We start from the raw sequence: 144,179 nt of genomic DNA, 5'->3' as shown, positions 1-144,179 counted from the left end.
AAGCTGCAGGCTTTAAAAGCATACCTTGTTCCATTGCCCATAATTACTATATATTATAAATATTTAATAATATCATTCAGAAAAGTCTCTATGGAATTCTGCTTAGACAGAATTAAATATTTCCTTTTTAAATTGTTTAAAAAGTTTAAAAAGTGTTGTCTGGAATAAATGATATATATACTCTCTGTCCAGGGTGTATCCTGCCTTGATGCCCGATAACGCCTGAGCCAGGCACAGGCTCCCGTGACCCGAGGTAGTTCGGATAAGTGGTAGAAAATGAATGAATATATACATATACATAGTGCACTGCAGTGAAATGTATGGTATTGTATTACAGTACTGTAAGAATATAGAATACAAATAAAGAAGAAGACACAAATATATAGATTAACTTAGTGGTTTTGTGGTTAGTTCAACAGACCTAAAGCTTGAATTTTTAAGGAAATGCAAAAGCTTCCTTTAGTAAGACAGTAAACCAAACATGCATATAAAATACCACACAACAGAAACATTATCAAGAGAATTTTTCATAACACAACAAAGTTGAAGCCATTGCATGTAGATACAATACCACTGTTTGGGTCTGTAGGGTTTTATGATTACTGTAGCATACTGTAACACAGCATAGCACAGTAATTTCTTCAGGCATAACAAGGTAGTATGCAGATGTTGTGTAGTATGTAGAAGTATAGTAGCTTGCAGTATATTGAAATATAGAAGCATTAAATGCAATTTCAGTGATTGCTCAACATGGGCAATGTGGTGGCCTGGGGAAACAGAAGACATACAAATGGAGAAAAGGATGGAAGGAGCTGGAAGAAAACACCACCGATTCCTTTGGAATTTTCACTTCAAAAAACACCATAAAATTATTATGATTACACACTGTTTATTTCAAATCCTAACTACAAACATGCAGTGTGGTTAGACATGACATTTTGAAGACACAGAAACATGGATACTGGAGGATCATGATAGGAGTAAGGGAGGAGGTGGAATACAATGAACATACTGCACACACACAAAAAATGTACTAAAATGAAGCACCAGTGATAACAAGCTACAGTTTGCCCATGGAAGCATCAATCTCTGCACATAAATGCACAGTGTAAAAAAACATGTGGCATGTGGGTCTGCAAGTAAGCTCTAGATATTTAGGTTACATCCCCTTTAACAGGCCATCTTCGATTTGGGTAATGCTGAAGTTACATGAGCACATGAAAAGCAATCATGTGCAATAGCAAGAAAGCATTGGTTGACTGATTACTCCTTACAATATATGAGTATGGATGAAATGTGATGGTTGGAAAAAGAAGAAAAATTACTAACTACCCACATGGATGGCCTCTTTATCATAGCACTACAAGGAAAATGTGCACTTACATGCACAAATTAAATACATGGAAAAATATATGAGATAATATTTGCAGATAAAAAATGTAAGATTACAAGAAATGACAATTTAGAAATATCACAATAAAGGCATTAAATACCGTGAAGTGGAGGAGAGAAGCTGTGGTTTCATTTCCAGCATGGCTGTCCATCATCCTGTGTTCCTCCCTTACTTTATTTTTCCACTCTCTTCTATTAATCACAGTCGTCTTCACTGGATCCTGCTCCCTTCTTGTATTCCTTTACAGCTTGCGCATTTTTTGTCTCTCTCTTGCTGTTCATCACTCTCTTTGCAGACATGTCTCTCTTCTTCTTCCTTCCTTTCCTTTATAAATAACAGGGGATGAGGGAGAGGAAATTTATACTATAAAAGAAAAGGCAAGCGAGGATTCAAGTGGAGACCACATCTCTGAATGAGAAGCATGCTTGCCAGTGAGTGATAGAGCTGAGGGGGTGTTAATGCGAAAGCAGGAAAGGACGGGGGAAAGGGGGTGGCTTAGGAAGAAATATCTATGTGGGAGGAAAAGAGGAGGAGTGTATCAGAGAGGGGGACTCACCCTGTATTTTTTTTTTACCCCAAATTTTGACTCTTTTGTAGCACTGATGTTAATAGCTCAGTAGCATTCAACACTCATATATTCTAATTCATTTTCCAAGTATTTTCTATAAATTCATTACTTGTGTTCACTTATGGGCAAAATTAAAACTGTCAAATTAACTGTTGATATGTTTTCTGCAGGAGACAGGATTAGGAGATTAAAGGATATTAATTTATACTTTGTATGTGTATAAGTAAACCGGTTACATTTTTAAATATTTAGCTAAATAAAAACTGATTAAATGACAGCTGCAAAGAACTGCACTTTATTAATGGCAGGTAATGGCTATTTAAAAAAAAAAATACAGTGCCAACAAAAGAGTTAATCATGAAACTTTTCTTGGTTAGAATTTAATTTTGTCAATGTATAAACTAAAAAGAAATTATATGAGTAACAAAGTATTTTGAAATTTGGCATATCGATGACAGATCAGGTTGACTGGCATTTACGGTATTGTACATGAACACACTATACACAAACAATTATGTTTATGTAAATACCATCTGTTACTGTTACTTTACATTAAATGATTTAAAAGTCTTTGTGTCCAAAGCACCCATTTATAAACTAAGAACAAGTACATTATAAAACCAGGCCAGACCATAAGCATTAAGTAAAAAAGCAATTAAAGAACTGAATATATCACACTTTAATCCACATGCTGCTAAGATGCACATACCTGAAGTGCACAGGAAATCGAAACATGTATTGATTTTCTTTAGAACCAATGATCCTGTACATACAGTATAAGCAAGCAAATAAAAAAGAAAGGCAGACATACCTACAGGCAAAGTGTGCACCTTATATGTATGTATATATATATATATATATAGAGAGAGAGAGAGAAATATGTATATGTATGTATATATATATATATATATATATATATATATATAGAGAGAGAGAGAGAGAGAGAGAGAGAGAGAGAGAGAGAGAGAGAGAGAGAGAGAGAGAGAGAGAGAGAGAGAGAGAGAGGCTATGTTCCAGAGTATGCTTGTGTTTTTATGTTTGTGAAAAAGAAGATAGAAAGGGTGAATGTTTGTGGGTAGGGAGGTGTGTAAGAGGTGAGATAATATGTGAGAGTACAGTCAGCTTATTCTGCTGCTGATCTTGAAAGGGCATGCTTATTGATCACATTAATCTCACTGTGAAATCAATATGTTTTTCAAGATGGAGTGTGCTGTGTGGGTGGCATTCGCCCACACAGTCTTTATTGATACAAGAACCCAGAAGTGGCCAGTTTAAGTCAATAGAAATACGCAGCCCATCAATACTGAGACACATGAAGCTGAACTACTCTAAAACAAGATTATAAAGATTGTATAAGCATATTTCAGTAGACCATAGTTTGACAAATTTCGGATTTCCCTTACCTTATTGAAAGTGATATAAACTGTCAACAGATGGCTGTTAAAAATAGAAGGTTGCTGTGATGTTAAAATGATACCATGATATAAATCATGCAAAAACATGGGTGCACAAGTGTTCATACCCTTTTATAATATGACTAATGAACAAATCAGATTCACCCTCATGTTCAAATATACTCATCAAACACCTGTCATGAGTAAAGTGATTCTGATCTGATTGTCAACAAATGGAGAACACAAGGCACCACAGTGACGTTACCAAAAAGTGAATGTGCCTCCAAAATACACAAATAGACAAGACGAACACATTTACATTTGCATCATTTGGCAGACGTCCTTATCCAGTGCAAAGTACAAAAGTGCTTAAGTCTCTATCATTGGATACATTAACTCTGGTTCACTAGGTTACATACAGGTACTTAATATGCCATGAGTCTAAAACGCTGTTAAAAAATATATGTTTTAATTAATTAATTGATTAATTAATTAATTAATTAATTAATACAGTACATACATACATACATACATACATACATACATACATACATACATACATACATACATACATACAACAAACAGGGAGGAAGTGCTAGTTGAAGTGTTTCATGAATAAGTAGGTCTTCAACTGTCTTTTGAAAATAGCCAGTGACTCTCCTGAGTAGCTGTCCGGACCCCTAGGGAAAGTTCATTCCACCACCTTGGTGCCAGAACAGAAAGAGTCTTGTAGTGTATTTACCTCTTACCCTGCGAGATGGTGGAAGCAATCGAGCAGTGCTGGTAGATCTGAGGGTGCGAGGTGCAGTGCGAGGAGTGATAAGGGCTTTGAGGTAAGAGGGAGCTCGTCCATTTTTGGCTTTTAGGCAAGCATCCGTGTTTTGAATCTGATGCGTGCAGCTTCCAGAAGCCAGTGAAGGGATCGCAGCAACGGAGTGGTATGCGAGAACTTAGGCAGGTTGAAAACAAGCTGTGCAGCTGAATTTTGGATCATTTTCAGAGGACAAATTACATCCATAGGTAGACCTGCCAGCATTGCATTGCAGTAGTCCAGTTTTGAAATGACAAGAAATTGAACAAGTACCTGAGCAGCCTGTGTGGACAAAAATGGCCGAATCCTTCAAATACTGTAGAGAAGGATGAGCATGTCACATTAGCAACGCGTCACATTAGCAACATGAGCAACATGTCACATTAGCAACATCAAATGAAAACACAGTTGATTGTCCATGGTTACCCCAAGGTCGGAAGCTGTGACTATTAGAACATTTTGTGACTACTAGAACATTTTGCAGGGAGATTGCAAGATCATGACCTGGGGATGAATCACCGGGGATGATCAGCAGTTCAGTTTTGCTAGGATTTAGTTTTAACTGATGAGTCGTCATCCATGATGATATTTCTGCCAGACATGCTGAGATCCAGTCAGAAGCTGTGGTATCTGAGTGTGGGAAAAAGAAGATAAATCGTGTATCATCAGCATACCAGTGGTAAAAGAACCCATGTAAGGAAATAACTTCACCAAGAGAGTAAGTATACAGGGAGAAAAGCAGAGGACCAAGTATTGAGCCCTGTGGAACACGAGTGAAGAGCCTGCTTGGAGCAGAGGTCACTCCCCTCCATGTTACCTGATATGAGCATTCTTCCAGGTTGGATGCAAACCATTTCCATGCTGATCCACAAATCCCAAGACTCTTGAGGGTGGACAAGAGAGTCTTGTGGTTGAACATATTAAACGCTGCTGAAAGGTCAAGGAGGATGAGGACAGATGACAGTTTGGCTGATCGGGCAGCATGTTTCTAAGTTTCTCAGAGAAATCGAAAAGGGCTGTCTCTGTGGAATGAGCTGCATTAAAGCCAGACTGGTTGGGAACTTGGAGGTTGTTCTGTGAGAGAGAGACAGACAGTTGATTATAGACAATGCATTCAAGAATTTTAGAAAAAAAAAATGAGAGAAGTGGAACTCTTATTGGAACTCTGATTGTTGCTAAGCGGCCTATGGCCACAATTAAGGAGCTTTAGGAATGTATGGCAAATACTGTTCACCCATGCATGTGCAAAAATTTCTCATATTCATCTGTCTGAGCCTCAAACATTCAAAGCTGTCACCCCAAACCATCGGCTTAATTATGGACTGATGAGACCTATATATAGACTAAAGATAAAAGATATTTTGGCTCCATAATCCAAAGTACATCATAGCCAACATGAAACATGCTGATGCCAACATCATGCTATGGGAGCGCTTGTCTTTAGATGGGGCAATGGTTCTAGTCAAGAAAAAGAATCATGGTTAGACCCAATATCAATTTATTTTGGCACAAAACCCTGCAGGCCTCTGGTATATCAAGTACTGTAGGGTGAAGAAAATATGCATTTTTAATACCTCCACTCAGAAACCTTTCACTCAGAAACACACATTCCAAAATGTTCTTTTTATTGATCAGTTTATTCTTAGTCTCTGTATACATTTTACATATTTCTCTTATTTTATATTGAAATACTATCTCACTTCTAATTTTACTATTCATGGTAATAAACAGTTAGGTTACAAGGTCCCAAGTTCATACTGTGTTCTTGACTGCTTTTTGTAGTTGGTGTTAATAAACCTCATTTAATGATTCAGAAATTGCGATTGTTATGGTCCCAGTAGGTAACAATTGATGAGCCAATCTGATGAGGCATATCAGGCATCAGTCCATTTTTCATACCAAAGCATAACAGCAATCTTAATCCTTGAATCTAAACTACAACTAAGCTATATTCAATTCAGTGCAATTTATTTGTATAGCATTTTTAACATTTTCCCATTGTCTCAAAGCAACTTTGCAGAAGTATGGAAACAGAAGAGAGAGAAAAGGAAATACATATATTATAATAATGAGAAGAAGAAAAAATAAGAAAAAAAAATAAATAACAGAAGCCTTTATTATCACCACATATACATAACAACACAGTGGAATTCTTTTCTTCACATACCCCAACTGAGGAGGTTGGGGTCGGAGTGCAGGGGCAGCTATGATACAGTGCCCCTGGAGCAGGGAGGGTTGAGGGCCTTGCTCAAGGGCCCAGCAGTGGCAGCTTGGCTGTGCTGGGCCATGAACCCTGATCCTCCGATTAACAACCCAGAGCCTTAACAAGTTGAGCCACCACTTTTCTTGTGTCTTGTTTGAAAAAATATATATAAGGGTTACAGTAGGTATATTTCAGATAAGCTTTTAGTTATATTTAGATATATTTCAGGTAATACTCTACAGTCAACTGCACTCATGTCTGCCTCATGTTTGCTGATTACTTGAAACTGTACTCAGTCAGCCCTTTGAGTATTTAAATTATTTAAACCCTTATATTTCTGTGTTCAGTGCAAAGTACTGTTCAGTGTGTGCCTGCCTGTCATTACTAAACTTATTGTTCTGTGTTCTGATCCTCCATTTGTTAATATTTGTAATATCAAATATCAAGCATTCTTAACCTATCAAGCATTCTTAGATAAACCAGTTATTGTTAACTATTGAGTGCAAATTACCTGCCACATTTTGGATTTGTCTGTTTGATCCTTAAATTAAACACTTGACCACAATTGCCTCCAGACTCTGACAGGACATTCTTAAATGGCTGAGTCAGTCACAAGACTTCAATCCAATTGAGCATGCAGACAGAACTGAACGCAGAAAAACCCACACACAAGCAGTAACTAAATCTGCTATAAAGGCCTGGTAAAGAATCTCAAGGGAGTAAATTCAGAATTTCTGTTCTGTCCATGTGTTCCAGACTTTTAGCAAAAATACAATATAAGGTAAGTTTAAGTTAACTATTAGTGTTTGTGTCCGAATTGCTCCACACAAATTTTTCAAAACAGAAATGACTTCACAAATGCAAACTAATGGACTAAAAAGTTCATACAAATCAAAACTCAATCTGAGTGCTAGCCAGAGCTTGAGCCTGTATTAAGGTTGGGTATCCAGACCCAATGTAAGTAACTTTAGACAACCTTAATAGGCGGGGGGGTGGGGGGGGGAGATAAAAGTTTTCAACAAAATATTGTCTTTGTATGCCTTAATGTGTAAAAATCATTTTAGGGGCATGTTTAATTTGTCCTATTCCTGGAGTGTTCTTCCACCCTCTAGTGGGTCTATGGGGAAAGACAGTTGTTGAATTTTAACAGCATGGTTTATTATTTCATTTCTATCGCTATAACATTGCAATCGGTCTAAATATAGTACGTTAACAGCACTCTCTATCTGATGTTTCAGGTTTTCATAATAATTCAGAAATATTCAAGCAAATGTGAGGTTGTTCTGTATATCAACAAAGAGTATGCTTGTGGCTTCTGCGATGTTGCTTAATGACTGAACCATCACATAGAGTGTGTTTATTGCTTACCATATGCCATATACTGTATGTAGGCATATTGTGTTTGCCACAATGGACTGTTACTGAAGCTACATGCCACGTTTGTCAGGGCCTACTCTGGAAAAACATTCCGTTTAAGCAAAATAAGTGATGAATTAATACCATAATTGTACACATTTGTATTCAGACAAATTCAGTTATGAATGGACATAATGTGAGCAGAGTATTAAATGAATGCTTGGTGAGTGATTGTCACATTTCCACTCCAGGGGTGCACATTGAATTAATATTTTTTAACTGCCATTATTTTATTCATTTTTTATTAATTTAACAATTCAAAATATAAATAATTTATTGTTATGTGAATGTGGTTTTGAGTGGATATAATTGTTTTTTATTACATATTTAACAACAAATAATTGACCATAATGACAAAGTAAAAAAAGTGTTTTTAGAGATTTTCCAAAATTAATTAAAAAATCAAAAACTAAAATCTCTTATTATCAAATGTGTTTTTACCATCTATTTAAGACTTTGTAAAAGCTTCTTTCATAGTAATTACAAGTCTTCCTCAATACATCTCTACAAACATTGTACGCCTAGATTTGGGCATTTTATCCAATTCTTTATGGCAGATCCGATCATAATCCATCAGATTGGACAGCAAGCATCTGTGAACTGCAGCTGTTCAATGAGGTTTAAGTCTAGGATATGGCTGGGCCACTAATTAAGGACACTAATTAAGGACATTAATTCAGACAAAAAATAAAGCTAAGCAAATCCCAATGGCCATTCCATAGCTACATTGGTTGCCACAGAGAGGCATCTGTGGAACAATTTTACAATGATTAAAGGTAAAGATAAAGCTTTAATCTTGAATGCCCCGATTTCTCCTAAGAGCCTGCTCTATGACTCCATTAATCATTGACAGGTACCAGGAGGTAAAGCAGCAATCTGTGGTGTTCAAAGAGCTTATCCCTCACTGCAGCAAGGATTTAACCTGCTGAGGCAGAAGAGAAAGGTTATGGGTAGGCCTGCACGCATGCCCTTATCCACATCAATGAGTTGCCAGTTGAACGTATCTACAGCTTCAGGTTCCTGGAGATACACATCTTAGAAGACCAGGATTTAGGCCTCATCATAGCACAGAGACAGCACTGGTTAAAGTTGTAAATGACCTGTTACTGGCCTCTGATCAGAGTTGTGTCTCTTTGCTGGTGTAGCTTGATCTTAGCTTCTGATACCAGCTATTTTACTTGATAGGATAGAACAGGGGTGGCCAACTGGTCAGAGACCAAGAGCCACATTTTTTACTGCGTTACCGCAAAGAGCCACATCATACACCTGGGCACACTTGAACATCACCTTTTTTCCCTGCCATTTTGAGCGAACTTGACACAAATTGTTCACTCAAATGATCTTGCTCCTACTGGGAAATTTTGAGGTATTTTTATCCCACTCACATGCGCGTTTGACGAAAAAAACGTATTTAACTCAAGCAAAGCTAATACGCACATTAAAAAGACACAAATATAAAATTGGGTATGAACGTAAGAGCCGCATGGAACTGGGCAAAGAGCCGCATGTGGCTCGGGAGCCGCGGGTTGGCCACCCCTGGGCTAGAACATATTGTTGGCGTTAAAGGGACAGCCCTCTCCTAGCTCAGGTCTTATTTGACGTATCGCTATCAGTTCATAGATCTAAATCGTGACTACTCTACACAACTAAGGTAAGGTTCTGTGTTCCGCAAGGTTCTGTTTTAGGCCCATATTCTCTCTATAACATTGTATTAGGTTCCACTGTTATGCTGATGACACGCAGCTATATGTTTCAGCTAAGTCAGATGTGAGTCACCAGCTTAATAAGATTAAATATTGTGTGAATTCCTCTGTGAAAATCAAAAATTTGCACAACATGGACATGTGACATATCAAAACAGGGACACTGCCTCACATGTATTCTGGTCACGTCACGTGATGTCACGTGAAAATCAAAAGTTAGCACAACATGGACATTTGCCACGTGCAAGCACCATTCACATTTTCTTCAGGAAATGTACATTCTAGTTATTATTATTATTATTATTATTATTATTATTATTATTATTATTATTATTATTATCTTCACTTAGGATGGAGAAATACATCAATCTAGTAGCACTAATAGATGTTTTGTTGCTATGAAGACTTTCTAGCTACAAAGTAGCTTTGTAGTTAAGAAGACTAATCGAAATAATGACAATTTAGTTTGAAGGCCTTTATTTTCTAATTTCTAGCTGATTGTTTTAAAGTTTGTGTGCTGTCATTGTACCAGAGTGCTATTTTTTTCTCTTTAATTACTTTCCTTTTAAGTGGAACTACAATATCTAAGGGGTATTGAAACACTGACTCTAAATACTCAGTCGCCTGATCAAGTTCTGTGGGATCAGCTGGTGATCCAATCATGGATGATCATTCTGGGAGAGACTGCCGGTAAGTCTCTTTAACATAGTGGTTTAACATGGTGACGTGGCAAATTGCGAATATCGTGTCTGAAGTGCATTTTAATCAAAATTAGATAATGATCTGAGATGGATTCTAATTGAGGCACTGTGACTATATTTTCTATATTTAATCCGAGGGTTATAACAAGATCAATAATGTGACCTCCATTATGAGTGGGTTCTATTACGTTCTGGTTAACCCCTACTGGATCGAAGATGGAAACAACTCTTGTTCACAGAGGATCTTCTAACTTATCAAAACGAATATTAAAGTTTTCAACAATTACTACTTTGTCTTAAAAAAAACAAAAAAAAAAATGTTTGAAATGAAATCTGCAAATTCACAGAGGAATTCAGAATGTGGTCCAGAAGGTCTGCAAATAACAATTAGAGGAAATGACTCAGCAGACTTAGAGTATTTTTGTGGCTATTTTGTGGTTATTCGTTTTGACACCTCTTAGGCATGGCAGATGTATATAACTATAACTGGGCGGACAAGCTTCATTTAATGTGACAAACTAGTTTGGCTTGACCCATGTTTCTTGTCTGATCAGTAATAATTTCATTATGAATAAGAGCTTTAGATGCAAGAGACTCCTAGATTCAGATCAAAGGTGCTGGCTGTGCATTCACTATGATCTCATTTTATGCTAATAAGGTTAATAAAACAAATTTTCTGAGTGTTTATAGTTTTTTGTTTAACTTGGGAAACAGACACAGTCTCTATATTGTGAACCCTGTGTGACAACTCAGTGCAGCTAGCAGATGGTCGGATTAGCCTGCTTGTCTGCTCCCTGGCCCTGGCTTCCGATTGTCACAGATTAACTAGACCTGTTCTTAAACTATGTGCTACGTTGCAAGAAATGAGAGCAGCACCTTTTCGAGTGGGATGGACACAGGAATGCCTTGCCCTCAAAAGTGCTAAAATTATTAATGAGGCCCACATTGTTTTTGGAGCACCACCTGGACATCCAGCAGTTCAGCGACCATAACCTACTATAAGCTACATCGCCATGCCACATTGGGATGGGGCCAGAGCATACTACAGCATCAGACATAGCCTTTTACACACTAATTTACACACCTCTAAAATATTACTCTTAGTAATCTATGACTGATGATGGTGTATATCATTAGCTCCTACATGGAAAACTACCATTGAGTACCTGTGCTTGCCTAAAACCCTAAGATTACCTACAATGTCCTGCGCCCTGGCTCTCAGAATACACCTAACCAGTGCTGCAGGAGCCTCTAAAGGCCTAGGTAATTTCACATGCCTTAACATGGAGTCTCCTATAAGCAGAGCTCTTTCAGGTTTCTCAGTGGGTGCTTCACTGAGGAGAGCAAACCTGTTAGACATGTGAAGCTGAGAGGCTTGGATTTTCAGAGGCATCCAGATTTTCCCCTACAGAAACAACATTACTGTACTATCCCTATCGCTAATCCTCTCTTGTATTTCTAGCACCTCTAAAGCTAAAAAGCTCTAAAGCTCTAAAGCTGTGTCAGAGAGCTAACTAAAATACACTTATCACAAGTAAATGTAAAACAAATGACAGAGGAAGAATTACTAAACATCCTGCAGCTCACACACTGGACACTGTACATCTTGCACTTGCTGCTTATTTCACTTCTGGTTGCCTTGTACGTGTACATTTTTAATGAAAATAAAGTCGAATCGAATCTAATCTAATCTAATCTAATCTGTACTGTGGCAGGCTGGTCCTCTCCACACACTTTTATCAGGTTCTACTTGGACCTGGATCCCACGCCTGGGTTTCAGGTCTTGCAAGGTTAGTGGTTCATGTCTTTCATGTATATATTTAAAAATCTAGTTATTTAAGTCAATGCATGTAAGAGTACAATATACTGTACACCAAATGGCAGATAGCATTTGAACCCCTGATAGGTCAAGGGAATAACATTGATTATCTTGTTACAATGACATCTTATGCAAGGGATAAGATAAGACCACAGAAGAGCTACTGTACCACAAATGAAAAAAATAAAGCTGATTATGATAGAAATGTGTCTGAACACAATGTATTGCATCTTGCTGTATCAGGGGCAGTGTAGCCACAGGATGGTCAGAGTCCCCATTCTAACAAGTCCTAAAAAGTGCACACTCTCTACACATGAGCAAGAAGATGGCCTAATTTCCTAATTTCCTAATTTCCTTTATAAACCTCATAAATCGTAATCGGTAGCAATGGAACCACATTTTGTCGCATCACTACTTCCCTTAATTTGATTGAAATTTCAGTGTAGTGTAATGAAATCTTGATTGTTGGTTTATTACATGTTATAAGCATCTGTTTTTTAATAAGTGGTTAAGAATGTAAATATTTTAAACAGTATTTTATCTTCTTTTAAAAAAACACAAAGATATGTTTTGTTTTGTTTTGTTTTGTTTTGTTTTGTCTGATTCAAAAACTTACTTTTTGTTTACAAAGCTTCCTTCACTGCCTATATTTGGTTCGTTTCCGATGCATCATCAATTCGTCATTCTGGTGATGTGTATTTTTTGTGGGTGGGAAATAACCGGCATTGCTCAGAAACCCGAACAAGGAAGTGAGTCACGTGTACGTTCCAAATCGCATTCTAGTGTGCTAAGTAGTGTCAAACCGGTGTAATGCAAGTGGAGGCGTACACTTCTGACACACTGTTCAGAAAAATAATATCTGATTGTAGACGCACCCCGTCTGTTTTTTTTTTTTTTTTTATGGGAAAGCCTTGGTTGAACACAAAGCGAGTAAGAAACGTGGGCATCTGTAGTACACGTTATTAAGGAAGTAACGTAAAGTAACAGCAAATAATAAAGATTTTAGCGATCTGGATCATCAGCATCTATTTTGAGATACAATATTTTCACTAAAGATCCTTTGGTTAACAGATGCAAGGTGAGTATAAAGTTAAATAAGTCATAGAGAAAGTAATAAATAAATGAACGCAAATTGTGAAATATTGTAAAAAGCCTGAAAGAAAGTAGAATAATCTGTAGATTAGTTCAGAAATCTTTTATATCGTTTGTAGTCTTTTATATATATAAATATATATATATGTGTGTGTGTGTGTGTGTATAAAAGACTACAAATATATATATATATATATATATATATATATATATATATATATATATATATATATATATATATATGGGGATCTTAGATACATGATTAGAAATAAACCTAATCGAGAAAAATTATATAGAAATTATTAAGTGTGGTATAATTTAAAAACATGGATTTTTTTTGTACACTTTTTTTAAACTATATGGATTGTTAGAAATATGAAATGCTTGTATATACACGTGTAGTGTCAATATAACAATAGACTGAACAGGGAGACAATTACAGAAGCCTGTTGGAGATATGAGAGCATTATACAAAGATAACATTACATAAGGCTTTTTCTGTGTTAATTAGCTGTTTATAATGTGAGGGTTTTATGCTTCAAGAAGCATTTATAGAAATCTTTGGAAATCATTTGAGTCACGTTTTCAGAGTTTCAGCCACGTGATGTGGGATGACAAAGACAAGCCTTGTAGCTTGTGTGTCACAAGTGGTGATATTAACTTATATTTAATAATGTATAGAATGAAATTAAGTTGAAATAAAAAAATAAAATAAATTCAATTGGTATATATGAAAAAATATAAAAATAAAAATATATGTCTTGCAATTCCTTGAAATTCCTTGATTTAAAACTCAGTCCATTAGGGAAAACCTGGTTAATAAATGAGCATACATTTTAAAATGTTAAGTTTTTTCTTTTTGGTCTTTATTTGTGCTAATCAGAGAATGTGAGTCATTATGGTGGCATTCAAAGGGTTTCTCTGACAAACTGCGTCCATACTTCAAGGCTGTTCTTGTCCTTGTACAACAAACCCACTAAAAATGAATAGGAAGCATGGAATTTTGTTTCATTTTGTTCAAGTGAATTGATAAGAATATATAAGCTCTTATGTCTTTACTCTAATTTTTCATATGTTTCTTCAGGATTTCTCAGTTTTAGTTTACTTTTACACATCTAGTTGGCCAAGCCATTACATTAGTGAGTTGATCAACACTGTCTGGATTATCATGACCTCAGACTGATGTAAGCAGAGCTGCTACAGTGTAAGCATTAGTTTAGATAACACCGAGAACAAACTGTTTCTCACTCAGGATATTAAGTTTGTTTTGTCAATATTCTATCACAATATTACTGTACCATATTTCACCAAAGCGCTTTACTAAATCTATTAAATAAATCTTAATGTTAACTTTATTCTGCAATCACCTATCTTTAAAATGAAGGTTTTTGTTGTTGTTGTTGTTGTTGTTTTAAAAACTTTGTCAAAATTTATATTAACATAGTAACTCAAAAAAAATATTTTTAAAGAATTAATTTACTTTCAGTTTTGTCCTAAACGTATGTGAATTAGTATAGTAAACCTCTACTTAGTTTATAACAGTCTCAGTCTGTTAAAACAGGTGTGTTTAGTTGCAGTAGGAAATTCCAGATTGATTTGTGGACAGATATGCCAGAAGGTCATATTGCTATATTTACATGAAATAATGTTTTGTAAATACAAGAAGGCTTTGTCATTACTTAAGATATATTAGCGCAGTCTGGACTGATGGGGTGTTGCAAACTGTTGCATAATACCATTTGCTTTTAAACAGAAAGAAATTCATATGGGTGTGCCACTGAGGCATGCCATGGTTGGCATCATATTATTAACTGACTTTAAAAGCTGTAAAGGTCCCAGTCATAAAATGACTGTTCAGGCATACTCTGTAGAATAAATGAATTTTTGTTGTGCATTTCTGAAGTTAGTCACAAAATATAACAATATATTGATTTTGTGACTAACTTCAGAAACGCATGACAAAAATTAATCTATTCTACAGAGTATGCCTTTTTATTGTTCTTCTTCAATGAAAAAAATGAACGATTAAAAGAAAAATTAACATTTTCTGAATGAAATCTTCTCCATCCAGGCTTCTCTCACTGTACTCCTGCTAGGTGTGTGACAAGTCGCACATCCCTCTATGTATCAGAGGAGTGTGTTGAGTAATGTAGTTGCTTTACTTCTTATATGACACACTACCTGCTAATTAACAAAGACAGCAAACTTTTGTTGCTCGTTGTGTCTTAGATTCATGAACACTGAATACTGAACACTGAACACATTATCAACCTGTGTACTGTACATAATAACCGTAGCCATGATAGCATGCATGCCGAATGGCAGAGAACCGATAATTGTCTGAACTTAGAGTAATATCACATGTAATCCTAGCATATGATGTGTCTTCTGTGTATATATTTGTTCTTATGATTTCCAGACTTTGTGCTAAATTTATTTGCATCTCATTTACTCTTTATGCAAACTCTGCAATATGCACTCCCATTTTGTAGCAAATCTTTGGGTTAAGGAACAGAACATGTTTTCAGTAAAGAAGATTCCAGTATTAATGTATACACAGAAGTTAAATATCAGCATAAGACAAGTTTCTTCTCACTTAAATAACATGTGTTCTTTATTACCTAAACACAATCTATAAATGTTATAAAGTTATAAATGTCTTTGGTTTGTATAACAGTTTAAGGTTTCAATGGCCCTATGGTGTAAATAAAATGGCATGTAAAATCCAAGTACTCCGGTCATACATAACAAGAAAGTATTTTAGAGTTGAAACAGGAACTGTCATGAACTGTATTTAAATATTTAAATAACCGTATTTAAATATTTAATTCCCTTAAGGCAGCAAGGAGATGAAGAGAGAAGTTTATGCTGCTGTGAACTTCCTAAAACGCTTGGCCTTGGAGCGAGGACATGTTGATGAAGATAAGGCTAAAGTGTTCGCTGCAAAACTGCAGGAGTTATTGTGTGAGAAGTACCTCAACCATTGGTACCCAGAAAACCCTAACAAAGGCCAGGCCTACAGGTACAGTAAACAAACCTGAATATAACTAGAGCATACAGCTTTTCTTCTTTACTTTACTGATCAGAATGGGATCCAACCCTAGTTATAGCAACACATTAGGCTTATTGTAGGACATGATTTTAGTCTAAACACCATTTGCCCCTCCCCAGATGCATCAGGATAAACAATAGCACACCATGTGATGACTCTGTGCTACAAGCCTGTGAGAAAAGCAAGCTAAGGCCATCAGAGCTGGGTCTTCCCCGTGAGATAACATTATGGATTGACCCACTTGAGGTGTCTGCACGGTAAGTGTACTCAGTCCTAAAGACTTCGAATATGCTAGGTAATTTAGTTAATACTTGAAAAACTTCTTGAAGGCAAGTCCTTGTTTGCACTGGTGCAGAAAATTACCAAACAAATAAAACTTTAGCTAATACATTTAAATACCACAGGAACTTTGTCTGGAACTAGGCTCTATATTCATATATACAAGGAGAGCATCTGAAAACAAAAACTAAAGGTGGGTTTTCTATTTTTAAAAAATCAGACTACTGCTGTCAAGAACAGGTGATTATTTTGTAGATAGATAGGTAGACCAGTGATACAAAACATACAGTATGCCCATTTCCACAACAGTGAATACAGAATCAAGCTGTTCACATGGTCACATGGTCATCCCATTCCCAGACCACATGCCTGACGAAAACCTGTGTAGTTCCCAGAAAACCTAATCAGGAGAGAGATTATGTATTGAGGAGTGATCTAAGATGTCTTGCTTTGTGTATGTTGTGTGTAGTGTTATGTTGACAGAGGGAGGTTGCACAAAAAGTACTAAATACAAAGTACCAAAGATGCTTAATGATCTCATATTTATATTATGGGAGTTTCCATAACTCTGGAGCTGACTGTATGGCTGTGGGTCAGAATAAACCCGAGCTACGCTATTTGGGTTTAAGGCGTTATTACATTTACATTATTACATATTTTTGAACATTGTGCATGGTTTAATTTCCTGTTTTTAGACCCTGACCACATGTTTTGATCTCCAACAGGTCAGGTGAAAATTGCAGACATTTCACAGTTGCTCGTTTCAATGAGGAAGAGAGGAAACATGAGCTACAAGATAAGCAGTCTGACTTGCATTGTGAAAGCTCAGATTCTGTGAACGTGGAGACCTCAGACTATCACTCGGCAACCTCCTCCGATTGTGGCTCAGAAGACTCCAGTGATGCAGAGGAGGAGAGTAAGGAAGAAGAGGTGGGGGACATGAAAGAGAAAGTGAAAAATGAGGAAAGGGGTGATGAAAAGCCGTTTGTAATTGCTATGAGGCCCAGGGTGAGGGAGCCAAAGCCACAGAAAATCTCCATGTCTCAAGTAAGTACTGTAGCCACTAGACCCAAAGATCTTCTGACTTATCTGTATATAAATAGAAAAAAAGAAATAATTCATCCCTATTTTCCATGCAATTATTATTAGTAGTAGTATTATAATAGCAAATTTATTTTGTGAAAAGAAATGAGTCTATACTGTATTTAAAGACTGCATATCAGTTCATGTACAGTATATGAATGTCATGTTTGGGCATTGTACTATGTATGATCCTAGAGGTTTATTTTGAGCTATTTCATGATTATGGATATATTCCATTAATTTTCTAAATAATTTATTTAAATCGATTTATATTTTTCCTCTATATTGCTTTGAATGTAATTTTTAATTATTAGTAGCATTTGTTAATTGCGTAATCTTTACTACAGCCTGCAGGACTTCAATACTTTTACCACCCAACAACATTGTGGTCTCCGTATAAGAAGAAGAGGCCAGTGTTGCTCACGACCGTGTGCACTCCCCCACCTGCTCCTGTTCTCGGCTACTACGTTTTCCAGAAACCTATACCACAGTTCATCATGCCTCATGCCAGTCTGCAACCCTGGGGGGCAGTCAAAGGGTAGATGGCACTTGGAAATTAAGTACAACTAAGTATACTTTGCTAAGCTTCTTTCCAATTGAACTGGTTTTAACTCTCACGTTCTGTTTGTTACTCTTCAACGAATGTCCCAATTTATATTAGAAAATAATATAGTAATATAGTAATATAGTAGGAATAACCTAGTTTAAAATACAGGTTTTTAACATAAACAATATAGAAATATGATACTGATAATATGCAGTACGGTGCACAAATCGTAATTCTAATGCAATTCTGTAAAGCACAAGGCTCTTTTTATTTGCTTATCAAATTCTGACAAATCAGGTTGGCTATTAATGACTATGACATAACTAGATATTTAGAAAAAGACATTCCTAAAATAATTGTTCTCTCAGGTATGTTGGTCTATCGCCTTTATTCTTTGCTTTTATGCAGGTGAATAGTTGAACCCAAAGAGCTAAGCTGCACTAAAAATACTGTGACTTTTGTGCAATACACTACATTAATACTGTAGCTCACAGTTCACTTTGACAAAATATTTCTCAGGATACCAGATAAACTGCATTAAAATAGACCATGATGTAAACGATTGATAGAAATTCTTTTTCGTTGTCATTGTGTGTAGTTTCTTGCTCATTTCTGTCAATCATTTCAGAGATAGTAGATGTTGCCATGTGTTGCCCAAAAGCAGTATATATTGTGCCATGCTACGCCGTTGCTGTATTTTTTGCTTTTCATAGCAACCTTTTATAAGATGTGCTTTTGTACAGTGCAGAACATTTCTTAGCTTTATAAGAAAGCCATGCTTTTAATATTTAGATCAATATATTAGGAAAGATTTTTTATTTTTTTATTTTTGCATTTATGCATAACTAAATACTTCAATTCACTGTTGTAAAATCACAGGACACAGAAATGGTTGTGTGAGGTTATCGTTTTATTTTGTTTTGTTTTTTTCTTTTTTCTCATGTAATTCTTATGTGCCTTTTACTGTAACCCTATTTATTTCTGCTTATTATTCCCTTTACAATTAAGGCATGTTAAGTAATGCAAAGCCTGTAAATATTTTTTGCTATCCATATCCGTCATTTTTTTATTAAATAAACATATATAACATTACACCACTGGGATGATATTATTTTTCCACTGAATTTCTTAATACATTCATATATACATACTGTACATACATACCACATACATCTAACACCAATCACATGATAGCATGATAAGGACAATATAAAGAAAAGAGAATTAGTCTGACTGGATGATACAGGGAAGAGCAAGGTTTATTGAAGGTCGGCATATAACAAGCACTTTATATCCATTCTCCTTATCCAGTGCTATGACCTCAGCTGAACATTTGGTTGTTACAATGTTTTACCACATTTTCCTCCCGGACAGTTGGGAGTCTATTGAACACCATTATCTCTCATTCTTTGTGAACAGTATCACCAAAGATCAATTATAATCAAACCTCAGGCACACATAATATTAAAAATGAAGTGTCCTTGTTTCTTATCTTCCCGGATTTCTCTCTGGTAAACGGCTCATTCTTCGCTTAGAGACCAACATGGGTGTCATTTTTCTGCAAAAATTCTGACAAATTGTCTGTGTGATGTGACATTTTGATTTAATTACAGGTTTTATTAACCAATAAATATTTTGGTAATGATTTGAATCCAAACATTGTTTAATCAATAGACATCACCTTTTTTTAGTGTCTGAATCTCACACAATGATGTTTTCTCATCTATCCAACGCTAGAGGTTCCCCTTTACACAAATTAGAATTTAAACCAGCATTAAGTTGTTTTTTTTCCTGCACCAAACACACCGGTTAGTATCACCTGCTTGTGAGTGAGCATCCAAATTGATTTGAGATTACTTTCTGAGCTTGGGGCTAAGAAAACCATCCCCAGTAGGAACTCTGAGTTGAAAGAGCATTTTATTCTGTCCAAGAGGCTTAGAACATAAAACAATTGAAGTGCTGTTAATTATTAAACTGTCAATATAGTAAGCATTCATGAGCTGTGGAAGGTTTTGAAGGAGGCCGCAAATATTTATATCAGGCCAAGATTCAGAGATACTTTGCTTTGTCATCAGAATGACTGATCTTTATCTTATCAGGCACACAGCTACAGCACACAGATTATTTTTCAGGAATAAGGAAGCGGACATGGGACATTCATGAGGCAGTAGCACATCAAACTTCAGAATTTGGGAAAAAAAAGATCTCATTGACTTTGACTGTCACTTGGTTGTTGATAGATAGATATATAGATAGGCTGGTTTAAGTATCTCTGAAACTGATTATCTCCAGGCATTTAAAGTTTAGTGTGGAAAAAAAAGAAAATAGATTAGTGACAGTTCTTTTATTTTCCTGCCAATGTCCCTGTCACCTCCATCTGGTTACTTTGCATCCATTCTTCAGTCCATCTACACTGATTTCTGTTTCACATTATTTATAGAAGCTGGACAGTGATGAAGGGAATGATGATCAACAGTATGGCAATACTAGTAGCTCAATTTATTAACCAATTAAACTTAATTATATTGGTCAAAGATCATTTCTAGAAATGTCAGGATTCGCCAGCACATAGCCAGCATTGAAGGCAAAAAAGCAACAGGGATATTTTCAACATCATCTGACAGCCAGACTGGGCCTGATAGACCAAACAGTGACTAACTCAGGAAACCAGATATACTGATTGGTATCAAAAACAGAAACTTTTCCGTGTTGATAAATGGAATGTTAGGCTTTTCCACGCTGATGGCCTGCACCCCAGCAGATCTTGACTGGAACTCCTGTCGGACAGCATCTTGTATGCTGCATCATTAGTCACAATTACACACATTCAAATGCACATACAATATAGCCCGTTTTGTAGAAACCATATCTGTTCTTCAAAACAGTGAGATCAAATACCTTCACTAGGTATAATCTAGGATCAAGATCTAGGAATAATCTTAAAACAATTAAAGCAGAAAAATGTCATATAAGCAAAAATAATAATAATAATAATTCTAAACACCCAAAGCACTTACTGTATAGTAAATGAAATTACCTCAGATTCATTCAGACCTATTGATTCATTTTGATGAAAAGCTGGAAAACCTGCTACATCTGTGCAAACTCATAGAAATTAGTCAAAACTTTCCCAGGTTCTTATTTAGCACAGTGGCTAGATTACCAGAAAAATCAGATTTCTGAAAAGAGTTAATTGTCACAGTTTAGTAGTGTACAATTTTATGAATTTCTTCACTTAAAAATTTTAAAGTATTAATCAATATTCACTGAAAAATTGAGATACTCAGAATGATTTGTTTTTAGCTTCGGACCAAGTCTGCAGATCACTTTTAGTTTTGGTTTCTCTTAGTGCTGCATTCGATGCTAAAATTCATTTCATTCTCCTAGATTTTTTACAAAGTTACACAGGTATTCAGGGTCATTAAGATGGTTGGGACTACCTGTACACATACTGTAGAAGGCCTACTAGTGCATTTACAAATATGTGCCGTTATTACTAGCTCTACTGTGAAAGACCTTGATGTTACATACAGTACAACAGCAACATATCTTTGAAAATCATGCCTCCCATGTTACAAAAACCTACCTTAGAAATATTGCCAAGCTAAGAAACATGTTATATGTATCTGATGCAAAGGTGCTAGTTCCTGCATTCAGATCTCTAGATTGGACTATTGTAATGATTTACTAAGTGGTTGTCCTGCATCTTTAAAAAACAAGCTATAGTTAGTTCACTATGCAGCCGACAGAACTCTTACCAGGTCTAGAATATATGATCAAATAACCACAATTTTATCATACACTGACTGTTCCTTAATAATTATTGCTACTTACAGACAAGGCTCTAGATACTGTAGTTAAGCTACATGTATCTATCCAGTCTTCTATCATGCTACCTAAAATATCAAAGTTCACTAATTCCTCTCCACTTGCTTGTCTTTTCTCAGGATGCTAGCTCCAGTTGGATTCTGCTTCATTAAGATTTCGGATATTCAAAGAGAAGATGCCAACCCCACAAAGACCTTGAGGATAAAAACTTTTTAATACACAAAATAACATTCTACATATGCTGTATCCTGTTAATTAACCATTTGAAGGCTTCAGCATCGAGGAGTTAGTGTTAACTCTATATTGAACTCAGATATTATGATAACTTATGAGTTGCTCAGGAGCTCCTTGTTTACACAACTCCAAATGACTGTATACGACTGTAGAAAGGTCATTGTTTATAATCTCATTGGTGTTTATGATGATTAATAATCACACTCTCCCTTTTAAGTCTTTTCCTTGTCACAGTCACCTCAGGCTTACTCATTAGGGATGAATTTAAATACATTTTTATACAAGTCTTATATTAAAGCTTGAAATTTCCAGTTCTAGAAAGTTCTATATTTTTTTATATTCTGTAAAGCTACTTTTAGAGAATGTCCATTGTTAAAAGTTATATATAAATAAAATTGAATATCATTTAAGAGCAGTGTTTGACTCTCTATAGGCCATCATGCCAAACTGCTACTTAATTAGTCTTTCACTAGTGGTTCCCCTTTACACAATCAGATTGATTGATTAATTGTAGATCAATATTTATCTACCCTGCCCAGAGGTGTCATGCCCCTTCACACTGATGTGGTAGGTGCTGCTTTGCTGTTTATGTAGTAGTAATTTACATTAATCAGCATTTGTGTGTGCTCGTGGCTTTTGTCAGCAAAAACCCTATAGCTTAAATGATCAAATAGTAGGTGAATGATACCCCTGAACCTGCCTCATTTCTCACTCCTGTAAGTTCCAAGGCGGAGGTTCATGGATTATACTTGTTTGTCCAGCAAATACCCTGCTTTACACTCAGCGTTTCTGTATATTGGCTCCAGATCTTGACCAGGATAAAGCAGTTATGAGCAATCCATCCATCAATCAAGAAGGAGGACACCCCATCACAGGGCACAATCGCACACATACTCACACACTATTTCACACGCTACAGACAATGCCAATTGGCAATCAGCCTACAATACAAAGCTTTGGACTGCCGGAGGAAACTGGAGTACACTGAGGAAAACACCAAAGCAAAGGGAGCAAAAATGCAAAATCCATGCACACATGGTGAAGGCAGAAATCAGACCTCTAATCTTTATTATATACCAAATATATTTATTATTAGCCATAACATTAAAATCCCATGTGTAATACTGTGTAGGTCCCTCTTGTGCTTCCAACACTTCTGAGCTGTCAAAGCATGGACTCTAGAAGACCTCTGAAGTTTGCTGTGCTAACTGGCACCAAGCTGTTAGTTGTTTAATTTCACTGTGTATTGCGTAGCTACATATGTTTGAAATGACAATAAAAGCTTCTTGACTTGACTTCTTGATAAAGGAAATATCTATAATAAACATTACAGAATTTTATACTGATCCCTAATGAGCAGGCCGGATGCAACGGTAGCAAGGAAAAACTCCTTGAGACAATTTATTCAAATGTTCAGTGATGGAGACCTGACCTACCGAAACAGCAGTTCAAAGTCCCCAGTAGCATTGAGCACCGTCAAGCGACAAGACTCCAACCAGACGTAGGGCTTTCGGATGGATCAGGCAGGTCCAGAGAGAAGAGGCAGTCACACTGGAAACAGAACACCGGTACCTTTTTTACGCACCTTAGATCAGAGTATGAAATAATAAGTTTCTATACTTTATAGCCTTGTTTATCTAATTTGTCAGTTTTATAAGCAGACTTAAAGCTTATCCCAAAATGTTACTAACTTTAAGGGACCGGGTTAATGCATAAAATACCTTTTGGTATTGGTGGGTTATTCTATATGTCCAACAGGGAGCCGTTTGGGATTCATATATATATATTCACATATAGTGAAGTGCTCAAGGGAAGCTCAGGTGAGCGCAAAGTTTGCGCTAGAGTTAATGTGCGTCTCATCCATGTCAAGTTTGGCACTCGAATGCGCTCGAATGTGTGAAAAAGAGACCGGACAACGGTAAATTAGGACTGTGAAGAGACATCGTAGTTACGTGCTAGTATATGTTTTGGGTTTTTTTCGTTATGGAAATGAGCGTGCGTAACTCGCTCCCTGATGGTAAAGCGGACGGGCTCGGAGACCGTACCGGCCATGCGACGGACATCAAGGTGACGCTCTCGCACCGAGGCAAGCAGATAAAGTCGATCAGTGTTGACAGTTTGTACTCACTTAAAGAGAGAACGTTGCTGCTGGAGGACAAGCAGCGCCTTTGCGCCTGTGCGCTCGGAGCCGCTCTTCTCGGCGTCCTGCTCATGATTCTGCACGTCGAGCTCTGTCCAGCCGTGTACCTGCCGGTGAGTGAACCTTTCACAGTACAAAAAGCACATCGACTGGCGATGTTCTACAGACATAGTAAAATATATTTACAGCGAAAAACATCATTTACACACAAACCCATCACAAGCCAATTAGTTTCCAAGGGGACGAAGCAATATTTAACGTCTCAGTATATCACAAGCTAGGCTCAATATTACGCATTTTATTAGTATTACATCCCTAAATTTAGAATAGTGTACACTGAATCCTTGTGCTCTTAATATGCAATGATTAAGTGTAATAATCTACTTTGTTGGAGGGATGAAGGAAGGGACTCGGCATAGATTTTTTTCTGTCCAGATTCAGAATTGGACTGATGAAGATCAGACCTAACTATAAAGAAATCACAAAGATGAGTAATGACAGTAAAAACATTTAATATAAATATGCTGAGTTGTAAAAAGCTGCCATCAAAGGCAAAGCATAAAACCTACTAGGTTTAGGTCCTGTGTTGTTTGTATAGATGTTCTTACAAACATTAACCATAAAGCTCTCAATCTTGTTGGACATCCATATTGAGTGTTAACCAAGGTGTGTGTAGTCAATAAACTTTATAGTTTTAATGAGTGGATGATTTTTAATAATGTCAGATCATGTATCACTTATAACTTATGTGGGACGTTTTTAATTTTACGTGCCAACCTGCTACTTAACTAGTCCTCCAGTAGAGGTCGCCCTTTTGCACAAATGTACCATTTTGTAGCGCTGTCTTTAATCAATTAGTCAAACACACCTGATCTTTACGGTTATATAATGAGCAAACATTAGGCTATATATTTTATCAATGTTTTATAAGTAAATGCAAGCAATTAAAGTACTGATATTAAGACATTGGCGTTCTTATATTAATGCGACTCATGAATGAACTTAGTAATTTAATAAATCAGTTGTTTGTTTGATTGTTTGCTTTTTTTTTCTTTTTTTTTAGCATTTACTACCTTAGTTGGTAACTTAGTTACTTAGTTACTTAATAAATGAATAATTATAAAGGTTTTCTGAGTTTCCTAAATAATATGTGGCAGCTTTTTGATTGGCGTTGTACATCTAATTTGTGTGTTTGGGTCATTTTCTAAGCAGCATTGCAGACTTGGAGCGAATCCCAAATGGCACGTAAGCGCCCTAAGTAGTTGAATACATGTCATCTTACGTAGAGCTCTTTTATGTCCAATAGGGAACCGATAGGAATTGAGCCAATGACGGAGTGGAGTGCGCAAGGGAAGCTCAGGTGGGCGCGAGGTTTGCGCTACAGTTTATGTGCGTCTATGTACATTACTCACGTTAAGTCGCGTGCGTCTCCTCTGTGTCATGTCTCCCCGAATTGGGTACGCGAATGCGCTCGGATGGGTGAAAGGGGGTCGGGAGGGTGGTGACTGAAGAGTGGGGGAGGCACTAGCGTTTCGTGCTCGTGTGTGTTTATTTGTTTTGGGTAGCCGTAATGGAAATGAGCGTGCGTAACTCGCACTCTGACGGCAAAGTGGACGGGCTCGGAAGCCGCAACGGCGATACGACTGACATCACGGTGTCACTATCGCACCCAGGCAAGCGGATGAGCCCGATCGAGGGAGGCAGTTTGTATAGACTCAGAGACAGAAAGTTTCTTCTGGAGGACAAGCGGCGCCTTTGCGCATGTGCGCTCGGAGCCGCTCTCCTCGGGATCCTGCTCATGATCCTGCACGCCGAGCTCTGTCCAGCCGTTTACCTGCCGGTGAGTGACCGGCAAGTGGGGAAGGAGGGCGACTGGGGTCAGCAATAACCTATTTAAAGTCTCAACATAACACAAACAAGGCGACTTGTTAACTGATGTAAATGATATTTAAATGTTTATATATATATATATATATATATAATTTTTTATTTTTTTAATTTGCTTGCTCCAGGATTCATGCAGAATATCACTATTGTTATAATTCTATATCCCGGATCCTGTTACACTTCAGTTCAAATGTACATGTAACTATATTTTTTGTTGAAAGGAGAAAATGACTACATGGGAGAGACTCCAGTGGATTTTCTCTGCAGCTGATTTTGGATGAGACTGATGAGTTACATTACTATAGAGCAAACACAAACTTTAGTGATGACAGTGACAAGATTGAGTACTTCAGTACACAGTTCTAATATTAAAGCCTGAGGTGTCATAAAAGAAATATCCGAAACCCTTCTTGCAGTGGTGACTCCAAAATATTGTCAGGTAGGGCAGAGCCCCAACGTTCATTAAAGCCGTTCAGCAAATATTAATCTTCAAGTTTTTATTCACACGTCTGTAACTTTTAAATTGTTAAAACGCTAGTGATTTTAAATAGTGTTGCTGTTTGACAGATACAAGTCAGTGTTCCTCAAGATGTTTTGCGGTTGTGGGGCAGCAAACTCACTGTCCCACTTAGCTTAGAGTCATTCCTGCCGTTATTATTTCATGTAGTGGTCAAAAATGGGACTGGAAACAAGCAGTAAGAGGGTTTTAAATGGGCAGCAGTCTCTGTGCTGCATACTGACCTTACTGAGGAGCAAGGACACAAACCAAGGAGCAGTGGACACAAACCTAAATGACAGCGTTGCCAGATTAATTAAAGAAATTCTTCCATGGCTGCTAGTTTCATAGCTATTCATCAGGATCAATATCAGTAATAATTCATTTTCAATGAAAAAAAGAAATTATTGCACAAAAAGAAAGTATTGCAAAAAATTGCAATGTTTGCGAGAGGTAATAGGGACTATATAGTGGATAAAATACATGTATAAAAAACATTTCATTTACTTGTTTTACTACTCAAATGCCTAGAGGAAAAATCTCCTTTGTACCAATTCTCCATATTTTTAACTAGCTTTTTGTGTTTTTTGAGAGGCTGTTGGGATGGTCCATGATATTACCCTGAAAAAATAGACCCACATGTAAATGTGCTCAAAACAAGCTGACTGTATGTTGTTAATTTTCAACTGCCACTTTCATTTAATTTTGTTTTATGTCCTTATTTGTGTCCTAGCTCCTCTCTGTGACCTACGGTCTTGAACCACAGCTACCTTATTGACTAAAGTAGAAAATAGTTTCTCTGGCAGGGTTAGTTTTAACGTTGTTTATCTCTACACAATCTCAGTCTGAAAGGTTGTTATGTTCATTTGGTAAGTGCAGAATCAAGAGGTTATTAAACGTATTGCACACGTAGATTAATCTGCTGGCTACAGTGGCAATCCATCAAACAGGGGCTAACTCAGGAAACCAGATATCCTGAGTGCTACCGAACGTGTGTGCAGCCCGTAAACTTTGTCCTTGAGTGTGCTTGGCCAGAAGTCAATAAAGATTCAATTTTTTTGCATCCTCTGTGTTTTAACAAACATAGAAACAGATGCCATATTCAATCCTTTGTAATAATTATGTTTCAAAGGTATTAAAAAAGCACTACATGTCTAGTACAAAATAAGCCGTTAGATAGAGCTGTTAGAGAACTGCAAGTGCTGCAGGCCTTCTCCACACTCTTACACCAACTAATTAACTAGATAAACACATCTACGTTTACTATCAGAGGACATTGGGCTTCTGTATTGTTATATAGGTCCTTTTAAAACAACTGAGTTCTTAAAGAATGTGAAAATCTACAGCTCATTTTTTTCTGTTGCTCTTGTAGTTGCCTTCGCTTTATAAGTTCTGAACATAGACCATTATTCCGGTGTATGCCTCTGCTCATGAATTCAGGGTTTACTTGAGCTTGACAAGCGGGTTTTAATATTGTTCTCACGTTTCAAACAGTTCAACATTCTCATATGCTCAACAGACATATTTTGCTAAGATCTTGATGATCATCAGCTAATCAGTGTTTGCATGAGATTTCCTGTATTTTCCAGTAATTATATTTTTGTGGAAGAATGACCAAATTATTCAAACACATCTTGCATCTAAGATTACATCTTAGTTTCATTGATCAAGTATCCATTTAGAAGCTAAACTCATCCTTGGGCTGTGATGACATAGCTGAGAAGGATTTTTTCCTGGAAAATAATTTTGTGCAGGAAATGTATAAAAAATTATCAAAGTTTTCCACATTCAATCTCCCCCTTTATGACAGACCGCACACGATCATATCACATCTTTTCCACATAATTTAATACAGAAATAGGGCTTTGTTTGAATAATGTATTTGAGGGTTGACCTTCAGATGCTGATTTTTCAGGTGTTGTCCTCTCTACCACATACCATGCTAATTGGAGCAACTGAAGCAGCCCTTGTTCTCCTGGAAACCCATTTATGCGGGAAAACTGACTATTTATGGTTGTTTTTCCACATTTCACCTCCCCCTTTTGCACTCCTTCAACTGCCTGTGGTCATATTGCATCTTTCCACATCATTTACTGTATAATTGGCACCTGGCTGAATAATGAGATTTGTGGAATGACCTTCAGTGAGTCAGCACAGAATTTCAGGTCTGATTTTCACTACGATGAGCCAAAAGGCAAAAAAAAAAAACATCTTAATCTTGATGTCGGTCTGTGGCACACATTCAATTTGTGTGTGTTTAGTATTCACAAATCACAAATTTAGGATATCAGCATAAAAAAAAAGGTGTTTCTGTTCTTACACAGTGATTTTAACATATGCAATTATCAATCTGATGATATTCTGTGAGGAGACGTTTACTTAGCATTTTTTCACTTATGAAGTGTTTATACAGTGTGACTGGATGCAGTGTATCACTGACATTATCAACAATACTGTAATACTGAGAACTATCTCAAATCAGCCATTTGTATGTGTGTAATATGGAATAAAATAAGAAGGAAAATTAGCTGGCTTCTATAGTTACAGTCACAGTCAAATGTGAAACACCGACATTTGGAGTACAGCCAATGTGTTAAAAGCAAGCTGATAAGTCTGTATGCTGTAACTAATACACAGAAATGTTTTTTTTTTTTTCTCAAACCCTCAGGTGAAACTGTATTCTCAGTTTTATTAAACGTCAGAACAGACTAATGATTTGTTATATTTTTAGAATGGAAGTGTTTATTAAGAGCTTGGCTGTGTGATAATATAGCAGTAGTCTAATAGAAATATAATAAGTTCTAGTACAAAATATCAAGGGATAACACAAAATGTAGGCAGATCATTTGCATCGTTGTGCTAGATTTGCCTCTTTACTGTGTGAAACTGGTATTTATGTGTAACAGCATAAGCATCATCCATGCAAATGTTTAGTTAGTGAACCCAATAATTTCACTTGAATAGAAACCTGAACATAGCAGAAAAACATTTAGCAACATCATATCAAAAGTTGAGATACAGCAGCAAAAGTCTACACCTGGTTCCATTCTTGTCATCCAGTTGTTTGAGATGTTGTGCTTTGCAAGATGCTTTTCTGTTCACCGTGGTTGTAAAGAGTGATTGTTTAAGTTGCAAAGCCTTCCAGTGAGCTGTGACCTGTCTGGGCACAAAATGGGGTACATTGTGCTCTAATAAAACCAGACACCAACAAATGATGGGAAAGCAATACAGGCTGCTATTGCATCAGCAAATACTGTACGTGCATCTTGAAGATTTTCCTAATTGTTTTGTACTCTGTCTGGGATCATTGTCCAGCTCCTTAAACTGTTGAAAGGATCCATTAAAACTTCCATTTACATCACTTCCTGAGTGTTAGTAAGCCACAGTAACACAGTCATACTGTAATAGTGAAAGAATGGAAAAAAGTCTTCCTGACTTGAGTAAGTTTTATTTACTACAGCATGGTACATTCTGGATTCAATCATCAGTCATTTTCAACTCGTTGACTGTGTTGCTAAAATTGTCTCTGCAAATAAAAAAGATTTAAAAAATTGGCTCCCTATTTGGTTTACTGTAGTATTTTACAAATGCTTTGTTGATCCAAATTAATTGAGAAAGGAATTACCGCTAACAGTGTAGTTTTCATTTGGAGTCACTGATTATTACTTAAAAAAGAGTGTAAATTAAATATTTATTATTATAGCTAAAAAATGTAGCATGCTTTCCATATTAGACTTCTGTAAAATCAGACATTTAACATTAAAAAAAAACATTTTAAACATAAAATCCTTTTTTTAATTATTACCTTAAATTATGATATGAGCACTAACATTATTATTGTGACTGCATATTTTAATAATGATAACTTGTATTTTCAGGACATACAAAAAAACCTCAAATCGTTATCTGTACTCTGTACATTTAGCATGAAGATAAAGTGTAACGTGTGTAAACAATGTTAAAATGAGCCTCTTTGTATTTAGCCTATAGTTTGTGGTTTCTTGTTAACCTCTAATGGCATCAGTTGAACATTAGTCATATATATATATATATTTAACAGCATTTAAAAAGATATATAGCTGGGGATTCGAGGATGTTATGTACATTTTGTTTTGCTGTTTTTGAGTTGCTCTGGTGGTACGGAGTAAAAAATTAATTAGAAATAGTTCATTGTGATGTTATTTCTTTTAATTTCATTTTTAAATGGTGGAAAATCGAATGTCACCCTGAAATGGCCTTGCATATGTTGTACATACTGCTTTTCGTAAGTCTTTTGCGTTATGTGAGAAAGCATGACAAACTGGAAATTAGAGCTGATTTTTTTTGCCTGTATTTACTTGTGTGATATAATATACAATCTAAATTCCTTAGCAGTCTTGCACTAGTTAGAACTTATGTATGCAAACCAAAATTTCAAACAAATACATGTGGTAGGATGGATAACATGGTGTCCGAAGAGAAGCTAATAGACAGATGAGAATTTGTTGAGAATACTGGCACATTGAGAGCTTAACCCAAATCAGACATACAACAAATCTGAGCATGTTCACTACACTATATGGACAGCAGTTTGTAGAAACTTGACCATCACACTCATATGTTCCCTTTGATCATCCCATTCCAGACTGAGTCTAGTCTTACTGTTAAAATGAACCTCCAGTATACAGAGAAGACTTTCCATTAGATTGTGGCTGTAGGGAATTGTGTTCATTAAGGAGATCAGGCGATAAAGCCTGGGGTTCAGTTGTCATTCTAATTCATCCTAAAGGTTTTCCATGGTGTCTACTGGAGTTCTTTTAAACCAAACTTGGCCCCAACCTTATAACTTTGTGCAACAGTTTGTGAAGCAGGTGTCCACATAAAGTATGAATATATGTATGAATATAGCAGCATACAAAAAGAGGTATAGCAACATATAAAGAATATCGATATATATATATATATATATATATATATATATATATATATATATATATATATATATATATATATATATATTTGACAGCTATGATGAAATGGACAGAGTTTATAATCAGTACATAGATAAATGGTCATACTGTAATTTTGTCATAGCCATCTTTTTAAGCTGTTTAACCTATATTTTTTTATATAAAATATAGGAAATATAAGATGTATTGCTGTGTTTTGTTATTATTACAATTAAGTTAATAATATGACCACCGACACACCCCCTGAGTTTTGTCCTTTTTTTTCTCAATATGAGTTAAAATTTTTATTATTAATGGGAATTTATAAGCATGAAATCCTAAAAATTTAAGGTACGTTTCTGTGTTTTTTTGGAGAACTGGACACACTGATCAGGTGGTGAGGGTAAAGCTGCATTATCAAAGCACACATGTAAAGCATGTACCATAGGCTTTAGCCAAAAGAAACAAGCACGGTAGGAAATTTTAATTGAGACAAATCTCACAACTAATGGCTAATTTTGTTCTAGTTGTAATATATTAACACTGCTTTTTAAGGGTACATTAAGTACACTACCAAAGGTTTAAATCATTATAACAATGTCCATTTTATCACCCACTCAATCCATCTCATGAGAATTAATGATGCTTTTTTGAACACAGAACCCAAGGCAAGTTTTCCAGGAATTTCCCTTTCACTGGTCAGCTATGGCTGCTTTAACAGCTGCAAATGAGTTTGAAGCTAATAATACATCATATAAGTTAATGACAAGCCAACCCAGTAAAGAATGCAAAAAAGTCACCAGGGTGATACCATGACAGCATGACATCAATAAACGTAATTGTACACACATTACACATAAATAGGCGCTCAAAGCTCATTTGCACACTGATTTGGAGTTCGAACAGAAATGTACTCCATAACGAAACCAGAATAAAATACAGAATCGTCAGGTTTATATATTGAAAGACTGCCAAGAAATAGCTTGCTGTTTATTACATTAATTGGTTAGCAATTAGCTTATTCTAAATCTAAATGACTTTTTTTAAATGCAATGTGTTTATCTTCACCTGAAGTGTTATTGTATTTGAAGGTGGATTGTAATGATAGATATTTTTATTAACAAACCACTTAAAATGAAATTCTGCAAACATCTGTTATTGTGCAAATGTGTTTATTTTTGCATTCTGCATCCATTGGACTGCAAGATGTACAGTAAATGCAGGGGCAAATGTATTAACTCTTTATTCACTGGCTGTTAAATGTGTACATCAGCCAGTCTAGGAAGTTTCTGTAGGGTTTAGGCAGGTCAGTTGGGTTGCAGTGCTGTTTGGAGGAAGAGATTGTGAATTTCACCATGGTGAGCATGGTATCATTTATCAGCACAGATCAGGCATAGTTTTACCTATTAGATCTGGGCTTTTTGACTAGGAGGAAAGTGGAGTTGCTGATAAATGATATAACAAGATGCTATGACATGGCTCATGGTAGCTGACTTAGTAAAACTTATTTTCTGTCCCCTCTTTTCAGGAAATTCAGGAAAGTTGTCAATTTAAGTAACATAAACTTGGAAGGGATTATTGGCCTTTGCTGATTGCACCCAGTCCTAGCTCAGTTTCATGTGCTTGCCTGGTTGTTGTTGTTTTCTTCTTGGGTTACTGGCCAAAGTGCCATACCTGAATACAGGTGTAGCCATATTGGTGTCCCACAAACAACCAGTGTACACACCAATAGAAAATTAGAACAAAATATTGAAAGAGACAATGAAGGATGTGACAAAACACTGGTATAATGTCCTTTTGTGGTCATATGTAATAGTCATACATGTTGTGTTATTATGTTACAAATGATGAAGTAAAGTTCAAATCCAGGATATTATTCTGTCAATGAAGACTCACATCATGTATCCCTTCTCTGTGCATGTTCTCAGGGGTCCATCTATGCCCTCTGTATAAACTGCCTCATCAGCTTCTCCACTGGCTGTCTGCTAATCCTTATCATCGCCTTCCATTATAAAGACGTCCGGGTGAGTGAGAAACAACTGTATACATTACTGTATACAATACACCCTTACAACTGTATACAACTGTATACAATACACCCTTAAAATGGTACAATATTTCATTCTGATGTTAAGGTCTGTTCTCTAGGCATTTCTTGGTTATGCCTGCAAATATGAAGAGAAAAGAAATTTGGCAATGAGATTTGAAGATTTTCATTAATTTGATAATTTTCTGATTTATTAAACATACTTTCATACCAACACCAAGATTCTTGTGGGATGTTCAGTTGAAAGAAAAATATAATTGAGTGCTAGCATAAACTGTGTTTAAGTGGTTATATATCTGCTTAGGTGTTTTAAGTCTGTTGCTCATGAATATCAGTGTCAACGGATTAATGCTAGCTGCTGATATCACATTTGCGCCTTGATGACATGGCTGTTTTATTTTTGTCAGTGGTGTAATCATAGTCAGTGTACACAGCAGTTCAGTGGAAAACGATATCATGATATAATACTTCACACCGTCTCGAAAAGTCAGACTTACTCTTCTGCCTTCACTATTTGAGTCTCAGTGGTTACTAGGAGAAACCATGGACTTTTTTCAGCATTTCATTTTCAAATTTCTATTAGCACTCATGTTTAAATTAGAAACCATGCTGTGAAAATATTTAATGTTGGTGACATGATTCAGAACTATGGAGCTGCTGTAGAGCTCCACAATAAAAGTACTTTACCAAATAAAACAGAAACAAATTTGTACTTACAGTATGTTGATGTGTCCCACAGTTTTATATTACATTTAAATACACATATCAATCACCTTTTTTAGCCCTGTTTCGCATTGCGTCATGACGGTTGTGAAAAGAAAAACAGATCCCTATTTTATAAATGATTTTGGACTGACTACAACATTCTATAACTTTGTTTTATTTGTGTAACTACAGATTAAATGAACAATTAATGAATTAAAATACACTGAGTACAGAGAAAAGAGGTAAATGGTTAGCAGAAGGAAGGAACCACATCATAATACACCTTTAACCTTTAAGCCTTTGTCTTGAAACCATTTTGGGATGATTTATTACCCATTCATGTCAAGATTACAAAAAAATATGGAATCTGGCAGAAATTATGATCAATTATCATCACTGATGTAATCCAGGTGTTATAGCTAAGATGTTTATAGAAGAATCATGGTAAATAAATAAAAAGAAGACAGTAGATGAACCAATTAGAGCTGATTAGACCAATTGAGGACTGTTATACCATGACTGGGTGTAACTCAATAAAGTCTTTATCATGGGGAAGTTATCTGTGAGTGCAAACCCGAGATAAAGAAAACAAGAACAGTGTGGTTGCTTTATCTGGTATGCTGTGAAGTGAACAACAGATGACTACAAAATAATCTACCCTATGCCATATTGACATATACCATCTTCTTCATAGCGATGAGGCATAGTTAAAGATATGTTTTTTTTTTCTACAAAGGAGGTTACATTGTAAATGAAAATTAATAAAATCCTGCTTCATCTTAAATTTCTAATCATGTGTAGCTTGTGAAAAAGCATGTCGAGATATCCGTTTTTTCCTAATGACATTTACTCCTAATCTGATCCTTATCTATTTTGCTCCCACACGACTCATGTAACATTTGAGAAGAGTCCAAAATTTTAGAAATGTGTCCCTGTAAATTTTGACTTTGCCTGTTGAATCATTGGAGTCCCTCATACAGAACATGAGATTAGATTAGGCATTAGATTACTAATACATTCTTCTAGAGGAATTGCACCCGATTTTAGCTGGTATATTTAATAAAATACCTGAAAATCCGGACGCAGCAACTTTTACAGGCATGACAAAATAATAAATAATTCAATATCAGTGTATATTATCACAATATGAAATCACAAACTATAGACAGATTTCACATCTGTGCTCATCTTAAATTCACTTAGTGAATCTTTTTAATAAGATAAAAGACCTTTAATCCATGAAGGAGGAGACAACTTCCAAATGATGTGCAAACTTATGTTCTAGTTTGTGTTATGATGTATTTAGCCTGTGGTGGTGTAAATATTTATTGGTTGGAAAAAGAAAAAGTTGATTTATATTGATAAATATTTCTGATTCATTTAAACTAAATATTTCATTTCTCTACATTGTTCAGAAATTAACTGTAGGCCTACTCGAGTTGGTCACATATCGATTAGAGGCTACAAAACCTTATCGTTTACTGTTAGTATTATAATGGTATTGATATTGAATCACTATCATATTGTGTGGAATACTGAGGTTCTGGGGAATCCTATTAGACTTTTAAGTTACCATTTAGCAAAGTTTGTAAATGTGCTGTATATTTATTTTTTTTAGAGATTTCTACAAGCATTAGACAAAGAAGTGAACCCTTTGGAATTAGTTGTTTTTTGCATTAATAGGTCATAAAATGTGTTCTCATATTCATCAAAGTCAGAAGTACTGTATAGTATCGCAGAGGTGGGAGTAAGTCACACATGTACAAGTCACAAGTAAGTCTCAAGTCATGAATGTCAAGTCAAAGTCAAGTCGAGTCTTTTTTTAATATTTGTCAAGCAAGTCTCAAGTCTCAAATTTGCGACTTAAGTCTGACTCGAGTCAAGTCGAGTCCCCCATCTGAGTCATTTAGCTCAAGTCCGAGTCAAGTCTCAAGTCATGAATGTCAAGTCAGTCAAGTCAAATCTTTTTTTAATATTTGTCACAAATTTGCGACTTAAGTCTGACTCGAGTCGAGTCCCACATCAGAGTCATTTAACTCAAGTCAAAGTCAAGTCGAGTCTTTTTTTAATATTTGTCAAGCAAGTCTCAAATTTGCGACTTAAGTCTGACTCGAGTCAAGTCGAGTCCCCCATCTGAGTCATTTAACTCAAGTCCGAGTCAAGTCTCAAGTCATGAATGTCAAGTCAAAGTCGAGTCTTTTTTTAATATTTGTCAAGCAAGTCTCAAGTCTCAAATTTGCGACTTAAGTCTGACTCGAGTCAAGACATATGACTCGAGTCCCCCATCTCTGTAGTATAGACATATAGAATGTGCTTAAGACAACATAAAAGCATTTATAAGCAAAAATATTTCATGTTTTTACTGAACATGTCTCTTGGTTTTAAGAGCTAGTTGATTCTCTTTTGGCAACAAAACCTCAACCAAGCATTTCTTCTAGCTTTGGATCAGATCAGTTCAGGAGGAATTTTATACTACTTTTCCTAAAAGAACTGCTTTAGCACAGTCTTGTTCTTCATGTTCATATATATTCACTCCATAAGATAGACTTTCGTTTTTTGTTGGGGTTTTTTTAAGCCATTCTTAGTTCATTTACTTCATTGCTTAGGATTATTGTCCTGCTGCATCAACCAACCTTTACTGAACTTCAGCTGTTGCACAGCCACCCTGAAATGATCCTGTAGGATATCTTGATAAACTTGGGAATACATTTTTCCATCAATCATTCCCTAAAAGTGTTCCAGGCCCTGCAGCAAAAGCAGCCCTAGATCATGATGCTTTCTCCATCTTGCTTAACCATTGGGATGATGTTTTCATGTTGGTATGTGGGGCCCTTTTTTCACCAGACATAGTGCTGCATGTTATTCCCGAACAACTCAACCTTAGTTTCAGCAGTCCTCAAAACATGTTGTGGAGTTTCAAGGTGGTCTTTGGCAAACTTTTTTTTTTATTTTTGTTTTTATGGAAAGCGATTCCTTTCTACGACATGTCCTGTCATGTCCAGACACCATGCCTGTTTAATGTTTTCCGTATAGTAGACACATAAAAAGGTATTCCAATGATTTCATCAAGTCTTATGCTGTCACTCTAGGGTTTTTTTTTTACCTCAGTGACAATTGTACAGTGTGCCCTTTGAGTTATCTTGGCTAGACAACCCCTTCTAGGGAGAGTAGGCACAGTACTAAATCGTCTCCGTTTAGAGACAATTTGTCTAACAGTGGACAGATGAATATACTTTGTAACCCTTTCCAGCTTTATGTAACACAACAACTCTTGATCGTAGGTCTTTTGAGAGCTCTTTTTTTGCGAGGCATGGTTCACATTAGCAGATGCTTCTTGTTAATAGTAAACACAAAATGTTTTAGTGCTTGTTATAAGTCAAAGTAGCTTTAACCCACACCTCCAATCTCATTTCATTAGCTGGATGCCAGGTTTGTCAGTTTCTAGCTCTAATTAGTTAAAGCCATTAGCCTAAGGTTTCACATGCATTGATGAATATTTAAATGATATATTCAATATGCGCAAGAAGAAAAAAATGTGTTGTGTTTTATTAGTTAAAACAGATAGCGTTTGTTGATAGTGTTAAGATATGCGACTCTGAAGGGTCCAAATACCTTTTCTTGCAACTGTATATCAATCACTGCTGTCTGTGAAATGTAGTTAAATCTCTGAAATGTAGAAGTAGATAATGGTGTTCCTCAAAAATGCATTTAAATTAGTCTGAAATCATTTCCATATAGTACCTTTCTTTGCCTCTCTTATTTAAAGTGATTTCAATGATATAAGCAAGCAAGCTCTTGGTGTGGCTGGTGATTGTTGCAGAATGCAGGAAATATGTCAGTACAGTACAAGCAGATGTCATCTCTGAAATCGGTTGATTCTGAAATCTGAGCAGGAATATGCGGGTTAATTAATTAATGTATTCAAACCACAAGCTGAATCAGTTGCTTGCAGTTGTTCCATTCTGTGTAATCAATGCTGTCTACATTTGTTTGTAAAAGTTTAGCAATAGAAAGTTGCCAAAAATGTACTTTACCTCATGGTTTAGTCTTGATTAACAAATGTAAGACTCTGCAGCAGGAATTAGATTAGATTAGATTAGATTAGATTAGATTAGATTAGATTCAACTTTATTGTCATTACACATGTACAAGTACACGGCAACGAAATGCAGTTTAGATCTAAATAGAGTGCAATAGCAGCAAGTGCAGGATATACAGTACAGTTTTTACAAGATTTAAACGAGTTAAATAAAGTGGTAATATAGAAGTAATTTATAGATGTGTGTGTACTATGAACATAATATACAGATGGCTATAATTATTACTGAAATTTACAGAAGGATGTAACAAAATATGGCTATTACTATAAACAGTAATTTACAGATGTGTATGTACTATGAACATAATATACAGATGAATATATACGTGCTATGGACATAATGTACAGATGAATATATACTGTACGTGCTATGGACATAATACACAAATGAATATATATATACTATGAATATAATATGCAGATGGCTATTAGTATAAACTGAAATTTACAGAATGTATGGCTATTAATATAATATATTGGCTAACTAAATATATGGCTATTAAATATATTGCTGTTACTATAAGCAGAAATCAGGTGAATATATACAATGGTAAGGCAATGGTGAGCAGCAATGCAAAAAAAAAAGAGCAAGTGTGCAAGTGAACATAGTTTGTGTAATAGTCCATTAGTGCAATAACGTCCATTTTGTAAACAGTCCATTAGCGCAATAATGAAGTGTGAGGGGGGAGATGTAACAATGTATGAAGGACACTATTATCAAGACTCTTTTCATTCATCATTTTGAGTTACTGTTTACTAGCTTACAAGCTGTTGGTTTGTCCAAACCGCCATAATAGCATATTAAATTCGACCCTGCTAACCCCTGTCATCCTGAGAGAGGAAGTGGAGGTGGTGGAGACATACAAATGGGCGTACATCTGGACAGCAGACTGGACTGGACAAGTAACAGCAAGGCAAGATACAGGAAGGAAGAGAGCATCATGCTTCATACAGAGTTTATCGGTCCAGCACCATTTTTATGCACCAGTCTGCTAGGGATGTGGCATAAAGGCTGGCGATTCCAGCAGACTGAACAAACTGATCAGGAAAGGTCAGACAGGTCAGGGAGAACAGCCTAGACTTCCTGGAACTGATTGTTCACAGGAATAGGCTGGGTTAAGCTGTTACTTACTCTGGACAATTCTTCTTTCCCCTATCCATGACTATTTAACCAGTCTGCACCTTCAGCACTACACTGATCAGCCACACTGCAGTATAGAGATTTAGAGGTCTTTCATTCCGGCTATGAGTTTCCTCGGTCTGCATCCTAGTAAACCAGTATCAATGTATTGATAGAGACTTCAAAGCACCTTTGTACGTTGCTCTAGATAAGGGAATCTGCCAGATGTTGTCTATAACCAGGTCTATGTTTGTAGGCACACAGACACACCTCCATACAATTTACACAAGCACAACCACACCAACACACCTTGATACTTTACACATTATCTGGCCACTTTTCTACATTTTACTGTTCTGTTTTTATTATATTTATTAACTCGCTCTCATTTTAGAACCAGGGTACTTTATTTCACTTGACACTACCTTATTTACAGACATAGATAAGAGTGTCTTACTACTATTACACATCTGTAATGGCCATGTGTTATGTTTTCAATTTTCTGCTGTTATGACGAAACAAATCTAAAGGTCAGAATGTCTACATATAGTGAAGTAAAGTATTCTTCAGAATGGTATTATATGATTGGGAGCCTGTTGGGAAATACTAAGGCTGAGGTTATTATCTGTATCTATAGAAATGGGTCTCATATAAGCTAAAAAATCGAAGGTTAGCTAGGCAAACAGAAATAACAAAAAGCACAGATATAATGCATAAATACTGTACACAAAATTATGCTATAAACATTAGAAGATATAACTTATAACTTTTATTTATAACTTATTTAAGGACAAGACAATTATATCTGAATAGTTTTTCTGTTTTTCGTCAAATAGGAAATTGTTTGCTGCATTTTGCTAAGATTTACACTCCTATCAATAGAAGAATCCTTGCTTATTGATACACTTGCTACTTTTTTTTTCCTCTTACAAGCTCTTCATCATAGACCACAACCAGGTGGATTGGCGTATTGCCATGACCACCAACCGTGTGCTCTGCATTTCTCTGGAGTTATTGGTCTGTTCCCTCCACCCAGTGGGCATCTACTTGGGTCCCTTAACTTCAGGGGCAAACTCTTCCTCCTCCACTCCCCCCCCAGTTACGACACCGCTGTGCCTCTGCAGCAGTCCCATGGAGACATGGCTGGAGTTGGAGCTAGTGCTATCAGCACTGATGTTCTTGCGCCTGTACCTGGTGCACCGGGCCATTCTGCTTCACAGCAAGGTGCTGCTGAGTGCCTCATATAGGAGCATTGGCTCACTTAACAACATCAACTTCACTTTCCGCTTCGTTCTCAAGGTACTCATGAACAAGTATCCGGCACGCACACTCCTGGTTTTTATCATGCTCTTCTGGTTTACCTCTGCCTGGATGCTACGGCTGTGTGAAAGGTAAAAAAAGAACACACACACATTCATAAGCTCATACTCACACACGTTTTGTATATGTACATACTCACATGCACATCATACTGCCAGGCACTTCAATTCATCCTCCCATCTCTGTTGATGGTCAATTTGAAGTCCTGATTTGGAAACAAGTATTTAGTAATAGATTTGTTATAAATAGGTCCCTTCAAGACTATTTATAACAGACAAATATTCCTTTATTTCCTGCCAAGTCAGCATAGATTGTGAAATGGAGCATCAGCTTGTTCAGGGGAATGAATCTTGTTTTTTATTGAGGTTCGCGAAGAGGCTAAGTTATTTTCAAGCACTTCTTAACAGTTAGTGAAGGAATTTATTTATTTACCAACTTACATATTTAAAAGCAATTAAAGGATTTGATTGTATTATTATTATTATTATTATTATTATTATTATTATTATTATTATTATTATTATTACATAGAAAACTCTGATTTGAAAGATTGGTGTTCAGTGTGTGTGTGTGTGTGTGTGTGTGTGTGAGAGTGTGTGTGTGTGTGTGTGTGTGTGTGTGTGTGTGTGTGTGTGTGTGTGTGTGTGTGTCTCTGTGTTTGTTTCCCATGTTCCTAACACACACGCACATCTACAAAAAATATTTGAATAACTAATAGTACCATAAAACAAAGCAGCTCTTTACTTTGTTGCAAATGTTTTGCAGTTAGTGACTACAAAAAGTCAACTCCATAGACATCACCAAATGCTGGGCTTTTTCCCTGGCCTCTGACAGGTTTCTCCTGTTCATTTTGTCTTCAACAAGTGAAATGCATGTTCAGTTGGATGATCGATTTGACCATCACAGAATATTCAAAATCTTTGCCTTAAAAAAGCATCGGCATTGGTTTTTGAAGTTTGCTTCAGGGCATTGTCTATTTAAAGGGTGACACATCATCATGCAAAATCTAAGCAGATGATTTAGTTCTATACATTTTAGAATTCATCCTGCTGTCTTCAGTCAACCTTCAGTAAATACAATGGAACCATTTTCACTGGCAGCCATACTTATCATAACGAAAACTCCACCACTTCACAGTAAAGGTACCCCCTACCAACATTCTCATTTGTCCATCTTGTGGTAAAACATTTACTCTGATGCAAAGTTCTCTTGATTTTTGACTTAAACTCCTTAAGGATGTTCATGATCTGGCCAAATGAATCATCCACCACACATGATTTCCATGGTCATTCTGACCTTTTGGTGTTCCTAAGCTAACCAGTGCATCCTTTAAATTTAAGAATGTATTACACCCAATGGCCACACCTAATGTTTTTGCTATCTCTCTGAAGGGTTTGGTTTGTTTTTTTATATTGAAATTTAACACCAACATATACCAAATGCAACTTGAAATTTTGTCTGCTTACTTATAAATGAAACAATGATGGAGTAATATACACCTTTCTATAGAACAACTAACCCTAAATCTAGGCTCTGACTTTCTAAAACATCTGAAGCCATTCCTTTGTTTACTTGGAGTTATGCCTGTAGGTTTACTGCCAAAATAGATTGCTATTTGGATCTGTCTATAATTCCTTTTATATTGACCAGAGCCCAAATCCCAGTTGAGGAGCAACAGCTCCATAGGATGATGCTGCCACCACCATGCTTTACTGGAAAAAGATCTGACATTATTTGTCTTGGTTTCAAAGCAAATCTATTCAAAGGAGTGTGTAGAGCTTTCATATCCATTGTATGTTTATAACACCCATGTTATCTAGAACAATATATTAAGACTGGCTGGTGTCTCCTTCTGTAGGCAGGCCCAGGTGGAGACAGGTGGTATGGGTACAGCTCTCTGGCTCATCGCTATCACCTTCCTAACAGTAGGTTATGGAGACGTGTCTCCCACAACTACCTGTGGCAAAGTGGTCTGCCTCTTCGCAGGCGTCATGGTAAATACAATTTTTTCCAGCCTTTTTTTTTTTTTTTTTTGTGGATGAATGCTGAAATGATTCAAAATATTAGTTTTTTAAGGAAGCAAATAAGCAGAATTCACTTTTGTCATGTTGAGAATAAACTTCAAGTATATTAGTTTTAGGAAGTAATTACCACAAAACTGTGTACTGTTTTTAGAGGAATTTACACTACTGATCTTTATTCTGGGAAGGTGTTGTAATGACTATTTATAATATATATACACACACACACACACACACACACACACACACACACACACACACACACACATTATATATATATATACACACATACACACACATTATATATATATATATATATATATATATATATATATATATATATATATATAAAGTAATGGTTTAGGTCCAGGTTACTGGTTACTCTAAAATTGCTAGTAGGTGTTAAATGAGTGTGTGAATGTACGTGGTTGTGGAAGCCTAGTGGTTAAGGTGTTCCAATCAGACGGTTGTGAGATCAAATCCCTGGTCTATCATGCTGCTTCTGCTTGGCCCCTCGTTTGCTAAGTTGTATAAAGTGAGATAAAAATGTGAATCACTCTGGATAAGGGTGTCTGCCAAATTATATAAATGTGTTTGTGTACATGGTGCCTTCTGATAGTCTGGAATCCCATTCAGTGCGTATTCCTGTATCACATCCTGCTTTCCAGGGAAAGGCCCTGGGTCCACTGGGATTCTGAACAAAATTATACCACGAAGTTTCTGCTCTTGGAACTTTGACAAAGAGATAACGGCCATATTTTACATACACTAATGTCACTGATAGAGATACGTCAGGATGCCATCCTTTTAAACCAAAGAGTATAAGAAATTTTGTTCCTTTGGATCATAGGCACAGTAGCTTTGGCACTGGCATGGTTTGAATCGAAAGGTTCCTGGCATTCTTTAACCAGCCTTTCTTGTATTCTGTCTTTTGAAGTAAATGTTGCAACAAAAAGAAAAACAGTTTTTCATGGCACTGGATGGCATGTTGGGAAGTTTCCTGTCTGTTACAAAATGATAATACCTATAAATCTATAAATGTTAAATAAACTTCCACAAAAAAAGCACGTTTTTCACTTTTTTTAAAATAAAATCCATTTATTATTAGCCTTAGATTGTGTAGCATGCCTATGTATGGGCTGTTACTGTATGAATGGTAGCATATGAGAACAAGAGTGTTAATAGTAACCTGTTGTTTATGTTACAGCAGTAATTACTGCAAGAGACGTGCTGTTGTACCAAATTTATACACGCCTTCTGATTCAAGAATTCAACTGTGCTCAGGTATAATCCGAAGTATTCAGCACACAACAGATTATCAAAATCCTAATTCTGCATTCAGGAGACAGCTGTAAGTTATATATACTGTATTCCCAAGGCAACAAATATTTTGAACAAAGGTGAAGTTTCATTGAGTCATCACGCAAGAATTACATGCAAGTTTTACAGAGAATTTATATTCGACTGTCACTGACTTTTATGGACGTTTATGTTTTTTCATGGCCAAATATTGTTCCAGTAGTTACATTCCCATATAAACATGATTTTATATATACCTTCTCAATTATAATAGGTACATGTGATAATATGCTCACTTTTTAACCATTATCAATCACACAGATTTACAAAATAAAAGTATAAAGATATATTGCACAATTAATCGAAATGGAAGGCAGTTTGCCTGTGAATTGCCACATTTGGGTTGCTCCAAATTCAATACATTATTTGTAGGTTCAGTGGTTGGAAATTAGCTTCAGTGATTATCAGGGCTGTCAAGTGTCACGCATTGAGAGTGACGCATTTGAGTCCCGCCACTCATCGTATTTCTCACACAGAAAAACTTTTTGACTATTTATCATATATTTAATACTGTATGTCGCAGCGCCCAAAATGTATCAGTCCCGCTTCGCTGTCTCTATGGAACCGGGCAGGAATCAAGCACAACTCACATCTTAGTCAAATCTGACACTTATCAGCCAATCAAAAAAAGGCTACTCAATAGCCAATCAGAAAATAGCACTATCTGGGTAAGATTTAACATAGCAGACAAAAATACTTTATATTTGGTTAAATTGCGGTCAGTGATCCTTACCAAACACAACAACCTTCCCAAATTTTTTTATTTATTTTTTTGGTTGCTGGGGGTTGGAGATGTCACACTTGCCTGTCTTAAAACTTGAGAGCCCTGGGTTTTTGAATTGTGACTTCAGAATCCAGTATATATTCGAAACAGTAGAAACTTATATTGTATATGAATCAGTAGATCATTCAAAATCAGTGAATGTAGAAACCTTTATAAGCAATGGAGAGGCAGGATACAGCAGTATGTACAGTACACGTGACAGTTTGTGTGATAAGAGACAGAAATGAGGTAGAACTCAAACTGAATTTTATTCGTGGATGAGCAGCATTTCTGATTCATATGCAGATGGCATCACACAACAAGAGAGTGAGACCTGAGCCAGACCTACGTAGACACCTCCCTGGCCAAGTGGAAAATAATCTTTCACTCCTCTGACTCTCCCTCAGACTGTGTTTTATAAGTACCTTTTTTTAGGAAAACATTCCACCATTGCCATTTTTAGGTGGTTTATAGCATTTGGCACCAGTGAATCCAGATGGCGTGCCAACCTGTATCCAAGTCTTGGAAAACTGAATGTAAAAAAAAAAAAATGTTTCCTAATCCATTTGGAACAACACAATACAGTAGGCTGGTTACAGATTTGTGGGATTGCCTGCTCACCTGTAAAAAATAAAAATAAAAAACCACACACTTTATTTCCTACTGCCAATGTTTAATATTAGCAGTGTTAAAATCATCTTAGACCAACTCCAATTTACAACATAATGTTTAAAATGTATGATACTTCTTGGGGCCGACTCATGGCACAGCTGATGAAGGACTTATTTGTATACTGCACTGTAATTGTGACTGAAATACATTGCAGTTTGTGAATTCTTATATATGTTTAAATATAAAACATTATTTGAACATACAGGGATGGGTCTTTTAACAACACACGTGTTTTTCCGAACACCCTTTACTGTCAGTAGCGAACTTCTTTCCGAATGGTCTGCACCCTTGGAGCTGGTGTTTTTATATAGCATGGTTGCTGATACAAGCAGAAAAATGCTGGTCTTTCTTTCATTCATTTGGTCTTTTTTTTTTATCCCTTTCACTGTTGATTAGGAAGTACTGTGTGTTTCACTAATCATTTTTTTTTGTTGCTAAAATATTTTTGTACAAAGCAGATTTCATGATACTATCAATCTTTACAAGTGTGCCACTGAACCACAAGCCACAATTCTTCACATGTTTGTATATGTTGTCAAGAAGTTCACATTTGGTCTCATCTGAACACAACACATGATGCTAAATGTAGCTCTCTATTGATGCATGGTGAAATTGACCACTGCATGATGAGAGTGGCTCTCAGGAAAGGCTGCTATTTGCAGTACTTCTAAATAGCTTGTTGTTATGAATGTTGTTTAACCAAACTGTTCACTTCAGAACTTTTTCTCTCCTTCACCATCCAGTTATGAGGTAATATGATATGAGGAAGAAACCTTAAGTGGAATCAGACACAGAAAGGTACCTCAACCTCATTTGGGTGACACTGGATAGTAAATAATATAAATGTAAATAATGTCCTTTCTAAAGCAGTTTGTAGTCCTTCCTGAGTTCATTACAGACGTAACATTAAGTCCTTCCTACTGATGTCTTCAGACGATCACTGATGAAGAGTCGAGCATAAAGCTGAAAGTAGTTCAAAGAAGGCGGGCCAGGATTGTTACTAGATGAATAATCATATCAACACCAAATACAGTATTGAACAGTGCTATATATCAGAAGTGTTCAATATTACAAAAAGAAATATTTAAAACTGCTTAAATAAGCTGGTGGCTTTGGATGAAGTTGGCAGAGCCAAAATGTCAGTCCGCAATTCTGTGAATGAAGAAACCTTTTGTTGGGGGGTCTATAGAGGGAAGGCAAAAAAAAAAAGCATTACAGAGTATCACTTGCATGGTACATAAAAGCATGTTGGACCTCCTAGGTCTGTAGATGGGTTAGAGATGGGTTAGCACAGAAACTGGCGAGTCCGGGGGAGTCTCAGAGGACTCTGACAAAACCGTGGGATCAGAAACTGGCGGCAGTGGATCAGAAGGTTTCTGTGACAGAAAAATACAGCATTGTTGAGGCTTAAGCATGAATTACCCTGTACGACAAAACAAATCTGAATACTGTTCACAATGTGTGACTGTCCAGAGTTAAATGGCAATGATGAAACTAGTTACTTCAATCTTAACATGGCAGAGCCCAGTTTGCCATTCTGTGTGCAGAAACGTAAGCAAGAAAACATAGACACAAAGCACCTGTGTATATATAGAACCATGCCCATTGGTGCCACCTTGATATTTGTGGGATCCTTATTTCTGTCAGTTAAAGCATAGCATTTGAATATGGTTACCAAATACCTACAGTTCTGATTATAGCAGCCACAAACTTGAACCAATTTGAGTGACCATTTCTTCACTTTTCTATCTAGCTTCCAGAGAGAGGACAAAATTGATCTGGTTATGTGACATTTTTGCCTGTCAAGTAGAAGTACCGTAAATTTCAGCACGGTAATATAAAACCAAGCAGACCTACAATATACTATAATTAATCGAGTGAGCAGCACTGAACTGTGCACCACCTTGATTATGAACAGTATATACAGAAAGTTAATGTTTTCTGGTTAGCTAACAGTAGCTCGCTAGCTCATAATTTATTTTTGAGCTACATAGATAGCTATTCAATAGCTAGCTAACAAAGATAACCATTACACATTATCCTGCTTTACCTCTAGGCTGTAGCAGCATATAGATATATTAAATAGGAGAAACAAATTTAAATCCGAATAAAAAGATCAAAAATAGATTAGATTAGATTAGATTAGATTAGATTAGATTAGATTAGATTCAACTTTATTTTCATTGTGCAAAGTACATGTATAAAACCAATAAAGCATTTAACCAGAAGTGCATAGTGGTATATTTACAAGAAATGACAAGTCTATGGTGGGTGATATATATACAGGGTAGTGGATGACTTATGTATAGGAGTGCAAGTAGTTCTTATTAACAAGCCGTGGTTGCTCAGTGGTTTAGGCGTTTAGGTGCTGCTGATCAGAAGGCTGTGAGTTTAAATCCCAGGACCACCAAGCTGAAACTCCTGGGCCCCTGAGCAAGGCCCTTAACCTTCAGTTGTATAAATGAGAAAAGCCTCTCTGGATAAGGGTGTCTGAGAAATGGCATGAATGTAAATAAACAGGGATGTACATGGTCTATTTATTTGTATGTATTTCTTTTTTTAAAGATGTCCTTACCATCACATACTGTATATGGACATGCCAAGATGGTGAATTATTGTACTGTAATAAAAGTACACTCCACCCCTGACCAAGACCTCTGATAAGTCAACCAACTGGCATTGTTTACCTGGCATTGCTTACCTGGCATTGTTTACCTTCTCACAATGTATAAGTCACACAATGTTTACCATCCACTACAAATAAAATTCTTAGGGGCAACAGTAATGTGTCTAAATCCATCCAAAATCAGCCAGTGTAAGCCCAGGTTAAGAGTTAGTCTAATTTAATAGGGCGTTATCGACCCAAACAGTACGTGTGATAATGTAACGTGTGACCTGGTGAGTCATTATTGAGCCTGAGAGTGGGTGTGGTTTAATAAGTGCCAGCTGTTTTAAGGAAGTTTTCACATAACTTGTATCCTCTACAGAGAGTGTGAACAGATCCCAGGAAGGATGCGCTTCCTCCTCTGTAGCATTCTGTGCACATCGGAATCATCTTTGAGGAATCATCTGTTTAGGGAGATGACATTTTAAATTGTGACTATTACAGTCAGTTATTGCTTAGTCATGTCCAGTGAAGCAGGAGATTTAAATGTTGATTTATGTTTCACTTCTGTGCTCGTGTCTCTTATGGATGCTGAACGATGTTTAATGCTTATATATTTCACAACATCATGTGACTGTTGTCCTTTCCTCTCTTTTACCTATGCAAGCCTTTCAGAAGAACAGGTAATCTGCACTGCTACAACTGATGTGCTTGAATTTTTCTGATTCTTGTTTGTTTTTTTAAATGCAGAAGTGCTTTAAGAATCCAAGACACCGATGTTAGATAATAACGTGTGATATGTTTGTCTGTTTGCCAGGGTGTAGCGTGCACTGCCATGTTAGTTGCAGTAGTTACGAAGAAGCTGGCACTGAATAAAGGAGAGAAACATGTTCACTTCTTCATGATGGATATCCAGATCTCTAAAGAGGTGAGGAAGGTCTTCTATCATATAACAGCTGAGGGATGTAATGACCCAGATGGAGCAGGTGTTATTTTCCATACCACATGTGTTATGGTTTTTGAGGCTTTTGGGGTTTTTTTAGATATAAGGTCAGTATAATGTTGGAAAATGCTTGTTGTGGACAAAGGCTGCTGATCTTTTATTGGTCTCTGAAAGGCGTCAAAGGCAGGAAACAATCAGTTCGCTTTCAAGAAAGGAACTTGTGTCTGTCTGTGTGCTTTCGAGCAGCGGACAGGAAACTGCATGCACTGGCATGCGTGTGTACACGCCCGTGTGTTATGACAGAGGACAAGAGAAGGTGGGGCATATGGATGCTGAAAGGATGGGTGCACTGTGTTATAGTTCTCTAACAGGATCCATCTGTTTGCTTATCAGAGGGAAGGAGAAACCCAAAAATAAACACACTTTGCGGAAGATACTGAGAGAGTTTCCACAGATGAAAACGTTCAGATAAAAAAAAAAAAAAAAAGCAGGGAAGTGGGTTTCACCTCATGTGGTGAATATATGGTGATGGTTGGCAGGTGTTTCTTGTCCAGAAATCTGCACCACACAAGTTACATAAGATGATTTCCCATTATCAATAGTGTGCTTTACTTCATGCCTTGCCAATTGTCACATCCTGTCACAGGGTGCATCCGTACGTCTTCAACTGCTATGTGTATGTCCTGTGGACATTAGCTGTCATTGTCAGTGATTTACCCTGATGCATTTGAAGGAAGACATCTGGATGCCCTAATAATATCCAATACCGCAACCCAACAGAGCCAGTGAGTGTGTGACATCATACTGAGCAGCCATAATGAGTTAGAACGCTGCTCTTAGCAGGATGGCACGGAGAAGAATAGAATCAAAGACCAGAAAAAATGCAAACCTCATGAATGTCTGTAATGCATATGATCGTTCTGGTGTGGATTCTGTTCTTAGAGCTAACTTTTCTGTGTTCATTTTCTTTTTAATTCTTTTTGTAGCTCTAGCATACTGTAACACTGGTGAGCCTGATTACAATTTCATATTAAAATACAACCTGTTCAATGTACACATTCATATAAAAGTGTTTTTTTTGGACAATTGACCACAACGGTCAATGAGGAGAAATGATTTTCGAATTTATGCATTAATCTTTAGCTTCATCCTGGTTATGTTTGTGGTAGGGATGTGGTAGCTCAGTGGTTAAGGTGTTGGGCTACTGATCGGAAGGTCATGGGTTGGAACCCCAGGTCCACCAAGCTACCACTGCTGGGCCCCTGAGCAAGGCCCTTAACCCTCAGTTGCTCAGTTGTAAGTCACTCTGGATAAGGGTGTCTGCTAAATAATGTAAATGTAATGTAAATGGTAGATTCAGAGCTAAACCTGGTAATACTGGGCACAAATCATCTAGGAAAGGACACTGAGGCAACCCACACCAATACGAGGACATCTAAAACATCTTTAGGATCAACCCTCGATATTTAGTTCAGATCAATTCCATTTTATTTCTATAGCACTTTTAACAATAGCTACGTCATATTGCTAAATGTTTATGGACAACTGACCATCAAACCCATATGTGCTATTTGAACATCCCACTCCAGAGTTAGTCCTGTAATGTTCATTCAAGGTGATTAGTGAAGTCATGCACTGATTTTATGTATGAAGGTCTGGGGTACAGTCCGTGATCTGATTCAACCCAAAGGGTGTTCAGTGGAGTTGAGATCAGGGCTCTGTGAAGGTCGGAGTTCTTCTACACCAATACATACCATACAATGACAAGAGTTAGCCAATTATCTTAGGATAGAGTCATAGAAAAGTAAAGAGCTAACTACTATGTGTTTTGAATGGGACAGCTTTTATTATTACAGCAGCAGTTCTTAGCTGCAAGTCTATAATGTCCAGGGCAGATAACCCACTGAAGCAAGGGTGAGACTTGGGTATAACATGTAAGTAGGTGGATTAGCTATGCTAGTTTGCCCCTAGGTGTGAATGAGTGTATGAATGTGTGTTGTGTGTTTGGTACCCTGCGATGGACTGATATCACATGCTTCATAACCAGTGTTCCCAGGATAAGCTCTGGATGCTCCGGCACTCTGACCAGGATGAAGCGGTTACTAAAAGTGAGTGAATATGATACGGTCTACTCTTTGAGAAATTAATTTTCTTCTATGTCAGTGTCACTTTTATCAGTATTTGGTAGTGAACCTGGCAGCAGTATTACAGGATGCTATTTATAGGAGCGAACACTGAGCTTAAATAAAACATTTGTATAGTTAATTCAATGCAAAACTTTATAACACTGGCTGAAGACCATTGTATAAATTACTGTATATATATTTAAAATACTGTTATTCGGCTGGGGGTTAATTTCCACTTCAAATTCCCACCCAAACTCAATGTGTGGTGTTTGCATGTTCTCCCAGTGCCTCGGAGGTTCCTCTATGCACTCTACACTGTCCATATTGTGTAAAAGGGTGTGTGATTGTGTGCGATTGTTCCATGCAGTAGACTGACATCCTGTCCAGGGTGTACCTTGCATCTGCCCAGTCTCCCCGGATAAACTCCACGTTCTCTACGACCCAGTAGAATAAGTAGTGTAGATCATGGATGTATAGATGGAGATTTAATGGATTGTACCTCTTTTAATGAATGAATTTATTCTTTACCACCCATCCTCAGCTTGCCCATTAGGAGTCTGACATGGTTCTCTAAAACCTATAAACTTTGACAAAAAGCTTATTGTGAAAAGTGCTGTCCAAAACAAATGTTGGTGGGAAAATCGACTGAATGCTAAGTAGACTGATTACTCTGTGTACTAAAGATTCGCAATGCTGCTGCTAATGTGCTGAGGGAATGCTGGCTTCTCCATCGCACCATACAGGCCAGGGACAAGCACAGCGAGCACCGACGACACCAGAGATGTCTTCTGGAGGCCATTCGTATGTAAGTAAGCTAACCTCCAAATAATCAATTACAGCTTTAGCCACAGCACATTACTGTAATTACACAAACAGCAGACCACCTCACATCTAGTGTATTTGTACAGGGTGGAGGTTACAGTGTGATGTGAAGCAACAGATATTATTAATTAATTCCTATCCTTCGTTTATCTTCTGTTTGCTTATTGGGTTGGATTACTTTATCAATATACACATAGGCAATGAGTGCAATTAAACTTTCCCCAGTATGATCAAAGTACAAAAATGTTCAGAAAATACGATCCAGCGATTTTCACATTAAGTTATTTTCACATTAGGTTACTAACCAGACTTAATAAGCCAGTGCACATTTTTATGGAGGCTTTGTTTCTGTTGTTGTCTTCAGTCTGGTGTTTACAATCTGCACACTTCCTGCTGATAAGAAGATTACTCAGGCTTTAGTCCAATCATGAACAGGAAGTTCAGATGTGTGAATGTGTGAACCCTTTTATACACAATTAGCGAAGGCATCTGGCCTTCAAACTTTTCCATACAGGTTTGAGCCAGACAGCATTTGAGCATGCGCTTTCGCGTATTTATGAGGGTGGAGGGATTTTTAGCCGTCCTGTTTTACAGTTCGTAGGACCACTAAAAATATTCTGGAAACACCACTGGGACAACAGTCCAACACCTTGGACTTTCAGATGATGACAGTTCAGATGTGTTGACCATTTGCCCTATTTTCTTTACTGTTTAAATATGGTACATTTGTTTTCACTTTTAACCATTGTTTGTGTTTTGTTTTGTTTTGTTTTTTTTATTCACATGGTGATGCACCAAGACCAGCAGTTTGTGCATGTTTCAGCAGTTACCTAGAAGCCCTACTGCAATACTGGTTTCTGTTCAGCTTTTTAAAACGTTAATAAGCCTCAAAATTCTATATATAATGATATCAGAAAAGTTTCGAGATATCGTCCTTTATATCAGATTCAAAAAAAAAAATGAAATAAAATGTGACTCAAGGATTTGTAAAACTAAGAGCAGCAATTCACACTAGAAGGTTTACCTGACAAAAGCAGTTCTTTCTTTCTTTCTTTCTTTCTTTCTTTCTTTCTTTTATGGTTAGCGATGCTGTCTGTTGACCTCAGTGTTTTCTCTTATATTTCCACATACAGATTCCGTCACCTACGGCTGAAGCAGAGAAAGCTGAGGGACTACACAAGTGAGATGGTGGACCTCTCCAAGGTTGAAATAAATGCTCTAGAATCCTAGAAATGATTTTATTTTTAGTTCATTTATATCAAACATAATTTATTCATTTTATTGAAAATCTCACAAGTCTTTAGTCAGTGCATCGTCATTACGTTCAGATGTTCATACAGTAGTTATGATGCTTGCTATAAAAACACAAAGTGATGTTTGTTTGTTTGTTTGTTTTTTTGGAGACACATTGTGGTCTATTCTGTATATATTTACACTGTCTCAAACATTATTTGACTAATAATATGACAGCTGATTATGACCCATTGTTGAAAGTGTTTCTAGCTAGCAAGCAGTGAGTGATGCCAGGAACGTTGTGTGATATACATGTATTTGCTGGATTCATTTACGTACTAACTCACATAAATTTGGGATAGAGAGTAGTAGTCTCATTTACAGTACTTACATGAACATGTGTTCTGCACTTAGCCATCTATGAAAAAATAGCTGGAATTAATAATGAAGTGAAGAAGTTATATTTAGTCGGTAATCAAATGTGTACCAGCATTATGCATTCAATTGATTTTTAAGTACATACAGTAAGTGAAACATTAAATATTAATGAAGCATTTTATTGCAAGTTGGTGTAAAGCTCTACTCTGCTATTTTAAAACCAGACCAGGCCTTAAAGATAATACTTGATAATAATGATGTCTTTATCTTTTAATGGACAGATGCAGATGATAATGTGTGACCTGAGTGCTAACTGGAACAACTCATACCGAGAGCTTGAGCAGCGTATCATCTCTATGGAGCAGAAGCTGGATGAGTTGGGCCAGTCATTTCAGTGCACATCCGAGCTCCTGAGCAAAGCACTGCAGCACCGACACCTTGTCCACAGGTATCCTCCCAGTCCAGCAGGGCACAGTGTATCACTGTTAAAGGGCAATTAATCACATTTTAAAACTGTTCGCAGCTGCAATGACAGGAACTATGGAATAAAAACACTGTCAATAATAATCGTACGTAATTCAAAGCATTTGTGTGTAAATTTTAATTTTGCGGAGTTGGATCCCAAAATCTACGGCCACGACAGTTTACAGATACGAGATTTTGCGTGTTTGTTCAAACACAATTCCAAAATGTACGACTATGACAGTTTACACACACAACGCTTGTTTTCACAACACCTCTTTTTTACACACGAAAACGGTTTGCCGAACAACTGTCAAAAATACGTTATCACGTTCACAGAGAGGAGTAATATTATAGATATAGGTTAACTATAGTAAGTAAGATTAGCTCTCAGAGAAAGGTTACATTAGGTGCTTAAAGAATACAGCTGTTTAGGAGGTCATCACTGCAGTCTGTGGTCAATCTTACTTACTATAGTTAACCTATCTCTTTAATATTACTCCTCTCTGTTATTAGTGATAACTAACCCTTAAACATGACCGAATTTGGAAGGAAAAACCAACTTACCTGAAACGATGAGCAGTGTTGTAATGTAACGGAGTAAAAATACTTTGTTACTGTACTTAAGTAGAAATGTCACGTATCTGTACTTTACTTCGCTATTTAAATTTATGTCAACTTTCACTTTTACTCCAATACATTTCCTAGATAAAATGTATACTTTTACTCCATTATATTTCCACTAAGCATCTTCGTTACTACAAAATAGAATCAGAAGAAATGTGTGTGACTGCAATAAGGGAGGTTTGATGAATCACTGCTCCTAGATTGCGTTACGCTCCGCACGCTCTACGGAGAAGCACAGGTACACGCAGCGTGCACGCGCAGTCAGAGCTGGAGGCATTAATGTAAAATGTTAATTGGAAAGCTGCAAAGACGGCAACCAAAAGCAGTGAAATTTCACTATTCTTATTACCAGAGTTGTAGCACAAACAAAATATTAATACAAACAATCCATACAATACTAAATAAAAATAACATTTATTGATTTGGTCTTTGTGAATATTATTTTATTAATGACTGCATTCATTGGACACACTGTTTGTAGAGAATACACACATACATGAACTGATTTGATTCAAGACTGGCATCATTACATCATGCATAAAATTTTGGTGTCCACTTTTGCCATTTAATAATACCATAACTTTTGGCTTACTATGTAGTCATATAATATATAATATAAAACTCTTCTTCTTTTAAATTCTCACTGAGGGCTAAACCTCCTAAAGATGAAACCCTAGAACCGCCCCTGATCTTATGCCTACCGAAAATCACTGAAATTTTACTTTTTACTTTTACTTCAAATACTTAAGTACATTAAATATCAGAAAATTACTTTTGATACTTAAGTACAGTAAATATCAGATACTTTAAGACTTTTACTTGAGTAGTATTCTAAAAGGTGACTTTCACTTCTACCAAAGTCTTTTTCTAGTACGATACTTGAACTTTTACTCAAGTAATGCTTTCTACTACTTTATACAACACTGACGAGCGCTTGGCTGCTGATCCGCCATTTCGGCGCCAGTGGTTTAAAAGAGGGCGCATGCACACTTCATGGAATCGATTCATCTTCCCTCAGATAGTAATGCCTGTGAACGTGATGACAGTTGTTTGGCAGACCGTTTTCGTGTGTGAAAAAGAGGTGTTGTGAAAACAAGCGTTGTGTGTGTAAACTGTCACAGTCATACATTTTGGAGTTGTATTTGAACAAACACACAAAATCTCGTATCTGTAAACTGTCGTGGCCGTAGATTCTGGGATCCAACTCCGCAAAATTAAAATTTACACGCAAATGCTTTAAATTACGTACGATTATTATTGACAGTGTTTTTATTCCATAGGAACCAGTTAGCCAAATTATTAAAGGATTCGGTTACAAGTGTATCGAAGAGAAAAGGGAATATCAGATGGTGATGGTAGAAAACAAACTAAAACAAATTATATGAAAAAACAAAATCTAAGTAGTAGAGAAGAAATGAGACAACAACCGTGGTCTGTGACGTGAGTTCGACCATCTGGCCACTTCAGCAGTTGTTTTCTTTCTTTACAGAGTGAATAAAAATATAAACCATCAGCTGATTCAGTAAAGGATTAATGTTCTGTAACTTTTGCACAGGAAGTTATGCAAGAAGGGGAATTTTTTTATGTGACACGGATCACGCTATGTGCATACAAGACACATTCTGCCTTCTAATTTGCCCTGTAGCTTGAGGGCAAATTATAATAAATAAAAATAATTAAACATTTATTTTCTGTTGTTGCATTAGTGAGACATGCTTTTCGTGCTATGTCCACAAATGTCCTGTACAATTCAGGTCATCTACACTTCAGAATGTTTACTTTGTTCCCTTTATGCCAATTTGTTACACCTTTGGAGGTCTTAGGAACATTGTCCTGCTGAAAGACTCAGATGTGAGCAAATTTTAACTTTTTTTTATTTTTTATAATTTGTTGCTTTAGTATTTATTCAGATTAAAAGCCTCACCTCTTTTTATGTCATACACAGTACTGTTTTTGGCCAGAGAACAGAGGCTAGGCCTTTGTTCTGGAGATAAAATGCAAATTTAAAAGAAATGACATCTTCATTGCATGATATCTTTCAGAACATGGCAATAGAAGTCTCTGTTAATGGTGGATGAACATATTTTGGTACCTAATACCTCTAACTATTTCTACTTCAAGATATTTTTTTGCCTTGAAGATCAGCTGAACCTTTTAGACTAATGTTTCTTCCACTCTGGAAGTTAATGTGTGCCTCCTTCCTGTGTGGTCCCAAGATTTGTATACTTACATACAATTGTTTGTTTGGTACTGATGCTGGTACCACCATGTTTATCTGATGTACTGGTATCAGCCAGTTCATGAGCTGTAAATGGATTTCAGCACACATAGCATGTGGAGCACAAAAAAAGGACATCTTTCTCCCTCCCATTGTTTTATGAATCCTTAAACTGTATGCCATATGACTTTTACTCAAGAGTGGCAATGATTAAGCAACTTCAGCTTAAAGGCCAGATTAATAATGTAGCAAAAAGATGGTTGTTCTTCGGGTAGTTATTTCCATTTCTGTGGAGGTTTTTCCATTTCCAGCTCACTGTGCTTCTGAGAGTTCTGTAGACATCTTAAGATAATCAAAGCAAAGAGGTTGTACTCTTTAAGTCCTCTTCAACAGGTCGACATGATTCGTCTTTAATTTTTATATCACGAAAACCTGAAATTTTAACGAGTGTATGTAGACTTTTATTTCCACAGAATGTAAATAAATCTATGGATGGTGTCTAACTAGACATTCATAATAGCCTTTCTGTAGGAAGTAAGGTGACTCTTCTAGGACAACACCCCTATTACAGTCATTTAGGTCCCTCACTCATGAACTCATACCTGATGCTGTAAGGAAATCGATTTCTTTGAAGACATCTTCTTGTCAAATCTGATGTGCTTGTCCATGGCCTTGTCTCCCTTTTTTTAGGACTATATCAATAAGCCTCAGAGTGACTGTTTGGTGACAGAAGCCTACTTTTTTCATATGGCTAAAAGTGTATGAACACCTGGGTATCAAAGAGTCCATTCTTAAACCATAGGGATTCATTTTGAGTTGTTCCTGCTTTACTGCTTATAACCTCCACTCTTCTGGGAAAGCCTTCCAGAAGATTTCGGATCTTTTGGAGCTGTGGGGATTTGTGCTCATTCAGCTTATCTCACTTTATGCCTAAGGTATTATGGAGTTAGAGTAGTGGATGGAACTGCCCCTGTCTAAAGGCAAGCAGGCAGTCACATTGCCGCCGGTGCCTGCCGTGACACCATGGGCAGTACTTACAGTCAGGAAGTCTGAGACCTTCCCGTCAGTCTTACGGGGTGTCAATTCTTTGTGACACTTGGTATTCATAGCATGAACTTGCATACCCTTCCTGTTAGGTTTGAGGCAAGAGATGGAGAAAGGTCATCGATAAGGTTGAGGTACTTATGTATGTTACTTTTTCCAAACAGGTGACGTGTGGCATATCGTTCCTCCGAAACAATACAGCGGAGGCTCAGATCAAAACTGCACAAAACTACTTGGATCAGCATAAACGGAGGACATGTGATTACTTTTTCAACAGACCTCCAGGGAGCAGTTGCTGCACGGACGTCTTTTTTGCAAATGGGAAGATTACCGCTCTTGGATATGGAATTAGGACGAAAATCAAATGTATTTATGACAATATTTATATGTATCTATATCTGCAGCACTGTGGTTCGGTGTTTGATGCTTTTCAGGTTTAGTGAAAATGTTTTCCTTTTTAAATTCCATAGTGCTTTAAAAGACAAAGTGATCTTAAAGCTTTTTGAGCCCATTTAAGACCAAGAACTTTATTTTTAGCATCAAATATCATAAATAGATTTTTGCCCAGCTGTGTTTATTCTTCAGGATGTAGTATTATTAATACTGAGCATAATGTATTTGATACCAATCTTGATATGAATCTGGTATCCTGTTGTAATGCCACACATTTCCTTCAATGTACCAATGTTACACTTGTGGGTTGAACTCAACATTTGGCATAAAACCAAATTTTAAAAATGATCAGCTTCTGAAAGGTAGTAAGCATGATTTAGGATGCAGTCTGTATTTCCGTTGTTAAGGAAATCTAGTGGCTCCTTCCAAGACGATCCCAAATGGGGAAAAAAATTATAAAACAGCATTTTTTAAATTTTATTTTAGCTAACCGTCTAAACCACACATTTGGCGTCTTATAATATTGGCATGTTTACTGAATCTTAGGTCTATTTTTGACAGTACTAGCATCTTCTAGAAATTCAGCATGCCAGATCAAGTTCAAATTGTTGATGCCACCATATTAATGTAAGCGGTCAAATTGTAAGGGAAAAAAACGGTGCCAAACATAGCTAGGGTACTTTTGTGACCTTGTCTAAAATGTACCTTAAAGTAGTTATATATCTCATTATAATTGAAATACTCGAATTTGGTGTCACAGTTACAGGCTTGGAGTTTAATTAGTTATGTGGGCTCTTGTGGGTGTTCTCATTATTTTCTGAAGAGCAGCCGAAAGCCAATACAGAAGATCCGACAGCATCAGAGGTAATAGTCTGTTTAATTTCTCATGAATTAGTTGTAATTAGACATGTAAAGAAGGAATGTAAATCTGTTCATTCTTTTACTCTGCACTAGTCAAACAAAGTGCTTCGAACTAACATATCAAAGCAGTCGGATGAATTAAAAGCCAGTGTAAGAAATTCTTAAGAAATTAAGAATGACATTTTTTTGGCTCCCAAGATAAAAATAATAAAAAGACAATGTTGTATCTGCAGTACGACTTTCAATAAACAGATGTTTTAATTCAATTCAATTCCATTTATTTGAATAGAGCTTTTACATCGTCTCGAAGCAGCTTAATGAGCAAGCTGGAGGCGAAGGTGGCGAGGTTTGAAAAATGTTCTAATATTATCTTAGCATTTGAAAATTGTTTGCTTATTGATAATTCTGGGGGGAAAATTAATTTTAAGATGGCTATATGTTTATTTGGTTTTTGACACGAGATTTCTCAGTGTTTCAAAAAAATACTGACATTTGCACAGTTTTACCGACAGTTTTTGCTAACAATTTACATTAAGGTTTACTGCATTTATAACATTATTTAACACATTGGTTGCACAAACCATGAGCTTCGGGAGCACTATACCATAAATAACACTAGCAAAGTAAGTAACACTTGCTTTAATAGTTTTTAATAAACCAAATTAATAATACCTGCATTAAAAGGTTCATAGCATAATAATACATGAATAAATAACATAAAAGTAAGCCTGCAATAATAATAACATTATAAGCTACCCAAGCTCAGGATTAGGAATGAGCACATCAGAGGGACAGCTCAGGTTGTCTGTTTTGGGTACAAGGTCAGAGAGGATAGATTGAGATGGTTTGGACATGTGCAAAGGAGGGAGATATTAGTAGAAGGATGTTGGAGAGGACGGTGGCTTAATGGTTAGCACGTTCGCCTCACACCTCCAGGGATGGGGGTTTGATTCCCACCTCAGCATTGTTTGTGCGGAGTTTGCATGTTCTCCCCGTGCCTTGGGGGTTTCCTCCGATCTGAGTTGATATTGATATGTTGATTTTACTAATCGCATGAACAATAATACCTAAAATATCGATCATATGAATGCTAATAAATCATATATCCGAGTACAAGTTAAAGGTTTGTGAGTTAGCCTGCAAAGAATGTGGAATTCATCATTTAACAAGTCATTTTACTTTTATTTTTATACATTTTAGCTGTAAATGAAAATTTTCCCCAAAGCCACAGCTGTGTAAAGTTACATGTTGTCATGAAACACACAGAAGTGCAGTAATGGTTTCAGTGTCACAAATGCAGACAGGTCAAGCGATATGAACAGTGACGTGTCTGTAAGTGGTGTTATAATAAAGATCAGCACTCTTAGATCTTTACTTGTATAATCAAATTGGAATGAAGTTATTTAATAAGAATTAATATAGTTTTATAGATTCAATATGGTGTACTGTTTTAAAAATGTAGTTAACATCAAGTGCTCTTTAAGCAACTGAAGGATAAAACTGTAGTCTGACCATGAAATGACTTCACACATTCTGAAGGATGCTGCTGTAACGGAAAAAACATTATTAGTAAATCCTGTTTTCTGGTGTATTAAAACAGGTAGTTGATGACTCTGCATGTTTTTTTTGCATTTTTGCTCCCTCTAGTGGGCAAATATATCATTGCACTCTGATAAGTTTTTAGATTTCTTGACTGTGGTGCTCTAGAAACACACTCACGAAATAAAAAAGTTCTCTAAGTTTAAATAGTTTATTATCTTCATAAAGTTGTACTGGAGAAGTCCGTTTCAGGATTTCTTGGTTCCTTCAGAGGCACAAGCCCAAATATAATTAAGGATTCAGGATGTTTTTTCTAAGTGTGGTGGAGTGGTCATTTAGCACTGACAGACTAAATCAATCCATAATTGAAATGAAATACAACTGAAAATATATTAAGAACGTTCCCTCTGGGCAAAATACAGACAAGGGCAGCTCCAGAATATCTGCTGTAGAAATGAAATCCCAATAGCAAATACAACATTCACAAAGCATAGGTTTATTACAAATATGGTCTGTAGTAATGAGTGTACATTAATCAGACTCCTAAAAATAACATCTGATTATCCAGTTCAACACCACAGGGATTTTAATGCCAAGCTGACTTTGTAGGATTATTTAACAGCAGAAAAAATAGCCACTCTAGCAGTCTTTGTCAATTTCACTGACAGCAATCTATTTCACTTTGAAACTTAGTCAATTTGAACAGTAATATACTGTAAGCCTTTTAAGCGCGGTTTCCGGGCTTTGGAGTTTTTTAACATATGCCACAATAACGCAGCAGGTCTTGCAAAGGAATGGCCACAGTTGCATTGAAAAATGTTCCTGCACTCTTTATTTGCTTGTTTTTTTCTATTTGATTGTGTGATCCTGAATAGGGGCCTATGGCAGGCCAGCTGCTTCGTACCACAGAACATCTGGCCACAGGCAGCACAGATGTAGCGTGTGGCCTCGGCATGCTGAACCTGATGGCGCAGCAGGTGCATGCGCTGATGGAAGGTTCTGCCACACTTGCATCTGTAAAGGCGTGGCCCACGGTGTTGATAGCGGTGGCGTACACCTAGTGAGAACTGGCGTGACAAAGCGCCACACTGCCGGCATGGGAACACAGCCTTGGAACGCCAACTCTGGCACATGCGCTTCTGCAGGGCCAGCTCCTTGCTCTGGTTCACAAACATGGCCACTATTTTTAAAGGCCCGGGGGATGAAGGGTGGATCTTGGTAGATTGAGAAGACCTACAAATATCCAAGAAGGGAACACTGGATTTAGGGAGCTGGTCTGTTTGAGATGGGATAGACACTGAGTTAGAAATTTGGGATTGAAAAGAATGAGGTAAGTGGACTCCAAACGTCGGATGCAGCTGAGGCTGGACAATTCTTGTCCTCAGCTCTGCACTGCCTGCAGGTGTATGTGGAGTTAAACCCTGAATTTGTCCACATTTTGTCTCAGTAACTGTAGGAATGGCTGTCAGTTGTCCTTGGCTCTGGGGTGAAAAGTGGATTTGTTTAGGATTAGAAGAAGTAGAAGAAGAAGTTGGAGTCACCAATTTGGCCTGCAATGGACTTAAAACCTGCACCTTCCCAATTTGTTTCTCAGTACCTGTAGAAATGGGAATCATCACTTGTCCTTGGTCTCCATTTAAGGTGCAACATGTCAAATTGTTTTTCTGGGAATGACTCTTTGTCCTAGTGACCGTTACTTGAACTGGGGCCTTTTGTGTCTCGGAGATAGATGCACTGTTGGGCAATGAATGTGAAGTGGAATTCGGCATAGTTTCAAGGTTTTGAGGTTTTTTTATAATGTCGACTCCTTGACAGCTCAGGGGTTGCTTTGAAGACTCTGCAGCAGCAGGTGATGGAGCAATGTTCAGAATCCTGAGCAATAGCTCTTTTGAACTGTCTGAGATGTTGAATGGGGTTAAAAAATTTTCACTGAAACCCTTGGGTTTGCTACAAACATGCTGTATGAAAATATTTTGGGTGTGAAATAGCTGCAGGCATTTCCCACACATATATTTGGCTAAAGGGTGCTTCTCTGCTTGATGGGTCAGTAGCATTTGTTCGGTGCTAAACGAAATTACACACAGAGAACATGTAAACGCTTGAGTGCATGTGCACTGTACCATAGAGTCTACAGTGTTGGGAAGTTTGCTAAGGCCACAGTATGCACAGGTCTGTAGGTCTTTATATAAACTGTTGGCAGGATATGAATTTACAGCGCCTACAGGCCTGAGTGGTTTCTGGTTACTGTTGTGATCATTTTGTTTCTGAATCGCGATCCTTGTCTGACAATCCTTAACTGAACTGTCATCATTAGTGCCTGTGGATGTGCAAGATACTGTACCTGAGCACTGATCTCCCTTACATGTGTCACTGTCCTCATGGTCACTTCTCTGAATCCTTCCCACATGTTCTTCTATTTCTTCATCTTCCTGAACGAGTTCAAATTCACAAAGTTCTTCTTCCACCTCCATTTTTTCCTCCAAATGTGAAGCTTCTAACATAGTGGTTTCTTGATCAGTCATAGTGACATTATTTCCATGACTTGGATTATTGAGTATATTTTCTTTACTTTGTACTTGTTTAGAGAGAACAGCTTGATTTGCGAGTGTTTGTCTGGAGAAATAAGTGTGATCAATCAAGCCACTCGACACCAACTCATTCTCCTGTTCTTGATTTTGGTGACTTTCTGTACTTTCTGGGTCCTTAAAGAATATCCTACTGTCTGCTTTATCATTAAACACATGTATGTCTTCAGGAACTGGTGCTTGTTCTACAAGGAGCGTGTGATTTTCAAGGCTTTGAAAGGAAAAGTAATTATGATCATTTGTGCCTTTGCACGCGGTCTGATCATCCACTGAGGTCTCCTGCTGGTTACTTTTACGATATGCATCATTAGGGGATATTCCCTTGTTTGTTTTATTAATTAGAACAAGCACATTTTCGTTGCTGGTATACATAACAACCTTCTTGGTAGTTTCTCTTATAGAGCTGCTTGCTTGTGATAAGAAATAGTTATGATCATGCAAGCTTCTGTTGAACATCTTATCATCCTCGGAAGTCTCCGTAATGCTGTTTCTTTCTGTTTCCTCCATTTCTCCAACAACAACCTCCTCTTCCTCCTTCACATACTTTATTTCAAACTCCTCATTCTCAATTTTGACCTCCTCCACCTCCTCATCAAGTTGTGTCATTTTTGGGGTCTCTAGTGTCTTGTCGGTTTCAACAGTCCACTGCTTTGGTCGATGTCGCCCCATGCTGCAGCTTTTACAGAATATATTGTATTTGGTGTGGGCATTTTTCAGGTGCAAGTCCAGCGAGTTTATATGGGAGAATTTCGTCGGGCACAAGTGGCAACAAACCTCATCTGTGTGCTTAATAAAATGCTCAGTCGGCTGGTCCAGAAAAGTGCCGTTTCCCCCACACAAACAGCACACGTCATCACTTAATCCTCTCGAAACGACCTCCTCATCACTCGAGGCTTCCAGCTTTGGTACACTCCAGGTCCATGTGCACTAAAATAAAACAAATAAATGTAAAGTTATTGAATTTCTTAGACAGGTGAACTTATATAATATTCAGATTAGCATGCCTGTCCTTTAAAGTAGTTTTATTATCCCTTTTATTACAGTAATGGCCAAAACGTGTCAGGAGATTTATCACAAAATATATTTCTATAAAAAATGTAAACTTAAGCCTTGTATTCCGCAGTTTGCTCCCACTTTAAAAAGCAACTTACTTCCTTCCGTTCTTTAACTATGTTTTCATCTCGCTGTCGTTCAGCACCGACTGCACGCGCCATCTCCTTAGAGACGATTTCCATGGAAACCTCACCTCACTGTGGAAACAAGAGAGACTGGGAACCGTCACAAAAACATGTTCATACATAGAAACATACAAAATATTATATATATTATTTGAATTACTGGTTGAATATAATTATTTTGAGGGTCGAATGATTACATCACGTGTCAAGTGAATCACCTCAATTTTGCTTTAAGACACTTTTAAAGCTGCATGTTTGGCAGCCTGACAGACCTTTATTGTTTAAAAATCATTTATACTGTACTAAACATGTCCCCAGTTCACTACATACTGTTTCTCACTGTATACCATTTCTCTTCAGTCGCTACCTTTTTTTATGAGATCACCCAGTGTTAGGATGTGCGCATGCGCAGCTCGTTTAATTACAAACCCAAAAGAGACGTTGTTTCCTGTTTGTAATCCGCATGCGCCGAGTCCGTCAGTCAAATCAATCCGTTTCTCATAAGAATAATGATCAGTTCCGTGTCAAGTTAATTGTTTACACTGCTATTTCCACAACTATAGCACTTGTTTTCTAGATTTTAAAAAAGAGCCAATAAGCGATAAGACGATCTCTTGTGTGCAACAGTGTTGGAAAGTGAAAGTTTCATTAAACATCACGTAGTGTCTGAGGCGTCACTTCTGCACAGGTTAAAATAATAATAATAATAATAATAATAATAATAATAATAATAATAATAAGTAAGGAAATGAAATGATTAGAATTTCACCTATTTGTTTATTTTTTAAATCACCCTTCCATACAGGCCTATTAACTATACATTCTTCATTACTTACTTATACTTCGATAATACAGATTTTATACATAATAATAACGATTTTATATGGTGTTACATACCGCGTGATAAACATCTCATGGGTGTTTAACCACGTTAAATAACTAAATTCTCCACATACAGTATCACTGAAGGGTTGCTGCGCTTGAAAATGACGTCACTCTCTTGTCTCGGAGCCTTTGTGCTTCAACCAATTATAGGTGTTTCCCCGCCCACAAAAGCGTAACTCCGCCCACAAGTATAACAAACTAATATATATATATAAACTGCATCCACTTGTGTCTAATATTTGGGTGTTTTCACAGGATCTGGTAAAGAGCCACTTTCTTTCCGTCAGCTTTTTGTTTCCCACACTGATAAAAATGTAATAAGGTTATATTTTATAAGTATAAAAAAAAGACTTTAATTGTATTGTTGAAAAATAACATTAAAACACACAAAAATAAACTGGTGTGATGTTCAAACGTCAATCCGTCCGTTTCCTTCGTACGTTTATGGACACGGAATTTACGTCACAAAATAAGGCTTGCTAGAGGATACGCTGAATTATCAAAAGTACACACGCGCATGCGCACTCACAGGGTCATTAGATGCACCGTCTGTACCTTGTACCGTTACTGATTATTACACACATTTGATCAGATTAAACACACCCACGGGCCACAAATGACCATTTATAATTTGGGTGTCATTTATAAGCCATGTTCAGCACAGCAGTGACCATAAACATACTGGTGTTTGGATAAACAGATGCTCTACACTTCAAGCACAACAAATTTGCTGGACCATTTTTGCAAGACTATACACACAAACACAACTATAGTGTTGTCTCATTTCGTATACACTCACTGACTGGCTGCTCACACAGTTACAGGTCAAAAGATTCAATAAAAATACATGATCTCAGTGTCTGTTGCTTTGACAGGGTAGTTTGGTTAAAAAAACAGGCTGGTTAGAGTGTTTAAAAAAAGAGATATCGGAGAAAAAAATAATTTTTTTCAAATGAAAAGGTTATTACAGTTACTCAAATAACTACAACTGTGGTGTGGATAAATGTGTCTGATGCGAAAACACATCAAACTTGCAGTGGATAAGTCACAAGAGCAGAAGATCATATCAGGATCCATTTGAATCAGACCAGAACAAGAATCTGAGGCTACCTTGGGCACATGCTCATTTAAACGGTAGAGGTAAAGACTGGAAAAGTGTTGGCTGGTTTCTTAATAACGACTCTGGCTGCATATAGGGTGGGAATTTGGCATTAACGGCATAAATCTATGGACCCAACCTTGTTTTATTAGTTCAGGTTGGTTGTGAAGTAATGTGGTGTGGGAAGTTTCCCTGGCACACACTAGACCCACTGTTAATACACATCAAGCTTTATCTAAAGGAAGCTTATTTGATCATTTGTTACTAATCGCTTGCATTACTTTATGGACACAATGTTCATATCTTCAATTGGCATGAATCAGCATAATAATGTAATTAAATGAATAAAATGTTGGTAAAATGTTCAATAACTTCAGCGTTGTTATGCAGAAGATAGACTTGTACCACAGTTGTCTTGATCACGACTTGTCCACAATTTGTTTAACGTCAGTGTTGTTTTATTAAACGTAAAAAACTTGTTTCCATACAAGGTAATCTTACAATCTACATTTTAAATTTGTTCATTTACAGCAAATAAATAAGTGTCACACTGGCACAGTGGGTAGCCCGGTCACCTCAGATCTCCAGGGCTGGTCGTCTGATCCTGAGCTCGAGTTACTGCATGTCTGGTGTTTCTAGACATCTTCTCGCTGTTTCCATATGGGTTTTCTTTCCAGATTCTCCTGTTTCCTCACACCATGCCAAGTAGGTGGACTGGCTAAGATAAAATGCAGTACAGTGCATGTATGGTGCCCAGTAATGAACTGGTTTCCCATCCAGAGGAGAGGCTCTGGAGCCACCATAACAGACCAGATTAGCAATAAATCTTAGAGCGTGCGTGAGAGAAAATTCAGAGCTCAGCTCTTTTTCCCTTAACCTTTGATGTAGACCACAATTGATGGATCAAAAAGTTGTCAGAAGATCCAAAATCCGTGCTCTATTTCCCTATTTATGGTACATTAGAGTGTGTTCCTGTAGCTACTGCCTGAACATCAGGTGTTCCAGTGAAGAGTCAGCCTTGGTCTAGTTGCTCATGGAGGATATGGCCACAGACCCACTGTGGATCAAAAGATAACTGTTGCCAAGTTTAGTGAATGTGCAGCTGAGACCTTCATCATTGCTGGCATTTTCAGATACGTGTCTTGTGTGGTTCAGGACAGTAAGCGGCTGTATTCGGATAGCGCAGAGGATTTCTTTACCCCATCCCAAATTCGGGCAGCATAGTGGAACCTGTGCAGGTATAAAAAAAATCCACATACATTATCACACAAAAACCACTACATGAGAATCCATTAAACTTAAGACTGCAAGCAACATTAAGTGACAACTACATGTTTCTATTAGCACTTAAACTGAAAATATGGTGTGACAATTATTTGTTCTATTTATAAAATAACATATTATTCAGATTTTCATTTCTTACTGGAACTTCTCAAATGGCTAAAAGCATTAAACTGTCTCAGTTATTAGCTAAAAGGCAAATAACAAAACAACAGCGTCTGGTTTAAGAGCCTTGGACCCTAATAGTATAACAGTTATTTATTAAAAAAAAAAATTCAGCTGCAATGATGCTTAATAATAAATAATAAATAGTTCCATCCATGACAATATTGAAGCTTTACAATACCTGAAAATTTTTTACTCATCTGCATGAACCGGTCACAACATAAATCTAAAATGTCTATTTATTCTGCATTGTTTGATTACCAGTTTTTCTCAGTGAGGATGGTGTGGGAGAGTTGATTGCGTGGCATGGCCAGGACTTGGCTACGCAGTTTGGACATCAGAGACGAAAAGCTTGGGTGGCCTTTGTAGCCAGGCAGCAGAGAGAAAAGAGGAGTAGATCCAGATCCTAGTGATTTAAACACAACACACAAAATCAGCTAAAGGTTGTTGTGTCGGCAGTGTTAAGAAACCAAGGCTGGAAATCAGTTTCAGATCAACAGAGAAGATCAAAAGAAAGCATGTGATGTTAAAACGTTATCTAGGGCAACTTTTATTTTAAAAAAAATTAAAAAATTAAAAGTGGCAGCAATGGCAGATTGATGGTGCAGAGCTTGGAACTCACTGGATCACTAATTCCACACCTTACCCTCTGAGTTACTACTGCCAATCTGATCACTCATATTACTGTCAAACATTCACCCATGAAAATATATATATATATATAAAAAGAAAAAATCTTCAGACCTGCTCTTGTCAAAGCGTCATCTCCATCATTCTCCAAAATTGGCAAAAGGAAAAGATTGACTTCATTTTCAAGGTAGTCCCGACCCAGTCCAGGGAATATATTACAGTCCAACATGGACAGCATGCCTAAGTATCAATACCACAACATCGGCAGAGTCAGTGAGCAAAGCATCGAATAATGATAAATACATTTTTAACAGGTCCAAGATACAGCTGCGCATCATTTCCACGTAACATGACACCTTAATAAGAATTTCTGGAATGTAAAAGTCAATGCTAACATTTATCTGTACAGAATCTTGTACAGAGATGTTAGAAGTGCTAAGAAGCTTTCGGCACGAACCTTTATATTTCAGGTGGGAGTGGGCCATGAGCTTGTCCACAACCATGTGCATATCTTTCAGGTTTCGGGGACAAAAATCCTCCCTTCTTGCTTTGTTCTGTAAGAAAACTACAAAGCACAGTGACAACAAATGTGCAGCTTGAGTCGTTTATTTATTGAAAAGAATAGGTTTCTTTGGCTCCATATTCTGGCAGTCACAGTCAGTATTATTGGCTTTTCTTTTACTAGTTGGATTAATCAAAATAAAGATGCTAGCCAGATTTGAATGACCTTTTACAAGTAACAGGATGCAAGGACACCGTAGCTGTCAGCTCATTTCTGACTTTTTATCAATGGCACCCGCACAACGTGGTAAACCAGACACGTCCTTATATACAGTAGGATAGCGACTATAGCCGATTCGCTTCGTGCACAGCGATTATATACACGCTTGTGATTGTATTAATGATGTTAACTAGCCAACTAGCTGGTCATACTTTATTACATCACCTTAGTGACCTTTTCTGATCTCTGGGCTGAATAGACAGCTTTCCCTAGCCTGGTGGACTCGCTGATGCATGTCTGATTACCCTGAGCTTTATATTCTAAAGTGACATTACAGTACACGGTAAGTTTTATCAGCTCGAGCCAAATTTTACTGGTTGACAAAATGAGCTGCTGCATTTAAACTCCGAGTGCAAGAAAAACAATTCAAGAGCATTAGTTATGCTAGGCAGGTTATGACCTGAGCCCGTATTCATAGTCATTTTTTTGTAATTTAGTCATTTGTAATAATCCTAATTTAGTATAAATATTTCTAACCAGGAATCTTATCTCAAGAGTGATCCAGGATTCAAGAGTGAACTCTGAGCGAGGAAATTATACAAAAACTTTGACCTTAGAGAGGAAGCGGGGCTGAAAGGTGTGACACGTTCTTTTGAAGACTGTGATTGGTTGTCCAATCAAAAATAAATAAATAAATAAATAAATAAATAAATAAATAAATAAATAAAAGAGCCTTTTAAAAATGATTGATTATGGGGATTATGTCTGTGACCGATCGTATTAGAGATGCTCTAACATCTGTATGTTACAAATGTAATAATTGTAAATGTAGATAGAAAATGTGGCATTTCTGCGCTGTGTCAGAGATGTTAACTAATATGATTGGTCACAAAAATAAACCACAGTCTAATCTGTAGCATCTTATTACCTCCCTATCGTTATTAAATTTTCCCCTGCTAAAGAGACTTTTAGAGCACTTAAAAGTCCTACTCACTACTCACATCTTTAAGGATGAAGATGCTTTATGAAGAACTTTTATCTTTACTAGGATCTTCTTTCATTTTAAGGGGACGTGCAAACATTTCTCTGAATAGTCACTAAGAGAAACTCTTAACAATGAGAATTTTTATGAATAAGACTTTGATCATGGCAGTAAAATAAGAACAAAGTGCTGATGTGATCTTGGTATAAAACTAGGCTTACTTAGGTGAGGATAGTATTCTGAACCATCATCTGGTCCTGATGATCCGACACTATCGTGGCTGCCAGATGGAGTCGAAGGCTTTAGCATCTCAGCGGTTTGTAGAAACCTAAATGTCAGCAGAAAAAATTTCATATGTTTTTCCACACGTTTTGTTATCCACAGGTTTATCTTTATAACATCTATGTTTGTATTAAAGACCTTTTTCAATGTTTCCATTATAAAACAAAAACAGATGTAAAAGAACATTTAGGGCCTTTTTACACCTGGTGACTTCATGTGTTTTCTCTGATCTTTCTACTCCCGCCCAAAATGCAAATATATTTTACCTCATTTCCGGGGTAATTGAAATGGAACACGCTTTGCTGTATGCGGGTTTCAGGATGCAATGAAAAAGAAGACAATAAATTTGTTACGACGGTTATGCTACAGCCCTGTTATGGGTTGGCACTCCGTCTATAGTGTATCCTGTCGATGACGCCTGAGATGGGCACAGGCTCCCTGTGACCCGAAGTAGTTTGGATAAGCGGTAGAAAATGAGCGTGTATGAGTGAGAGGGTTGTGCTACAAAAAACAGCATTTACTGTTTGCTGCATTTTCGCTGGCAGCAGCAGTGAGTTAAGACCCAACGAGACGCCTGGGTGAAAGATCACTTGCGAGTCACGTACTTCCGTTTGGGAGGAGTATAGCGCTGACGTATGTGGCTTGAACAACCACATTCATTTACACCTGTCCAGTTTCATCTGAAATGCGTCCAAGACCACCTCCTGAAATGGTTCGAGCGATCGGATTTATATCCGTCTTGAAAACGTTTCAGAGGGCATTTAGCTATCCCATCACAGAAAATACATGAAGTGACCAGGTCAAGCCCCTTAGAAACCTCAATAATTAGAAACCCACTGGTGACCATTTGGGCTTGATATTGGATATTATATAGCACAAACTATCTGAACCGAAGTAGTACACCATGTACACAAGCATTACGGCAATAAAAACAGCTTCTCACCTGTAGAGGTTGATGTCTGTGAACCAGTCCTGAACCACGATTACCACATGACACACAGTGAAGAGAAAAGCAGCTATCTGGAGTGACTGAAGACGTACCAGGAGACGGTGAGGGAGTTAAGAAACATACTTGTTACGCTGCTCATACATTAATGCAGCTGCTTTCGCATACAGTTTAAGGAAGAAATGTCACCCTTTTTGCAAATACAAGTGAGAAATAAGCTAATTAAATGAGATTGAACAAATGACAGAAATATGAAGGCTATTTTATCTTCTACTAGAGTTTTCACAGAAAGGAATCAAACACTCGGGACATCTCTTTTTTTTTGTACCTTTTCAATAATAGTTATTAATGAACAATATTTCCTAGTTATTACAGACTGACCTGCATCTCCACATACGTGTGTGGCAGGTTATACTCAGGCGGCAACTTGCGGTCATTGTTAATGAGATGGTCCAAGATCGAAGGGCTTAAAATTGGCTGAAAAAGAGCAAAGACAAACACGTCTACTGTTAATACTAACTCCTGTACGGTCATGTAGTCAGCCAATCACGTGGAAACAGAGCAGTGCATAAATTAAGGCAATTAACGGTAAAAAAAAAAAAAAGTTAAATAATGTTCACCTAAAACGTCAGAATGGGAAAGAAAAAACAAAGTACAGTAATACCTCGAGATACGAGTTTAATTCGTTCTGTGACCTTGTTCATATCTCAAGTTGCTTGTATCTCAAATCAATTCTCGCCATTAAATTAAGTGAAATGCCATTAATCCGTTCCAGCTCACAAAATTCCACTCCAGTTGTTTTGTTAAAAACATACAGTAATAAAAGAGAATGTTAAAAAATTAATAAACTGGTTTTACTATAAAGTGGATTATTTACCTTGGAGATCAGACGACTTGAGCTAATGGAAGATGCGCACGGAAGTTGAGGGAGGAGTAAACAGGCGGAGGAGGAGGAATTTTGTCTCGTACGTCCACTTTCTCACTACTGTACACTCTTAATGCTACTTTACACTTAAATGGAACTAAACTTCACTAAAATTAACGAACTTAACTGAAATTCTCTTAACGTAACAACTTAATTGCTACAATTTCTGTTTCCTTTACATTAATTTCACTTAATTTTCTTCATCGCTTTTCACTTGTTTTTGCCTTTTTTGTCAGTCTTTCCTCACTAACACCTGCTGGACCGGCTCGGATGTTCGTCTCTCACACATGGTTGTTGGGGATCTTTGTCTCGGTGGCATAGGCTCGGATGCTCGTATCTCAAAAATTTGGTCGAATCACAGCTCGTATCTCAAAAAATTCGTTTGTCAATGCACTTGTATCTCGAGGTATCACTGTATTTTCAGTCGTTTTGACCGTGCCATGAGTTTTGGTGCCTTGGGGGAGTATTTGAGAACCTGCAGGACCCCCCCCACCACATCAGTCTCTTGTTTTTTTACACCATTGTGTACAAACTTTAAAGGATGAAAGAGAAATGCCTTATTGAAGAGAAACTGTCATTTCGAGACAGCTGCATGACAGCAACAGGTGTGACCGTTGTGGTTCTGATTTATAAACTGACTGTTTAAAGCAGTACGTGTGATGTATAAAATATATACATCATATCATTTTCATCCTGGTCATCTTGAAACATCTATTAGCGGTAACATAAGATGATTTGCAGCTGAATCTTGACGTCAAACTCATCATCTTACAGCTCATCAGAGAGACTTTTCTTTACTTTCTTGGGACGAAACGAATCTATTGTGCCACATGTGATAAAATTGGTCAAATTTCACTGCGCATTAAACCCTAACCCTGGCTGGTCCTGCACATTTTGGTCCTGTGTTTCAACTAATCAGCGGCCTTTCCTGGGCTGACCTGGGTGAGTTACAGCAAAAAATATAAAAAAGGCTAGAAAGGGGGTTTGTATTATCAGTTAATCTTGGCTTATGCTTGACTGGAATGTAATAGACACCTCTGATATTAACAAAAAAAAGTTAAATCCTCTCCAGGACATAACCACTCTGAGTAAAGACCACATAGGAGAGGAGAAGAGAGAGAGAGAATACAGCAAGTAAAATTCCAGTATCACTCAATGGCCAATGAGAGAATAAAGCCAAGAATCTTGGATGAACCTGTGTGTCTAAGAAGATCACTCTCTCTTGTGTAATGTAGAAGTCGATTCCAGTCGTTTGATTTCCCCCTCGCTCTTTGATCTCCTGCGTCTGGGCCTTGAACACGTATGCCCTGCGCGGCACAAAGCACCGAACATGCAGTTAGATATGAGGAACTGTATTTTCCATGCGACGAGTATTAACAGTAACTCAATTTATAATAATCAGATTAGAAAAAATACTGAGAAAAAAAAATATGTCCACTGATTTTGCTACTCTGAAGAACAGCACAGATGAGGTAACAACCAGCTGTTTGACATTGTGATATTGGGTATTTCAATAGAACAACACTGCACACTGCCCAGCGTTACAGTTATGGCTATTTGGTTTACCTTTGGTCTTCTTCAGGCATATTGGCTGAGAGGAGAGACAGGATGGTGGACTTTCCCATCCCCTGGAGCCCAATAACTCCCACAACCAGCATGTCAGTCTGGTCTCGTAGGTACTAAGACAGAGAGAGACAACGCTAGAAATGAAGTTACATACAGATATATATAGATATATGTTTGTTTAAAAATGAGTCTACTATAATAATATACTAATAAACAATACAACTGACCTTCATCAACATAACATGTTGACATATTAAAATTAAAACTTCAATCTTACCTCCATAGCACTGTCGCACCAATTCATCTGGTCATCCACTAGTTTAATGCTGTGCTTCATTTTCTCAGGGGGGAGGAGCTTCGTCTGTCCAATCACAGCTGCCAATGAAAAAAAAGAAGAAAAATATTAAGAACAGCATTTGTCACGAGACATGCAGGAAAGCATTATGTATATTTATGTATATACATTATTTTTCACTTATATTTTCATATTTTATATAGATTTTTTATATACTTTATACTTTTTTATTTATCTACCTCCTTTTGGTATATTTTTTTAATCCCAAATTGCATTCCTTATGTTTGAAAACCCGACAGATGCAAAAAGCATTTCACTGCATGTCGTATGTGTATGTGACAAATAAAATTTTATTTGATTTGAGGTCTATAAGTGTACGACTGAGAGAAAACATCTGGCATCTGAGACAAACTCACGATCAACAGCACAAGTAGATGCAGCCGAACCCATTCCTCGATTCTGGATCTGATACACAGGCTGCGTTGGACGCTGACCCTCCCTCTCCAGCTTTGCTGCCCCTGAGCCAGACAGTGGAAGAGCAGCATCTGGTGTGGTCCCCGGTTTGCCTCCTTCATCTCTGGCTTTTATCAGCATAATCGGCTTCTCCAACAAAGAGCCGCTGACAGCAGCGTTCGACTTCGCCTGAAAGGGCATATGTTCATCAAAAAAAGAGAATTATGGGTGTGTGTGTGTACCGGTGAGTTCCCAGGATAGGGTGTGTTTCCACTATGAACCTAAACAAGATAATGCTCTGACTGTGATGAACATCAATTCATGCATAGGGAACGATTTCAACTCTTTCAGGTTGTTGTTTTTTCCCCCAGACTCACTCTTTCTCCTGGTGGTTTGGCCAGAATGATAGGAGTTTTCTGAAGAAGTGGACCAGACGGCTCCTCGCTTCCATCCTAAAGTCACAGCAGAAAAAACCCAAACTTACTGATTTAATATAACGCTCTGATGTAACGACTGAGTCCCTATAATAGATACAAACATACTCTTCGCTCCCGAGGGCCGTAGTCACGATCACGACTCGGTCCGGAGAGGTTTTGTCCAGGTGGTCCAGGCTCCCTGTCCCTGCGTCTACGTCTCCTCCGTCCCTGTCCGTACATCCCGGGCTGGCTGTGACCGGACTCCGACATTTTACTACGTTTACTTACAAACAGAAATGTAGCGGAATGAGTCATTCACACCGCGTATATTAACATACAAACCTTATTTACATGCCGAGGCAGTTACTTACTTGACAGTCAGAAGTCTAAACGTCTTCTTGCTCTGTGTATTGTTATTTACGCAGTGCGTAATTTATATATCCACTAGTGTTTTTTTACATTTCAACCATTTTAGTACGTACTTAATATATTAAAGAGTTCTATTTAAATATGAAATACTTTAAAATAAAAAAACAACCTTAGAGCTAATTAGCACGTTGTACTAGCTTACGGATGCTAGGTTTCCCTAATCCGGGGAATACGCAACGGACCAAAATAAAGCGATGGTCGTTGGGAAACATCGGCTGGGTGTTTTGGGTTCCGGACAAAATTTGGTTCGGTCAAGATCACAAATATTTGAATTAAGCATATGGCTATGTGGATTGGCTAAGGTGTGCGTGGTGCGTGTGCGTGGTGCGTGTGCGTGGTGCGTGTGCGTGGTGCGTGTGCGTGGTGCGTGTGCGTGGTGCGTGGTGCGTGTGCGTGGTGCGTGGTGCGTGTGCGTGGTGCGTGTGCGTGGTGCGTGTGCGTGGTGCGTGGTGCGTGTGCGTGGTGCGTGTGCGTGGTGCGTGTGCGTGGTGCGTGTGCGTGGTGCGTGTGCGTGGTGCGTGTGCGTGGTGCGTGTGCGTGGTGCGTGTGCGTGGTGCGTGTGAACGACGAATCAAATGAGACAAATGAATCAGATCGTTGAGCGTCATTCGCCAAAAAGAATCGATTCTTTCAGCTACCAAACGAACAGTGCTAGCTACGTCGTTTACTTTTCATTGAATGTGATAATATCTGCATAATAATTGTGAAAGGAATTAGTAAGGCATGTAAATGTGCACTGACAAATACAGTAGCGGTTATTATTCATTAAAATAGCTGAATGATTAGCTTCTTACACCCCAGGCCTGGCCTCACTAATGCTCTTGTATCAGGCATATCACCATAGTCATGCTCAAAGATATAGAAGAATATACCCAGAAGAATGGAGCTTATTACAACAGCAATGAGAAGATCAAATCTGTAACGTGATGTTTACCATTGTATATGTAATAAATAAATAAATAATAAATTGGACAATGTATGCAAACTGCTGCAATTCAGTTAGCTCTCGGACCATCACGCTTTACCGTGAGCTTGTTTTACATCATTCACAGTAACATGGTGTGAATGTCCATGGCATGACAGCATTACAAAACTGCTCTGAGAGACTAATAACCCTCAGAGCATCACACAACCAAGAAATTTGCTGCAATCTAGTGGCAAATGCAATAGCATCACACTTACACTTTCCCAGTTTAAATGTAGATTAAAGACATATCTCTTTAGCCACACATACACATAATGCATCCTATAAACTTAAAAGCACATTATCGTCTTGTGTTTGCTCATATTATGAACAGCAACTGTGCTAATTCTTCTTCACTTGCTTCTCTGTTTCTACCTATCCTGTGACATGCAGAGATTGTGTAAGCTCCAGTTGTGTTCCGCTTCATGAAGATACAGACCTTTAATGAGAAGAGGCCAATCCTGTGAGGATCCTGAGGCATATAGAGATGTACCAGCTCCAGCTGGATTCTACTTCATGAGGATTTCGAACGTTCAAAGACAAGATGCCAACTCCATGTGGTCTTTGAGGACAACCAAGTCCTAATCAGTACACAACTGTCAGACTGTATCTGACTGTAGAAATAACATTATTCATAATAACACTCTCCAGTTTTTATAACAATTTTTAATCACATGCTAATGAGGTTCCCTTTTGAGTCTGGATCCTCTCAAGGTTTCATCCTCTTCCATCTAAGGGAGTTGCACATTTAAATATAAGTCTAATATTAATCTTGAACATTTGTATAATATTTGTTCTGTAAAGCTGCTTTGAAACAAAGTCCATTGTTAAAAGTGCTATACATTCTTTTTCACTCAATCTGTACTATTTTCATACATTTTGTATTGTCTGGCAATTTTTTACTCTCAGTAAAGTGGAAAATGAGAATATTAAGTAAAAAATATGAAGCGTAGGAGGCTTTATTGTTACCACCTTTATAAAACAGGCAGGATTGTGTCGTCTTCTGTGTATCTATTACATAGCATTGTCTTCATTATATTTACACTCAGCATGAAAAAAGTCAGCTCCCATTTAAGTCTCACTGCAGTCCGAGACAAAATCAAGATGACTCACTCGGCCCTTCTCATCGTCATGAGTCAACTTGTCTGCGAGATATTAGAAGCATATTTTTTTAATGCAATAGTTGTTACAAAGGCAATAATGTTAATGTAATGTTTTTCTATAACTTAAATGCCGTAGAAATTAAGAAAGTAAATAGTCATTTTATGAATTTTTGTGATAACTAATAATCTTTTTTTTTTAAAGGAATTCTAATCTGTACTACAAGTTTGCTTAGCTTTACATAAATAATTTTGGAAATAAAGTAGAAAAAATATTTTGAGTGTAGAATAATTTTGATTCAGAAACTCGTTCATATCGAGCATCAGAATGAGGAAAAGTGTGATCTCCTTGATGACTGCTTTGAGTATTTCAGAAACTAGATTTCCTGGGATTTTCCCACACAATTGTCTCTTGAGTTTACACAGAATGGTGCAAAAAACAAAGAAACATCCTGTGTGAGGAGGATCTGCAAGCTGAATCACCTCATTGACGAGAGAGATCAGAGGAAAATGACCAGGCTATAGTAATGTAAGTCTCTTTACAAGCATGAAGAGCAGAAAATTATCTCAGAACCTTGAGGTGGATGAGCTACAGCAGCAGAAGACTATATCAGAGTCCACTCCTGTCAGTCAACAACAGGAATCTGAGGATATAATGAGCACAGATTCACCTAAACTGTACAGGTGGTGAAAAAAAAAACAGGTAAACTGTTCAGTTCTGGTTTTCTGATTCCACTCACTCATTTTCTACCGCTTATCCGAACTTCTCGGGTCACAGGGAGCCTGTGCACAGGCGTCATCGGGCATCAAGGCAGGATACACCCTGGACGGAGTGCCAACCCATCGCAGGGCACACACACACTCTCATTCACTCACACACACACACTACGGACAATTTTCCAGAGATGCCAATCAACCTACCATACATGTCTTTGGACCGGGGGAGGAAACCGGAGTACCCGGAGGAAACCCCTGAGACACGGGGAGAACATGCAAACTCTGCACACACAAGGCCGAGGCGGGGATCGAACCCCGACCCTGGAGGTGTGAGACAAACGTGCTAACCACTAAGCCACCGTGCCCCCATTTCGGATTTCAGTTACTGCTTAAATTCTGACATTCACTGCTCAGCAGTATGTGGATAATGATGTTTTCACCTGACCACCATAACCATATATGATATATTTGTATTCTCTAGCACTAATTTCCCTTCGGTGAAGATGCCACGATTACTATGGAGCCTGAATGAGCACAAATGCCCACAGCTATGGTGTATTTTCAGAGGTGGACATGGGGTCAGCATGGACACTCTAAATGCTGTCCAGATACACAGCAAGCTGTTATGCACTGTGTTCTGACACATTTCTCTCATAGCCAGCTTTTTATCAAGTTTTTCAGCATGTTGTGCTACAGTGGCTCTTCTTTGGGATCTGACTAGATGGGCAAGCCTTGGATGTCTGTGACCTGTCACCAGATCACCTCACTGTCCTTCCTTGGACCACTTTTGTTAGGTCATTACCATTGCATAGCAGGAACACCTCACAAGACCTGCTCTTTCGGAGATGACTCAATTTGACAATTCGGCCTTTATTAAAGTCAGATCCAATGCTTGCCCATTTTCCTGCTTCAACTTTGTATCACCTGCTGCTTGATATATAACAGCCCTTGACAGGTGACACTATAACCAGATAACCAATAAATATCACTTCACTGGTCAGTGGTATAATAAAAATGTGTGCTGATTTTTATAATAAAAAGGTTTAACAAAGAGGAGTTTCATGTGGAAAATGAGGTGTATTAGAAAAATGCTCTAGCACGTTCCAAGTCCAAAGAAATCCACAATATGAAAGGTACTGTGGGTCAACATGAAGCTGTATGCTGATGCATGTTAAACTGTCAGAGATCATATTGCACACTGCTGGCTGGTCTACCGATGAACACAATTTGTTCTGAAATTCTCTGAAATTGATCCAAAATACAGCTGCATGACTTGGGAAGTTCTCACACCCCACTCCAGTGCTGTGCTCAGATTCAAAACACTGATGCTTGCCTACAAAGCCATAAAATGGACCAGCAGCCTTCTTACCTAAAAGCTCCTCGCACAGCACCTCGCTCCATCAGATATACCAGCACTGCTTGTATGGTCCCACAGTCTATCAGGGTAAGAGGTAGGTATACAACAAGACTCCTCCGTCCTGGCACTGACGTGGTGGAATGAACTTCCTCTAGCTGTCTGAACAGATGAGACACTATCTTCAAACACTAAGTGACGACCCGTCTTTATCCCAAGTCTTTATCCAAATGAACCAGTGTTAATGTATTCATTGATACTTCAAAGCACACAACGCACGTCGCTCTGGATACGGGCGTCTTCCAAATGCTGTGAATGTAAATTTTAGGTCATTTGGAAATATTCCATATTTCTTCACACCGTTTCACCTCTTTTCTATTTCAGACTTCTTTTAGCATCAAAGCGAAAGCCCTGAGGTTCTGCTTTCTCCTCAAAAACAAAACACAACAGAGTAACAATAGTAACTGAGATCATTGCGAACATGAGTCTGTCCTTTTCTGAAAGTAGAGCTACGGTTACCGGATAGTCTATTTTCTTACTGTCTGTCAGATGCTTAAATACATGGAGCTTCACTGGTTTCTCACAGCTTAATAAAATTATTTTGACCTATATTTACATGTAAAAAATAAAATCTATATGAACACTGTGGCAGTTTAAGCAGTTTCAAAATGTTTATCACTATTAGAGGATTTTACTGAGGCTGAAAGATTCATCTAAGACCAGCACAGGGTTTCTGTATTTTTAATGCTACCTTTTTTGTTAAAGTAGCAGTTCCCTCAGAACTGAGTCATATATTTCTAACTAATTTAGAGAAACTTAAAAAGTATTATCTCTATATAAAATAAGTGAATAAGGAGTGAATATACTGAATAAGGAGTTAGTTTGTTTCTCCTAATATACGTTACTGAATTTATCTTTCCGGCTGGAGGACGTAATTCAGCGTTCAAACGTGCAATTCATCAGGTGAATCTGTATTGCCATAGCGACATGCCCAAACCCAAACCTGGGGCTACTTTCTAAACCTCCACCAGCGCTGTTTAATGATGAAAAGATGTTGTGGCATGTTCGTTTTAACTCGATATGGATTAGAGAGGATGTGGAGACTTTTAAATAATGAAAAAAAGGCAAACATATTAAAATGTTAAATTATTACTGTTTATTACACTTAGATGAAATTACATAACACCCTCCCCCCCTCCCCCCCCAAATAACGTTTATGCTCGGTGTTTCATGTGAAAATAGCAAAGACATGAAAACAAAAATGCTAGCCAGCCCAACAATAACACCCTCGCCCCCATTAACTACTTCATAGCCACATGCAGTTCAGGCAAGTATCAAAAATTATCAAAGAAAAAAATAAAAATAAAATAAAAATGTAACGGGACAAAATCGTAACTGTATATGCACGTAGGAATGCTTGATGCTCTGCCTGTGCAGTCTTACGGTATTGGTATCAAGCGTATGTGCTTTGATCTTAGGGGTCCTTTCTACCTCGTAATGTTAAAGAAGAGCAAAGAAAAATGAAATACGGACATCACCTGCAACACAGAAGAAGAAGAAAATAAACCAGACACTAAATCCACCAAAGTGACAGTACATGGAATGGTTTTTTTGTTTGATTTTGTTGTTTTAAATCAGCATGATCTTGCTTATTAGCATGTGAAGCAGATGTTTCTTTATTACCTAGACTGCCACTCTTTCTCTGTTTAAAGATTAGGGCTGTTTTTTTTTTTAAATTTTATTTTGTTTTTTTTTTCTCTTTTCTTTTTTATTTTATTTTAAAGAACGCTTATAAAAATTGCAGTTGTGCATAATGAGTATGTCAAACACTCCAACTCCGGAACCAACGGACGAACAGGATAAACAAATGTAAAAGACAGAACTTGGAGTTGAGAACTTGCCCTTGCCTACACACAGACACTTGTGAGCTCACTAGCAGATGAGTGTCACTCAATAACCCCCCGAAAACAACCCCAAACCCCTAAAGCGCCCCTCAACCTCCCTCCCTTTACCCCTACTTCCCTACAGACAGATCCCTGGGTGGATTAATGACTGACGAGAAAAACAAGCAAAGAAGAAAGGAAGGAAGGAAGGAAGAAAGAAAGGACAAACTAAAGGAGGCAGAAGCTGGATGATGTGGTATTCTCAGTGTGATGATGTAAGCAAGATGTCAGGGATGATGGATAAATGGACAAACGGACGGATCAGTTTTCTTTTCCTTCCTCGGTGTCCTCGGCCTCGCCCTGGTTGTCTGAGGTCCACAGCTAAGGAGGGAAGAAAAAGATCAGCGCCAAATCCAAACGATTCTTTTTGATTTTCCTTAAATCGATTTCCCAGAAACAGAGTATTACTGCTTTGTTAATTAGCTAGTACATGACCGCCTACATTGCTAGTCAAATTAAATTAGTAATTCAGTCACATCGGTCATGTATAGGCGGAGTCGCTGACGACATTTCCCCTAGTTTTAGTATGAAATGTTTATACGAAATTTCTTTGTAAGTTTGAACTGAATCTTTACACCTTCAAATCAAAGTAAAGATCAGAAAACTCACTGTCAGGTTGTCTCGCAGCAGCTGCATGATCAGCGTGCTGTCTTTGTAAGATTCTTCATTGAGCGAATCGAGTTCTGCAATGGCCTCGTCAAAAGCCTACGGGGAAAAGAAAACAGAGACAAAGTGTTTATTCCTTCATGTAGAGCCTCCTGATCAATTCCATGAACTGAGTTGCAAAACACCACGTTATGTACTTATGTACACTCACTGTCCGCTTTATCAGGAACTCCTGTACACTTACAGTACAGTGCATATAATAAAGATGTAGGTCATCGGTTATGGTTCGAATCACACATCAGAATGGAAAAACTACGTGATTTCTGGGACTTCGGCTGTGCCGTAAACGGTTTGAGGGTTTGAAGTCAGGAGTTACTTCCAATCTGATATAATAAATGTGACTGTAGGAAACTAGCAGGTTGGCATTGACTGCTGGTCTACAAGCATGTTCCAGTCTCTTCTCACCGGCTTGTCCATAGCTGTTTGATCAACACTATATAATGGGTATTAAACAAATTCTCTCTTGTAGTTTAATGCGTTTATCTTTATTGATGTATTCCAGCCCAGCCCCGTCACCCAAGTGTACATTTTTTTTAAAAGCCTGTGCCGGACAGAGGATGTGTAGAGCTGGCTTTGCCTTCACTACATACCGTTTTGGCTAGCTTGCAGGCCTGCTCAGGTGAGTTGAGGATTTCGTAGTAGAAGACGGAGAAGTTCAGTGCCAGGCCCAGACGGATCGGGTGTGTGGGCTGCATCTCGGCCTTGCTGATCTCAAAAGCATCACTGTAAGCCTCTTGTGAGTTTGTGATGATGGCTGAAAAATATAGGTGCAGAAAAAAGTTGAATCACTTTGGTTAATAAACTGTAACAGAAACAGGCCAATATCATTTACTGTTATATTCAGTGGTATCATGGATACTTTCAAATATCCTTATTACTCTTTTCCTTAAGCAAGACACAACACTTGCACTAGAGCACATTAGTTAGTCTTATAATCAGCCTGATCATTATTACTACCATAAAATACAAAAAAAAGGCAATCAAGACATGACAAACAAGTCCCATGTGCCCCTATCTCTTTGTTCTGTAGGTGACCTTGAAAAAAAGAAAGTAAAACCTAAAGTAAAAGAACGAAAACATAAGAAAAGTAAGACAAAAACAAACAAAAGAACGAACCAGTGAAAGTCAAAACAAATAGCCCACAACTGTATGTGCTGCAGTTCTACAGCAAGAAGTTTCTACAAGTTAAACCAAAAGATTGCAAAAGATTGTTGTACTTTTATTTTTAATTTAAAGGAAAATATGATAAAAAAAAATCTGATATTTTATCAGACTTGTGGCAAGTCAAGACAAATGCCTGGAATCGGGTTTGAAAATATCTGAAATATTTGAAGAAAGTCACATCCTTCTTGTTGTGCTAGTTAACCATATATTTGCTGATCTGTGAGACTCTGGTTTAGGTTTATCTAGATTATATTTATTAGAACTGCGACACGGTAAGTGTAAAGGGATTATCCGTGCCTGAAGTAGCAGGAATCTGACAGAGCTGTTAACACTACATACTAGAACAAATGAAATTCGATAAGCAACAGTTACCAGCTATTGAGACGCCATTTGCACAATGCTGACTGGTGGCTATTCAGTTTGATTCATAACATTCGTCTGATGAAAGAAGGGTTTCTCGTTTCTCGAGCTACTGAACCCGCTATGGTATGCATTACAATATCAATGAGGAAAAAAATGATGTTTTTCCTGCTCAATCTTGGACACTATATCAATATCAGTAAACATTTTCATTATTTCCCTCATATGGACCCATATGCGATTAAATTACAGTTGCTTCATTGATTTCCTATGATACATTTAATGACTGGTCATGGAACTTTTTTTTGTTACATAGAAAATAGTTCTATGGCGATTGTCTGGACAAATATGTTTAAAAAAAAGCATTTTTTATTAGAGAAATTATGGGGATGTAAGAAAGAATGTGCTGAAAGAGGAACTAAACATTGAGCCCTTTGGGTCATGTGATAACGTTCTCTTTTGCATTTTCATCAGTTAGTGTTTGAGTTCCTCTCAAGTACTGACAGAACTGGTATCAGTAAACCTCAGCAGATGAACGCGCACACAGACAGACAGACAGACAGAGACGCGCACACAGACAGACAGAGACGCGCACACAGACAGACAGACAGACAGACAGAGACGCGCACACAGACAGACAGAGACGCGCACGTGCACACAGACAGACAGACAGAGACGCGCACGCGCAGACAGACAGAGACGCGCACGCACACAGACTGACAGAGACGCGCACAGACAGACAGAGACGCGCACAGACAGACAGAGACGCGCACAGACAGACAGAGACGCGCACACAGACAGACAGAGACGCGCACGTGCACACAGACTGACAGAGACGCGCACAGACAGACAGAGACGCGCACAGACAGACAGAGACGCGCACAGACAGACAGAGACGCGCACAGAGACAGAGACGCGCACAGACAGACAGAGACGCGCACAGACAGACAGAGACGCGCACAGACAGACAGAGACGCGCACACAGACAGACAGACAGAGACGCGCACGTGCACACAGACAGACAGACAGAGACGCGCACGCGCAGACAGACAGACACGCGCACGCACACAGACTGACAGAGACGCGTGCACGCGCAGACAGACAGACACGCGCACGCACACAGACTGACAGAGACGCGCACGCACACAGACAGACAGAGACGCGCACGCACACAGACAGACAGAGACGCGCACGCACACAGACAGACAGAGACGCGCACGCACACAGACAGACAGAGACGCGCACGCACACAGACAGACAGAGACGCGCACAGACAGACAGACAGAGACGCGCACAGACAGACAGACAGAGACGCGCACAGACAGACAGACAGAGACGCGCACAGACAGACAGACAGAGACGCGCACAGACAGACAGACAGAGACGCGCACAGACAGACAGACAGAGACGCGCACAGACAGACAGACAGAGACGCGCACAGACAGACAGACAGAGACGCGCACAGACAGACAGACAGACAGAGACACGCACGCACAGACAGACAGACAGACAGAGACACGCACGCACAGACAGACAGACAGACAGAGACACGCACGCGCACAGACAGACAGACAGACAGAGACACGCACGCGCACAGACAGACAGACAGAGACACGCACGCGCACAGACAGACAGACAGAGACACGCACGCGCACAGACAGACAGACAGAGACACGCACGCGCACAGACAGACAGAGACACGCACGCGCACAGACAGACAGAGACACGCACGCGCACAGACAGACAGAGACACGCACGCGCACAGACAGACAGAGACACGCACGCGCACAGACAGACAGAGACACGCACGCGCACACAGAGACACGCACGCGCACACAGAGACACGCACGCGCACACAGAGACACGCACGCGCACACAGAGACACGCACGCGCACACAGAGACACGCACGCGCACACAGAGACACGCACGCGCACACAGAGACACGCACGCGCACACAGAGACACGCACGCGCACACAGAGACACGCACGCGCACACAGAGACACGCACGCGCACACAGAGACACGCACGCGCACACAGAGACACGCACGCGCACACAGAGACACGCACGCGCACACAGAGACACGCACGCGCACACAGAGACACGCACGCGCACACAGAGACACGCACGCGCACACAGAGACACGCACGCGCACACAGAGACACGCACGCGCACACAGAGACACGCACGCGCACACAGAGACACGCACGCGCACACAGAGACACGCACGCGCACACAGAGACACGCACGCGCACACAGAGACACGCACGCGCACACAGAGACACGCACGCGCACACAGAGACAGAGACACGCGCGCGCACACAGAGACAGAGACACGCGCGCGCACACAGAGACAGAGACACGCACGCGCACACAGAGACAGAGACACGCACGCGCACAGACAGACAGAGACACGCACGCGCACACAGAGACACGCACGCGCACACAGAGACACGCACGCGCACACAGAGACAGAGACACGCGCGCGCACACAGAGACAGAGACACGCACGCGCACACAGAGACAGAGACACGCACACACAGACACGAATGGGCGCGCATACTTATTTCTTAATCCCCAGTAACTGGTATCCTACAAAACATGTACTGGATGTTTTTCAGCAACTCTCCGAAATCTGCCAAAAATTCAGATGTAACCGAACAGCCCTCAGAGTTTCACGATCTAACCGATAACCCTGATATAGACAGAAGGAAAGAATGAGCTCATTATTCGTCAATCTGGCGAACACAATTGACTGACTGTTTTATAAATGGATTAAATAACTAGCAGGACTTCCTCTATTCTCAGATGGATCAATGCTCTTTACACTGGCTCATCAGATGATACCAGACATGTAACATAAATCTGTTTGTTCATCTGGGATTATTTTTAAGTGCAATCGTTTTAAGGAAAATAAAAACTGACGTTGGAAGTTGAAAAAAGTAAATAAACGCTATACGGATTAACAAGCTACAAACGCTTTAGTGTGGTAACACTTCAAACTCCAGCTCCCCTCCATTCACCAGAAGAATCCAGTAACCCTGTTCTTTCATTTCAGGCTGTAAAGGTATGAAGCGAGGGACGCAGATAGCTGTTGATAAACTTTGAGCTGTGGCAGAAGTGAAGAGCCGAGCTCATTTGAATGTTCTCAATGCTTCAGTGCCACGTGATGTCCCATAAACTTCCTGGCACAGGAAGGCAGTCGGTCTGTGACTCTCCATACACACAAACAGACTAGATGATTCAACATGATTCATCCCTCTGCAGTCCTGGAAGCCAGAAACTCATATCACACCATTACAGTTATAATCTTTCAGCAGCTTTCTTGTCATTCCATTAACACGCTCAGAAAAACGTGCATGTTATTTTAAAATGCTTATTTTATCCTCCTAAGTTCCGGCCATTCATCGACACTGTATCAAGCACCGAGGTTAACTTTTAGACAATGTGGCTACAAGCTGGCTAAATCCATGTTGTGTTGTGGTGTGGATATGGAAACTCAAGAGTTTGGTTTATAAACTTTACTAGATAGTAGCGGGAATACGGTACTTTAATGAATGGGTCTTGACTTCCTAAAACCTCGGTGCCTCATCACTTCCTCTCCTTTGCCTGTGACTGTTCACGCAAGAGGAAATGGTTACACAGTGGAAACCACAAAGCCCTGAGGTAAGCGTGTGTTAGAGCACTTCCATGGCTTCAGACTGCAAAAAACGTCCCATTTACACAACGGCAAAAATCACTTTATCTAGCGTTTTAGTGAGAAAGGTTGCGCTGCTGCTTAACGCTCACAGCTGTAATTTGCAGGACGGAAAAAATGACAAGGGTGTGTTCAGTACAGGATGACTAACGTGCCTTTTCAAAACAGACTTTACACTTTCAGGAAGAAAATAAACCTTAAAAATGACAAGGTTCTGAACCACGGGGTTGCGCTTATACTTGGGCAAAGGTTTAAACGAGTCGGCTACTTCTAAAACGTGCTGACTTAGATTAGGATACAGGGTTTCGCGTGCTTCAAGTCTAACCTCCTGTTCGGTGTGAGAGATCATGGAGGGAAAGAGAGTGGCTTACAGTTTTTCTCGTCTCCCACGGCTACCTCGGCTAAGTAGCGGTAGTAATCGCCTTTCATTTTCAGGTAGAAGACCTTACTTTCGGCTGGGGTTGCCTTCGGGATCAGATATTTGTCCAGAAGAACCTGAGAGACAAACAAAGAGAGGAAATTAGACTAAAATGTATGAACATTTTCTGTTATGCCAGTAAACAAAATCAACTGATTTTCCCCACCATCACTCGGGATATAATAAATATTTCAGTAACAGTATTTTAAACAGCTAACTGTATTAATGTGGTGTGGACAGACATATTAAAGAAAGACTTCAACCTCGAATTTAAAGACGTACAAACGACTCGCAATATTTGATCTGCTATTGCTCCAAGGACTGCATTAATAAGCAGCTACAGGGTCAAACGTATCACGCTGCTTTCTATAAAGACTGTCAAAAAAAGGCTGAAGCCTGCATAAAACCTGGGGCTGGATCTGATCAAGGATATGATATGATACATATTTGAGAGCTCAAGGCAGGCTGGACACTCACAGATACTTCCAAATGAATATTGCATGACAAAGCAGTGGCCTTTCCACCCATCACACACAGTGGTGCATGTGCAAAAACATCTGAATTACAAACCTGGGAAACATTTAAGAGTAAACGTGTCTGTCTGTCTGTTATATATAACTCATTTACTAACTCAATCTGTTCTTTAATACAAATTACAGTAAAATGCTTTACGATCAATTTCATTAAAAAAATATTGTTTAGGGGAGTCTATTTGCAGGGTTTTTTCTCTTTTGTAATTGAATTGTCTCTGCTCTGCACGTGTGTAATTTGCATGTTCTTCAAACGTTTTTGGGAGTTTCCTACCCCAGACCATAGGCATGTGTGGTTAACTGAAAGACATCTTTTAAATTGTACTTAGTGTGTGTTTGTGAGCACAGTCGTGCCTTACGACAGGTTTCCCCTCTGCCTTGAGCCAAAATTCCCAGGGGATCGGCCCCAGACTCACCTCCAGCGTAAGAAAAATGCTAAAGAATATGAATAAATATATGATAAAGTGTGATAATGTCCCACATGCTAATCTGGGGGCTTTGAGGAGCGGTTTCAGTTCACAAACCCTGTAATTAGCAATCACCTCAGAATCATAATGGCTTTTCTTAACAGCTGAAATGTGACACTCAGTCAGAGCAATGCTCCCGAGAGAGCTTTTACCTCTCAAAATTCATTAGACGGTGTACGTGCTCCCACTTCCAATCACCTGCTCAAAGTCCATTAGTGTCTTTCAGCCTAAGCAGACTCTTAAATAGAAAACTCTCGGCCTAATTGGGATTTTTCTCCAAATTGAGAAGTGACAGACCTGGTGATGGTTCTTTCTTTTCTTAATTTTTAAATTCCCATTTTTGCCCCCTTTTTTTCCCCCTCAGATGATTTTTTTAACCATTTGTTAGAATATTTATAGGCATAAATATATTTCCAATGCAGATCACCAAATGACCGACACAGACACCCTCCTGCTTTTCTGTTTTCATGATCGTGTAGGATCAATTAGTTTTGTTTTATTGCTCAAAGCATATGAATTCCCACACGGCCAGTGAGGTCAGCCGGCTTCACGTGCACCCTCTCGGACACAGCGTTAGTGAGTATACGTCCCAAGTATTCTACATATGAATGCGTCTTAAACTGATCTGGCTGTTGACCATCTTTATTCATCATACATGCTTGTGATCTGATCCAACAGCCTGCTCATACAAGGAGCGGGGTATAGTGTAAATGTTACTAGAACAACCAAGAGGGTGCAAGTCCGTGAGTTTGAGAGAGTCCGTGTGTTCGGCTTTTTTTTTTTTAAAATTGTGCTGCTTGTGTTTTGAACCAGTTTATTATTTTCATCAAAGCAAAGCCACAATCAAATGTTATTGGTGACAGGAAAAAAACCCAAAATAATTCTGACAAAATATGGTGGCTTAGTATTTTACATCTGCACACCATTCAACAGCACAAGAAAGCTAACTGAGGACAGTTCACAAGCCACGTCTGCTTCAGAATGTTAGATTGCTGCCTGTGTCACTGCCCATCAAACCAATAACACTATTCATTACGTCGGTCAGATTTGTACTCAGGTCTTCATCAGTGAGCATTTGAAGACTTCGGCAGGAAGGAATTAGTGTTGAGTCTATAATGAGCTCAGGTATTACACTGGACTATTCGTGCCTTAGGGGCTCCTGGTTGCTTAAATTTCCCTTAACTAAAAACTGTTGTAGAAAAGACATTGTTTACGTTATTTCCTGTCCAGTGTCACTAAAATGAGGATGAGGTTCCTTTCTGAGTCTGGTTCCTCTCAAGGAGTCCTCCTCATATCGCAGGGAGTTTCCCTTGCCTCAGACTTGGGCTACAGGATTTCGTCCCCCGGCCTAAAGCTAACAGGTTCAGTGTGCGACGTCGTGGGGAGACGCCTCGCCCCAGACTCGCTCATTAGAAATAATCGTTAGAGATAAATAGTAACTTAATTTTAAACCTCACAATTCTTATTCTGTTTCTATACTTCTGTAAAGCTGCTTTGAGGCAATGTCAATTGTTAAGTGCTATACAAATAAACAATTAAAAAAGAAAATCTGTAATGCGTTTCTTACACAAAGAGCACATCATGACTCATACATGCAAAGAATGTAGGCACTGATTCCATCTACAATAGAAGACAAATCTTTACAGGACTTTCTTCTTCTGTATAAGTATTAGAAGAATAATGGAAACAAAGTTACTGAGCAACCGACCGATCTCAAGCACAAGAACGGAAGTAAATGTTGCTATTCGAAAACAAACATCACTGTCGGCACGGTTCAGAATATAGACAAACAACAAATAAACTGACCAGACATGAGCTTGAATCTTGCGTCTGTTTTACATGTTCTGGCCAGCAAAACCTAGATGTAAACAGGAGTCACCTGTAAGTACTTTCTCTTTCTATTTTTCACGAACAAAAGCAATTTTAAGCCAATATTTGTCTTATTATTCACAAATGTTTACATTCTCTCAAAAAAAATAAAAATTAAAAATAAAAAAATGCAGCAGTATTAGAAATGTGGTGCAAAAATATCCCAGAGATCAACAACTGGGGCATTAATGATTCTGCCTGTCACTAAAAGTTATTGGGGTAAAAATCACAATAAACGGGTAGTGTTAGTGTATCCCAATCGTCAAGTCAAGACACAGATTCTCAGATGCATTGAGGTCTGGGTTTTGACTAGGTTATTCCAAAACAGATAAATGCTTCCCTGTAAGCCACTCCAGTGTAGCTTTAACAGTATCTTTGGGTTCGTGGTCCTGCTTGAATGCAAACCTCCACCCCAGTCTCATATCTCTGACATACTGAAACACTTTTCCTCAATTGCCATATATTTAGTTCCATCCATCTTTCCTTGGTGACCAGTTTTCCAGACCGTGCTGATGAAAAGCATCGTAATATGTTGTAATATGTTGTATGATGCCCCCACCACCATGCTTCACTCTGAGAAAGGTGATCTTGGTGTGATGAAGTGCTGGATTTGCACAGCATGTACCATAATGGCCAAAATGTTACATTTTGTGACCAGAAAACCTTCCAAAATATATGGGGGTACAGAAATTTTTATTTAAACTATGGTTTTTCCTGACCACTCTTCCGTAAAGTGGTCTTATGGACAGATACTCCCATCTCATCTCTGGAGCTCTGCAGTGCTTGCACCATTGTCCTTGCTGAATAGCTTAAGGAGTAGGTTAAGAAGTTGGACTACCGATTGGAAGGTTGTGAGTTTGAATCCCAGGTCCACTAATGTTCCAATGAGCAAGGCCCTTAACCCTCGATTGCTCAGTTGAATAAAAACTTTAAAATATTTAAATGATTCTTCTTAGTACAACAGTCCATACGCTCGTTTTCTATTCTGCACAAGAGTTGAAATCATACGATAAGTTGGTCGCATGATGAGTGGCATTACATTTATATAATGTCCAACATAATCCACGCTTATGTTAGATCACAGCAGCACATTCATTGTGCTGTTTGGAGAGCAGATACATGACAAACAAGTAGTAGTGATGAGGGTTAAAGGGCTTCTGGGTCTCATGTAGTGCACACTACTAGTGCTGTAGATATTTTATACTGGAATCACGTTTTTTTTTCTAACAATCATTTGGTATGACGTGACTTCAAATCTGTGAAGCAAAATTGTGTTTACAGTTACAAACTGGATTCAGGAATCTGCGGTTCATAACAGCCAACTAGTCCCACAGAAGTCCACGCTATGCGGTTCATAGGAGAGAAAATTAAATATGCTTAAAAATGATCAGAGCCTTGACAACCATTTGCAAAATGTAGAAAATCAGCACACTGAATAATGCACTTTACTCAAGTAAGTTTCATGTGTGCGTACAAACAGATAGCCGCCAAAATTTCAGATCAAGTCAGTGCAAGTTTCAAACATAGTCTGAAACTAGGAAATCAGGAGGAAAATCATATAGTGTGCACTTAACTTCAACCATGAGAAAAATTCAAACCCCAAAGCTTCCTGGTAACTTTTAATTCTTATCTGTAGGCCACTTTGGATAATGGTGTCAACCCGAATGAATAAATGCAGATGTAGTTTTCTTTATCCAAACTTTATGTTCACCTGAGGACTGCTTTCACCCACTAAGGACACACTTGTGTCTGGGACAAATGAGATCGAGGCTAATCTGATAGGCTTGGCTGAAGAAATTCTCTACTCAGGAGCACTAATTCGAGTAATGTCTTATGACGATTATCACGCTCCATTACTATGTGTTGAGTAAAGAGATTGGCTGATTCACTGCCACCTGGTCATAGGCACATTCATTTTTACTGTTGTTTTCTGGACCAAAGATATTAAAAGCAATAAAAGTCATTTAACTTTGTGAAATGTTGATGAAAAAGTTAGTTCCTGTTATCACTTACGTTATAGAAGCAACAGGCGTTCTTTCATAGGTGACCTTTTCCCACTTTTGAAGATAATATATAAATTTACTTATCTTGAAGACTCTAATGGTGGCCATAAATATCTTGTTACAAAAAGCTTTACCATGCCAACAAGCTTTCATTATTTTTAACAGCAATTTTTAATCTATACAAATCCCTGTTCGTGTTGGAACTTAAAATAAAAAAATTAACCTGTAATTTGCCTTTACAAATATTGACCGACACCTTCAAATCAATCAGATTCAAATGTTCAACATCGCTGAACAGTGAATGCCTTTTAAAAACTACATATCTGTAACACTATGCTAAGCGGTTATTTTGTTATAACAATGTAAAAATCACCAGCTGTGTAATTGTTGTGTGTACATTCTTAATATCACTGAAGCATTTCAGAAGAAAACAATTTGTTCAATAAAGGACACGTGGATTATTTTGCAATAAATATTCCAACAGATCTTGATCTGTTGTGCCTACAAAAAGCTTGAGAGAGAGGGGGGAAATAAAAAAACCAAAACAAAAAACACAGTCACTCTTACCAGCACATCATTGCAGATCTCCTTCAGCTCCTTCTCGATCTTCTCACGATACTCCTTGGCCATCTGCTGCTTCTTCTCACTACCTTCGGTCTTCTGCTCGATGCTGGAGACGACTCTCCAGGAGGAGCGCCGTGCACCCACTACGTTCTTGTAGGCCACCGAGAGCAGGTTGCGCTCCTCGTTTGAAAGCTCAGCGCCGCCCTCCGTCACCGCCTTCATGGCAGCAGCCATGTCATCGTAACGCTCGGCCTGCTCGGCAAGCTTGGCCTTCTGCACTAGTTCACTTGTGTCCATGGCTGCTCAGAGCTAGAAGGAAATGTAACCATACTTATGCCATACAGCGTTTGGATCTTTAAGAGGCTTATGTGTTAGTTATACCAGTTAACAATAGACTATTTTATAAAGTCAAAATATGATTATTATTATTATTATTATTATTATTATTATTATTATATAATCTATGCAAATATAAGAAATTTAACTGTGTGTAATTGTAAATTAAAGCCAAGAAATATTTAAAAAACAAATAGTTGCATTTTGAACAGGTGACACATTCCAAGGGTAATTTTTCTCCACTATATGTGAGGTTAGATGATACATAATAAGACCCAGGCCTACTCCTGATACATCTGCATGCTGTTCACACATACGCCCCAACTCCCCGGCTCTATAACAAATTCTTTCTGATCTTAAAATGGATATGCTGGTGCAATTAATACACCAATGTCCACAGTGCACAGGAAGCTGAAGAACGGATAAATGATCAGAATTATATGTATATTATAAAATACTGCTGAATTAAATATAAATCAAAGTTACATCGGGGCAGTGAGGCTTTTACTGAACAGACCAATGCAGTCAAACATGTAGATCCAATTCTCTGTTTCCCATGAGATATTCCGATATGGAGATTACATCACAGAGGCTGAGTTCATGTGTAAGCCAAAATATTTATAATGATGCCTGTTAATTGCGTGTTTCCTTATTGAACTCCATCTGTACTGCATATTTTCTGTTTTCCTCTTGTTCCCCAGCATACACTGTGCATTTTCTATTTTATGATATTCAACAAATGCTGACCAACTACAGACTTTGGGGGGAAAAAGGATTGCCTCGGTGGCTGGATTAATTTAGGTTGTATCCCAACTGGTTGAGAATTCCCTAAACAGGTGTCCTATATAGGGAATGAAATAATGGCTCCTATGACCCATGTACTACAGAGTATGTCCAATAAAGTGCTGTTTGTGAGTCGGTGATTTGCATTATCTAAAAGCAGCTAGGTTAGACCTAACTCATAACTCTTACTCGCTTACTAGATCAACTTTTACAACATCAAGGATTCTTCTATAATGCACAGAGGATTGTAAAACAAGGCATTTTGAGGAGGTGTGTCAAGTGACAGAAAAAGTGCCATTATTGTAATGATTTGTTAAGCACCCCTATTACTGTGCTCATTTATAGGTCTTTGTTAAACAATATAGCAGGTATTTTGTCCCTTGATTAACGTGACCTTATCAGAAAATGTCTTCTGCATAAATCCGGGGTTCGTAATCTGCCATGCTGATCGTATGGTCATAAAAAGCCTCCAAAATTAAAATACGTGAAGTAGCAATCATTTCTCGAGTGAGCAAAAGTGCGCATGCGCGAAACGTCTCAATAGCTACCTAGTGACAATTCGTCACCACACCGGACTCGCTTATGGTGTTAATCTTCATCTTCGAAACGTATCGAACAAAACCGGCACGCGATGTGACGTTCTTACTTTATTTTTTGCACTCCTCGTTGCTCGTTTTATAAATAATTATATATAAAAAAATACGTTACAACTCAGCTATAAAGCGAATTAACACAGACGTTTCGGTGAAATAAACCAAACAAAAAATAAACGACAAATGCAACATTTCGCGTGGAAACGGCGAGCATTCACGAGGAACCTACAACGAAGTGGCATTAACATAGGAGGAAAAATGCGGATGTGCCTTTATTCCCCACCACACCCAGTTCTTCCCTCGGCTACTAATTGACCGACTAGTTTTTTTAACCTCTACACCGCTCCAGCTAACGAATACAGAAGCTCGAAATTCAATAAGTCAATAAAAATAATAATAATAATAATAATACAGACGCGAATCTGGTTTCAAAGTGAAGCGGCATGATAACTAGCTTAGCTTTGAGATAAACAAACAGAGCATTTTACAAACCTCAGAGAACAGCGCTTATCCTGCTTAACTTAACGTCACCGCGTTCACATTAACACACCCATATATATATATATATATATATATATATATATATATATATATATATATATATATATATATATATATATTCATTCGCTCCCTCGTTACACGACACGTTTTTAACGTATAAACGTATTCACGTTTATATGCGCAAAATAAAACACTTCAGGACTTCCGGACAAAGCCTGCTAAGCTAGCTAGAGCTTTATATAAACCGTAACGGATGCTTTCGTCATTTTAACCGCTCGATTTTCGCAGCACAACTTTGACATGTCTGTCCCTGCCCATTTTCATACTCAATCTGGGAGCCATGCTTTTATTTATTTATTTTATTCACGCCTAACAGATTTTACTCGTCTGATTACGGGGATGTTTTTTTTTTTTTTTTTTGTAGCGTTCATCATGAACCCTACGGCGTTGCTAAGTGGCTAAAACAGCGTAGCCTAAGTGCATTAGCGTATCTCGTTGCCTCATTCGGTGTCCTCTCGGTTCAGATTTACAACCATCTCTTTCACAGATAATTTATATATATTTTAGTTCGGTAGTTATTTATTTTCCTCAGGTTAGCATCATTCCATTCCATTCCGATCAAGTGAAACGAATCTGTAGGCTATAACTAGCTAGCGACCGCCTTACGAGCTATTGTAGCTATTTTATCTACACATAATGGCACGGGGACCGTTTGTAAGCCTTGTGTTATGGATGTAAGGCTAAAGCGGTACAAGAGGTGGAAACCGAGGCGAACGGATGATTAAAGAAAAGTCTTACCTGGATGAGAGTGATGGATGAGGATGCTGTTGTTAAGCGAAAGCTGGCTAACTGCTGCGCACAGCTGATTCTCGTGGGGGTCAGTGGCGCTCGGCACGGGGTTTCCCTCCAATCACAGACCGGCCCCAGGGGCTGAGTGAGCGCCGGGCGCCATTACGTCAGCGGTAACCAAGGCAACGACTGATTTAGCACCCTGTGTTTCAGCAGGCAGTTCAAACGTGCTATAATGTACCTTAGCTAATATATAGTACATACGTGTAACAGATTAAATGGACTTAAAGTGTGTAGTACGTAGACGTGTAGTACACGATAGCACTAAGTAATTAAAATCCATATTTTTAATCTGACCAGTTAGTCACCAGAAGCCAAAACAAAGCCTGAGCTGATTCAAGGCTAAAATTCTCTACCATCTTTTATATGACTTGATCTGATTAATAAATAGTTGTCTGAGATTTTCTAATTGCCTAACTTCTTTTTAATACTGAAAAATAACTACACTACAGACAAGTCAGTAGTCAGATTCTTTCCTGTCAGCACCTAGCAAAGATGGTCTACCAGTTTGACAAGATCAGCCTGTGTTGTGGTATCTGGTAAGTGGTCAGACTAAGTCTATACCATGAGCAAACCCAGATGACCTCAATTATATTTCACATGACGAGAAGGTCTAAATTATATTAAGACAGGGTCAATTTTGGACCACATATAATGCATCATTTATTTACAAGGGCTGTCCAACTGATTATATTTCAATAGTGTACATTCAGTGGCCATGATGCTTATGCGCTAGTGTGCTTTGTAATTAAAAGCAGAAGAAAATTATTCTTCAGGTAACTGAAAATGTTGACACGTGATCTTTCCACAATCACACAGAGATCAGGGTGCAGATTACAGACAGGTCTGATTTCTGCCATGAATTTAAAATTGATATGAATTTCTGGATGAGGTGGATATTTCTTTTTTGTGTAATTTCTTTTTGTATCACTTGAGCGTGAGCAACAAAACATTTCAGATATTGGCATGTCCTGAATAAAATTATAGAACAATATGACAGTTGTACATGATATTATGAAACATAATGGAATTATATTGCAAGAACTTTTCCATAAATCAAGATAGCCAGGGGATAAAAATTAGACTGACAGCCTGAAAAGAGTATGAAGGGTAACTACAGACAATAAACTATGTAAGAAATGTAGGCTATGTTAGTCTATGTAAGGGTATTAGTTAAGACCTATTCATTCATACGGTAAGCCTTTAATCTTTATGGTTTAAAATCACAATAAGTGAATTTACCAACAAGAACTTTGGCTTGAACAATATTAATGGTTTTCTTATTCTTTCTCCTTCACATTTGCAAAGAAGAAGCTTCTTTTAAGCCTTGTCAGTCTTTAGTGCTTTAAACTTGAAGCTTGTTTAGTTTGTTCTGTAGTGAGTAGACAACCTGGCCATAAGTGGAACTGAAAGACCTGGATATAATTAAATAAATATACATAAAGATGATTCTATAATTAAAATGTTCAATTTAGTAAATATCACACACACTATTATTTCCAGTATAAAATCTAATATTAATTCACTCTCACTCATTTTCTACCGCTTTATCCGAACTACCTCGGGTCACGGGGAGCCTGTGCCTATCTCAGGTGTCATCGGGCATCAAGGCAGGATACACCCTGGACCTAGTGCCAACCCATCGCAGGGGGCACACACTTTTCCAGAGATGCCAATCTCCTTGCATGCATGTTTTTGGACCAGGGGAGGCTCGGGGAGAACGGGGAGAACATGCAAACTCCGCACACACAAGGCGGAGGTGGGAATCGAACCCCGAGCCTGGCGGTGTGAGGTGAACGTGCTAACCACTAAGCCACCATGCCCCCCCCCCCATATAAATTCATTAAATATCAATATTATAAGCAAAGATTTTGAATAAAATTTTAAATGTATAAAAATGAATTACATAAACAATCAGAAATAAGAAAAAAAAGGAAATTAATTATTATTATTTTTTTTAATCACCTTTTGATTTTCTTATACCACTTAGTCTTTTGGTGTAAGAATCTATCAGCATGACGTGTCTTGACTTGGCAATATTTTCCCACTCCTTCCTTTTATTTAGTAGATGTCTGGTCTGGATTTATCTTCTGTTCCATTCCTTTGTTGATTTCACTCTATGCTCTGGGTCCTTGTTATGCTGAAAGGTTCCTCTTTACTCTTAACTAGTAGACACATGAAGGATTTTACCCTAAAATTGACTGGTATTTTTAGCTATACATGATTCCTTCCACCTTATAAGATTTTGTCCTGTTCTTGACAATCTCCTTTACAGAGATCTAATGTTTTAAAAATTTGTACGATACCGTTCAACCAGTATGCATGCATGCATGCTCTGTAAGCTCTGTGTGTATATTCGATTAGAATTTTATTACTAAAATCTGCTATTTTAACTGGGGTGTGTAGACTTTTTTATATCCATTGTATTTCTCTTTAGTTTTGACATTTTTTGCCATTTATCACCACATATTAAGATGTTATTTATTTCAAAATCTGTCAACTTGCGTGAACAAAATCATCACCAACTCTTAAACCTTACTGAAATTTGCTGATCTAATATCTAACAGTTTACAAGCGTCTTAACACTCTTATGCCATGCCTTTGTGGAGGTGGTGGAAAAAAAAAAAAAAAAAAACGCTGGCAGAACTGGAGCACACAGGACACAGAGCTTGCTTGATAGAAGATGAGCTATTTCTGCTCTCCTCCACTTCAGTTCCATGGGGAAAATATGAGTCTATTTTTTTCACATTGTCACATGTTCTGTTCTCACATGTGCAATCTTTAACCTATTTCAGGCAAATCTTATCATTGGTGAGCTTGGTGATCTATCATCTTATCACATATTGGTGAGCATGGATGGCTTGAAGTGTGATAAATATGTAGAATCACTGCTTACACCGCTCATTTTAAACAAGATGCATTTTGTAACAAAGATAGATAGACAGACAGACAGACAAATAGAGAGATAGATAGAGAGATAGATAGAGAGATAGATAGAGAGATAGATTTGATTGTTCCCATTAGAGAAGCTCTGTGGACTATACTACACTGCTTCTCCCATTTTTCACATAAGCAGGCATGTTACGCAAGACTGTGTACCTTGCATGACCAGTATTGCAAGGTATTTTTGCATAGACAGAAAGCCACACCTTAGTCGAGAATTATAGTAGCGCCTCCAACTACACCGGCTACACTACATGATCTTGGTATGAATGTCACATGACGCTGACCCTTACGTTTTGATGACCCTACAGCATAATTCTATGTGGGTTTATACTCTCGTTTGTTTATCATCTTAACGATTAATGCTGATCCAAGCAACAAGGAAAATACATTATATATTCCAGTATCTTTCGAACACATTGAGGTTTCCTTTTGTTCTTTTGACCTTCAGGAAACCAGCACTGCCATTCAAATGTATTATTTTACCAAAAATAAAAGGAAAGAAAATCTGAGAATTGAAGATTAGACATATATCACACAAAAAAAGACTTTGAATTATTCAAGTTTTTTGTTATAATTAAAGGCTGTATTACACCAACAATCATGCCATGGCCAAAGTCCTGTAGATGTATGATGTAAACATGAACTGAAACACTATCTGAATACCAGCATCTGTATGATTTTTATGCTTTGTATTGCTGCCAAATGATTGGCTGATTAGATAAGCCATGAGCATGAATGAGCATGAACGTTTATATTAATGTGGCCAGTGAGTGTATATTTCATTCATAGTAGTGTGTTTAAAAGAAAACCAGCCATTAAACAAAGCTCTCTCAGTTCTCCATTCTCTAGCATTTGTAATACATCCATGCCACATTGCTTTCATTTTATACTTTGTCTTGATTGGATGAAACAAAATCTGGTGAAGTTGGATAAATTTAGATATCAAGTAAACTTGAAAAAAAAAATTGTTGCATAAGACAAAGTCAAAACATGTTACTATACACATGCAGTATACTATTTGAATTCAGTATATGCATTTTAAATGTTTCCACAATGAGAATGCAAGAGGAGACAGTGGCAAGGAAATCTCCCTGGGACGATATGAGGAAGGAAGTTAGGGGCCCAAACGTGTTCCAGTATGTCAATGCCCTTGTGTACAAAAGAATGTTTATAAAGCCAAGGATTGCCAAGCTTGGAGAGGTGGAATATCTCAAGTGGCCTGCACAGAGCGCTAACCTCAAACTCACTGATTTCTTCTAAAATGAACTGGTGTGCCAACTGTGACCCATTCCACCTCGTCCGACACCAGTGTCCGACTTCACCGATGTTCTTGTGGCTGACTAGACAAATCCCTAGAGCCATGTACGCTCCAATAAGAAAACCTTCCCACTAGAATGGAGATTATTATATGTAACGTAAGTGTAGAGTCATGTAAACGATCCCCAGAGTTGAGAAAGTCTCCAGATCTAAACCTTTAGAACAAAAATGTTTAATCTTCCACTGTCTCTCTGAAGATCCATTCAGTGAGGCTTCCAAGTCCCACTTAAAGCAGCTAAGACAACGTGTCATTCAGAGAGAAACATGTTTTCTTGTTTGCTTTAAGGTTAGAAAGTGCACTGTGACAGCAGGAATGTGCAGTCTACTGTTTTGGCTTGTTTTTATTTGAGCTAATTTGTAATATGTTTTTGTTGAAATCTTGAAAATCCAATTGGACAAAACAAATCAGATGTTCTCTTGACCTGAACCTGAAGTGAACCGCGGACGAGTCGGTTCTTTCCGAACGAGTATTTTAAGTGAGTTGAGCGAATCTATTCTTCATAAAAGCTGATATATAGTGAAAGAAAATTATATACATTTACTTTTAAATTAAAAGTATAAGAGACTATTTAATAATGAACAGTTAAGTGCCTAAAATGGCTAAAAATTCAATACTGATTTCACTATATTTTGTGTCTCAGGTGCAGAAATCTGCTTCGATATCGCCATCTAGCGACACCTTGACACACCAGTAGCACTTTCTTTACAAATAAACCTGGACTTTTTATTGAGAATGTGGCCTTAAATGTTTCTAATTTCCTACTTAGGCTACATAAATTGTTGCAACTGATGCTTTTTTTATGTTGCCGTTTTACTTTAAAACGGTAGAACCGAGTGGTGAATCAAATGAATCGAAACAGTTCCTTCATTGAAACTGAATCAATACAATCTTCAACTGTGGCGCCATTTCATAAGTTAGCAACATACAGCAAGCAGGTTGTAAAGTAGCATGGGGAAGTTAATGGTACTCTCGGTTTTGGTTGTAGTTGTAGCTGTACTGATTGGAAAGCGATTAATCGCGTTCAGGTTGGTACACATCGTTTATAAATAACAAATGCAATAATAAATGTGCAAAAATAAATGTTTGTAAGTATACCTGTCCTGTACTGTATGTAGTTTGCAAGTAAAGCCTTTTTTGTTGTTGTTGCAAACAGTCAAGACATTGTTAGGTTTGCCTGGGTTATTAATGTCATTTTTCTACATGCCTTCCATATTCCATGCCAGAAATACAGCATTGGTTTTTAGAGAAGTCACCCAAAATCACCTCCCTAATTGTGAACCGATAAAAGGAATAGGTAAGTGTTAAAAACCCAAATCATCTCAGGTTTCCAGGGAACGTTTTAAGATCATGAATGTGGAGTAAATGTGTTTTCCACCAGTCATTAAGTCGTTAAAACCAACCCTCAACTTAGTAAATACACCAGCTGTATTTGAAATAATACTCTTCTAGGAAAGTAATCCACAAGTTTTTCTTATAACGGTGCATCCTGGAGTGTTTTATTCCACTTCTACCTCATCTATTTGACCATAAAGATACTCATTTTATTATATCTCCACCACTTTTGTAATTGATGAATGTATGATTTAAGTGGTATTATAAGTGCAGATGGACTGGTTTAGATTTTGAAATTGATTTAGACAGGTTTAAAGTCACAGCATGGTGAAATGTCTGAAATTATTATTTCTTTAATAACTTCTTTCTCGTTTTTAGTGCCTTTTTAAGGATTTTGTGGTATATAAATTAGTAACAAGAAGGACTAGATATACCGGTTGTGTCAATAGGGTTGACTTATTATTATTATTATTATTATTTATCTTATAGTATACAGTTGAGGCCAAATATTTACAGTTACCTACTCTGAAGTCCATAGATTTTAAAGTTACTGCAAATATCTTTTGGGTCTTTTGTTTTCTTTACAATAGAATTAATTGTCACAATATTTTATTATAGTGGGCCTTCTACACTCCACAATGACTGTCTTTTTAAGTGGTTTGGAAGATTCCAGAAATTGAAGGAACGACTTTAGAAGTTTCTGAAGAGCGAAATTGTGGCTGTATTTTAGATCGTGTTTTTGAAATCTCTGGGAAATCCAAGCATCTTAACCAAGCCAGAAACAAATTGTTGACCTCAATTTGTAGAGACGTTGCCCTTATCTTTATTCTAAGACTTTCATAAAGAAAGTGTGCAGGTGATCACTAGTCCGTTGGAGGACTGTTCTCTGGTCAGATAAAACAACCATGAATCAGCACTATGCATAGAAGCTGATTGGAAGGCTGATTGGTTATGAAATATCCATATAATCTCCTCACAGAAAACGTCAACATATCAAGACCTTTTTTGACCAATCTGATTTAAGGATTCAGTTGTGTTGTATTATAAACGTGTTCAATAACATGGTGTTCGTTCTTTGTGCAGAGATTGGAGCTGAAGACATCACTGTACTTGAAGATGGTCCGGCCTTTATAAGCTCTGTATGAGCTCTTATTTCATACACATACATATTTAAATAATTTTGATAACATGTTTACTGCAGATGAATTACTTAAGGCTAATAAATATAAATACATATTTTTGTGGTTAATTTGTATTAGTTATTCTTAGTAGTAGTAGTTATTATTATTATTATTATTTATGAATTTATTTTTGTTTAAAATCTATAGGGATTGAAGTACCATGGTATGCCTCGATACACAGATGCGCCTGGAAAGATCTATGTGCTAAATCTGCCCTCTGGAGATGATCTTACCGAGCTCCACATCAAGGGAGACTTTGACACAGCTTCGTTTGGCCCACATGGAATCAGTATCTATACTGATGACGGTATAAGAAGTTTCATATATATTGAATTATGAGTTCCTTAATCCTACCAGCCATATGAAAAGGACCGTTTTGTGAAATCTTGTTTCAGATGGCTCTCGATATTTATTTGTGGTGAATCATCCACATGAAAACAGCCAGGTTGAGATATTTCAGTATATCGAAGAGGAAAGCACTCTTGTGCACTTGAAGACTATAAAGCACGAGTTGCTGCATAAGTATGTCCATCCTAAAAACTTTTCAACATATGAATGAATAATGCAGAAGTTCTTGTACATCTTCTCTCGTAAAATTGCTTTATTGTAGTGTGAACGACATCGTAGCAGTGGGAGTGGAGAATTTCTACGCCACTAATGATCATTACTTTACCAACGGGCCGCTGAAGCTTCTGGAAATGCTGCTCTATCTGTACTGGTGTGACGTGGTGTATTACAGTCCTGAAGCAGTTCGTGTTGTGGCAGAAGGTTTTTTTGGTGCAAATGGCATCAACATCTCCCCTGACAAAAAGTAAGTCTTTATGAAATGTTAGAAAAAAAATTAAAATAAACAAACAAACATCCACATGAATTAAAACTTTTCTTCTTTTGGGCCAGGCACTTGTATGTGTCAGATTTATTGAATCACAGAATCGTGGTGCTGAACATCCAGAAAGACAACAAACTGACCCGGGTGAAGGTGAATTAATAAAGTGTGATGAATAGTTTTAAATATATTTTTTATTTATTTTTACATAGATTATTTTTTTATTTAAGTTTGAAACCTTTATTATACTCTGTTGTACAGGAAGTTGATGTAGGCTCCCTCTGTGACAATATTGAAGTGGAGAGTAAAACTGGAGACTTGTGGATGGGATGTCACCCGAATGGAGGCAAAATTCTTGTACAAGATCCAAATGATCCACCAGGCTCAGAGGTGTGTGTCTGTGTCTGTGTGTGTGTCTGTGTCTGTGTATCAAAATGCCTCGTGTCAATTTTTAGAAAAAAAGTTGTCTGTAAATGTATTTTACACAAGATATGATATAATATGATTTTTTTCCCTTAAGTGCACTGTGCATGCACATCAGCTCATTTGTATTTAGTGACGTTTACAAGACTCCATATAAGGTCAAGAGCACACAAAGCTGAAAACAGAAAATGAGCACAAAACAACGAGATTTGCAAGTGAAGTTGTTTTGACCTGCAAAATTCACCATTAAGCAATTTTATTTAGCAGTGGAACAAAGCCAGAAAAGCCTAAAGGCTGGAGACAAAAAATGAATTAGTTATAAATTAATTGATGTGAGAAGAAAACAGTTTAACGTGCATTTAAATCCTCCCTATACCCAGATGAGCATGTGAAACAAGTACTGTACAGTACGTCACACAGGAAAACGCTTGTCTTTAATTGTTTTAAGTGGCTCAGCTTCTGTCTCTCACACCAACGTGATCTTTTGCACATTTTAGCTTCTCGTATACTAGCACAGCTTCCTCGGTGTCATTCTGGGTAAGCAGGAAGGCATGTGTCTTAATGATGATTGATGCATTCAGGAAGAAACTTATGACAAAATGTGGCACTCTAGGGACAATACAGCGCAGTGCAGTATCCATCACTTAGCCCTGACTCTTAAGCAATGTGCTGCATTAAAACAAGCTCCCAGCATTTCTTTTACTGATATCTAATCATTTTTCTCATTACTCCCTTTAATATGCGATCACCAGGTTTCATATCTCTTCATTTAATTCCTCACCAGTTGCATGATTTGAAGCTGATCAGTAACTGAGTCTCCGTATTCATCAAATAAATTTTGATTTAACTGGGTTTGATAAATACCAATTTATTCTTTTGTAAATGATTTTATTCACAATATAAATTTGGTTGTATTGAAATTGAAAAATGAGGCCTGTAATAATTGGGGTACTTAAAAAATGTTAAATGATGCAATCCTGAATCGCATGGTATTGCATCATATTACGTTAAAATACATTTAGTACTGAATTATGAGTTCATACATTGGATCTTTAATGCATCACGTTGTAAACTTTATAATGAAATAGGAGATTTTTTAATAGTGCATTTTTGAAAACATCCTCTACCACTTTTTGACAGTGTAACTCCTTAACACATCAGTGTTTCATCTACTGTATGTAAACATCATATACTGTAAATGCTAGTTGTTGTGGATTTGCATATGACGTTGGTCTGTCGATTTTAGGTCATTCGTATTCAGAAGATCTACTCGGACGAGCCGGTGGTGACGCAGGTGTACTCTGATAACGGCAGCATGCTCATAGCATCTTCAGTGGCTACTCCGTATAAAGGGAAACTCCTTATAGGAAGCGTGTACCAAAAAGCACTGATCTGTGACCTCGAGTAGAACATGGACTTCAACATCTAACACTGCTCTGAAGTCCCTCACATACATGCAAGTAGCAAATGAAAGGGAAATGCATTTTAGTAAAATGTTCAAACACTACAAAGGCTCCAGAATAACATCACTGTGCCTTGTTTCTGGAACTGTACTGGAGGGATAGACACCAAGGTCCAAAATATTCTCTCAATTAGGGTTGATGAAACAGCATCTCCTGTGATTGTTTTCTTCTCTTTGTCACAAGTCTGTAGATGTTTCCTCTATAACGAAAAGTGTTCTTACACTATCAGGGGTATTTCTAATCTCTCCTGAATTCTCTCAGACAAAATAAATAAATTCAGTATTTGTCATACCAATTACTTATACATTCAGTAGGCCTGTTGGCTATATACTTCAATAATTAAATAAAACCAATAATGTTGAAGAACAATGATCTGAAGGAGCTAGAAAAGACTACACAGGAAACACTGGTAGGATTATATGGATAACCACGAAAGCAATTATAAATAGCAAAATACAAGAGTGTAGCAGCATAAGATCAAGTAATTGGATAGAATTATTAATGTATTGTAATATTGCAAATTTAAAAAGCAATCCAACATAAATACATTGGCTCCAATTACCTTCTGTCTAGTATATAGACCCTGAATGCACTCTGTGTAGATAAATGAATGAAAAATTCGATTTAAGCTATTCATAATTGTGATAAATTTATTAATTAAAAATGAGTGAAGTAACAAATTTTTTTTATTTAAAAAAAAACTCAATGTACCATAAAAATAATAAAATATATAGCCATAACATGAACACACTGAGATTTCTATATTAGTTTCTAATGAATACGTCATATATTTTTCATTGAAGTAAGTCAAGGTTACTGGAAGACACAACATATCGAGTAACATTGAGCTTAATTACACTGATGAGACTTCTTGGACTTCCCTGGAGCAGAGAGAGTTATGGACCTTACTCAGGAGCCCAAAAGTAGCAGCTCGGCAGTGCTGGGGTTTGAACCCTGATCCTCCAGGCAACAACCCAGAGCCTTAACCACTTGATCCACAACATTGTGGGCAGTTATACAATGTTCTTATGTGAATTCAAGAATTTGTCCAATCCAGTTCCAACATATGCAGATTGTAGCATCAGAATAATATTACAGAATATGGATTCCATATACAGTACTGTTGTCTTTGATTTGCTTTACAGCTGATAATGTGATTTTCAAAAATAATACTGTGAACTTTATGAGCTTAATTGTTCCACTATGTAATGTTCAAATAAACATGACCATTTGCCTGTTTATCCTTGATGATAGATGTACTTCAGGACACAAAAACACTTTAACATCATGGGTGTCCAACAAACCCTTTGTGAACTTTCGTTATCATTGTGTGAGATGGGATTTCACGTCGGAAAAACCATTAAGATCAGTTACATCAGTCTGATGGAATATTTTAGTGCGACCCTCCAAAAAACTCTTTGCAGAGTTTTTAAATGGTTGATTCTTAAATATTTTAACCCGACTGACTATTCAGCGTAGATGAGCATCAGCGCCTCTAATAATATGGCAAAATGAAATATTAGTAAATATAACCTTAGTACGTTCTTGTTTTGGACAGAGATGCTGTGGATCCAGCGCCTATTCCTTTTTTAGTGACACACTCAAAGTTACACGAATCTATCAGTGTGCAACACACACACACACACAAACAAACAAACAAACAAACTTGTTCACACTTTAGGGACAATTAATGTAGCCAGTCCACTTACTGGTATGTTTTTCAGAGGTGGAAGGAGACCAAAGACTAACCCAAGCTGACTGAGTTAAAATAATGTATGTCCTATCCTAGGTAATGTGTTCTAAAAAGGAAAAAAGACATAATGGACATTTGTAAGTATATACATATATATTAAGTTTTATTACAACATGAATATTGAAAACAGCTGAAGCTGATGTTTTTAAAGTGGGCAACAAAATTAGTACCTCTTACTATGCAAAGAAATGGTATTGGCATGATTATGTCAGACCCTGCATTACAATATGACTTTAAAACACTATGTATGACTTATATATTTCACACAAGTGGCTACAGCACAAAATTCAAGGAGTTTGTAGTATAGAGCGGACTTTTCAGACAAACACGCTTAAACTTGGCGGCAAATCTCTTACATTTACATGGATTGTTTTACATGGATATCAGCTTAACAACACTCAAGAATAAAGTAACTCCGTCTTTAGCTGGTATATTTAATTGGACGTAGTAAAAAACAATTGGAAAATAAAAACAAATGCTGTATTCTTGAAATATTAGGTATTTATTGCTATGTTTCCATTTAGAAATAGCTATATCTGGGAAGTCCCTGAAGCCAATAGTTTAATTTGTTAGATTTGTTAGTACTAGTGGACTGATCTAACAAACATTACTCCTTCCTTAAGATGGGGGAAATTGATGAATCAGTATTACAAGCATCAGAAAGCAGGAGAGTTCGTATGAGAAGGCTTGTGAATCGGTGACGGTGTCTCTTACAGATGTTTTGATTAAAATCTTTACAATTTTCAAAGTCACTTTAATTTGTCTTGGCCTGTGCTGTATATCAGTCAGAGAATCGAGAGTAAATATATTACAGTTCAACATGTGCTGCTGTGTGCTGTGATCTTAAGTGTGTCGTTGGCTGTAATCATAAACAAAGTTATAATCTTTGGGTTCTTTGGGTATAGGGGGCGGTACTTCAGGGATCTGGACATTCTCGAGGTCTAAGAGCCGGAGTTTTATCTCCATGGTAACCAGTGTGTCCATATCTGACTTGGTGAGTTCGCTTGTCATCTCTTTTCCCAATAGAGCATTCAAGCCATCTGTCCAGATGCAGTACTGATGAGCAATGAAGAGAATGTCAAAGATCAGACATACGCCATATTTGAACATTTTTAACATGCAGTATTTCAAGAAACTTTGGACAGCATGTTGCATCAGCATGTTGCCTCTATATGTTAGGTGTTTCTTAATTACAGTAAAACACATTGGAAAGGTATGTTCACTATATGGTCAAAGGATTGTGGATACATGACCGTAACACCCAAATTCTAGAATGCAAGTTTTAGTTTCAGTGAAAGGATATTGTTATACTACAACAAATAAAGATAAATCCAATAAAAGTGTGTCCTTCCAACTTTGTGGCAACGTTTTAGAAAAGGAACACATGGATGTGACTATTCTACAATACAGAATATATAACTACTATTCAACTAACTAAACTATTTTAAACTAAGTTATTACCTCACCTCATACTTGTCTGGTGCAATGAAGTTCAAATATTCATCAGATTCATATAAAATGGAGAAAGCAAGCTCAGGGACCTCCTACAGAACAGAAGAGCAATAATGAATTCACATTAGAACTCTGTGTCTGACCTCTAATCTTACCCCGCTGTGGCTATTAGCACTTTTTTCTGAAGGGATAGCGCCATGCCAGATGGCAGCCCTGTCAGTATTGCATGTGTCCTCCAAAGCCACTTCCTGGGACAGCAAATTAACATCTAAGGGTATCTTGAGGTAAGCTATAAAGTCATACTTTAGAGTTTTTCAGAATGAACAGAAAGACTGAATGATTGAGGATACTGCAACAGATTTTAAATCAGCTCCAGAGGTGGTTTGAGCATGACTGCGATGACTGGTCTAAAACCAGACTTCTGGTAACCATAGGTATTGAACAGCCTAATTAATAGCTATGGATATCATGTGATCACAGTCAGAGTTATGGGTATCAGAGCTATCATCAAAAGCTGGGAATAGCATCCTCTCATTCCTTTCTACCTCAGTGGGAACATTGGGCTTTGTGTTGCTCAGGAGTCTTTTGCATTGCTAATCTCTCTTTGCCATTACAAGCTAGTAAGTAGTATGTTAGCAATGTGACAAGCAGCTAAGACACAGAGTAATACTTTTCTTCCAAAGACAGTCAGCACATTGCCTTGTTTTCCACAACTATTTTGCTAGATGATGGAACGTCTTGCGGATTTCTCCCTGTAGCAGATGTGCTGTCAAAATGGATGGTGGGATTCGGCACTTGCACTGAATTGCCAAGTGAGGTCTATGAAAGGGCAGAATAAGTGCGCTTAGGATACAAGGGACTTTTGCCCTTGTATCTTATTAAGTGCACTTATTCTACCCTTTCTATGTCGGAGGCTGGGATGCACTTCTCTATGCGCAAAACTATTTATGTAATGCTGATTTTACACTTTTAGTGATGCCTACAAAAGTCCATAACAAGAAATGCTCACAGAACGCAAAACATGTCAAAAAAAAACAACACATCTATATACAAAATGTTGTTGAAATGTCTAAGAGGATGCATCATTCTCCTCTTACATCTAGCATCATTCATTACAAGCTTCTTCTTAAATAAATGGCCTTTTCATTGTGAAAACATACCTTATTTTGCTTTAGCGAACCTTTCTCCTTCACATGAGGACAATCTTTCCCAGTTATCACTGTCTTGATGTCTGCTACTGTTACTGAACACAGACAAGAGTGTTTGTTAGCATACACTCCCAGAAAAAAGGTTTCAAACTAAGGGGCACGAAAGGCAACTGTCTTCTTGTTGGTGTGGTATCATTAAAAGTACACATTTAAAAAGGTGCATCTAAAGTATCTTTAACTCTTTTTCCCAGATTCCACAATGTGTAATTCGCATTGGATTTTTTGTCATGTCACACTCTACAATTGTGGTTAATGACACATACTGTATGAAAGTTTGCAAAACTTTAAGAATAACACAGATCCAAAAAAGATCTTCACCCAAATATTTCTATCCTCACAGTAAATAATGTTATCAATCCCATTTCTGCAATCTGTGATGCCCCAAGTGCTTGTTCATAACCATCTACAATTTAAAGGTGCTATCGTCAACCAATAGAATTCTGTAGAAGGTTATCCAACAGAGGGAAAACACATGTCTTATACAGAGTCCTGTAATTTTATATCAGAGTTGTGAGAATAAAATAATTCATTTATTTATTCTGATTGAAAATGTCTGATTATTTTTTATTTTATTTAACCTTTATTTTTACAGGCAAGTCATTAAGAACAGGTTCTTATTTACAATGGCGGCCTGACAAGTGGAATAACCACTTAGGGAAAGGGAAAAATAAATACAAAACATTAAAAATACATACGGGTTAACAATTACATAAATACATTTTAAAACAAAATTATGTAGAGAAGCAACTGCATATATCCATGAACAAATATAATATAATATTTTTAAAAGATGAAATTGGAATTAATTTATCCAGTTTGAGAGTATTTTGCAAAGCATTCCAGTCGCGAGCGGCAGCAGTTGGTTTTAGGAATGCTTAATTGAAAATGAAGTGAGGATCGACCTAAGTAAGGAGGTGAGTGGCCGAGAAGGGTCTTATAAATGAAGGTGAACCATTGGATTTTTCGGTGATTGTGAAGGGAGAGCCAGTTTACAGATGAATATAAAGCACCCTAAGACGTCGCCATAAACACTTGTGTTACTACAGAAATGTAGTGACACGGGTACTAAAAGAAAGTGTAAATCATTTGGTACATGTTGAATTCACTCCTTTTTAACTCATGTGATCCAAGAACAGGCTAAAGTGGAACGAGACCAGCCCCAGACCCCTGTTCGAGCCTGAAAGAAGTGAAACCCGATGTTTTTTCATGTTGTTGTTGTTATGCATCTATCTCAAGGTTTAATGTGTTGTGTGTTCTGCAACACATATTTTTACACCATAACCAGTTGTAAAATCTGTTTAGTTAGTTATCACAGATAGATTGTCTGAGCAAACCAGTCTGAACATTCTCTTCTAATTTCTCTAATCAGTAAAGTGGTTCTGCACATTGAACTGTAACTCACTAGATGTTTTTGTTTTTAGATGTCACTAGTACATTACCTGGAGCAATTGACCTGAATCTGTATGATTTTTTGCATTGTGCTGATGTGGCTGATGTCATAATGATGTGCATTGAAAGGAGCATTTGTGGCAAACCTGATGAATGGCAGAATGGTAAAGAGCATCAAGTTTTGATAGGGTGGACTTACAAGCAACCCTATATATAGTATCTCCATAATCTAACATGGGTAGAATGGTCATTTGAATAAGAATAAGTTTGGCAGAAGTGGTGAAGGAAGAGTGGTTTCTATAAAAGAAACCAAGCTTGGCTCTGACCTTAGATTGCAGCTTTGATATGTGGATAAAGAAAAAAAGTGAAGTTTCCAACCAGATGCCCAAGTAGTATACTTGCAAGCAGTGACTTGTTCTAGAATAGCCCCCTTGCAGGTGGTGATGTTAAGTGCAGGAGGAAGTGTAGTACCCCTACGGCAAAAAGACATGCTTTTTGTTTTGGAGGTATTGAGAGTGAGATTGAGTTGTATAAAAGACTGCTGTAGTTGGTAAAAGCAATGTTGCAGGGTAGTTTGAACAGCATCAGAGGAGGGACCTATGGCATAAAGGATTGTATCATCAGCATATACTGTAAGTGAATGAGTGAATTACCAACTGCCTGGGGAATGTTATTAATTTAAATTGAGAAAAGTGTGGGACCAAGGATGGAGCCTTGGGGGACACCCCTGGTGACCGGGAGAGAATGGGAGAAAAGGTTTTCAATTCTTACATGTTGAACCTGGTGAGAAAGATAATCTGAGAACCAAACCAGTGAGTGATCTGTGACACCAATGCTGATGAGTCTGTGGATAAGTGTGTTGTGATCCACAGAATCAAAAGCTTTTGCAAGATCAATGAATATAGCAGCAAAGTTTTGTTTGTTATCTAAAGCAGATGTAATTTCATTGAGCACTTTAGCGGTAGCTGTAACACAACCATACCCTGATCGGAAGCCAGACTGTCAACCAGAGATGATACTGTTCACATTGATTAGTTGTTTTGTTTTTTAGACACACATGGCAAGATGGAAATTGGCCTGTAATTATTCAAATCAGCCTGATCACCGCCCTTATACAGAGGAAGCACAACCGCTTCTTTCCAAGCAGGTGGAATCTCGGCTGTATAGAGGGAGAGGTTAATGAGGGCTGTTAGTGAAGCCGCGATGACAGGGGCAGCAATTTTAATAAAAAAAAGCAGCAAGATCATCTGACCCAGCTGTTTTATTGGGGTCCAGAGTGGTCAGTTCCTTCAAGACTTCCCCCACTAAAACAGGCTGGATGGAAAAACTGTGAGGAGGTGCTAAAAGGCTGCAGGTACTGTATTAGAGGCTGCAAGGGCTGTAGAAATAGGGTTTAATGTCTTTGAAACAAAGCCAGCATTTAGGAAGTGGTGATAGAATGCTTCAGCCATGGAGTTTTTATTAGTGACCACTATGTCATCTAATTTTAGGGACAATGGTATGGTCCAGGGTTTGTTTTCAAGTTTTTTTTACCGTATTCCTAAATGCTTTTGGATTCGCACCACAAAGTGTGAACTGTTTTTTTTAAAAAAAAGTGGCTTGTGTGGCCTTGTTCCTGATTTGACGAAATAAAATGTTGTCTTTAACAGAATTTGTCTTGCGTGCTCTTTGCGCCAGGCTGAAGCAGAACCACTAAATCACGATTAATCCACGGGCTATTGCGTTTTTTTATGCACATCTTTTTGTTTGGGCATGTTTGTTGATCACAGCAGATAAAAGATCTTTAAACAACAACCATGCATCATTCACTGTAGGAATCAGACTGACTCTATACCAACTTACATGATTCAAATCCTATAAGAAGGCTTGAGCATCAAAATTTTTCAGTATATGTATAGTAGTGATCACGACAGGCTGTTTGACAGAAACACAGGCAATGAAACAGTGGTCACTGAGATCATTGCAAAAAACACCCGACAGGTACATGTGTCGGGCGTTTGTAAACACAACATCTATCAATGTGGCGTTGTCACAACCTTTTGTGTTATATCTGGTAGGCAGGTTTATGATTTGATAAAGGTTTAAGCAATCAAATCGTTGTACAACTTTCTCAGGGCGTTTAAGCATGTCCCAGTTTAGATCGCCAAGTATGATCAACTCGGACCTAGTGAAAGGAGCAAGAGCACTGCTCAAGGCCTCTAGGGTACATGCTGGTGCAGATGGAGGGCGATAGCAACCAGCCACAGATAAAGAAAAACTGTTTGATAATTTCATGTTAAGAACAAGAGGATCATACTGTATGGGTATAGACTTTGCCAGGGCTATACTACATTGAAAATATTCTTTAGTGAAAATTGCCACCCCCCCACCCTTACCCTTACCCATTATTCACACATTGTTCCGGTAGGAAATGTAAATTGTCCAGTTATGTATAATTATCTATATGCATGTTCTTCTGGTGAAGAAAACATACAGTATATAAGGTACAAAATCTAAGGCTTCTTTTAAAATGTATACAGTCTACATTTGTCTGTCACATTGCAGAGAATTCACCTTGCATCTTTAATGAAGAATACAAGAAGGTGTTATTTAAATACACAAACAGTGCACCAAAGAGGCTTACGTTTCTCTTGGAGAGATTCATGGGGGATTGGTCCCTGTGACAAATCCTCTACATCCCCATAATGTAGTACTTTGTGATTCGGAGACAGACGACAATACAAAAACTTATCTAAAAAAGACAAAGAAAGACAACACTGATGTAATCATATGTCGTACCTTGATCAGCTCTGTCTTATCAGGAAGTGATGCTGGAGTTTGGTTGACAGTAAGTGGCTCACCTTGTCTGCGCCGCGCGCTGACCTTCCTGAAGCAGGCGCCCTCGCACATCCGGTTCAGCCTCTGCTGCTTGATCAGCTCGGCCACCTCCGGCTGGAGCCTCTCACGCAGCTCCCTAAGACGTCGCCATAAACACTTGTGTTACTACAGAAATGTAGTGACACAGGTACTAAAAGAACATGGTACATGTTGAATTCACTCCTTTTTAACTCATGTGATCCAAGAACAGCAATCTGAGGCTAAAGGAGGAACGAGACCAGCCCCAGACTCCTGTTCCAGCCTGACAGAAGTGAAACCCGATGTTTTTTCATGTTGTTGTTGTTATGCATCTATCTCAATGTTTAATGTGTTGTGTGTTCTGCAACACATATTTTTACACCATAACCAGTTTTTAAAATTTGTTTAGTTAGTTATCACAGATAGATTGTCTGAGCAAACCAGTCTGAACATTCTCTTCTAATTTCTCTAATCAGTAAAGTGGTTCTGCACATTGAACTGTAACTCACTAGATGTTTTTTTTAGATGTCACTGGAACATTACCTGAAGCAATTTACCTGAATCTGTATTATTTTATGCGTTGTGCTGATGTCATAATTGCAGATGTTCCTTATAAAGTGGACACTGAGTGTATTAATGTATAAACAGTACAGCATACCATCAGTAAAAAAAAATATATCTGTACAGAAAAGCCACTAGTTATAAATATATGTGAGTACACACACTCACACACACACACACACACACACACAAACACACACACACACTGGCTCTTGCTCAGTTTTCACTTGAACACTTTAATCTCAGATGATCTTCATTTACACTGACAGAAGACTTTTGTCAATCATCCTCATCCTCCTCAAAGAAGAGGATTCCTAAATATCAATGCAGCTCTATTCTTCTTTAAATAAGCTACAGTATGTAAAAAGGGAACGTATAGACACAGAAATGGAAAGGAAAAAGGAAGTGCTTACTGCATTGTGAGTGATTTTAACTCATCCTGCTTCATCATTTCCACCTTCGGTATAAGGAAATGACGGAGACAGCTTTAAATCTTAGTGTCGTAGTCAGAAGAAGCTGATGTTTCTCCAGGCTTTACCGTCTATTAAAGACAATTAACACCTTTTAGTCAAGCATATAAACATTAATATCACTTGTTATTTATTTTAAGGTTTATAAATATTAGCTAGGAAAAAGACATTTTAGGTGTATTCACTAAAGCATACTTTGCATTCTGTCTATGAAGAAAATTGTTTTATACCGGGGGGGAATGAGATTAACTCATCTTTAGCCCTTAGTTCTGTGTTGTCTTATCATGCTTGGTGTCTTTATGTAGTTCCAGGTTCCTGAAAGAACTTATTTCATTTCACTATGTACTGCATCACCTCTATATGGTTAAAAGGACAATAAAAACCTATTAATTTGACTTGAAGGTTTACTGTATTTTCATCCCCAAATAGTAAATAACCTGTTGCTGTTTTAAAAGGCTTAGGTGTTAGGGGAGACAGAGGAGGAGCTATGGTGTAAAAGGCTTTTTTCAAGACAGTTTCATCAACAGTCTCATGCACACTTGTGCATCATTGTGACTGTCATCATCATCATCATCATCATCATCATCATCATCATCATCATCATCCAAGTTCTCTCTACCGGAGCATAACTCCAGGGAGCGTGAGTTTTATATAAAAATATATACATTAGCATTATAACATAATATCACAGTTGTTTTATGCTATTTTAACATGAAGACATACGATACAGAACTACAATTATTTGGTTTAGGAAATCATTATCTTCATCTTCATCATCATCAACATCATCATCATCATCATCATCATCATCATCTCAATTCAAATATAAAGTTTAGAAATAATCCTGTGTCTATCTGTGCTGAAATGCTGCCTACTGGTCTGTTTTAGATTTTCTGTCATCCCAATGAAATCCCATTCTCTCTCCCCACAATATCAGCATCGGCCCAAAAAGTTGTAAAGATTTTTTTTTTTTTTTTTTTACAAATGAAGGAAAGTGTTACATGCAGCCTAAAACCTACTTTCAGAAAAACCTAGAATCTTATATACAAGTGTACAGAAAAGAAAGAGTCTAAAGGAAGTAAGGCAAAGATACTAAATAATAACATTTTCATATACTTAGCTTTACTTCTATACGCAATCAAATCTCAGACACAGCCTGAAATTTTTACCTCATTTTGAAATTCCAAGTGTCAGTTTTAAGTGGGATGAAGTTTTTGTTTTTTTTAAATAGCAACATATCAATAGAACCTAATATCATATCTGACTCTTTGCAAACGTCCTACAATACGAGTGCCAGTCTGACGGAGTCTAAACAAACGAGTCAAATGAAAACAAATCAACATAAAAGGAATCCACAAGGATGCTTGAACACAGGCGCTTTGCTCCACACATAGAAGTGTTGAATGCAGAAAAGCAAAAGAAACATCTTAAATATCCTAAGTTTAAAAAAATTCTTTATATTCTTTAGGTGCAGTGTCAAAATAAAGCAAATGTACCTGAGATGGCTTCATGAACAGTGATTAATAAGGAGTATCTTGTGATTCAGTACATTCAATGGTGCACTAAAAAATGAATGAATAAATAAATAAATAAATAAATAATGTAAATTATGCCAGCTTTGAGTATTGTGCTAAGTGTTGTACTTACGTGCCAGTGTTACAACCATGTTTTCTACTCCAGTGCTGCAGCCACATGCACGTGTACTTCGAATGAGAGAGATCGAGTCCAAATCACAGCATGAATAAGGTAAGGAAAAAATAGCAGTAGACAACGACTGTTTCAGCAAACACAAGCAAGGGAGAGGGTTTCTTCTCCCTGGCATACAGACACAGTTCTAATTCATAAGCATGCAGCTTTAGCTTATGTTTATATGAGCCGTGCCGATTGGACAGATGACTCAGTGTCTTCACGCTACCAGCCAATGAACACCAAAATCCAGTCACATGGTTAGTGCACAAAGGAGAATGAGGAGAATAGATGGAGGGATGGGGGAAGGAATAGAGAGGAGAGGAGAGGAGAGGTTTCATTTGTAGGTAAGATCATAGTGATGAGGAAAAGCAATTTAGCCCATGTATTTGCACATGCACAGAAAAAGCACACACACACACACACACACACACACACACACACACACACACACACACACACACACATACACTCGCAAGCATGAAAACACATGCAAAACACAAATGCAAATGCAAAACACAAACATCCTGAACTACACACAGACACAAACATGGCATAAGAAGCAGAAGAATCCGTAGCATTGTTGCATTTTATTGAGACCAGAGGTTCCACCATTATGATTCTGTTGCTGTGGTAACCGGTTTTGTGCGGCACATCCTTTGGTGTTAGCACTGAGTGTGTTTGCCAGCGTGACCGAGTACAAACTGCCCATCCACTGTCTCCATCCCTGTATAGATATCACTCTGAAGATAGGATTTTAGGATGATTATAAAGTTTAACTACAAGTCATCTTTCAGTGGAATGCATATGTGTGTCTTTCTGTCCTTTAATATTCTCATTCTGATCAGGGTTCCGGTGCATCCACTTTGGCTACACCTCGTCTGACTCGCTGCCTGATCCTGGTTTTGGATTTGTTTGCTATTGCCAGTTGTTTTTAATAAACACACTCCTTGCAGTACCACCTGAAGGTACCTTAAAAACTGGATTATATATGGCAGCAAGTAAACAGTCAGTTCTTGAGGATGTGTTCGATGCAGGAAAAATGGGTCAAGTGTAAGGATCTGTGCATTTTGACTTGGCTTCCAAAATTCACCAGATTCTGAGGCATCATAACATTATGCTTGGAGGCAGTGGTAGCTCAAGTGGTTAAGGCTTTGGGTTGTTGATCGGAAGGTCAATGTTCAAGCCCCAGCACTGCCAAACTGCTATTATTGGGAAATTTCGCATGACCTGGTCCCCTCCCTTCTCTAGGGGTGCTGTATCATAGCTGCCCCTGTGCTCCAACCCCAACCTCCTCACTTGGGATATACGAAGAAAAGAATTCTACTGTATGTATATGTGGTGATAATAAAGGCTTCTATGCCCCAATCTCAATAAATCAGAATCAGAATCCGGTTTACTGGCCAAGTGTGTTGACACACACGAGGAATTTGGTTCCATCTGTTTGTGACTCTAAAAAGTACAGACATAAATAACACTATACTATACAAGGCAAGATAATACAGACTATACAAGACAATGCAGACGATGTAATGCCATATAGACAGTATGAGTATTCAATATGAATACAGAATATATGACTGGTCAGCTATGTACATAAATTGTGAGAAGTGCTTGGTAGTATATTATACCTTTGTGCAATATGCAGAAGAAGTTGTGTATGTAACCTATACGGATGATGTGATGACTGACAGTTCTGATAATGCAGTACTTGTAGATATGAACCTGCATAACATTGTGTAATCTCCTAGACATTTGCTCCACAAAATCTCTGTTGGTTGTGGTTTTGTATCTGACACCAAGACGTTAGCAGCAGATCTTTTAAGGTAGGGCTCGTGGATCAAACATTTTTGTCCAGCACATCACACACATGCTCTATCAGAGTGAGATCTGGGGAATTTGGAGGCCTCAACTTGAACCCCTGAACCCTTGCCATGAAAGGGTCTACTTGGTCTGAAACAATCTTTATGTCAGTGGTGCATTTCGATGTAAAATCAGCATGAAAAACAGGACTCAAGGTTTCCCTGCAGAACATTGCCCAGAGCATCACACTTTGTCCCATAGTGCATCCTGGTGCCATCTCTTCCCTAGGTAACTTACGCACACACACATGACCATCCTTGAGATTTAAAAGAAAACATGATTCAACAGACTAGGCCACCTTTTTCCACTGCTCCATGCTCCGGTTCTGATGCTCAAATGCTGTTTGTATGTTTTTTTCAGCAGAGGTCAATAGTAAACTTGGACACTCTGACTGTTCTGCTGCTACACAGCCCCAGACACAGTAAGCTGTGATGCGCTGTGTGTGTTCTGACACCTTTCTATGTTAATTTGTTCTACAGTAGATCTTCGTTGGGATCAGACCAGATGGGCTAGCCTTCACTCCCCATGAGCATCAGTGAGTCTTCAGAACTCATGACACTGTCCCCGGTTCACCGTTGGTACTGTACTTACTTGGACCCCTTTTTGTAGTTACCAGAAACACACCAGAATACTTGCTGTTTTGGAGATCACAAATTCGGCCCTAGTCTAAGTCACTCAGATCCTTCCTCTTGACCATTTCTCCAATATATCAACTGACTGTTCACATGATGTCAAACATTTTTTATTATAACGATTAAAAAAATTTAAACACGAGCTGTAAGAAACTCTCTTGAAAAGAATTTTCCCCAATATAGAGAAGAGAAAATTGATGAAGTTGAAACCGATTTTATAGCATGTCTTATTAAATGAAGAAAATGTGTAAACAGGAACTGACTTGTTTTATTGAAGTTCCACAGAATTCACATTGCAAACATTCATAAATGTGGAATAGTGCACTTTGATTTATGCTGTTAATCAACTTCCACCACACTTAATCTCCCCAGTGTGGATTAGTTTCCTATAACCGTTTGGTTATTTACAGATTTACATCTTTTATTGTTGGTTATTGATTTTTAATTCAATTGTGATTTATATATTTCCTTACCAGACAAAATATCTTGACTTAAAATCTTGTATTTATTTTAGTGATAATAATATCATAGCGGTGGGCGCGGTGGCTTAGTGGTTAGCACGTACGTCTCACACCTCCATCGTTGGGGGTTTGATACCCGCCTCCGCCTTGTGTGTGTGGAGTTTGCATGTTCTCCCCGTGCCTCGGGGGTTTCCTCCGGGTACTCCGGTTTCCTCCCCCGGTCCAAAGACATGCATGGTAGGTTGATTGACATCTCTGGAAAATTGTCCGTAGTGTGTGAGTGTGTGAGTGAATGATGAGAGTGTGTGTGTGTGCCCTGCGATGGGTTGGCACTCTGTCCAGAGTGTATCCTGCCTTGATGCCCGATGACGCCTGAGATAGGCACAGGCTCCCCGTGACCCGAGAAGTTCGGATAAAGCGGTAGAAAATGAATGAATGAATGAATGAATGAATGAATATATGCATAGCTTCAGTATGTAATGTAATGAAATTAGGTCTTTGAAGCCCTTATCATCGCCACATATACATTACAGCGGAATTCTTCTCTTCACATATCCTAACTGAAGAGGTTAAGGTCAGAGAACAGGGGCAGCTATGATACAGCACCCCATGTAGATATGATACAGGGCTTTGCACGAATGCCCAACAGTGACAGACTGGCAGTGCTGGGGTTTGACCTTCCCATCAACAACCCAGAGCCTTAACCTTAAGTGCTGAATGTTCTTGCAAACATTAATAGAAGTGTTTTGTCCATGGGAAAGGTGATATTTCTGCACATAAATCATCACCTTTCCCATGGACAAAACACTTCTATTAATGCAAATGGTTGGTTAAGTCTGTATTAGTTTAAAATAAGTTCAATGTCCTGGAGGACCAGCTCTTTCTCTCCCTTATTTTTCACACACACACACACACACACACACACACACACACACACACACACACACACACACACACACACACACACACACACACACACACACACACACACACACACAGCCACCCACCTGCCTGTCTCAGTAAACCAGTGTCTGACAAGGGCACACCTGCTCACCTCACACACACAGCGGTCGCAGCCTATTTCTGGAGCAAGTCGTTGTTGACACTGACCTTCCCTCCAGACTCGAAAACAAAGCTTAGATATGAGTTGTATATAAGGCAGTGCTTATGTTGCTGCAAAACTGGGACTTTAATTTGGTTTTTATTAAAGGGTTGAGACTTTGAGATCAGAGACGGAATGAACATACATATTTAATGCTAAATAAATAGCTAAATGCTTAGGAAAGTATTCAGTTTTCCCCTTCACCTCTTTCAATTTTGTTATGTTACAGCTTGATACTACAATTGTTCAAAGTCATTTTTTTGTCTCATTAATCTACAAGGGTACCCCCATAATGGCAAAGTGAAAACAGAATTCTAGAAATGTATACATGTTCATAAGTATTCAGACCCTTTACTGAGTTCTTAGTTAAAGCACCTTTTGGCAGAAATCTTTGGGTATGGTAAAACATGCTTGTACACCTGGATTGGGGATATTCTGCCATGCTTCTTTGCATTCTTCACTCAGTCAGGTTGGGGACCATCAGTGGACAGCTATTTTTGGGTCTCTCTGAGAGATGTTCAATAGGGTTCAAGTCAGGTCTCTGGTTGAGACACTCTAGGACATTCACAGAATTATCCCAAAGCCACCCATGTGTTGTCTAGGCTGCTTAGGGTTGTTGTCATGTTGGAACATGACCCTTCCAACCTGTCTGAGATCCTGAGCACTGTCTAACAGTTTTTTTTTTAAAGAATAATCATTTTCATCTTTTCTGTATTCAACTTTCCCTCACCCCTGACAGTCTCCCAGTCCCTGCTGCTGAAAAACACCCCCACAATATGATACTGCCACCACCATGCTTCATTTGGGATGGTATTGGGCAGGTGATGAGCGGTGCCCGGTGCCTGTTGTTCCTAACAGGCTGAGAATCCTTCAGGTACTTTTTCAAACTCCAAGCAGACTTTCATGTGTTTTACACTGAGAGGCTTACATTTACATTTACATTTACAGCATTTGGCAGACTCCCTTATCCAGAGCGACGTACATAAGTGCTTAAATCTCTAACATTGAATACATTAATGCTGGTTCACTAGGTTACAGATAGGTTACAGACTTAAGATACCATGAGTTTAAAACATTTGTTCAAAGTTACAATGAAAAAGTGTCAAAGGTTGTATTTTTTTTTTTAATGCAAAAGATAAGGAAAGAAGTGCTACTTGAAATGTTTCCTGAATAAGTAGCCGCCGCTTGAAAATAGCCAGTGACTCAGCTGTCCGGACCTCTAGGGGAAGTTCATTCCACCACCTTGGTGGCAGAACAGAGAAGAGTCTTGTAGTATACTCGCCTCTTACTCTGCGAGATGGTGGAACCAGTCGAGCAGTGCTGGTAGATCGGAGGTTACGGGGTGGAGTGCGAGGAATGATGAGGGCTTTGAGGTAAGAGGGAGCTGGTCCATTTTTGGCTTTGTAGGCCAGCATCAGTGTTTTGAATCGGATGCGTGCAGCTACCGGAAGCCAGTGGAGGGATCGCAGCAGCGGGGTGGAATGCGAGAACTTTGGCAGGTTGAAAACAAGCCGGGCAGCTGCATTTTGGATCATTTGCAGAGGACGGATTGCGTTCATAGGTAGACCTGCCAGCAGTGCATTGCAGTAATCCAGTCTAGAAATGACAAGAGACTGAACAAGTACCTGAACAGTCTGTGTGGACAAAAGTGGTCGAATCCTTCTAATGTTGTAGAGAAGAAACCGACATGAGCGAGTCACATTAGCAACATGAGAGGAAAAGGACAGTTGATTGTCCATGGTTACCCCAAGGTTGCGAGCCGTGGCTGAAGGGGAGATCAGATCGTTGTGCAAGGATATAGCAAGATCAGGACCTGGGATGAACAGCAGTTCAGTTTTGCTAGGATTGAGCTTTGACTGATTAGTCCTCATCCATGATGAAATTTCTGCCAGACATGCTGAGATCTGGTCAGAAGCTGTGGCATCTGAGGGTGGGAAAGAAAAGATAAGTTGTGTATCATCAGCATAGCAGTGGTAAGAGAACCCATGTGATAAAATAACTTCATCAAGAGAGTGAGTATATAGGGAGAATGGAGATATGGTCAAATTTCCATCTAGCCACTCTGCCAAAGCCCAGATTGGAGGTTAACCTTTTGAAAATTTGTCCCATTTCCAAACAGGATCTCTGGAGCTCAGTTGCAACATAATACAATTTAAAACAGTCTAAAAGTACATACATTCTTCTCTACAGAGCTTATATTACAGGTCCTGGAGTTTATCCCAAGAGTCTCAGCGCAGAAGGCAGGGTACCCCCTGGACAGTATGCGACACAATCGCACATACACTCACACACTCATTCACACACTATGGAGAATTTAGAGATGCCACTCAACCTACAAGGCATGTCTTTGTACTGAAGGAGATAACTGGAATTCCTGGAGGAAACCCACAAGGCACATGGAAAATGTGCACACTCCACAGACGTGTCAGAGGCAGCAATCAGACACCCAACCCTGAAGATGTGATGCAAATGTGCTAGCCACCAAACCACTTTTCTTATTTCTTTAGGCTGAATAAGGGCAGGATGTTAGCACATTTGCCTCACACCTCCAGGGTTGGGGGTTCGATTCCCGCCTCCGCCTTGTGTGTGTGTGTAGTTTGCATGTTCTCCCCGTGCCTCTGGGGTTTCCTCCGGGTACTCCGGTTTCCTCCCCCGGTCCAAAGCCATGCATGGTAGGTTGATTGGCATCTGTGGAAAATTGTCCGTAGTGTGTGATTGCGTGAGTGAATGAGAGTGTGTGTGTGCCCTGCGATGGGTTGGCACTCCGTCCAGGATGTATCCTGCCTTGATGCCTGATGACGCCTGAGATAGGCACAGGCTCCCCGTGACCCGAGAAGTTCGGATATGAGGTAGAAAATGAATGAATGAAGGGCAGGATGTTGTTGGAAGCTAAACAACATCAAGCAATATCGCATGCGACAATTTTTGCCTTGTGAAGTGGAGTTAGTGTTACCACAGCAATGATAACAAATTATATTAATTAAAGAATCTACTATTTCATTCATTTATATGTATAATTATTATACACCAATTTTTTTCTCTTGACAATAATAAAACAAAAATGTAGCTTTTAATGCTACTGAGCAAATGGAAAGCCTTCTATATTAAAGCCTCAGCTTTTCCTCTAAATGTTAAAAAGCAATGTCACTGGAGTCTTCTACCAAAAATGTCTTCTCACCATATCCCCAATTACACAAGTTCCTGTATAATACTCTATAAAAAATATACTGAAAATTACAACAATCACGCCGATATCAACTTATACACTACCATCACACATTCAATGAGAATATGTGGAACAAAAATAAACAGAACATTGTTGAACTTGCTTATAGAACTGTTGGATAATGGCAAAATCGCTCTGGCAATGTTCAGGTTTTACTGAATATCAACATGTCACCCCTACAATGTAATTATTTACGGAGTGAAATCAGGCTCAAAATTGCTTGAAAAAATTGTAAATATGTTTCAATATAAAACCCGACATATTGTAAAGTATGTGCACATGAGTTTCAAAGCCACTATTAATCCAGTAGCTCCTCTCTTGTAATCAAATTACATACAGCTGCTAATTGTTTAGTTAGCTGCTCAACTGCTCAGATTTAACTGAATCAGTTGAGCAACCACAATCATATGACCACAATCACTTCAGATGTTGCTGAAGTGACTGTGGCCATATGATAAAGCATGGCTGGATTTACTGAAGAAAATTAAGTCTGTTGGAATTCATGCAGTTGCTTACATCTTGTAACCCAAGTGAATTAAAGCTGTAGCCATTGCATTTCATTTCATATCAAGTAAAGATACAACTTAAAAAATGCTTCTTTGCCATTATATTTGAAATATGTTAGTACAAAATAAAGCCTCAGAGCTATTAATGGCCACATTTTTAATTTCTTATCTTTTTAAAACTTTTTCCCCCTTAATGTTCCAAAAACAGCATTTTATTAATTCGAAATAATGTTATTTAAGTATCAACTATATTTTTCAATCCTGCTTGATGACAATTCAGTGGACTTGAAAATCCTGTGAGGCTTCATAGTGACACCATGCGGACAACAAGAACACTGCAGGTCTGGTGTAGTTAAAACGAACTAAATTAAATAATTGTAATAAATTAATATTGTAAATAAAATGTAAAAAATGAATAATTTAATATGTAATTAATTAGTTACTACTACTACTACTACGACTACTACTACTACTACTACTACTACTACTACTACTACTACTACTACTACTACTACTAATAATAATAATTTCCGGTTAATGTAATTAAATGATTAATAATAATAATGAACCTGACATGACATTTGATTGAGGATTCAATTTATTTAATATTTTTCAGAAGGCAACTATATGGAACCCTAGGAATACCTACTTTTATATATGCTAAATTGCATATATGTTATATAAAATGTTTTATCAAATTATTTTATTTTTAGCCTCAGCTTTGAACAACCATTTTTTATTACGCTCTCTCAAAATTTTGTTATACAAAAATGAAAACAAATTACAAAATGACAATAATTTTGACAATAAGTCACTACAGATTTCAATCATTATTAATAAATGAACACAATAAAATATTTAGCCACTCGTCCTGGCAGTAAGCTAAGAAAAAAATATGCCCAACTTTGTGCCTGTCTTTGGGACATAATCATGTTCATGATCTGCGTTCTTGTTGAAAACACTGTACACATCTAGCACATGAAATGAGTTAGATTAGTGTTGTAATTTTTAGTACATCAAGTATCAAAGGTTACAAAATCTGTCGAATTACTATCCATTATAGTGTTAAAAAATAGTTGAAGAATAAAATAATGCATATATAAATACTTTCAAATTCTATATACCTTCACTAATGTGAGAATTGTCATGATATTCATACAGCCCTATGAGGTCCCAAAGCAGAAAAACTCACACGGGTCTTGCACACCAGCTTGAGACAGCCTATAAAATTATGTTGTGTCTAAAGCAAACATTTCTGTATGCCTAATCAGAAAGGTTTCACTATGTTCTGAATTGTTCCAAAATTTCTGTTTGGCTAATTTTAGGTGTACACACCCACTGATAATCAGGATTCTGTAATATCCCTATTTACTTCTTGTTTTTTTATGATGTATACATTAGTAGTGGTAGACACTCTGGTAGTAAAAATCCCAGTACTGCCAGGGAGGCACTGTACAAGCTGCTCATTACTATACTTGAATGATGCCTTAGTCACTATATATACACACAAGTTCTGTGCTTGTTACCAGAGGCTTGTGAGTTCAAATTCCAGGCCTGCCACAGACGCACTGTTAGCTACAAACGTGTATTTCACCCTATACGTTGCTTCCGGTAAAAGTAGCTGCCTAATCATTTAACATTTCAAATTAATGTTTGAATCATCATCCAAGTATATGTGATTCCTTATGATATGTGAGCTCTGTTATTACAGTTTTATCCTTAAACCTTTTGCCTGTTTGTGTACTGTAGTTATGGATTTTTTCGGTGTGTGTTTACTGGGGCTTTTAGTCAAGCCCATTAAAGTTGCAGCCTTTGAGGCAAAATCCTTAGATACTACTGTATATCTGAGTTTAAATAATCTCTAAGAAATATAGTAGCTAATTAGAAGGATACTAGGAGCTCACTATATAGGATATACATAATGTGATACTGGTGACATTAAATTGGAGAAGGTTCAGCATTGCAATATTACACTAGAGTAATTCACCTGAAAAGGAGACCTACAGTATGTAGAGTGCTGTGTCATTTTAGGGGCAGCTAACACCTGTAAGAGAACAAATGGTCTGCAGATCACATATCCACCATCTAAGTTAGTACCACAGGTCATAACAGAAAATTCTCTGTTGGTTTTCATTAACATAATGCTGCAAAGTCAACTGACTGGTTTAACTGACTGTAATTGTGCTTTGGAGTAATCACATATGGCATTTGATAGACACCATCTATCCAGAGAGAACCCAGAAGTTGCAGTTTGTTGGACCTAGGATTTGAACTCACAACCTTCCAATCATTAGTCCAACACCTTAACCTCTAGGCTATTACATCACTTGTGTTGGGAACCTGGCGTTCTTTTACACAGTTGTTTAAGCCTAAATATTTAGTAGATGATGCAGTTTAGTAGATAACCAGTTCTGGGTCAGTGTATCCTGTCCTATTGGGCTGTCAGTGAGCTAACTTGGCTTTGGTAAAATGTCCACCTGCACTTTGTCAAATTTGCTCCAGGTCTTGTTTATTTTGTTAGCTTAACAGATGGGCCCATTTGTAAAGTTTCTGTGCAAGGCATAGACAGCTTTTCAACCTTGTACCTCTATGATGAATGACATATCTGACTGTCAAAACATGCCTAAATGGACTCGTATGTGATGTCTCAGAAACTGTAAATAAATGTACGGCCAGATTGATTTTTAGCTGGTTAATGTGTCCTGATCTCACACCAGCAGGCACACATTCTACTGAGGCATGGTGACTCTCATCTCTCTCTAGTCACTAGGGCAATGGTCCCATGAAGATCCATTTTGTCAGGCTTGCACTACAAGCTAGAGCCTACTGTATGCCTCTCTTAATAAGATGACAACATGTTTCAGCTGCAGACTATTTGTTACAAGGGAATCCCAGTGGATCTGCCTGCTGTTGCAGCTCTTACCAATAGTCCTTATCATATCAGCAGGAGCACTTCACATAGTGGCCTGGTTAAATAACGTTGGTAAGTACACTAATGTCAGCAACATGTAAGTGACAAGGTGGCTAGCATTCTCAATTTATCTAGCTTAACAGCTATGAATTCTGATGAGACCTATATTGTGCTTGAAGAGGACTGAGATGTTCTGTGTTGCTTGTAGGGGACATAAGATCCAGTCATCCAAACATGTCAGTATCCTGATGACTCTGGGTACTGCGTATGGTCTGTCCCGTGGATTAAACGGGATAATTCTCCCTGTAAAATGCTTGTATGAGGTCAGAGTGTTAGTGTCAATGCTTGCAGTAGAAATCCATGCATCTGCATTTGGTTATAAGGGCAGTGAACAGCTGGGCATAGACCATCATCTGGTGAGACCACAAGTAATGCATTGTATCAGTGGTACACATGTGGTTCAAGGTGACCGGCACCTGGTTTCTGACCAGAAGCAGGTTGATGATTGGCTCCTTGGTCCAACTTGCCCTGTGGCATGGTCAGTTCCATCATCGCCTGTGTTGTGTTAAAGGGTGTGTTCACTGCTCTTGGTTGCCTTTCATTTACTTCAACAATTCAGGTTAATTAAACAGGCCAATGTAGCTAGCTAGGTCATATAGGTGCAGTGAGGGCATGTAGCACTTAAGCACCGGTCGACTAGTTGCTTCCTTGGAGCATGGAGAAAATTTTGAAAAGTTCTGACTTGGCAAAGTGAAGGAGGTGCAAATGAAAGTAAATGCTCACACAACCATGTGATGTGTGTTAATATACACATGTAATGTATCAGGATCAACTTTACAGCAAGAGAATCCCATTTTACCACTTTAGCACGGTTGTCTAACCCTGCTAGTGGTAAAATGGGATTCCCATTGTTAGGCAGTAAAAGTAAGTGGAAAGATCTCTGATTCGATTGCTTTGAACCTGACCTGGAAGAGAGACGAGTAGAAAATGGAATCCAATTTAGTTAACAGGCTTAGGAGCAGTGTTTGATATGGTGAGGGAGACCCACTCAACCATGCTAGAGGCGTGAATACATGAACGCTTAAAAGAGATGGGGCTGAAAGAATCAACCCCGGAGGACGTATGAGAAGTGTTTGCTGTTACTGAGCAAACAAGACATCTTAGTGTTTTCATAAAAGGCACAAGGTTGTAAGGAAACATTCTCTCACAAGTTTTTATGCAGAGAACTTTGCATTTTGGTCTGACGTGTATTAGATAAGAAGGAAATAAATGATGAAGTCACTTTGTGTGATTCTTCAAAGTTCTAGACAGTGCTCTTGTTCATCCAGGTATCCAGGTGATTCTCTCCTGGTGGTTAGAACTGATGGATTTTTATGTCAACAATGCGTCTATGATGCATTTATGATGTATCAAGTTTCAGTGATTGTTATACTTGATTATGCTTCTTTGTCTGGATTAGAAAACCAGGCAGCCCTTGTTAAACAATTCATGTTGGAATTTAACCCCTGTGTTTCAAACTAGCTTTTTAGTGTTGTGGAAACTACGTGTAACTCCCAAGAATTAGCTTTAATAAACGTTGTTTTTTTTCTGTAGGCTTATTGCACATCCCCCTTCTGTGGAATGCATGCAATTCTAACAGAATCACAGAATTCTAACTGCAGATAACGTGAAAATCACAAGCAATGATGATAATGGGAAATCATAACTTTAAAAAAATAAATATAAAAAAAAATAAATTAAAAAAACAAAAATAACGGGATCAATCAAACGCTGGCATGATTGGTCGCTTCTCAATCCCAAAACGGCTTCTTATTGGACGTAGTGCACTACATAGGCTTAACATTGAAATGTTTGGTGTTCTAACTAGGGCACCGTTGTAGTGAATAAGTGAGTTGTTTGGGATGTGCTCTTGTGCACGAGACGGATGTGAGTTAATCCGAAAAGTTGCCAAAGGAGCTGCGTTGAGGTGTCGATTAGGATTTCATTCGTTCTGTCGAATTCGTCTCTTTCTTTTACTGTGAGCCGCTTTTATAGTTCGCATTAAGATTTCCGTAATATTCGTTTTAGTAAGATATTTTCCCTTGCAAAATAACTAGAGTGAAGTTAATTAAACCTCGTGCTTCAGCTCCCAAACCACACTTCGGACCTCACGCGCGTGCATTAAGTGGTAAGTTCCCTAAACTAAAAAAAAAACCATTTAAAACGTTTTTACTCACTCTGGGCATACTTTATTAAAACGCATTGTCTATGTTTATATGTTTACGTCTGAAAACGTATCTTATCACGGGTTCAGTTTAGATCATTATTAGATTTAGTTCTGTTCTGTAAATTTTAAATGTTAAACATAAAAAAAAAGTTTTCCCCGAGATGTATTTACGGGGGGTCACGTGATCAGGCGGCTCATATTACATGCACTAGACTTGTTTTGTACAGCTGTTGCTTGCATATGAAATAGAGGTATAATTGTAGGTCTGTGTTTTTGCATGGAAAAGAAGATAAATGGTAATCAAAAGGAGGGAAGTTAAAAAAAATGAAAAAAATGGTCATTATTTTTAAAATGCGGTTTTTTTTGTAAATAAGCAAACAATCAGTTTACTTGTTAAAGTAAGTATTCGGTCCTGAAATCTCTGAAAGGCATTGAGAGAAAAAGATTTGCCATCATCTCATCATGGCCTTGTGGCCTGGAGTCACAGCACAAATGTTCAGTTGTGTCTAAAATCCATGGAGCATATAATCAGTCAGCTCAACCCTCCACCCCTCAGCACACCCATCATTTTCAAGGTGTCAGTCTTGAAATAGAGATGACTTGCTTTTCTTAGCTGCATGCTGGTGGTGATGTAAATGATCTCGTTAAAACAGGCTGAGTCCGGCTCATGGACACACAAACACGTCTATGTGGCTGTGAAGCCAACCAAAAAGACTCCAGAGTTTTTATTCCATACTGTAATGCGTCCTCTGTCTAATGCACACAAGCTCGTGTATTTATTATATAAACGAACTAAGATTGGCCGAGCATAGTGAAAATCTTTACCATCTGATTAGTCCACTGCTGACGTGCACATTGAACCTTCATTGTATTCATTGTGAATGTTTTTGATTCATTTATGTGGTGTTTTTTAAGAAAAGATGAAAAGTTCAGTCTTTCTCTTCTTTTTAAAAACTTAGAATTTTTGGACTAGGGACATGATGTGTGTATGTATGATGATGCCATGTATTGTACGTAGTTATGTATTAAGTATATCTATTACATAATAGGTTTTATAATACATTGATTTAATTTTATTTGTATAGTGCTTTCAGAATCAGAAAAAGAGCTTTATTGCCAAGCACGTTTGCGCATATATGGGATTTGGTTTTAACGTCCTACGCTTCGGGTATACAGAGATAACAAGACGAGAATATAAAAACAAACACGTATGTAAAAAAAAATATAAATTCTATGTACAGTTGTGCTATAGATGATAGAATCGAATGAGATGCAGGGATGAACTAGGATGGAGATTGTAGCAATTCATTGTAAGGTTATTGTATTTCATTGTTCATGAGGTAGATGAAACTGTTCTTGTTGCTGGTTGTGCTGGTATTTGGAGCTCTGTAGTGCCAGCCAGATGGATGACTTGGATTTGAGGGCTCCAGAGTGAATTTCTGAGCCCTTTTCCTCACGCTGGATATATACAGTTCTTGAAGGGTGGGTAAGAAAACACCAGTAATCCTTTAGGCAGTCTGAACCGTTCTCTGTAGTCTGTTGATGTCTGAATTTGTAGCTGAGAAAACCAGACAGTTATTGGAGTGTACAGAACAGACTCGATGACGGCTTGAGTAGAACAGTTTCAGCCGCCCCTGTGGCAGGTTATACTTCCTTAGCTGATTACATTTACAGCATTTAGCAGCTACCCTCATATAGGTGACACCAGAGGGTGTGATTTTAAAATAAACGGAAAATTTTTACTATGTGTTTATAAAGTGCATTTATGTCACCAGGAAATGAATTCTAGTTAAAACATACGATAATAAGAAAATGTTGCCTCTCATAAGAAAACCATAAGGCAATATTCAGTTTGGCAGAAGCAGTTCATGTTACAATATTTAGCCCATGGAACAAGAGAGAGGAACTTTGTAGATGAGATTAAAGTTTTAAAATGAAGGTCATGGAGAAACAGTATGTATCGTTCTGAAATGATTCTATTCTCTCTATTTACTCATTTTTTGGGAGACTGAATCTGGCTGACATTACAGAAAAAGACAGGAAGTTAGTGACGTTGTGGAAAATTAATACACAGTGGTGTGAAAAAGTGTTGGCCCCCTTCCTGATTTTTTCTTTTTTTTTTGCAAGCTTGTCACACTTTAATGTTTCAGATCGTCAAACAAATTTAAATAATCAAAGATTACACAAGCAAACACGTGTAGTGTTTAAATGAAGGTTTTTATTATTAAAGGAAAACAAAATCCAAACCCACATGGCCCTGTGTGAAGAAGTGTTTGCCCCCCGCCCCCATAACATAACTAATGACTGTATGTTTTTGCCCTCAACCAAAAGTCAGCTAGAAACTGGCAACCAGCCATGAGACACGATGTTTTGTCCTCACATTGAACATCCCATTCCAGATTCAGTTCTGCTTTTGCTCTTGCATAAAGCTTCTTTCTGGGTGGCTTCGCACTAGATTTTGGAGTGTGGCTACAGGGCTTCGTGATCATTCGGCTAAAGAGCATTAGTGAAATCAGGTAGCGATGTTGGGTGAGGAGGTCTGGCATGTAGTCAAGTGTTTCAGTTCGTCAGATGATGGTCAGGTGGGTTGACATCAGGGCTTTGTGCAGGACACTCTAATCCATCTACATAAAAACCTTTATACATTTTGTTTTTTTTGCAGCATGTTTGGGCCTCTTGGCTCCAGTGAAGGGATGTATTGTATTGGCATTCTTGACCATGGTAATAGTCTGAGGGAGAAGAACATATTGGTGTGATGTTCAGGTGTCCACATACCTCTGGCCATATGGTGCATGTTGCGACACCTTGAAGAATACTTAAAGTGTAAACACGCATTTAAAGAAGTTGGTGGAAATATTCCTATGAGATTCTGGTCCATGATTATCTGATGCTCTTCACAAGAGCACTTTCTTGCTGTGAAGCTCCTCTTCAAACACAGCCCAAAGGTCATGGATTCCGACCCCGTGACCGGGAAGGCCACTGAAGAGCTCTAAAATAATTGTCATCTTCATGAAACCAGTCTGAGCTTTGTCACATGATGCTTTATTCTGCTGGAAGTAAGTAGCCATTAGCGGATGGTAAATTACGATGGAAGATATGCAAGTGTTTAGCAACGGTACTCTGTGATTATTTGGTATTACGAGCCCAACGTGAGCTAAGAAACCATTCCCTCACCATTAAACCACCTCCACCAGCCTGGACTGTTGACACTAGGCAGGTTGGGTTGATAAATTCATGCTTTTGGTGCCATATTCTCGAACATCTGTAATCACTGGTGTGGTTTTCTGGTGTAGCCCATCCATCACAATGTTCACCGAGTCGTGTATTCTGTATGCTCATCACAGCTGTACAGTCAGGCTCTAAAAATAGCCTTTACGTAGCCTTTATGGTCATTCTCCGTCGCCCTCATCGACATCGTGTTTCCTTCTCCAGATCCGCCGCTCACCGGATGCGTTTTCTTTATTGCTCCATTCTAAGTAAACTACAACACTATTACTTGTGAAAATCCCAGGGGTTCAGCAGTTATAGAAATACTCATAACAGCCCAAAATCATTCCGATCATAATTCTCCCATTCTGATGATTGTTTACACACACACACACACACACACACACACACAAAACCCCTGATGACGTTATTAGAATCACTTAATAGCTGTAGGAAAAGAATGCATGTAAATGTGTGTGTGCATATTTTACTTACCTTACATGTCATTTTGCAAGTGCTCAGAAAAACAGGTCACGTTTGCATATGAACATGTTGGCGAATTACAAATGACTTATTTGTGGGTGTTCAGGACGAGGGGATTTTCATATTTCTTTTTTTTTTTTTTTTTGGGGTTTGATTTAAGAATTATATTTATTGTACTGTGAAGTGTGTGTGTGTGAGCACACATGTATGTACAAATCAGAAGAATCAGAGAGCTTTATTGCCAATTATGTGTTTGTCTCTGACTCACTCACTCGTTCTCTCTCTCTCTCTCTCTCTCCCCCTCTCTCTCCCTCTCTTACACTCACTCACACACTCTTGTTTTTCAGACGAGATGGAGCTCTCTTTAGTCGCACTGTTCTGTTTCTCCCACCTAGCGCCAGTTTTGGGTGAGTGCTCTTTATCATGTTCTCCGCTCTGCTTTTTTCTTCCCTCACTAGTGACTTCATTACTAATTACTTTGCGTGTGTGTCGATTTCATTCTCATGTGTTTCCATTGATGCATTCCTGACTGTTCCGAGCCGTTCAGAAAAGCGTGCAGGATTTCCCGACATGTTTTCTGCCCAGCATAACCTGTTTCTTAGCACATAGCTGGAGGGATAATGCAAAGAAGATGCAAAAAAAGGAAACATCTGCCTTGCTATGTTCAACAGTTAGAAATCTGTTGCATAGAGAAAGCCTGGGGTGAAAGAGAGCAGTAATAGCCCAGAGGAAAAGTCCCTTTATTTTAATCTGCGTATAGGAACGATCCCTTAACAGGAAGTGTGTGTGTGTGTGTATGTGTGTGTATGTGTGTGTATGTGTGTGTGTGTGTGTGTAGGCTCAGCTTTTGGCAGGGAGATGCCAGGTAAGTGAGTCGAGGTGAAGATGTGTGTCTCTCTCCAGCTGTTTTTTGGCAAAGCTTTGTTTGGCTTTTTTTTTTTAAGCTTCTTGCTGTTTTAAACATGCTCTGCCTCAGGATACATCAAAATGTCTGCACGATGCATCACTGTCATGCTCGCAAAGGTAAACAAATCACAGTACTATGCTTCCCGCGAGTAAAATGAGAACTTTTCACACCTGACTGATGGTTGTTGGGCGTCCCAGACATCGCAGAAGAGCGGGGAATTCGGTGATCTCACACACACCCTCAAGTGCTACATTTTAGTGCTAAAGCTTAAAGTTCTTTTTCTGATAGATTCGTGAATAAGAACAGTGATTTCTTTTTAGAAAAGCGTGTGTGTGTGTGTGTGTTGGTGACTGGCTTCAAAATGATTCCTGCCTCATGCCTGGTGTTCCTGGGATTGGCTTACAGAAGAAACTGCATCATTCGAGACTTCTCTGGTTTTCACAGCTGAAGAATGACATTTTTCCCCTTTTTTCTATTTCGGAGTCACGGTATAGTTTAGGAGTTCAGATTTATGACGTGTTATTTTCTAAATGAGAAATTTTATGCAGGTTTTTTTCCCTCGCTTTTTCAACGACGGACCTTACGACTCTCGACTTATCAACATCACAGCATCTTTAAAGATTAATAGTGGATAGAAGAATAATTTCTCACTCGTCGGATGATTCGAATGTGTTTTTGTCGACGTCGATGCTGATGATTTGGCCGGTACACAGTAATTAGGTGACCTTAATGCGGAGACCCCAGTGTTCCCGGAAGATTCCTTGAGAACAAGTTGACCTTCGCACTTTTCTCAGACTTTATTTATTTATTTATTTATTTCCTCTTTTTTTTTCCCCCTCCGAACTCAAGCGACTGTAATTCCACATACAAACACACAGAAGCACACAGCCACACGGTGTCGTTTAAAATGTCCGATGCTCTGGCACAGCCTCCTTGTTTGGGTTTGACAGGGATACGTGATAGCAGTGGTTCTCTCAATAAAACACTCCATTCATTATCCTGGGGAGGAAAAAAAAAGGATTCATATTTCCTCACCGTGTGCTGGAGTCTGCTTCTAGTAAGACTTCACCATCATGGGTGTGTTTCTGCAACAGTGTCTGTGTCTTTTATTATCCAAATGTTCCCATGGTGATGAAGGGAGGAAAAAAAATAAAGAGGACATTTTCTTGGTCCCCATGAGAAAAAAATCTTTTGTTGGGCAAAATAATCTCTGCACATAAAAGATTTCCTTTTGTCGTCATATGTAGCCATGGGAGTAAGAAATCTACAGTAAAAAATGATCGTATCTTTGTGTTTGTGTGTGTGAGCGAGAGAGAGAGAGAGAGAGAGAGAGAGAGAGAGAGAGAGCGTGTGTGTGTGTGCGGGCAAGCGCACGTGTTTTGTGCATGAGAATGCCAGTGTTATGTAAGCCTGAACACAGACTTCTTTTTGGCTGGCTCTCTCTCTCTCTCTCCCCCTTTTTTTCTTATAATTTAAATCAACATGAATCATGATGTTTTTTTGACTGATATATTCAGCGTAAAGCATCCCAACTAGTTCCAGCCGTTTATAGTGTGTTCCATTCTTTTAGCCTGATGATTTGTTCTCTGTTTCTCTCTCTCTCTCTCTCTCTCTCTCTCTCTCTCTCTCTCTCTCTCTCTCCAGCATCTACGATGGATGACGCTAACGGTAAGAATTTTCTACATCACATACATCTCTCTCGCATTATTTCCGCACCAGACGTGAGAGAGATGACGGAGAAAAGTCCCAGGTCAGGTTCCTAGCTGTGTTTGATGTGAAACAGAATGTTTAAGCCCCAGCATGGGAAGGAAAATGTTTGCCAAGCTCTTTGGCTAGTGAGCTGTTATTACAGCCTCGCATTCCAGTAGCACAAACATTCAGGCGTGCGAAAGAAACTCTGTTGGTATGTGTCGAGAGCTACAAACCGTTTGAGCAGAAGTGTACAGCAGTGTACAGTCTGATTTACACCAGACAAGCGAAGCAGAATAATGTTCTCATCGTGGACCCTGTTCACACGGCAGGTAAACGTGGCCCAAATCTGAGTTGTTGTTTTTTTTTTTTGGGGTCAAGTGACCAGGTCAGACTTCTTCTGGAGGAGTGTGAACATTCAAATCTGGCCCAGATCTGATTTTTTCCAATGTGGCCACAGTGTGAACAGCCAAGGCGGATTTGATGCGACTTTTACGTCAATCTACATCGACATTCGTCACAATTATGCACCGGCGAGTACGCACGGTCATGCAAAATTCATGCACAGTCGCGCACACAGAGGACCTGGCAATGCCAAACAGGTTACCCATCGTGCGGTGCCTGATCCTCGTTGCCAGCCAATACACCCCAACTCCTACACTTTTTCCTCACGGAGATGGGTCGCCTAAACTGAGTATCCTGCCGCAGGAATCTTGAGGAGAGGCGCTGACGGAGATAATCAAAAGTTGCCCTTGACATCTGAAAATTTTCAAAAAAAACTGCGTCTCTGTGAAGCTATTCACATCACATTCCCACCACTCCTGTTGTCGTCTCCACATCCACACACACTCTCATTCACTCACACACACACACACACACACAATACTGACAATTTTCCAGAGATGCCAATCAACCTACCATGCATGTATTTGGACCGGGGGAGGAAACCGAAGTACCCGGAGGAAACCCCCGAGGCACGGGGAGCACATGCAAACTCCACACACACAAGGCAGAGGCGAGAATAGAACCCCTAACCCCAGAGGTGTGAGGCGAATGTGCTAACCACTAAGCCACCGTGCCCCCCTTACACAAACATTTTGAAAGAAAAGCAAAAATGCTTACTTCCTCCATAACCTCGCCAACTTTTTAGCGCAACCGAGTGCTGCGTGTGACGTCCTCGTTATCGTTCGTTTGCGCATGCGGGTCAGTTCGAAACAGCAAACAGTTCCCACTGGTATCTGATATAGGCCACATTTTAAAAGGTAATGTGAACAGCCAAACAAAAAAAATCTGATCTGTGCAAAATATCCGAATTGAGCATTAAGACTCGCAGTGTGAACGGGGTCAAAATGACCATTGTGCAAAAGCTTATGGTTGTTAATAATGCAAAGTTACTGATCTGGTCGAGTCTCATGTCTTCTTATTTATTTCTCTTTGCAGATTATGACAGCCAGTTTCATTACGGTAAGCAGAGTGACACTTTAAGCTGTTTACAAAACGATCAGGCACAAAAAAAAACAGAGAAATTCCTGTGTGATGAGCGGAAACAAACAGAACGCTGAAGGAGATCCATGCGACACCGTTTCAGCCTCATCACAGCCTTCACATCGGTGCTGTCCGTTTATCTACCACTTTGATTGCATGAATAATACAGTCGCATCATGCCGATGAAAAACCACCTCGCTAATCAGGAAACATCTGGGAAGGTCAGCGGGTCGTTGTGCTCTCGCTGCGTTTGCTGAAGTAGACGGAAAAACTTCACCGCAGCCAATTTTGTCAAATTTGATTCAAGACCCTTTTTTTTTTTTTATAACAGTCTAATTATTAACATTTTGCAGTATGTTTAAACATAATGCCCAGCATGAGCTACAAGATGTCTGTTAAACTGGTGTGAATAATAAAGAAAAATATCTTAATAAATTAATAAATAAAAGCCAAGTGGTTTTGAGTCTTAGATCAGGAAACCGATCGAGAATTCATCAAAAAGTAGTTTAGCTCGCCAGTAATCTTGCTCAGCCAGAAGAGATGAGGATCATAAGGATGCGGTGGTTATGGTCAAGGCTGTTCTCAGTTTCTCCCGTCACTGAGCCACATTTCTGGCGCTCCTTCAGGGGGCAGGGTTTATTTCCACAATACAGCTAGAGTCGGAGCATGACCTAGCCTAGCCAGGAGTCTTAAAGTCTGGTGATAAGTACGAGTTAGTATACCGTCATTTGTTAATATCTGCCTAATGCGGTCGGATAGAATGTTTGTTCAGTAAATAATCTGCTGTAAAAACTTTAACAATGACTGTAACCGTAAAATAAAATCGCTAAAGCTACACATCTTACACACGTTGTATCAAGTATCATATCGTATTGTACTCACCAAGATTATGTCCCACATTTCCATATTTAAGCTTGTTATGGCTACGTTAACTTAGGATTCTCACAAGTCAGCGAGGCAGGAGCCCAACCTATCGTATATGCTGCTACGATCACCTACAATTTTGGCATAATGCTACTGTCCATCGTAAGATCGAAATATCTGTAGATCGAACTATCGGAACTCAGGAGAGTGTCTGTATTTTGCCTCCAGATCGTCCTGAAGGTCTTAGGGTACAGGATCGGTATGTTGGATTAGGATGTTAGCGGCGATGCTGACTGTCTCTCTCTTCTCTCTGTGTGCTTCAACACTCAAGAAGCCACTGAACCACGAGTCTGCGATCTACTGTAGCTGCGTTCTTGCAGACTCGATAACGATATAAATCAACGCAAATTATGTGAAAGAACACCACCACCATGTTCATAGACATAGATATACAAACATCCCAACACAATTCTTAGAAATTTTTGCTTATATTTTCTGATAACTATGCATATAATCCTCTTATGTCTCCTGTCAGACTACGAGTCAGTGCGGATTGGAGGTTTGGTCTTCGCAGCCGTGCTCTTCTTCCTGGGGATCTTTGTTATCATCAGTGAGTTGATGTTGTGTGGGTGGGTGTGTGTGGGTGTGGTAAAATACGATAAGCCAAAAACACACTGCTGTTAAACCCACGATAAACAAACCCGTTAGACCTAAAAAAGTCTCAGACGGTCAGTGTTTTAAACAAAATCTTCCCCCTTAGGCTGTGCATTTTAACTGTGAAAGAATCCGAGCACATTTTATCTGCTATGACTCAGGCACAGTTGATGAGATTTGTTGATGAGAAACAGGGCTTTTTTTACGTGCTGGATGATCAAATCGCAGACAAACAAAAGGTTGCACTGCACATGCCATTATGATCGCGAATGCTGTTGCCCCCTTATTATAGCACTTTAAACTACAAGTTACACTCGAGGAGAAAAGGCATCATGTGCAGCGCCGGTCAAACATTCTCATCGTCCTATAGTTTATATCATTGAAATAATATCAAATAACAACATAATCATTTGGATTGTATTCACTGCTGCTCGCAGAACAAAGTCCTAAAGATTTATTGTACTCATGATGACTTGCGGTTAGGATCGTCAAATGAATGAAATTACCCTTAAACTCTGAAAAGATTTCTGTTCAGTTCCGTTCAATTAAATTCTGCACTATTAACAATGGCCATAATAACAAAACTCCCTCTTTCTCTCCCACTCCCTCTTTCTCTCTCTCACTCTCTCTCATTCTCTCACGTTTCCTTTAGGCCGAAAATGCCACTGCAGAGGAAGACAGGCCTCTTAAAGTGAGTTGAGAAGTAAAACATTTCACATCAAAGCTTATCATGTGATACGGTGCAGTGTAAATTGTTTTTATGCTCACTATCTGTCTGTTCTTTTGTATTTTGGTTGCCTTGCTGTAGAGTTTAGTGTAAGTCAGATCTAGATTTACATTTACGACATTTAGCAGACACCCTTATCCAGAGTGACTTACAACTGAGCAACTGAGGGTTAAGGGCCTTGCTCAGGGGCCCAGTAGTGGCAGCTTGGTGGACCTGGATAAAACATTGTTTTTTAATGTTGTTGTTGTTTTTTTGTTTGTTTGTTTTTCTTTTCCATTCAAGGCTATGGGAATTTAATCCAGAAGCATCGTGAGGTAAGAAATCAGTTCATGATGATGATGGCAGGAAAAACCTCTGAGCCTTCACCTTTGACGATTACTAAATACATTACTTTGTTTCACACACCAGTAAGATCGTTTAATGGATCCGTCGGCAGTGTAAAGTGCAAAGTTCAGGTTGTGTCATGTGGCTGGAATTTGGAAGCTCCGCCATGCAGAAAATGGATCAGTGTGTGAATATTTGAGTGACTAATTGATATGTATTAAAGTTTTTATCTAGCAATTACACAGATGAACGCTCAGATTTTGTCCTATCAAGGAATCCGATAACTAATCAAAACAGTCTGTTCGATGATGTAACTACATTATAAAGATCAAGATAAAGATTTATTAAGTATACTTAAAAAAAAAAAAACTAGGTGGACCCGTAAAGGCTCTAAACATGTGATCTCGTCCTGGTGACATTATACGGAATTGTTGTCTTGGTAACAGATTTGATCAGACTCGACATGTTTCCAATCCAACCAACTCATTACGACGTGTATGAAGAACCCCTGCTTTTTAAAAAGCTTGGAGTTCGTTTAAATTATATCGTTCAAAATTGACCTTGTATTTAAAAAGATTCTGCTTATTCGTATGTTGGTTAGTTCCTTGTATAATTTTTTTTTTCCTCACACAGCATGTATTACCACCCAGTAGGAGACAGCAGTGGGATGGCGAAAGCTAAAATGGATCCTGTTTTCATGTGTTCGCATTTCCGGTTCAATCAAATCATCTTCTTTATCCAACGCTGCCATCTCTCCCTCTCAGATGTCTGATCCCTAAGTTCTTAGTTGACAATGTCTCTTATTGCGTGGTAGCGGGTCGCAGCTGATGAGGTCTTGCTTCTTGATTAGTTCATTCACTTCTTTTTCACCAAGACCCCTTGACATTTCCTTAGACTTCTGTAGATGATAGTTCTGAAGTGTTAAGGCACATTTCCCTTCATATTGTAGCATTTTATATGTTTTTGTAAATTCTTTTAATTGTTTGCAAGACACTAATTAGCTGTTGAGATTAGACATTGGGTTAAATGAGTACATGACTGACAGCTTTTCTATCAAATAAATACGATTAAATGACATATGCAGTGGTTTATTGTGGGACTCTTTTAACACAAGCAATAAATGAAACAAAAAAAAACTCTGACGTCTGCTATATAAACTCAGACATTTTTCCTGTTTACATAAGTTATCAGTAGCAGCCTGGATCAGTTCTGACACATTTTTAAAGCCTCCTTTATGTTACCACTTGGAACAATAAATGTATCCTGAGTACATTCATATAGTTGGTTTGATTCCAAAATATTACCTTAAGGTGTACCTCATTCCTAAAAGTGTTAAAGAAAAACTTGTTTCTCTTTGAGATGAATTTAGAAATATCTACGGGCCTTTTTATACCTGGTCACTTCGTGTGTTCTCTCTGATCCGATAGATATCTGATTTGTTAAAACTGTTCCATTTACATCAGGCCACATAAATGCGTCTCGGCGAATCGGATATCGATCCGATCTTTCTACTCCCGCCCAAAATGCTAATATATTTGACCTCATTTCCGGGGTAATTCAAATGGAACACACTTTGGTGTATGCGGTTTTCAGGATGCAATCAAAAAGAAGACGTAAAAACTCGTTACGACGGTTATGCTACAAAAAAAAACAGCATTTACTGTTTGCTGCATTTTTGCTGGTGGCAGATTTTAGACTCTATATTTGGTTCTAGGTTCGGATTCAGTTTTTTCATACCGATATACTTCTGAGGTCTCATTAGTATGCCTACAGAGGAAGGTCCAAGACTGAAAGGAAGGCTGTTATTACTTTATTTCCTGTGAAATATGCAGGACATCAATATTTCTAGTAGACCATTTTAAACACAATACTTTTTTGTTTTAAAGTAGAGCGCTGAGGAAATGATATGTGAAAGCAGTAACCGGGTCTCTCCCAGATGCCTCCAAGAGCACACAGAGACTGGAGAAAACATAATATTGGATATAATTGAAGGATTGATTACATTGGACTCACTTGATCTCAGTATACAGTAGTCACTAGATGTATAGGGGAAACATAGCTTATTAATGCAAAGATTGGAAAAAAAAATTTCATGCATTTGCACTCAACTGCTAAAAAAAACTTGATACGCTGGAGCCACCTGGGCCAAATACTTTTCCATATGTTCATTCATTCATTTTCTACCCCTTATCCGAACTTTTCGGGTCACGGGGAGCCTGTGTCTATCTCGGGCGTCATCGGGCATCGAGGCAGGATACAGGACTCCTGGACAGAGTGCCCCCATCACAGGGCACACACACTCTCATTCTCTCACACACTCACACACTACGGACAATTTTCCAGAGATGCCAATCAACCTACCATGCATGTCTTTGGACCGGGGGAGGAAACCGGAGTATCCGGAGGAAACCCCTGAGGCACTGGGAGAAAATGCAAACTCCACACACACAAGGCGGAGGTGGGAATTGAACCCCCAACCCTGGAGGTGTGAGGCAAACGTGCTAACCACTAAGCCAGCGTGCCCCCCACCTTCCATAGGTTCCTTCATTAAAAAGCCAAAGCCAATTCTTCAGCCAATGCATAATCTAGAGGTGCCATTTTTGTTTCACCAAACTCGCTGGTGAACTGGTGAGATACCAGTTAAACCATGAATGCTTATATAAGTTGAGCTGGCTACCATAATGCAATCCTAACTTTATGTTAGATTGTTTCGTGCTACAGCCCTCTGTACATTCTAAAAATAGACGGTTTGCTCATTCTTAGCATGTTAATTGCATCATTTAGCAACTGGCATCTGCTTCAACTCTCAACACAAGAAAGCCAGTGTCTCCATCCAGCCCCAAATCCCTGCCCCCCTGCTAGCATTGCGCATGTACAGAAATTCTGACCCTCGATAGCTGGAAAAGGTTAATGAGTTTACACTCACACACCACTTTTAGTGACAGTACATAACATTATGACCTAATTATTCCTATATTAGTCTCAGTGATCACATTTATATTATATGAATAATATATTTTCCATTCCATATTCCATTCCATAATGTAATATGGAATTCATTGTGCAGCTTTTTTTTAAATTTTATAAGGTAAATGCCATATATACTGTACAAGAAGAACTTGGCTCTTTTTTTAAACAAATGTTTATAATTTTCTAAATTCAATTCAATTCAAATTGATTTGTATAACACTTTTTACAGTTGTCATTGTCTCAAAGCAGCTTTACAGAACATAGACATAAAACAAAAGGTTAATATAAAAATTAATATAATACAAAAATTCAAGATTAATATGAGATATATTTAAATGTGTTTGTATTTATCATCAATGAACAAGTCTGTGGTGACCCGAGTCTTCATACAAGAAAGAATTGACCTTGTAAATGTTTCTGGAAAACGTGTAGATATCATGGTTAATATATCATGTTAATATATTGCCAAAGA

At 38.2% G+C, this 144,179-nt stretch overlaps 7 protein-coding genes and 3 long non-coding RNA genes across 17 annotated transcripts in view; 5 read left to right on the top strand and 5 right to left on the bottom strand.

The window, feature by feature from the left end:
• The window catches only part of LOC113643818, a 7,690-nt gene extending 6,638 nt beyond the window's left edge, over positions 1-1,052 (top strand). The window contains exon 3 of the long non-coding RNA XR_003440876.2: positions 1-1,052. This exon is cut by the window's left edge and continues 194 nt beyond it. This is a non-coding gene — a long non-coding RNA (uncharacterized LOC113643818).
• Positions 1-1,939, bottom strand: part of LOC125140807 — a 15,682-nt gene extending 13,743 nt beyond the window's left edge. Inside the window, exon 1 of the long non-coding RNA XR_007140059.1 lies at positions 1,494-1,939. This is a non-coding gene — a long non-coding RNA (uncharacterized LOC125140807). The remainder of the gene's footprint in view (positions 1-1,493) is intronic.
• A 10,969-nt stretch (positions 1,940-12,908) lies between these two features.
• On the top strand, positions 12,909-19,153 carry si:dkey-79d12.5 (protein BTG3). Of its 2 annotated transcripts, none has more exons than XM_027153669.2 (5): positions 12,909-13,086; positions 15,943-16,122; positions 16,272-16,409; positions 17,157-17,478; positions 17,862-19,153. In XM_027153669.2, the coding sequence occupies exons 2-5, from the start codon at positions 15,950-15,952 to the stop codon at positions 18,054-18,056; spliced, it is 828 nt and encodes a 275-aa protein (XP_027009470.1). In that variant the 5' UTR covers positions 12,909-13,086; positions 15,943-15,949; the 3' UTR covers positions 18,057-19,153. The 2 variants fall into 2 exon arrangements, with proteins under 2 accessions (XP_027009470.1, XP_027009463.1); XM_027153662.2 differs by having other exon boundaries at positions 15,939-16,122.
• A 4,427-nt stretch (positions 19,154-23,580) lies between these two features.
• kcnn4 (potassium intermediate/small conductance calcium-activated channel, subfamily N, member 4) lies at positions 23,581-59,658 on the top strand. Of its 3 annotated transcripts, none has more exons than XM_027160935.2 (9): positions 23,585-24,376; positions 33,503-33,598; positions 40,479-40,936; positions 42,724-42,859; positions 49,103-49,213; positions 52,038-52,159; positions 53,310-53,379; positions 54,069-54,235; positions 58,303-59,658. In XM_027160935.2, exons 1-9 carry the CDS (start codon positions 24,086-24,088, stop codon positions 58,304-58,306), a joined length of 1,455 nt encoding a protein of 484 aa, XP_027016736.1. In that variant the 5' UTR covers positions 23,585-24,085; the 3' UTR covers positions 58,307-59,658. The 3 variants fall into 3 exon arrangements, 2 of the variants coding, with proteins under 2 accessions (XP_027016736.1, XP_027016745.1); XM_027160944.2 differs by lacking the exon at positions 23,585-24,376 and adding an exon at positions 25,642-26,103; XR_003442766.2 differs by lacking the exons at positions 54,069-54,235; positions 58,303-59,658 and adding an exon at positions 51,276-51,336 and having other exon boundaries at positions 23,581-24,376.
• A 1,748-nt stretch (positions 59,659-61,406) lies between these two features.
• Positions 61,407-65,723, bottom strand: si:dkey-79d12.4. Of its 5 annotated transcripts, none has more exons than XM_027153592.2 (3): positions 65,592-65,723; positions 64,668-64,766; positions 61,407-64,443 (listed from the first exon to the last, which is right to left on the bottom strand). In XM_027153592.2, exons 2-3 carry the CDS (start codon positions 64,749-64,751, stop codon positions 61,621-61,623), a joined length of 2,907 nt encoding a protein of 968 aa, XP_027009393.2. In that variant the 5' UTR covers positions 64,752-64,766; positions 65,592-65,723; the 3' UTR covers positions 61,407-61,620. The 5 variants fall into 5 exon arrangements, with proteins under 5 accessions (XP_027009393.2, XP_027009434.2, XP_027009402.2 ...); XM_027153633.2 differs by lacking the exon at positions 65,592-65,723 and adding an exon at positions 65,062-65,405 and having other exon boundaries at positions 64,668-64,784; XM_027153601.2 differs by lacking the exon at positions 65,592-65,723 and adding an exon at positions 65,062-65,404.
• A 1,395-nt stretch (positions 65,724-67,118) lies between these two features.
• smg9 (SMG9 nonsense mediated mRNA decay factor) lies at positions 67,119-76,127 on the bottom strand. The gene is made up of 14 exons (XM_027153644.2): positions 75,712-76,127; positions 75,467-75,623; positions 75,302-75,376; positions 74,888-75,113; positions 74,454-74,551; positions 74,177-74,289; positions 73,806-73,917; positions 72,067-72,162; positions 71,683-71,768; positions 70,679-70,785; positions 69,212-69,319; positions 68,869-68,994; positions 68,386-68,530; positions 67,119-67,908 (listed from the first exon to the last, which is right to left on the bottom strand). Exons 2-14 carry the CDS (start codon positions 75,608-75,610, stop codon positions 67,830-67,832), a joined length of 1,515 nt encoding a protein of 504 aa, XP_027009445.1. The 5' UTR covers positions 75,611-75,623; positions 75,712-76,127; the 3' UTR covers positions 67,119-67,829.
• A 5,512-nt stretch (positions 76,128-81,639) lies between these two features.
• On the bottom strand, positions 81,640-96,754 carry ywhabl (tyrosine 3-monooxygenase/tryptophan 5-monooxygenase activation protein, beta polypeptide like). The gene is made up of 6 exons (XM_027153570.2): positions 96,597-96,754; positions 93,589-93,894; positions 88,106-88,229; positions 83,104-83,267; positions 82,457-82,552; positions 81,640-82,168 (listed from the first exon to the last, which is right to left on the bottom strand). The coding sequence occupies exons 2-6, from the start codon at positions 93,880-93,882 to the stop codon at positions 82,109-82,111; spliced, it is 738 nt and encodes a 245-aa protein (XP_027009371.1). The 5' UTR covers positions 93,883-93,894; positions 96,597-96,754; the 3' UTR covers positions 81,640-82,108.
• Positions 96,755-101,598: 4,844 nt separating this feature from the next.
• Positions 101,599-107,375, top strand: LOC113652056 (serum paraoxonase/arylesterase 2-like). Its single transcript, XM_027160963.2, has 9 exons — positions 101,599-101,936; positions 102,135-102,205; positions 103,327-103,382; positions 103,572-103,731; positions 103,820-103,946; positions 104,035-104,235; positions 104,322-104,403; positions 104,512-104,640; positions 105,920-107,375. Exons 1-9 carry the CDS (start codon positions 101,860-101,862, stop codon positions 106,079-106,081), a joined length of 1,065 nt encoding a protein of 354 aa, XP_027016764.1. The 5' UTR covers positions 101,599-101,859; the 3' UTR covers positions 106,082-107,375.
• Positions 107,376-107,989: 614 nt separating this feature from the next.
• Positions 107,990-117,684, bottom strand: si:dkey-56f14.7 (engulfment and cell motility protein 1). The gene is made up of 7 exons (XM_027149484.2): positions 117,452-117,684; positions 115,748-115,875; positions 114,779-114,891; positions 114,562-114,669; positions 110,502-110,584; positions 109,356-109,433; positions 107,990-108,945 (listed from the first exon to the last, which is right to left on the bottom strand). Exons 2-7 carry the CDS (start codon positions 115,783-115,785, stop codon positions 108,733-108,735), a joined length of 633 nt encoding a protein of 210 aa, XP_027005285.1. The 5' UTR covers positions 115,786-115,875; positions 117,452-117,684; the 3' UTR covers positions 107,990-108,732.
• Positions 117,685-130,079: 12,395 nt separating this feature from the next.
• LOC113647025 lies at positions 130,080-141,814 on the top strand. Its single transcript, XR_003441588.2, has 8 exons — positions 130,080-130,358; positions 134,435-134,494; positions 136,639-136,662; positions 138,124-138,147; positions 139,568-139,642; positions 140,339-140,377; positions 140,696-140,727; positions 141,371-141,814. It is a non-coding gene; the product is annotated as an uncharacterized LOC113647025 (long non-coding RNA).
• The last annotated feature ends 2,365 nt before the right edge of the window (positions 141,815-144,179 follow it).

This window comes from Tachysurus fulvidraco, chromosome 3 (genome assembly GCF_022655615.1).
Source record: "Tachysurus fulvidraco isolate hzauxx_2018 chromosome 3, HZAU_PFXX_2.0, whole genome shotgun sequence".
NCBI classification, from domain to species: Eukaryota; Metazoa; Chordata; class Actinopteri; order Siluriformes; family Bagridae; genus Tachysurus; species Tachysurus fulvidraco.
This window is presented reverse-complemented; position numbering and strand designations above follow the sequence as displayed.

What these genes read in the sequence shown, in the direction of transcription:
- si:dkey-79d12.4 (XM_027153592.2), bottom strand. Translation starts at nt 64,751, where the DNA reads ATGGAAATCGTCTCTAAGGAGATGGCGCGTGCAGTCGGTGCTGAACGA. An exon ending in TAGTTAAAGAACGGAAGGAA is followed by an intron (nt 64,444 to 64,667) that starts GTAAGTTGCTTT and finishes GTTTTATTTTAG; the next exon opens with TGCACATGGACCTGGAGTGT.
- kcnn4 (XM_027160935.2), top strand. Translation starts at nt 24,086, where the DNA reads ATGTTTTGGGTTTTTTTCGTTATGGAAATGAGCGTGCGTAACTCGCTC. An exon ending in GCCTCTTCGCAGGCGTCATG is followed by an intron (nt 42,860 to 49,102) that starts GTAAATACAATT and finishes TCTGTTTGCCAG; the next exon opens with GGTGTAGCGTGCACTGCCAT. An exon ending in ATATCCAGATCTCTAAAGAG is followed by an intron (nt 49,214 to 52,037) that starts GTGAGGAAGGTC and finishes TGTGTACTAAAG; the next exon opens with ATTCGCAATGCTGCTGCTAA.
- LOC113652056 (XM_027160963.2), top strand. Translation starts at nt 101,860, where the DNA reads ATGGGGAAGTTAATGGTACTCTCGGTTTTGGTTGTAGTTGTAGCTGTA. An exon ending in AAGCGATTAATCGCGTTCAG is followed by an intron (nt 101,937 to 102,134) that starts GTTGGTACACAT and finishes ATTCCATGCCAG; the next exon opens with AAATACAGCATTGGTTTTTA. An exon ending in ATGATCCACCAGGCTCAGAG is followed by an intron (nt 104,641 to 105,919) that starts GTGTGTGTCTGT and finishes TGTCGATTTTAG; the next exon opens with GTCATTCGTATTCAGAAGAT.
- ywhabl (XM_027153570.2), bottom strand. Translation starts at nt 93,882, where the DNA reads ATGGACACAAGTGAACTAGTGCAGAAGGCCAAGCTTGCCGAGCAGGCC. An exon ending in AGATCTGCAATGATGTGCTG is followed by an intron (nt 88,230 to 93,588) that starts GTAAGAGTGACT and finishes TTTGTCTCTCAG; the next exon opens with GTTCTTCTGGACAAATATCT. An exon ending in TGCTGCGAGACAACCTGACA is followed by an intron (nt 82,169 to 82,456) that starts GTGAGTTTTCTG and finishes TTCCCTCCTTAG; the next exon opens with CTGTGGACCTCAGACAACCA.
- si:dkey-56f14.7 (XM_027149484.2), bottom strand. Translation starts at nt 115,785, where the DNA reads ATGATGAAGCAGGATGAGTTAAAATCACTCACAATGCA. An exon ending in TTAAAATCACTCACAATGCA is followed by an intron (nt 114,892 to 115,747) that starts GTAAGCACTTCC and finishes GCGACGTCTTAG; the next exon opens with GGAGCTGCGTGAGAGGCTCC. An exon ending in GTTCGCTAAAGCAAAATAAG is followed by an intron (nt 109,434 to 110,501) that starts GTATGTTTTCAC and finishes TCTGTTCTGTAG; the next exon opens with GAGGTCCCTGAGCTTGCTTT.
- si:dkey-79d12.5 (XM_027153662.2), top strand. An exon ending in AACAAAGGCCAGGCCTACAG is followed by an intron (nt 16,123 to 16,271) that starts GTACAGTAAACA and finishes GCCCCTCCCCAG; the next exon opens with ATGCATCAGGATAAACAATA. An exon ending in AGAAAATCTCCATGTCTCAA is followed by an intron (nt 17,479 to 17,861) that starts GTAAGTACTGTA and finishes TCTTTACTACAG; the next exon opens with CCTGCAGGACTTCAATACTT.
- smg9 (XM_027153644.2), bottom strand. Translation starts at nt 75,610, where the DNA reads ATGTCGGAGTCCGGTCACAGCCAGCCCGGGATGTACGGACAGGGACGG. An exon ending in GGTGCGACAGTGCTATGGAG is followed by an intron (nt 74,290 to 74,453) that starts GTAAGATTGAAG and finishes TCTCTGTCTTAG; the next exon opens with TACCTACGAGACCAGACTGA. An exon ending in TGACGCTTTGACAAGAGCAG is followed by an intron (nt 68,531 to 68,868) that starts GTCTGAAGATTT and finishes TTAAATCACTAG; the next exon opens with GATCTGGATCTACTCCTCTT.